Source organism: Apium graveolens, unplaced genomic scaffold (assembly GCF_009905375.1).
Source record: "Apium graveolens cultivar Ventura unplaced genomic scaffold, ASM990537v1 ctg25, whole genome shotgun sequence".
Taxonomy (NCBI): Eukaryota; Viridiplantae; Streptophyta; class Magnoliopsida; order Apiales; family Apiaceae; genus Apium; species Apium graveolens.
The window spans coordinates 69,529-196,820 of NW_027417693.1; the positions used below are offsets into that span (position 1 = coordinate 69,529).

At 32.6% G+C, this 127,292-nt stretch overlaps 1 protein-coding gene, 1 long non-coding RNA gene, 9 other non-coding genes and 3 pseudogenes across 11 annotated transcripts; 2 read left to right on the top strand and 12 right to left on the bottom strand.

Annotated features, from left to right (window-relative positions):
• Positions 1-38,314: 38,314 nt before the first annotated feature.
• Positions 38,315-39,477, top strand: LOC141700537 (uncharacterized). Its single transcript, XM_074504275.1, has 2 exons — positions 38,315-38,410; positions 39,056-39,477. Exons 1-2 carry the CDS (start codon positions 38,388-38,390, stop codon positions 39,384-39,386), a joined length of 354 nt encoding a protein of 117 aa, XP_074360376.1. The 5' UTR covers positions 38,315-38,387; the 3' UTR covers positions 39,387-39,477.
• Positions 39,478-44,293: 4,816 nt separating this feature from the next.
• LOC141700539 (uncharacterized) lies at positions 44,294-89,536 on the top strand. The gene is made up of 19 exons (XR_012566404.1): positions 44,294-44,429; positions 44,530-44,580; positions 45,189-45,303; positions 46,097-46,137; positions 46,262-46,338; positions 46,417-46,490; positions 48,026-48,209; positions 48,895-49,031; positions 49,109-49,964; positions 50,309-52,055; positions 52,149-53,432; positions 54,048-54,190; positions 56,928-57,062; positions 58,404-58,888; positions 83,584-85,948; positions 86,484-86,586; positions 88,222-88,306; positions 88,404-88,620; positions 89,209-89,536. It is a non-coding gene; the product is annotated as an uncharacterized LOC141700539 (long non-coding RNA).
• LOC141700554 (U6 spliceosomal RNA) lies at positions 47,523-47,625 on the bottom strand. Its single transcript, XR_012566414.1, has one exon. It is a non-coding gene; the product is annotated as a U6 spliceosomal RNA (small nuclear RNA).
• Positions 49,142-49,337, bottom strand: LOC141700562 (U2 spliceosomal RNA). The gene has a single exon (XR_012566421.1). It is a non-coding gene; the product is annotated as a U2 spliceosomal RNA (small nuclear RNA).
• LOC141700549 (U5 spliceosomal RNA) lies at positions 50,939-51,053 on the bottom strand. Its single transcript, XR_012566410.1, has one exon. It is a non-coding gene; the product is annotated as a U5 spliceosomal RNA (small nuclear RNA).
• Positions 56,375-56,477, bottom strand: LOC141700555 (U6 spliceosomal RNA). Its single transcript, XR_012566415.1, has one exon. It is a non-coding gene; the product is annotated as a U6 spliceosomal RNA (small nuclear RNA).
• Positions 58,697-58,892, bottom strand: LOC141700564 (U2 spliceosomal RNA). Its single transcript, XR_012566423.1, has one exon. It is a non-coding gene; the product is annotated as a U2 spliceosomal RNA (small nuclear RNA).
• On the bottom strand, positions 76,254-80,667 carry LOC141700538 (callose synthase 12-like; annotated as a pseudogene).
• Positions 76,987-77,067, bottom strand: LOC141700559 (small nucleolar RNA J33). Its single transcript, XR_012566419.1, has one exon. It is a non-coding gene; the product is annotated as a small nucleolar RNA J33 (small nucleolar RNA).
• LOC141700546 (U2 spliceosomal RNA) lies at positions 83,372-83,587 on the bottom strand (annotated as a pseudogene).
• LOC141700548 (U4 spliceosomal RNA) lies at positions 83,985-84,141 on the bottom strand (annotated as a pseudogene).
• Positions 85,850-85,952, bottom strand: LOC141700556 (U6 spliceosomal RNA). Its single transcript, XR_012566416.1, has one exon. It is a non-coding gene; the product is annotated as a U6 spliceosomal RNA (small nuclear RNA).
• Positions 86,731-86,926, bottom strand: LOC141700552 (U2 spliceosomal RNA). The gene has a single exon (XR_012566412.1). It is a non-coding gene; the product is annotated as a U2 spliceosomal RNA (small nuclear RNA).
• Positions 88,446-88,661, bottom strand: LOC141700560 (small nucleolar RNA U3). The gene has a single exon (XR_012566420.1). It is a non-coding gene; the product is annotated as a small nucleolar RNA U3 (small nucleolar RNA).
• Positions 89,537-127,292: the final 37,756 nt, after the last annotated feature.

Here is a 127,292-nt window from a genome sequence, read left to right on the forward strand (position 1 = left end):
AATTTGAACATATAATTTTTGATAAATTTTTAAAAAAATATATTATAATATTAGAAGCAATAAGGTATATATGATTATTTGCCGATTTATTTTGTTAAGATTTTATTTATTTTGTTAATATTTTATGTTTTCTTCACCAAAATAAAAAGTATTAAAGATAATTACTAAGTTAGTTGTAAATTATTATAAATTGCAAATGACATCTTATTTAAATTTATAATTTAGATTATATGACAAAATTTCAGTGGAGTCCGTGTTTTATTTGGAGACTTGGAGTCCTGTTTATAGGGATGAAATAGACTTAGTCATATTACATTACAAGTGTATTACTTTACATAGATCAAGTAGTTTATTTTTCCTTACTCAAATATATTATGCTATAACTTTTATTAAGCTAAATTATGCATTAGAACTCTATTTTTGAATATAATTTTCAAATATTATTTGTTTATTTTAAATTATATTTTTTATTTAGAATATAAAGTACTACACTTTATATATAAAAAATCTACAATATATTTTGCACTCTATTTTTTTAAATATTTCACATAATATTTTATTCTTGCATTATATTTTTATTTAGGTTCAAAAGTACTACATGTTATAATTTTAAGTACTCCACTATATTTATAAAGTTCTACGATTTATTTTGCATTATTATTTTTTAATAGTTTTTTTCACATAATATTTTATTCTGCAGATTGCATTATATTTTTTTTATTTAGGATTAAAAGTACTAAGTTTTTATTTATGTATAAATACTTTTATTGTCATTTACTCCACATCAAATATATTGCATTATAATTTTTATTAGACTAAGTTATGCATTAAAACTCTATTTTTAAATATATTTTTCACATATATGTGTTCTGCATGTTAAATTATATATTTTTTATTTAGATTTTAAAGTACTACATTTTATCTATAAAAAAATTCTACACTAAGTTCTCCACTATATTTTTTCTAATATATTTTTAACATAATATTTGATTTTGCAAGTTGCATTATATTTTTTATTTAGATTTAAAGTACTAAATTTTATAATGTTAAGTACTACACTCTAATTATAAAATTTTGCACTATGTTCTTTCTTTCATTTTTTTAATATATTTTTTTCACATAATATTTTATTCTGGTTGTATTATGTTTTTTATTTAGGTTTAAAAGTATTATATTTTGTAATTTTAATTACTACATTATATTTATAAAGTTCTACAATATGTTCTGCACATTATTTTTTAATATATTTTTTCACATAATATTTTATTCTGCAGGTTGCATTATATTTTTTATTTGCAATTAAATGTATTAAATTTTATAATTTGAAGTTACACTATATTTATAAAGTTGTACGATATGCTCTGCACTCTATTTTTTTAAATAAAATTTTCACGTATGATTTTAATCATTTTACAATTTAAACTACTTCACTATATTTACAAAGTTCAGCACTCTATTTTTTTAAATAAAATTTTCACGTATGATTTTAATCATTTTACAATTTAAACTACTTCACTATATTTACAAAGTTCAGCACTCTATTTTTTTAATACATTTTTAACATAATATTTATATACATGTTACATTACATTTTTTACTTAGGTTTATAAGTAATATTAATCATGTCTCTCACTCATCTGTACCCCACAATCTGACAAAAATGTAATTGTAGTTATATAGGTCTCCAGGTCTCAAAATAATACTGATCTCCACTGAACCCAACTCTAAATTATATTGTTTGTGACTATACAAAATATATAAATTATATTGTTTGTGACTATACAAAATATATGAATTAGGCAGTTTAGTGTATCAAGAATGCCTAGAGAGAAATAAAAACTACCAAGCTTGCTTGTGTTTGATACTGATAACTAGCTGCCATACGGATTTTGCATAATACAAGTTGTTGTACATAATTATATATGTTATATTAAAAAATAATTGTTTATTTTGGTGTCTAAACTACTATATCTGATATATCAAGATATTATTCTCTCTGATATTTAAACTGCTCATAATTCGAGTTATAAAATATAAAAATAATTTTTAATATATAAATAAAAAAACCCAAATAAAGCTCGGTTCGGCCCGATCCGGCCCGGTCCGCGAGTCTAAAACGAGCCTTATATTTCTCAGTAGGCCCGGTCCGACCCAATTTTTTTTAAAACTCGGGGCCGGTCCGTTTTGAAAAAAATCGGATTTTTTAAAGTCCGGATAAAACCCGACCCAATGAACTTTTTGTGCGTATCTAATTATGTTAGGTATGTTAATCCAGTGATCCAAAATTTAATTTCAGATTCAAAATGTGATTGTTAAATATTAATTTTGTTCTTTTTAATCACTTGTAATATTTTTTTCCCGAGCAAAGTGACTTAGTCAATCAAATAATCAATCAACTGTACCCAGTAAATACCGTAGAGGACAGTGATTGAGGAGGGTATACCGTACGCAGCCTTACCCTTGTTCCAAAGAATGAAAATATTTTTTTCTTAAAAGAACCCTAACTTGTATGTGCACAGATACATGTGTGTTATGAATATGATGTAAACTTGATGATAACTTAACAATCCACTCTAAGTTAAGTTAAATGATTTGTGTAACCATCTTTTGATGGAGTAGCCTGTATTAAACAAGTATGTAGCTCATTCATGTATACTATAATATCTTAGACGTTTAGAAATTGTTAGACATTTCAAGTCATGTTGACTACCAGTAAGATATGCAAAACATGTTGGCTAATTATAAATAGATGATACCTTGTACTTCTGCATAAGTGAAAGGGTATCAACTACTAAGGAAATACTATCAACGGATAATCTGCAAAGCTCTCAACGGATGATCCATAACAGACTCAACGGATAATGCTCAAGTCTCAAGGAACATCACATTTAAATAGCAGTTGAAAGCGACTTGACAGTCACATGGGTTGATTGTATACAAAAGGAATGCGACAGCCTATAATTAGGGTTATGAAGATCAAGAAGCATTTACATTTTCATGCAAAACAGGGACATTCAAAGATGCTATATCTATCTGGATTGCATGGGACAGAGAAATGAAGAAACATGTGATTAGACCTAAACAATAGATTTATGTTTTATCATATTACACATGTAACTTGGTGATATATAAACCAAGTGCAGTAAAGACTTAATATCGATCGACACAGTCAACACAAGCAAGAACTAGAGAGCATTTGTAAGTTGTATCCTTTAGAACTCTCAAGTTCAGCAGCTGTGTGTTTTTGCATCACAAAGATCTTCTACATTTATATATATCTCTAGTGGAAGTATAAATCCACCAGAAAGTTTTATTAAACACCCTTGTGTATTTACTTTGTCTTTGAATACTTGAATATTTCTTATCTGCGACTAACTTATTCAAACACTGTTATATATATTCGTAAGAAGTTTTAAATTTCCAAAAAGAAACCAGAATTTCATTCAACCCCTTCTGTAATTCTGTTGTTAGATTGGTCGGGAATATCAGTGTGTTTAATGTATAAAATGATACAATGATACATAAAAATAATTTTATTGAACAATGTCTAGTAACTACTAAAGTAAAATTTGAAACAGCCCCCTTATTTTATAATTATTGCGCACAACTGGTGAACAGTTGAGTTATGCTTGATTTTAAATACCGATGACATATTTCATCCTTGTCATTCAAAGATTATTTAGCGGAGCTCTATTTTGTTTTTATGGAAATGAGTTAGAATATTATCGTAATATAATTTATAAGTTGTATTATTAGTGATGACAATAAAAATACAATAGAATTAATTTAAGTCAATATTTATAAATTTGTTAATTTATAAGTTACATCTTATCAACTTGTGATTTTAAGCCGTATTTTTAGCTTTAAGTCAACATTTATACAAATTTTTATTGATAAGCTTGTTCTTACTAAAAAACAGTGGGCAAATTGAAAAAAGCTGGTATTAAATTGACTATTGAATATGATAAACTTGTTCTTACTAAAAACAGTGGGCAAAGATTTTGTAATGGAGGACTATTTGTACTTGATATTTTGACTGAGAATAAAATTGCTACTGTTTCTGCTTATATTGTCGAATTTGTTACTTTATGGCATGCTAGACTAGGTAACATCAATGTTGCTTCTATCAAAAGGTTTCAGCAACTTAGTTTAATAGTTGAATTCAACAATACATCTTTTAATAAATGTGAAGTATGTATTGTAGCAAAACACCCTAAAAAGGCCTTTAATTAAGTGGAAATCCGTCATCAGCATTTCTTGAATTGATTCACAGTGATTTAGGTGACTTTAAGAACACTATGAGTAGAGGAGGTAAACATTATTATATCACTTTTGTGGATGATTTTTCTCGATACACCAAAGTTTTACTTGTTGAGTTCGAAAGATGAGGCTGAAGAAAAATTTCTTATTTATAAGGCTAAATTTGAGAATCAGTTAAATATAAAAATTAAAAGGTTAAGATCAGATAGGGGCGGAGAATACGATGGAACAACTCTAAAGAGATTTTGTGAACTTAATTGGATTATTCATGAGGTTACAACATCATATATGCCTGAACAAAATGGAATAGCGGAACGTAAAAATAGAACTCTTAAAAATAGAATGATATGCTTATTAGTTCAAGAATGCCCATTAATATGTGGGGTGAAGCTATTATTTATGCTTGTTATGTGCTTAACCGTGTGCCGCATAAAAAAATTAGATAAAACTCCTTATGAATTATGGAAGGTTTTTAATCCCAACTTGAGTTACCTCAAATTGTAGGAGTGTTTGGAAAAAATAGGGCTCCCAAATTTTCAAAGAAGTAAAATTGGGCCCAAGACTGTTGATGGTATTTTTGTCGGTTTTAATGGTGGTGCATTATGGTGATGATGAAATAAATGCTATCATTCTTGAAGATGACCCTAATACCTATGAGGAGGCCATGAGATCAATTGACTCCAATTTTTGGCTAGAAGCCATAAATAATGAAATATAGTTCTTTATGAATAATAACACTTGGGTTTATGTGATCTTCCTAAAGATTGTAAAGCACTGGGAAACAAGTGGATTTTCATAAAGAAATATAATCTTGATGGATCAATTGAAAAATACCAAGCCAGGCTAGTGGGTGATGGACATAAAAAGGGTAGATTTATTTGATACTTCCTCCCCGTGACCAATATTTCCACCATAAGAGTCTTAATAACTCTTGCATCTATTCATAATCTTATTGTGCATCAAATGGATATGAAGACTGCCTTTTTAAATGGATATATAAATAATGAGATATACATGAAACAACCAGAGGGATGTGTTGTCCCTGGATATGAAGACAAGGTATGCCGGCTTATAAGATCATTATATGGTCTTAAATAAGCTCCGAAAGACTGGTATGAAAAATTTACATCAAACAATCACCTCTAATGACTTTCAGGTAAATGGTTCAGATGCATGTGTTTATTCCAAATTTAATCAATTTGATTGTTTGATCATATGTCAATGTGTGGATATGTTAATTTTTGGTACCAAAATTGATGTAGTATATACAAGCAAAGCTTTCCTAAGCTCATATTTTGATATGAAGGATTTAGGAGAAACAGATGTGATTCTTGGCATAAAGATTACTAGGAATTCATATGGGTTAATATTAAATCAGTCTCATTATATTGAGAAAATTTTAAAAAAATTAATCAATTTGATTTTACCTCTGTGAAAACTTCATATGATCCTAGTATTCATTTGAAACAGAATAAAGGCATTAGTGTTTTTCTAGAAAAAATATGCCAAGATAACTAGAATCGTAATGTTCTTAATGAACTATATCAAGCCTGATATAGTGTATATTGTTAGTAGACCGAGTAGATACACTCACAATCTTAATCGTGATCATTGGGATGCTTTAATTAGATTGTTGAAGTACTTAAAAGACACTATCAACTGGGGTTTAAATTATCAAAGAACTCCGTATGTTTTAGAAGGATATTGTGATGTAAATTAGGTGTTAGACAATTATGAGATTCAGTCTACTAGTGGTTATAACTTTACTCTTTCTGGAGCTACTATATCTTGAAAATATTCAAAACAAACTTGTTATGCTAAATCCACACAAGAATTTGAGTTTATTGCGCTAAAGTTGGCAGATAAGAAGCCGAATGGCTAAGATGTTTACTTGATGATATTCCATTATGGGGGAAGCTAGCTCCATCAACTTCAATGCATTGGGACTCACAAGCTGCAATGGGACTAGCTAATAATCAATTATACGATGGGAAAAAAAGACATATTCGCTTGAGGCATGCTATAGTTCAAAGTCTGATCAGAAATAATGTGATATCACTCGAGTATGTAAAATCAGAGAGGAGTATTACGGATCCTCTCATCAAAGGCCTTTGTAGAAAATTAGTATTGGAGTCAGCACTATGAATGGGTTTAAATCATATTGTGGAGTGAATTATGAATTCAATATTAGACTTGTCTAAGTTCAATGGGTCAAACGAAATCACAAAAGAACTAATGTTTATGTATACTACTCCCAACCTTACTAACAAAGTGATTTAGTATTTTTATTATTGTCATATATGTAAGGATGAGCTAATGCTCTTAATAAGTTCATACCCTCGTGAATACAAATTTGATGAACTAATCTATGTGAATGTGGGGGTTACGCCCAACCCCTATGAGAGTTCTTTAAGAGAAGGACCTATGGAGCATTCACGAAAATTCAGGTACAACGTGGGGCATTTTTATAAAATGATGCGAAATCGCTTCTTGATTTGAGAAAGGTTTAAGTGCGCAAATATATTCTCACTAACTACCATGAGACGTTCAAGAACTTTCTACCTTACATGGTTGTGAGGGATGTTTGTATTTACTGTGTATCAATTCAAGTCCACAAGATAATGATGCTGAAGAAACCGACTACCATTGCCCATTAAATTACTCAATTTATTTTTCTTTTGAATCATGTGGGGAATGTTAGAATTAATATAAATATTATTTCAAAAATATGTTTGCTTCAAAATAAAATAATGTATGAGTATTTTGGTTTTAAGACTTTTATTTTTAATACTTTTGTTTTTAAAACCTTTCATTTTGATACTCTTCATTCAAAGACCTTTTACATTTCACCTCCCATTATCAATAGTGACCTATGACTTTTGACTATCCTTGGAGTTATTAGTTTCACTCATATAAAAGGAGGTCTCTTTCCTTAATTTTGAACACAAAAAATTATATTCTCTCAAGTACTATCATATAAATATATGAATGTTTTTGGGAAATGATTAAGAGTAATTTCAATGTATTTCTTTGTACTACACTGAATTAATAGAGGTCGTGTAATCCTGTAGGTTGATTGCTAATAGGCCGTATGTACGTAGCAAGGCAAATTCAATTTTAGGATAGTGTTAATTCATGTCACGACTCTACATTCACACAAGTTATTCGGTTTTCTTTCTCACCTTTGATGAACAATATCGTATTAGAGTTAGAGGATAAAGATTAAGACAATGCATGACTGTAAATTGAGAATATTCTTATGTTATTTTCCCTCTCTAAGAGTTGAGCTTTACTTCATCGTGTTCATGTAATTATGATATATAAGGACATAATGTGTGCAGCTATGAATTATTTTTTATTTTAAATCTTGATACGAAATTATCATTTTTAACATGGTATCTCTTTTTAAGAGTTGAGCTCTACTTTATCTTATTCATGTAACTGTGACATATAATCACAGATGTGACGCCCTCAATCTCGGGGTTAGGAAATGAGGACTCACACACCTCTAATCTAATAATTAAATATGCATAAACCCCGATTAACTACTAACAGGATCAACAGGATAAAGTATGAGACAAGATTACAACTACCAATCATAAAATATAACTTACAAACCCAATATATTATTAAATAAACAATATCGATTTCGGCTGGGAACCGACAGATAACCCATTGTATCCTTATACACCACTTTCTAGGCGCGAGCTCACTCATAAACACCACTACCTGCTCTGGCAACCGAAAGCCCTCAACACGGTAGGGACCACCAGGTACGCTCTTACGAGCAGTGCGCCTAAGTCTGGCCATCTTCTTGCTTAACTGCCATGGTTAGATTAAGACAAATCAAATGAGTATAAAACTCAGCAAATAACTATATAGCAGTTCTACAATATCAAATCACAATATACTTGAACAAACTAGGGCATTTTACTTCAATTAATCTAGGTGGCAGATTTCCATTTTTTTTTGGAATAAGGAAAGGTATCTGAAGAATAGTAGGGGCTTTCAAGGAACAAGGCTCGAAGCAGGACGAAAGCCGACATTCATCACAAATCATTATATGATCAAAATAGATCGTTCGATAAAGGAAAACATCAGTATTTCAAGATAGAATCAACCATATGATCAACAATTTCAAGAATCAGGGTTCTCGAGCTTTAAGCTCCATAATAACATAATCAACTCTTTTCAAAGCAATATAAACCATTTTCATTTCCAAAAATCAATTTATTGAATGAAAGTTTTAGTTCCCTTTTTAAATAATCAATTAGAACCCTTGATTGGATCACTTTATCTTTCCATTTCATTATATACGGGTGATCAGCCCGTATCGACCTCCATTCCGGTCTTTAAGGTACCAATCAGCATAATTTCAGCCTTAAATTGGACTAGTCCCACTAGCTTCTTACCATGACTGGACTAGTCCCACTAGCCTCTTACGTCTCAATCCAATCCATCAGGAATTCATTTGGAAAACCTTGAGTTGGAAAAACAAATAGGTTTTCTAAAATCCATTTTTTATCATTACCAAGCATTTGAAATCATTCAGACTCTTTCAAGTCGAAACTCATTCTTAAATCAGATTTTAAAGAAACAAGGTTCAGGGAGTGAATCAAAGATACGCAAGGAACAATTCACAAGAATTCTGTGTCAAGGATAACAAGGCACCAAATTAGAAGGATAAACATTGATTTAGGGATCAATAGGGTGATCAAGAGAAATAGAATATCATTAAACAGGGTTAACCAAGATAATCAATAGGTTCAATATGATTCATGGCATTATGGGTAACTTGAACAGAAAGACAAATTATCAAAGGGTGAAATCAATAGGATTATCAATAACAGGTTATTAAGAACAAGGGTTCTTCAAATCAATATCAGGGTTTCATAAAGCAAAGGTTTCACATTTTAACAGTTCAATACTCTACATGGTATGAACAACATTCTCTTTATAATCGCTCACACAAGTAATCAGAGTTACTTGCCTGAATTTGCTTTCCTGAGGGTTGAACTACTGCCACCTAGTAAATCCTTTCCTTTCCTAGCCTGAATGCCCTCACGCTCCGAATCTACAATAAAACCAAAATCTTAATCAGATTCTCAACTCTCGTTCCCGGAACGATCACTCTATACGATAACTCGATTATATCTTTGACTCGAGTATACGAATATAGCTTATACATATAAGCACATAGCACATAGCACATAGCATATTCCTTTCTCGTAGCTTTTATATCCTTATATACTTAACAATCAAAGCGTATTCGCTTGACCTTGGCTATTTCAAAAATCAAACTAACACGACTCTTTTACAAGACCTATTCACAACCAAACATTTACATTCATAACCATCACTTATATCAATCATCTCAGTTTCCTTTTCTTTTGTTCCTTAATTCGAACCACACATACAAAACGCATCCACATATATTCAATTTCAACCTCATATAAACAAACACAACTAATGCAATTCACAAGGATCATTTAGCACTTTCATCCCTTTTTAACCAAAAATCTGAATCCTACTTTCATTAAGGGTCGAAATCAACACTTTTGTTTAATTATTAAAGTTCGAACACAACATTATTTAATCTTTGTCATGCAATCAAAATCTCACTTAGCAATTTAATCCATTTAATTTCACCTTTTTATTCCTAAGAATCCATTCGAGTTTTTCCATAAATCAACATTCAAGAATGGATTTTAACATGCAAGGCAATACATCACATTTCCCACTTATCGTAGTTTTTAACTAGATCATTCTATTCACTTAAACATCAAATCATGCATCAATTAACTCATTCAACCAACATGCATTGACTTAATCAATAATTAATCCCCTTTTATCTTATTTTTATTCGGCAAAACATAGTTTTCAACTCAAAGACTAATCACTAGCATGCACTTATTGATCTCCTTTAAAACTATCATGCAATCACTTTTAAACCATACAAACTTAGTGTTTACCAAGATTATCTCACACAATTCAATTTCCTTTCTTGTTAACACAAAAATTCGAACTTAGACTTAGCATGTAACAACAATTTCATTCATTTTTAATCTAATAACAATCCATCATCATTTTTAAGCAAGTTAACTCTAATCAAACAACTTTAAAGATTAAAACCATTCGGCCTTTTTCAAAAACAAACATGCAACTTGATATTCTTAATCCTTGAATCACAAATCAACCTATATTTCAACATCAAATCAATAACTCATGCATTTCAATACAATCAACTTGAATTCCTTAAAATAGTAAGGGCCATTCGGCCTTTTAATCAAAACATCACATGCAAACATAAATAAGTGATCTTAAGGATCTAGAGCTCAGTTTTTAACATCATAGCTCACCACCGGTTCACCGGAGTTCATCACCGGTGGCGGTGGCATCACGGTGGTGCCCTCATTCGAGGGTGTCCAACCACGAAACCCCCGATTTCTTAACAAAAGAAATGCAACAACACTACATGCAATCTGATTTCAGCATAGTAATCACAGAACACGAACTAATCAAGCAAGCCATCGGTTCTTGGCTCAAAACCGAACCCGAAAACACACACACACTTCGGCATGCAAGCCTAATCACACATATGCACATACTTCTACCTACACATAAGTGTTTAGCAAGAAGAATTAGGGAAATTGATGAGTTTGATCAAGGAAAAAGGAGGTATACCGAGAGAGATTGAAGAGAGAGTCGAGAGAGAGTTGTTCGAGTGAGAGAAGAAGAGAAAAGAGAGAAGAGAAAAAAAATGAGGTCACGGGAGCAAGAAGAAAGAAAATGGGGGAGGAAGGAGTAATTTATACTCCACCAAAACAAGGGCAATTTAATAATTCACTAATTCCTTTTTGACTTGCACTTTCTTTCTCTTTTTACTCAAATGCAACGAAATTCAAAATAAAAATATTTTTCTCTCGGAAAATCGAAGATTATTGAAAATGATAATTTTAACACGTAGGTCTCGAAATTAGCTTTTTATCCATTACTCATAATAAGAATTTTAGCGAACGGTTGGTTTTATATGAATTTTGCAATCTTGCTTTAATAAATACATTTTCCACATAAAATCAATTTAAAAATGCAAAGATCAACAATCAAATTCACTTATTATTTTTAAAAAATCTCTAGGATCTTTATGAAGATAACAGAATAAATCCCATGTTTTTATCCTTCTCAGATGATTTTATAAAAATGCGCAAAGGTTAATTAAACCTTTACTTAAATCACATAATTCCTTTAAAATTCACAAAATCGACACAGAACACATAGTCATGCATACAGTCAAGCAATCACACATATACAGTCACAAAACGACTTAGGTCGGATTATAGAATCTATCCCTCTTTAATCTTTATCTTCTTTTACGCGTACCGGGTCACGTTCAGCCTGACGGCCTGACGCTCAGCGTTTCGATTACGCTTCTCATTATCTTTGCCAATCAACACGTCTCTTAGGATGAAATACTTTATTCATTCACTTCACATACAATTCTCATTTTATATTATTTAATTTTCATACTAGGACGGGTTCCGTTCTACCTGATGGCCCGACACCACAGCTCGACTTCTAAGCTGACTCTTTAAATTGGAATGTTTTTATCCACGCTCCTTAACTCTAGTATCCAGGTAAGACAAATAATCATCACTTAGTCACATAATTATAATCTCATCACATAACACATACTTTATTTTCTTAATTACGACGCAAAATTCTCGGTCGTTACAATCTACCCTCCTTAAAGGGATTTTGTCCCCAGAATCTAATCTAAGCAAACAAATGGGGATACTTTTCTTTCATTTCGCTTTCTAATTCCCAAGTCGATTCTTCGACTAAAGGATTTCTCCACAACACTCTAACTAGAGGTACAACTTTATTTCTAAGCGTCCTTTCTTTTCGATCCAAAATTCGCACTGGTTGTTTTATATAGGATAATATGGTTGGATTTCCACTGGTTCCAACTCGATCGCATGGCTCGCATCAGCATTATACTTCTTCAGGAGAGATACATGAAACACATTGTGCAGATATTGCATTTGCGGCGGCAGCGCCAATTCATACGCCACTTTCCTAACTTGTCGCAATACTTCAAATGGTCCAATGTACCTTGGACTCAGCTTTCCTTTCTTTCTAAATCGAGTTAAACCTTTCCAAGGAGATATCTTCAACAAGACTTTGTCTCCAGTTTCAAATTGCTCATCTTTTCGTTCTTGATTCGCGTACTTTGCCTGTCGGTCTTGAGCTGTAATTAATCTCTTTCGTATCATTTCAACCTTTTCCTTCATTTGCTGAACTAGCTCTGGGCCAATTAACTTGCGCTCACCAACTTCGTCCCAATAAGTAGGGGATCTACACTTTCTTCCATACAACGCTTCATAAGGCGGCATGCCAATACTCGCGTGATAACTGTTATTGTAGGAAAACTCAATTAAGGGCAAATAATCGTCCCAATTTCCTTTGAAATCTATTGCGCAGGTTCGCAACATGTCTTCAATCGTCTGAATTATCCTTTTACTTTGTCCGTCTGTCTGCGGATGATATGCCGTACTCATTTTCAATTTCGTTCCCAAATGATCATGAAATTGTCGCCAAAATCTCGAATTAAACCTTGGATCTCTATCAGACACGATAGATACAGGAACTCCATGACGCATCACGATCTTATCCAGATACAATTTGACAAACTTCTCTAATGAAAACCTTTCGTTTATCGGCAAGAAATGTGCTGACTTTGTCAACCGATCGATTACCACCCAAATCGTATCGTGATTTGACTTGGTTTTAGGTAATCCTACCACGAAATCCATCGTGATATGTTCCCATTTCCATTCAGGTATGTCCAGTGGCTGAAGCAATCCGCTTGGCCTTTGATATTCCGCTTTAACTCTTCGGCACATGTAACATTTACTTATCCATTCCATAATTTCCTTTTTCATGTTTGGCCACCAATAATTTTCTTTCAAATCCTGGTACATCTTCGTACTCCCAGGGTGAATTGAAAATCTCGAGTTATGCGCTTCTTGTAAAATCTCGTGTTTTAGTTCCACGACATTAGGTATCCAAATACGTGAGTAACACGGTATATCCCTTTTCCATCCCTTTGAGCTTTAATTTCCTCTCCCGTCAACTTATTCTTTTCGCGATTCATCACTTGCTCTTGACAACATCGAATCTTTTCCAAAATTTCAGGTTGAAACAACATTGCATAAATAGCTTTACCTCCATATTCTGGAGTCTGCACCTCTATTTCCATCTTTTCAAAGTCTTTGATTAATTCTTCCGATGACGTTAACATATTTAATCTTTCCTTTCGACTTAAAGCATTAGCTACCACATTTGCCTTTCCCGGATGATAGTTTATCGCATAATCATAATCTTTGATCAATTCCAACCACCGTCTTTGTCGTATATTCAGTTCTTTCTGAGTAAAGATATACTTTAAGCTCTTATGGTCCGTATAAATCTCGCACTTTTCCCCGTACAAATAATGCCTCCAAATCTACAATTGCCGCCAATTCCAAATTGTGTATTGGATACTTCTGCTCGTGCGACTTGAGTTGCCTTGACGCATATGCTATTACCTTCCCGTGTTGCATTAACACACATCCAAGTCCTTTATATGAAGCATCACTGAATATTACAAATTCCCCTTTATCATCAGGTAATACCAACACTGGGGCGGTTATCAATCTCTTCTTTAATTCTTGGAAACTTTCCTCACACTTTTCTGTCCAAACAAACTTCTCGTTCTTTCTCGTCAACTTTGTCAATGGAACGACAATCTTTGAGAAATCTTGCACAAACCTTCTATAGTATCCGGCTAATCCCAGAAAACTTCTGACTTCCGTCGGAGTCTTGGGTCTTTCCCAATTCATTACAGCTTCTATCTTAGCTGGGTCCACTTTAATTACTTCTTTATTAACTACATGACCAAGAAATTGCACTTCCTTTAGCCAAAATTCACACTTTGAAAACTTTGCATACAGCTTCTCTTTTCACAGAATTTCCAAGGAAATCCTCAAATACTCCTTATGATCTTCTTCCATCTTGGAGTAAATCAGTATATCATCAATAAACACAATCATGAACTTGTCCAAATACTGCTTAAACACTCTGTTCATAAGATCCATAAATGCAGCTGGCGCATTCGTCAAGCCAAATGCCATCACCAAAAACTCGTAGTGTCCGTATCTTGTTCGGAACGCTGTCTTGGGTATATCTTCCGCTTTGATCTATAACTGATGATATCCAGATCTTAAATCAATTTTTTAGAAACACGAAGCTCCTTCAATTGGTCGAACAAGTCATTGATCCGCGGTAGAGGGTACTTATTCTTTATCGTCAACTTATTTAGCTCACGGTAATCAATACACAATCGCATACTTCCATCCTTTTTCTTTACAAACAACACCGGTGCGCCCCACGGGGATACACTCGGTCGGATTACTCATTTGTCCAACAATTCTTGCAAATGAACTGCCAATTCCTTCATTTCGACCGGCGCCATGCGATAGGGAGCTTTCGACACTGGTTCCGTACCAGGAGCCAAGTCAATCGTAAACTCGATCTCTCTGTCTGGAGGTAGTCCAGGCAATTCATCAGGAAACACGTCTGGAAAATCTCTTACTACCGGAATATCGTCGATCTTTACAGATTCTTTCTCCACGTCCACGACATAAGCCAAATAAACTTCGCATCCTTGACGTATTAATCTTCTTGCCTCAATAGCCGTTAGAAATTTCTTCTCTTGCCTCTTTCCTTTAAATATCACTTCCTCACCATCCTTGGTTCTTAACTTCACTTTCTTACTTTTACACTCTATTTGCGCCTCATGGGCTGACAACCAATCCATTCCTAGTATAACCTCAAATTCTCCTAACTTAAAAGGAATTAAGTCAGCAGAAAAATGCCGACCTTCTATAGACACATCACAATCAGGAAAAATCTTATTAACAACAACTTTCTCTTGATTTGCTACCTCTATAATCAAATTAGGCTCTAGAGGGTACGCAACACATTTTACTTTATCAAGAATACTTTCAGAGATAAAAGATCTAGTTGCTCCAGAATCCATCAAAACTTTTACTTCTACTGAGTTTATAACAAGCATACCTGCTACCACGTCCACCTCTTGCACCGCATCTTTCATTGTCATGTTAAAGGTTCTAGCTCTGGGTTAAGCTGATGGTGCTGGGAGAGACGGTGGTCCAGCAATTCTGAGAACATTAGCCTTCTGCACAGGCTCCTTGCAGTTCCTAGCCATATGGCCCACTTTGCCACACTTGAAACAAGCCAAATCAGGTTTCCTTACTCCATTTGAACATTCTGAAGAATAATGCCCCTTCTGGTTGCACTTAAAACATGTTATGTCCAGCTTATTACACCTCTACGGGTGTCTCTTTCCACAGTTCCTGCATTCTTACATCTGGGGTCTGCTATCCTTTCCCGGTTGTCCAGCTTTCTGGAAACGGTTCTTCTGAGCTCCATTCCCGGGTCTAAACTTTTGGAACTTTTGGTTCTGACCTCCACCATTCTTCCCAAACTTTCCTCTGAACTTTGAGCTTCCTTGCTCTTGCTCAGAGCTTTCAAACTTCCTATTTCTCCCTTCATTTTCTCTTCTGGCGGCTTCCCGCTCACCTTCCACTATCATTGCTTTCTGAACCAATGCAGCATAGTTCTTGATCTCCAACATTGCTATTTGACTCCTAATCCACGGCTTAAGTCCCTGCTGGAACCTCTTAGCCTTCTTCGCTTCAGTATTCACGTACTCAGGTACGAACCTTGACAATTCCGAAAACTTCACCTCATATTCTGCTACCGACATTTCCTCCTGTCTAAGATCCAAGAATTTCATCTCCAATTGATCTTGCATATAGCTTGGCAAATACTTTTCCAGAACCATCTCGGTAAACTTCTCCCAAGATAAGTCTTTGCCTTCCAACAATGCTTTAGAAGACTCCCACCAGAAACTTGCTTCATCTTTCAGATAATAACTTGCGTACTGAGCTTTGTTATCATCCTTAACTTCTGCTAACTCAAAGGCTTTTTCCATCTTTCTCAACCACGACTGCGCTTTAATCGGTTCTGGCAAACCTAAGAACTCTGGAGGATGAACAGATTGAAAGTGCTTGAAATTTCCAACTTTTGGGGCCACAGGTTGTTGCAAAAGCTGAGCAAGTCTGCTCATCATAGTGGTTTCTGGGTTTATTTCTGGGTCTTGGGTGGGTATTTCTTCTTCTTGGTGATCTGGTGAGTTGGCCATTTCTTACAAACCTGATTGAGCAATTATTTAGCAATACGATAGCATGGCATATATATAACAACAATTTCTATTGAATCTCTTTTGTGGGTTTTAAGTTTTACCCAATTTGTACATGCAATCCTATTACTACATAATTCTCATATCAGTGTTGTTTTATCATGGCACGGAATAGGGTTTTATGATCTTTAAACATGGTTATACGAAAACATGGTTGTATTAAAACATGGCATTAAGAACAGTTTATAAGATAATCAAGGTGCACAAAGGAAAGCAAGATAATAGATTTATTTAATCAATAGGTTACATAGGGAATATTCTGGATATTAAGGTTCTGAAACAAGGTACAATAAATAGCAGGGTTAAACAGAGGAAAAACTGGAAAACATCCCCCTATCTACCCCTAACTTCTAACTACTACTACTACTACACTGGTCTAAAATATAACAAGATAAACGAAAAAGGGATCCCGACATCTGACCAAGTATCCCAAAGCCTACCAGCGCTGAAAACAACAACAACAATCTACGGGCTCAACCAACAGTCCCGTCTAATCATCTAGAATCTCTCTCAACACAACCAACATCCAGCAAATGATCTTATGCAGCCTTCGGGCCTCAGCATCAGCATCACTAGTGGATGGTCCCTCATCCAATCTCCTCCTGGCAACCTACTCCACCAACTGAATCCTAGCTCTCCACTCCTCCATCACTACTGAAGTCTTCTGCCTAGAATCCCGAATCAACCTATCTACCAAAGCTCCCAACTCAGGAATGCGGGAGTACACAAAGTCTCGATCCTGGGCTAACTTGCCACCAACACTGACAGGAACAGTCTTAGGCATCTCCGACTCTGGCTCAGGGGCAGGGGTCTATGAATCAGGCCTCAGGGGTGAAATATGCATGGGGATCTCACTACTCTCAGAAGGGTCCTCCTCTGGGTCTGAACTAACATACACAGGTTCCTCTGGAGAGGGTGGAACGGGGTACCAGTCAAGCTAATCTCTGAGTCTGAGTCACTACCACTACTAGGATCCTGAGAGAAAATACAAAACAACAACCAAGAAACAATGTTAGGGTTAAATAAAGCTTCCAGCTAACTCACACCCTAACTCTAGTTTCCACTTTACCAATCAACACTTTCCTTAGACTATACCTTAATAGTCTAACACAACTCTACATGAGTCGAACTCTCTCGCGATATAGATATATTCCCAAAATACCCCTTTTTAAAACCTAACTTGTCTCAGGGACTAGATCCTGTAGCTCTGATTCCAACTTGTGACACCCTCAATCTCGGGGTTAGGAAATGAGGACTTACACACCTCTAATCTAATAATTAAATATGCATAAACCCCGATTAACTACTAACAGGATCAACAGGATAAAGTATGAGACAAGATTACAACTACCAATCATAAAATATAACTTAAAAACCCAATATATTATTAAATAAACAATATCGATTCCGGCTGGGAACCGACAGATAACCCATTGTATCCTTATACACCACTTTCTAGGCGCGAGCTCACTCATAAACACCACTACCTGCTCTGGCAACCGGAAGCCCTCAACACGGTAGGGACCACCAGGTACGCTCTTACGAGCAGTGCGCCTAAACCTGACCATCTTCTTGCATAACTGCCATGGTTAGATTAAGACAAAACAAATGAGTATAAAACTCAGCAAGTAACTATATAGCAGTTCTACAATATCAAATCACAATATACTTGAACAAACTAGGGCATTTTACTTCAATTAATCTAGGTGGCAGATTTCCATTTTTTTTTTTGGAATAAGGAAAGGTATCTGAAGAATAGTAGGGGCTTTCAAGGAACAAGGCTCGAAGCAGGACGAAAGCCGACATTCATCACAAATCATTATATGATCAAAATAGATCGTTCGATAAAGGAAAACATCAGTATTTCAAGATAGAACCAACCATATGATCAACAATTTCAAGAATCAGGGTTCTCGAGCTTTAAGCTCCACAATAATATAATCAACTCTTTTCAAAGCAATATAAACCATTTTCATTTCCAAAAATCAATTTACTGAATGAAAGTTTCAGTTCCCTTTTTAAATAATCAATTAGAACCCTTGATTGGATCACTTTATCTTTCCATTTCATTATATACGGGTGATCAACCCGTATCGACCTCCATTCCGGTCTTTAAGGTACCAATCGGCATAATTTCAGCCTTAAATTGGACTAGTCCCACTAGCCTCTTACCATGACTGGACTAGTCCCACTAGCCTCTTACGTCTCAATCCAATCCATCAGGAATTCATTTGGAAAACCTTGAGTTGGAAAAACAAATAGGTTTTCTAAAATCCATTTTTTATCATTACCAAGCATTTGAAATCATTCAGACTCTTTCAAGTCGAAACTCATTCTTAAATCAGATTTTAAAGAAACAAGGTTCAGGGAGTGAATTAAAGATACGCAAGGAACAATTCACAAGAATTCTGTGTCAAGGATAACAAGGAACCAAATTAGAAGGATAAACATTGATTTAGGGATCAATAGGGTGATCAAGAGAAACAGAATATCATTAAACAGGGTTAACCAAGATAATCAATAGGTTCAATATGATTCATGGCATTATGGGTAACTTGAACAGAAAGACAGATTATCAATAACAGGTTATTAAGAACAAGGGTTCTTCAAATCAATATCAGGGTTTCATTAAGCAAAGGTTTCACATTTTAACAGTTCAATACTCTACATGGTATGAACAACATTCTATTTATAATCTCTCACACAAGTAATCAGAGTTACTTGCCTGAATTTGCTTTCCTGAGGGTTGAACTACTGCCACCTAGTAAATCATTTCCTTTCCTAGCCTGAATGCCCTCACGCTCCGAATCTACAATAAAACCAAAATCTTAATCAGATTCTCAACTCTCATTCCCGGAACGATCACTCTATACGATAACTCGATTATATCTTTGACTCGAGTATACAAATATAACTTATACATATAAGCACATAGCACATAGCATATTCCTTTCTCGTAGCTTTTATATCCTTATATACTTAACAATCAAAGCGTACTCGCTTGACCTTGGCTATTTCTCAAATCAAACTAACACGACACTTTTACAAGACCTATTCACAACCAAACATTTACATTCATAACCATCACTTATATCAATCATCTTAGTTTCCTTTTCTTTTGTTCCTTAATTCGAACCACACATACAAAACGCATCCACATATATTCAATTTCAACCTCATATAAACAAACACAACTAATGCAATTCACAAGGATCATTTAACACTTTCATCCCTTTTTAACCAAAAATCTGAATCCTACTTTCATTAAGGGTCGAAATCAACACTTTTGTTTAATTATTAAAGTTCGAACACAACATTACTTAATCTTTGTCATGCAATCAAAATCTCACTTAGCAATTTAATCCATTTAATTTCACCTTTTTATTCCTAAGAATCCATTCGAGTTTTTCCATAAATCAACATTCAAGAATGGATTTTAACATGCAAGGCAATACATCACATTTCCCACTTATCTTAGTTTTTAACTAGATCATTCTATTCACTTAAACATCGAATCATGCATCAACTAACTCATTCAACCAACATGCATTGACTTAATCAATAATTAATCCCCTTTTTATCTTATTTTTATTCGGCAAAACATAGTTTTCAACTCAAAGACTAATCACTAGCATGAACTTATTGATCTCCTTTAAAACTATCATACAATCACTTTTAAACCATACAAACTTAGTGTTTACCAAGATTATCTCACACAATTCAATTTCCTTTCTTGTTAACACAAAAATTCGAACTTAGACTTAGCATGCAACAACAATTTCATTCATTTTTAATCTACTAACAATCCATCATCATTTTAAGCAAGTTAACTCAAATCAAACAACTTTAAAGATTAAAACCATTCAGCCTTTTTCAAAAACAAACATGCAACTTGATATTCTTAATCCTTGAATCACAAATCAACCTATATTTCAACATCAAATCAATAACTCATGCATTTCAATACAATCAACTTGATTTCCTTAAAATAGTAAGGGTCATTCGGCCTTTTAATCAAAACATCACATGCAAACATAAGTGATCTTAAGGTTCCAGAGCTCAGTTTTTAACATCATAGCTCACCACCGGTTCACCGGAGTTCATCACCGGTGGCGGTGGCATCACGGTGGTGCCCTCATTCGAGGGTGTTCAACCACGAAACCCCCGATTTCTTAACAAAAGAAATGCAACAACACTACATGCAATCTGATTTCAGCATAGTAATCACATAACACGAACTAATCAAGCAAGCCCTCGGTTCTTGGCTCAAAACCGAACCCGAAAACACACACACACTTCGGCATGCAAGCCTAATCACACACATGCACATACTTCTACCTACACATAAGTGTTTAGCAAGAAGAATTAGGGATGATTGATGAGTTTAATCAAGGAAAAAGGAGGTATATCGAGAGAGATTGAAGAGAGAGCTGAGAGAGAGTTGTTCGAGTGAGAGAAGAAGAGAAAAGAGAGAAGAGAAAAAAAATGAGGTCACGGGAGCAAGAAGAAAGAAAATGGGGGAGGAAGGAGTAATTTATACTCCACCAAAACAAGGGCAATTTAGTAATTCATTAATTCCTTTTTGACTTGCACTTTCTTTCTCTTTTTACTCAAATGCAACGAAATTCAAAATAAAAATATTTTTCTCTCGGAAAGTCGAAGATTATTGAAAATGATAATTTTAACACGTAGTTCTCGAAATTAGCTTTTTATCCATTACTCATAATAAGAATTTGAGCGAACGGTTGATTTTATATGAATTTCGCAATCTTGCTTTAATAAATATATTTTCCACATAAAATTAATTTAAAAATAAAAAGATCAACAATCAAATTCACTTATTATTTTTAAAAAGTCTCTAGGATCTTTATGAAGATAACAGAACAAATCCCATGTTTTTATCCTTCTCAGATGATTTTATAAAAATGCTCGAAGGTTAATTAAACCTTTACTTAAATCACATAATTCCTTTAAAATTCACAAAATCGACACAGAACACATAGTCATGCATACAGTCAAGCAATCACACATATAGTCACAAAACGACTTAGGTCGGATTATAGAATTTATCCCTCTTTAATCTTTATCCTCTTTTACGCGTACCGGGTCACGTTTAGCCTGACGGCCCGACGCTCAGCGTTTCGATTACGCTTCTCATTATCTTTGCCAATCAACACGTCTCTTAGGACGAAATACTTTATTCATTCACTTCACATACAATTCTTATTTTATATTATTTAATTTTCATATTACTATTCAATCACTTCCAGTTACTCGAAAACCCATACACAAGTCATCTACTGGTCACATCAGATGGAAAGTAGATCACGAGCACCCTCTTTAGGTGCATAAATTACTTAATAATGATGAGAATATTAATATAGCAGTTACTCGAACCTGAGTAACTGCCGGTCCGAACTATGATACCATGTTAAAAAATTAGTTGGCCTACGAACATTCCTAACTGGGGTACAAATTCAAAGTTGTCAATATTGCCAACTCATCAATAATACTAATAGATTACTGTTTTGTTCTTCAATTGTACTTTTGGCACATTTCTTATCAAAATTCACTCTAACAATTAGCACTTAAAGTTGTCAAACTATTCATATACATGTATAATTAATTAAAAATAAATATGAAAGTACATGTTTTTAGTAGGTCACATAACATTATTTTTATTTTGGGGAGAGTGCCAAAGGGTGCCAAAAGTTGACAAGTTTGATTGACATCCCTCTCACATAGAGTCAGCAAGAGGCACTATTTTTGGCACTTTAATCAAAGATGCTCTAAAAACCTGAATGAATTAGATTCTCTAAAACCTAAATGAATTAGAGGAAGGGCCCATATGAATCTTATAATTTTTTGTTATTGGCGGGTTCGGATCCATTAACTTAAGTTATGTATAATTTTCATATTTGAATCCAATTGCCATAATCATTTGATTAAAAACATGTGGCTGTCGTGAGTAAAAGAGCTAACTAAACTAAATCGAGAGGTGAATCAAATTACATCTCATTCGCCCGTCCCATGCAATTTTTTATTAATATTAGTTTGTAAATGATTAATATATTATTGGTGAAATTCGAACCTTATATCCTCTTATAATAATTTTTAAGATAGTATGTAATAATTATCATTAAATTAATTTAAAATATATGACACGTTCAATAATCTCCTGGTAAATGTCTTATAAATATAATAAAATATTATGTACTAATGATTTAAAACAATATTATTTGTATATCAACTCCAACTACATGCCTTATATTTGTACATTCTTATTAAAATAATAATATATTTGAATTATAATTAGAGAGCAAAAAATGATGAGAGAAGAGAGATTTGGAAAGAGGGAGAAATATAAATTTTTTGTTGAAAAAAGTAATATAGGTCATGCATTGAAGTGCCATAAAAATGAGGTATACGATGAATTTCATGTTCAGTTCGGGTTCGGGTAGAGTTTCAGATTTCGGATCTGGTTTCGGATCGGTATACCTAATATCCAAATCCAAATTCAAAAATTTTCGGGTTTAAAAATTAAATTCATATCCAAACCCAAATTCAAAAAACCGGGTTCGGTAAATTCAAAATTTCGGGTAAATATTGTTTTTTTTTCGAATGCATTAGGTGATTTTGGTAACAATGATTTTTTCTAGCATCATTCGGGCCAAGCTTGGTCTTCACTCTCTTTGGTCTAAAACTTAGAAAAATAATTCGAAATTTGAGTAAAACACTTGTACATGACAATGATTATAAGGTGAGTGTAGTAAAATTTCGATGAAAAGATGGTACTGTTAAATAATTTTTATAATATATAATTTTATCAAATAAATATTTATTAAAAATCTTTCTAGTCATTGAAGACACATAGAAAAAATATGACTGAATACATGAAAACACTAATATGTGAAATTATTATTTGAAAGAAAATTTATTATATTTATATATTAAAAAATAAATAATCTCAGTAAATTAATATATTTAGTTTGCAAAAATATATCCATTTACCGTGAATTTATGTACTACAATATTCATATATAGTATTTACTCAGTCCCAACCATTTATTTACGTTAATAAGAGATTGTCTGATACGTATTTTAAAATGAATATAAATAATAATTTTAAAACTTATTTTTAAAATTCTCTTTTTTGAATAGATATTTAAATATTCATTTTGTATTCAAAAAAAATAAAATTATAAAAATGAATTTACATAACTAAATTTTATATGCATGTGTTCTACACTTTCACCAAAATATAACTCTCACAGAAATATAAAATCAAAAATATAAACAAATAGGTAAATAGCACAAGTTCGGCAATCATTTTTATCTTTCTATACAAATATCTCCAATTTTCGATGTATCATTTTCATGTATTTATATATGTATGTACTCATGATGTAATACCATTTTAACTAAAATATTAATTAAAATGAAGATTATTATATTACAATATAAGAAATTGTTGCACGTTATAATTAAAGGAGTTGTTACATCTGATGTATGTGTTACATATATGCTATAATCATTAAGAAATTATTTTATTAATCTTATAAATATTTTATGAATATTGCCATAATATTAAAAATAAATCGGTTTTTATAATAAAGGAAATAATGAGTAGGGGAGGCTAGGCAGACCGGAATGGGAGTGAGTTGACATCACAAATACAAAATAGGAGAAACTCACAAAGCCACGCACATATACAATTACTCTTGCTGAAATGACAAAAAACCCTACTAGTTGACAGTGTTAACATGTTTTTAACCGAAGTACACAGCTAGCTTGTTTTTGAAAAATATGGCATGTTTCTTGCTAGATTTCAAATTTTGGGTACACAAAAATGCAAAAATATGTAATTATAGGTATACACTGCATTTAACTCTAAAACTGTATTCAATTTTCTTTACAAAATAAACATGTATTAGACATTGATTTTAATGGCCTCTGTATTCACTTTAAAAACCCAATTAAAACATCACATACTATGAGTCACATTATTTTATAACTTTTTTGTGAACCAAATTTTTTTCATGTACCCATATTCTTGTTGAAAATACCTCAAATATTAGTTTAGGACAAAATTTTAGAACAATCTTGAACTTGCTCTAAATTATCAAACAAGTAAGGATTAAGTATCTATGTAGTCTGTGTTTGGTACTCCCTCTGATCCGTCCAATTGTCAAAGCTTTTTTTCCAATGTTCCATATGCATTTTAAAATAAATATAAAAAAATATACTTTTATAATTTGTTTTAAATCTTTTTCTATATTAAACTTTAAACAACAAAGTTTAAAAAAAATTAAAAATTAAAAAAATGAAACTATATTTTAAAGAATTTTAAAATACATGCCCAGACCGTCCCCGATGCATGAGCAGAGTATAATGCATGTAGGTACAAATAGTGTTCGATTTTGCTCAATCCTAGTAATAATCATTCATAAATTAATTTATTAATCTTATAATTATTTTATGAATAGTGTCGTAATATTAAAAACTAGTATTGATACCCGCTTCGCGTGGCGTTGGTTTTTTAATAAGTTCAGAGGACAATCAAGTGATTACACGAAAATACTTTTCCAAAATTAGGAGTTTGGATGCGTATTGTTATTTTTTTATGAGGGTGCCCAGGAAACGAAAGAGGTTAAATGAATGGGATTACATATTTGTGAAAACTGTTAATAAAGGATTTAGTGCGACGAATTTGTATTTTTTTTTCCGGATTACTCCCACTTCTTTGATATTTTCAGTCCGTACCTGATATCGAAATCAGTTGAAGATTTTAACATTACGTTGACGGTTACTCAGCTATAGAAACTGTACGTTTAAGAGTTATAGAGTAGTAGTTGTAAACATTATGTGATAATGTCATGATGTGATCCGTAGTATATAAATGCAGAATGTATTTTAAGAGTGAAAGATCCATACCTGACAGGGTGCGTTGTCTATCCGGAGCTTCAGTAAAAGCTCACCTACCTTTGTTTATATGTTTGGAATAATTCTACCTTCTTAATAGTAAGCAAACATGTATGTAAGTCATTGGTATGATGTGGCTGACGCTAATGGTTAACTCTGTACAGGAAAGAAAGTTGTAATCTGGTTGTTCAGTGGTTAAAGATTTAAAGATTTGGAAGTAGATTCCTTTCTAATCTCTCCAGCCGGCACTTCAGTAATACTGTTATAAGTACTTAGTTAGATTGAAGATTATGTTATCAACTCATTCCAGTCTAACACAACTACCTTCTGCAAATACTAAATACATTTCAAAATTCAACTAAATCTATTATTAGTCTATATATTGAAAGTGTTGAATAAATTTATTTCAATTTTAGTAATACGTAAAATGACTTTTTCCATAACTTCAACTTTTGCTTTAATAATATTGGACATATCATTTGCAGGAGATATATTCTATAATTAAATTTTTTAGAAAAAAAAATGTTCAAATTTAATTTACGTTGTATAGTTTAAGTTTATTTATTCAAAACCAATGATTCACGTAATTGATAAACTATGTACGTAGCTTGATAAAATTTATTAGGTGATATATACATTTTCACCTCCAAATTCCTAAAATTAAATAACATATCGTGTACTAATCATGTTAAGCAAATTGTAATTTACAAATTTACTACGTTTAACTTCTCTAACTTTCTTAAGAGCAAAATACCAATCTTAATATTCGGATGTCATTACCGATTGTAGTATTTGTTGTTACAACATTTTTTTGGTTAGTGCGTAATATAAATTAATTTGAATAATAAAGTTTGTAAAACCTTTTGTAAGGAGTTAATATGTACATGTGAGTAAATAGTACATTTTTAATCTGTTTCATTTAAATGAATAAATACATATCCGAATTTTTAAATATAATGGACGTTTGTAAGTTCTTTTTCGTTGTATAGTTTAAATTCATTTATTTTAAACCAATGATTAAGGTAATTTAAAAACTATGTATGTTGCTTGATTTTTTTTATTAGGTAATTTGTTTAACTTTTATAGGTTGTTAAATAACACATTTTCGGTCTTAATATTCGGATTTCATTACTCTTAAGCAATTTTAAAAAACAAATTAACAACGTAGGTGCAAATAATAATTGTTTATTACTATACAGAGTTCTTGAACAATGTATTTGTCTGGAAAAAAAATTGAAAATTTTAATTTGAAGATAATTATTTCATAGCACTTTTGTTTATTGTAATAGGAATTATGTGATTCTTTTATAATAAGTCTTCATAATTGACACGATGTACTTACGTTACATTAACCAAACTACATGATTACAGTGTCAAAATAATTCCCCTTTTCTGTATCCAATATATACGTAATGAAGTACAATTAATGTTTCATTTTAAAAAATCTATATAAAATTTTAATTACATACTAATCTTTGGATAGATGCAATTGATTGACATACTATTTTTTGACATAACTGGAGCCGTCATTTGTGATTTAAAAATAATGTAATATATGTTTTATGTAAAAATCAGATTGTTTATTCTTTATTCAATTAAACTCACAATTATGTATTTAAATCAAAGTTATTATTATGTATTTAATTATTTATTATAAATAATACTGATTGGTTGATGCGTTTTCATCTGCTACATAACCATTCGTTGAAGAGACACGCCTGTTAGATATTGTGTCTTGGTGAACGAACAGACGGGCCATTGCATGTGATACACCTGGACTATTCATCTCCCCCAAGACCTCTATTAAAGCAGACTGCATCTGATTATAAACGGTTCATTCATCATCTCGTCTCACTCATTTTACTATTTCTCTTCCACTTCAGTCAACTTCAGATCAATCACAGCAATGACCTCTGCTTCAAAGAATAGGTAAATCTCTTAACTCATGCATGTAGATACTTATGTAAATACTCCCATTTCTCTGAAACTGTACTCCCTTTATATGATTATTCTGCGTTTATTTACTGTTATATGATTTTTATATTATGCATGTCTTCTTCTTACTCACTTGACTGTCTTCTACACCCGATGTCCTCTTCTCACTTGCATGTGTTGTATAATAGGATGTCCACACCCATATTTGTTGTCCTCACTTTATGCCTCAACTTGTGTAGATTAATGGTTCATACCTTGAGTCAAATATAAATTAACTTAGGCCTCTTATTAAAATTTTGATTCATGTGTTGTAAGTGCTAAATCGGGGATAAAAGTTTGTAGTTTTCCAGGGTTGGGTTCATTCCTCATACTTGTCATTTGATTTCTTTCCCTATTATTTTAACTGACTTATGGCATTCTCATCATTTCATTTCATGTTATTACATTATTGGTGAACTTAGATTTGTATTTTTTTTTATTTTACTCCTATGATATGGCTTTTTTTAATGTCTCCTAACAGTGGTAGCAGTTTCGATGAGTGCGAAAGTGCCAGATATGAGAACCGGAGATTCATCAGGTCGGAGAATATGGAAAAGAGCATGACTAATCTCAATGTTTACTTGGCGGCTGTGTCGAGGATGGTAAAGAAGCTGGGGGAGAGTCACATGAAGTTCACTGGGCACATTACGATGCAGCAGGAAGAGTTCAACAATAGGTTCAAGGCGCAGCTTCTGCTTGAGGAGATTAGGCTTTTGAGGATTGAGCATGGTGAGATCCGCATGAAGATGAATGAGTGGTTCTGAAGGCGTAGAAGTGGGGCTGGTTTTATGTTTGTTTCCGTTTTATTACATTTTAATTAAGTTTTAATGTTTTGATGAACAATGTTGTTTTATTTTGGATGATCGGATTCATATGTAAACATATTTAATGGTTTGCACTAATGTTTTATGAATGTGGTTTGTTTCTGAATGTTGTCATTCATTTTCATTTTAATAGGATCTTTTTTTTCGTGTATTACCATGAAAAGGTAATGCTTCATTACATATCTTTAAAGTAGACATTACTTAGAGTAGGGTTACTTGGGCAAATAGTGTTTAGAGGCATCTGTAAGTAACTATCAGTAGGAGGAAAGCCAACAGACTGACGAAATTAGTAAGGCTGGTTGGTAGGTAAATATACTGAAGGTTGTGTACTCTGGCAGAACTATTACTTGACTTAAACTTACTACTACTCCAAAACATAGGTCATGTCAGTAGGCAATTAGTATTGTGCAGCATCGAGCCACTCAAAAGGAGTACGGATGATGTCCTGGCAGATACAGCTGACGATACAACTCCTCATCTGCAACTTGTACTTCAACTTCCTTTTACTTCTGTCAAAACTGTTGTCTTATACTGCAAAGTTCAAGCTCCTGTATATATATATATATATATATATTTTTTATTACATGTACTTCTATACAAAATTTAGTTAATCAAATATATTGGGAGATTGAAATGAAATAGTAAGGTCTGATTACAACTAACAAATGAGTAGTCTTATTTATTCATTTCTATATCGGTTTGTGCCAATATTATTTCTCGTGTTAATTTGTAACATTAAATTGTAATTTTTAAGAAGAATAATATATTTTTTGGAATTATTTTGCTTTAATTTTTTTTTTAATTTATATTTCGATTCTGAAATTTTGTTTTCTAAATTTGGTTCGCATTTGAATGTACCTTTAAACGTAGGATGTAATATAATTATATTTGAAAATTATTTATTTTAGTCAAAGTTATTAAAGCGAGCAAAGTTAATAAATTTATTGAGAAAAAAATGTTAAAATTGGAGGAAGGAACATGTATTTTATATAACACTACATTTAAAAAATGACCAAATTTTGACATCATTATGAAAGAAGAGACAATTTTGTTTATAAATATTTTGTTTAGCCATTCTTATTTAAATTGATGGAGTTACATAATTGCGACATACATTAAACAAAAAATATTTGACTCTTTCGTAACATTGCAAGGAACGAATGGCTAATGCGTAATTGTTATACTACGATACTGGCAGAATTAGTAAGGAGCACATCTAATCGGAGGTAATCCTGCGACCACCACTTTCCCTACATTTGCAATATACATATTCTGCATCATCAAATAAAGGTAAGGAGTATGAAAGGCTAGTCCCAAAATTTTATGTCTAAGTGCTACAATCATTCAAATACATGCAGAAAAAAAAAAAAGAAAAGCACACACAGCTATTGAAACCCCAAAGAGAAAAACTTAAACTAAGAGATGAAATACTGAGTACACAGTAGAAAACTTGGTAAAATTAAAAGGGTGGGGGGCGTATGAACATTATACATATATGACAATAGATATGGATGATTCATAAATTAATATCTCTATAAAGTGGGCAAAAGGTCATCACTTCAATCTCATGCTTCAGCGTCCGTACTAATGTCCAGGACCTCCGTTTATTATGGCTAGAGTTTAGACAACTGCAAAACTCCCAAATATTATGTACCCCATTATTTTTTAATTAAAATGTAATTTAAACCAAAGAAAATATTAAGTAGAAGAGGTAAGAAACTCTAATTGGAAAATAGTGACGTGAGCCAGAACCTATGAAATATTAAGATAATTTTAAATCTTTATTGACACATTTTCGAAATTTAATACTGAGAAATGCTTTCACTTTAAGTAATAGAGCTTACTTAAGATCAAGGAATTTAAGTACAAAATAATGTTATAGAATAACTGCCTTATTTTGAAGGAGATATCTACTGTATGTTCTCGTCATACTTCCTAGACTTTTTGTAAGTTTTAGTTGCGTTTGATGTTGAACAGACTTTTATTTAATGTTCTTACTATGACAATACATTATGGTTAATATTATCACTCTTATATCGATGTAGACAAAATATAAGTATGAATAGTTATATCACTCTTCTAAACAGCATGACCATCAGTAATCTCCAAAACCTCAGGTTAATATTATTTACTTGAGCATCCATTAAATGGTTAAGAGGTGAATATGAACTCAGGCTAGTTGTCTTTTCCGAAGACTGGCCCTACTTGCTTTTTCATGCTAGCATGGATGGCCGCGTCACGTCGCGTTGGTTTTTTAATAATTTAAGAGGACAATCAAGTGATTACACAAAACTATTTTTACAAAATTAGGAGTTTGGATGCATCATGTTATTTTGTTTATGAGGGTAGCCAGGAAATGGAAGAAGGTTAAATGAATGGGATTTAATTATTGTGAAACCCGTTTAACAAGGATTGAGCGTGACAAATTTTTTTATTTTTTTTGCCGCGTTACTCCCTCTTCTTTGTTATTTTCAGTCCGTAGTGGAACTTCATAATGAAATAAGGTGAAGATTTTAACATAACATTGACGGTAACTCAGTAATAGTAATTGTACGTTTAAGAGTGATAGAGTAGTAGTGGTAAACATAATTTGGTTTTTGTAGTATATGGGTAATGTCATAACACAACTTATGTGGCAATCAATTACCAACGTAAAAATGCATTTCGTTAAACTTGAAAACCATAGAATTTAATAAATAATAGTTTAACCTACTCACTTTGAAGCTTGAAGGGAAAAGTAGAAGCATAGGGACATATAGTTTCACATTGTACTGGATGCAAAATTCAAGCAAAATAGATTGTGAAAATCATCAGGATTTGATTCTTTGTTCTGTACTGGCTTCATGGATTGGATTTCTGTTTTGTCGGTGGAGACCGAAAGATAATATTTGATATCATGTCCATGTGGTAGCTGCTGGTTGATCTCTGTAAAAGCAAGTAAAGTGAAGAACGGTATTCAGAATAAGCTTTTGTGTAATATTGAGAAAGGAAGTTTGGGGTGTAATGCCATATTGATGCTGTCTGTTGCTGCATAGAGGTTGTGGCCTCTGTTAGATGTTGGTTTGGATCGATGAAGGATGTGCAAATGTTTGTTGCCAAATATATTTTGACCTTGTGCAGTACATTGAATTCCTTTATGATAGGTTTGATGGTGTATTTCCTGTTAACCAATTCTTTCAACTCCGCAGGGAACGACTTATCTTCTCACATCTGAATGTAGACTGAGAAGTTAGCGTTCTGTGGAATGAGGCATGAAATGATAGGTTAAAGTATTAGTTGTTACCTGTTTGAGGAGGTGGACAGCTCTTTTTCCAACGACAACTCTTACTTGTTGGTCGTTGAGGATGATGTCAATGCAACCCGTGTTATCCGAAGCCTTTACAGTTACCTTGAATCTATGTATATTGAAGAGGCCGAAAAAGGTATTAATTTGTTGTGAAATGTAGACACTAATTTCTGTGGGGCAGAAGTTTGTAATCTGTCACTTACCTCTTGTCGGGGCAAGGCAGGATACGATTGCAATCCATACAGTACCATCTATCTTGCTCAAATTCTATTTCTCCAAAGCATTGTGTGTATATCGTCTTGTACCATGGATCGGTCTCTTCCATAGCAGTGATAATGAGGTGTGCACAAATTTGTCTCTGTAAGTACATAAACTGTAATATTGAACGAAGAAAAAACTGTTACTTGTTTAGCCTTACAGTACCATGATGTATTCCTTCCCCATGCTTATAATCCTCGCAACATTAAGCATTTCCACCGCTGCATGCTTGTCCATTGAATACATTTGTTGTTGGAAAGAAGGTTGTGTCAATCTAATGATATTTGGAGAATGTTATAATTGTTACATACATGACATTACTATAAGGTTTGTGTCAATCTAAGTTTTTTACTTACTTATGTCTTAGCTGCATCACACTATAATGATCGTAGTTGATATAACATTGAGTCCCCCCTACACTGGAAAGATCGACTTGATCTTGGAAGGGAAATATTTATTTATACATGCATAGTGTTTATAGAGAAGCGTCAAAAAACGTAAACATGGTTTGGAATGATCAATAAACGGAATAACTTACTAATTTCATACCATTCCACAATCCTACTCGGCTACTTGCAATAATCAGTATAGTAGGTTTTTCATGAACTTCTTTCATCTGTTCATCAAACATTTCAGCAAATGTATCCCAGAAAGTGACATCGATTGAGGACCTACGAATTATATCCGGATATTTGACGAATAAGGATGAAAAGAACCTAAAATTATGGAAATGAAACGTAGAAGGGAAATGTAATCTTCCATTGGTGAGTAATAGCTTAACTTGCTTCTGAGCATCATTGAATTTGTTAACCAAATGTGTGAGTGGCTGATAAGATTTGACAATTCCGATAACATATATGGATACAATTATTTGCACTTGTTAGTTTCAGTTCAAGGTTTACATGTTAAAAACTATTATTTTTTCATTTCACCTGCCAAGTGAGTTGTTTGTTTTGTAAGCTCCATCAGCTCGCTATGATCATAGAAATCAAAAGTATTACTTTCAATAGTACATGTACTTTCCTCAATCTCTTTAATTTGAGTGTCTTTTGAGAAAACCAATTGCACATCATTCGTAAGGCATAAGAACTTGTCATCGGCTTTGTATGCCTGAACGACAAACTTCCTAATGATATAGCACTTGCCCACAGTGAACTTATCTTTTAGCATGTCATCTACGTTTCCAGGGATGAAAGCGTGCATCCTGCTATTCTGGGGGGTTTGCAGAAAGTGGACATTAAATTCTGCAGCTGAATGTATAATACTAAAGTTTTATAACATAGTTTACCTTGTCATCTAAGAGAATGATGTTGAAACTTTTGAAAATTTTGCCCTTTCTTGTAGCTCCTCTCCAGAACCTTGTAACTCTTACTCTTATTTTCCAATCAAACTTCCCAACTTTGAGGCTACTTAGGTCGTCAAACTTTGCCTTGGACATGATGTTCTTCATAGTCTAGGTACAATTCTAAATATTTTGGTGGTTGAAAGTTCTCTGGTGTCAATAACTTACCTTATACTCAAAGAACCATAATGTGTTATGTTTATCACCTACCATCATTTGCACTTATGTTTGATTTGATAACATCATTTATTTACCAACAAATGTAAATGATGAAGGAATTTTTTAATTATTTTCCTTTATATTTGATTGTGGTGTGCTTATAATTTACTTGTTTATTTTTTTGAAATGGCAAAAATAAACAATTATTCTGTCACACTTTTAGTTTTATTTTTTGAGCTGTAGGTGGATAATATTGCAAATATTGTATCTTTGTAAGGTATTTGTAATGTATGGTTATTTCTCTGTAATTACTTGTTGTTTGGCATGAGCAATATGGGCAACTACTTCATTCAAATCTTATCATAATTAAATGCAGTCAATTACAGCTGATGTTAACAAAATAGATTATCACGTAGTCTGAATAGTTACAACTGTAAACATTGCCTTTACATTGAAAATATTCCCCATCTTACTGATTCTCATTGTTCTCTTCACTTAGTCTTTTTTTCTGGAGAAAGTTTATTAATGGTCAGACAACAAAATTAGGGATATAATAACATTTGTCAAATTCAGGTTACATACTTTGTCTGATTTAGGCTCCTTCTGAATCTGACCTTCTTCATCAAATGGCACTGGTGCGTGAAGTTTCCTTGCTCGAACCTTCTTGCTTATAGATTTGGTTGTGTTCAGGGCTTGCATTAATATATCTTCGTTCAGTGATACCTAAATGCAAGAAGGTAGTCATACATTAGACGTTTTTTAAGCTATATTATACTTTTCATGGTAATCTCTTACATTCATAGGTGACATTTCATTTGTCTCAACAGTTTGGTTAGAAGACAGAGTGAAGGTCCCACCAGATTCATTTTCGTTACCAATTCCAGTAGCTTCGTACACTTCTGAGTCTTTCAGGATATTTTCCTCTATAATGATGACCGTCATATTGTATTTCTGCTTCTCAAACATTCTCAAATACGACGGGAACTGTTGTTCTCCCAGTTCCTACACGTGTAAATGACTGGTTTTAGTAAAATCTATGTATTAGTTTACAAAATTATTGCAGCACAATGTTGGAGGTTAACCTCTTTGTCTGGAGAATACAGATCTTCAACAGTTTTCTGTGAAATTTGAGAAACGGTTGCGTGAGGTAAAACTATTGTCAACGATCCAGTGTCATCCGAGCATTTTGTTTCAACCGAAAACTATTTTACAAAGAAACTGATTATGCATGCAAAAACTGCTCAATGTTCATACTACTGTAAATTAATTACTTGTCATATTACCTTCTTCTGGGATGTGGTATGATCCTCTTACAATTTTGACATTTGAATTTGTCAACTATGAAAGAAACTTCAAGGAGACATCTTGTGTATTTGGTTAGGTACCAATTAGCATCCTCATTAACCTTGTCAATCACAACTTCCCTCTAAAGAGGAATATCATAAGTTAGTTCGTCTCCGATGACAATGACAATACCACCAAAATAATTACAGTACATGAACATGTGTTTCAGTTAACAGAGTAATATCTCTCATAGTTTGTGTCTGTTTGGTGTCTTCTTCATCAACATCAGACATTTCAGTCATTTGATCGCATCTGAAGGCATTGCAAAGCAGCATAAATGGGAAGGTAAATTAAATTTTCTAAATTGGCTTAAGTAAAAAATTTAACCTGTTTATGAGGTCATGAACACTGTAATGATCGGGATTGATAAAAATACTTGTTGCAGGATAGTTTGTAAGGTGTGCTCTACCTATATCCGTAACGCATATTATTAGTCGGTATTTTCACTTAATTACGTAATACAGATCATTATGAGGGTGACATTACCCATACCTTCATATGAACTCACTCTAGCACAACTGATAATAATAATAGGTTCTTCCTCCTCAAGTTGTATTGTCAATTATAATTCCAAATTCGTCAAACAAAGTGACAGACACGCAACACCTACGTAACGAAAAGCTGCTTAAGCAGGTAGCCCAGTATGTAATTACAAACAACACTAACACATTGTCGAATTAGAAGACAAACCTCCCATCTACCAAATCAAATTTCAGCTTTGTTTTTCCTGACTATTTTTAGTCGAAGTAATGAGGGGTCTTCGGTTCTTCAAGTAACCAACCATGTCTAAAATTGAAAACATTTTAGTACTAATAGGCATTGTTATCAATTAGAAAAAGAGTATAGCATCCATACCTACTAAGAACCTATTGTATGTTGCAAGTTTCTCAATTTCAGTCATGTGGAAAAGATCAAAAGCATATTTTTCAATTACTAATCCCGGCTCAGTTGCTCTGCTTAATTTTGTGTCCTTGGTGAAGAATATGTGTTTTTTGTTTCTGACAGGGCGATATGTTTCGTCACCTAAAAAGTCCTTCACTTTAAAGTTGTCAACTATGTAAATGTCTCCTTCAACCAAAGGGCAAGTCAACTCCGCACAATATTTTGCATTTGCAAAAGCGTGAATTCGATTGTTCTACATATTGTGAATCAGCATCATATTAAAATATGTTGTGGAAGTGAGACATGTAGTCCCCAGTTGTAATTATGATGTTCTACTTACCATATCATCGATGAGAAACATATTAAAACCCCAAATTTCATGTGTTTCTCCGTTCATTCCTTTCCACAGTGCTTGCACTCTCACTCTACATTTCCAGTCATAACTTGAGCTATCCACATCACTTAAATTGTTGTACTAGTGTAAATCCATTTGTAGGCAACTTATTGCTTCAGTAGTAGGTAGCTGCAGAAGCGTTCAATGTGTTCACAGCTCACTGAAGTAAGAGAAATGAATGCAGAGTGTAAGTACCAGATTTAAAGATTCATACCTGATATGGTGCGAACTGTAGGCGGAGCTTCACTAAGTCCTCACCTAACTTCTTAATGATATGCATATTTCAGGCTTCTTAATGGTAAGTAAAGAAGTATGTAACCGAAACCTAATGATGCTCTAGTTAGTGGGTAAGTTTGTACAGTAAAATGACATGTTAGTTGGCTGATGACTGGTTCAAGATGGGGCACGTTATGGCATCGTACATGCTCCAACTTGAACTTAATTTATACAGGGAGAGGTTTATACTTAAATTGAATAATATGCTATGACCTCATGGAAGTAAAATATGCTAAACAACTAGCTTCCAAATTATTCTAATAAATTTTCAAAATAACCTATATCTCATATAAGCATAATATATTCAAAATGTTGATAATATTCTAATTCAATTATAGTAATACATCGATTTATTTGTTTCATAACTTCGATTGTTGTTTTTATGGTAGTGGATATATTATTTGATCAAAATTAGATTCTATAAATAATCCTTTCTCACGTTATCAAAAAAAATTCAAATTTAATTTACGATGTACACATTTTGTACATTTATTTAAAACCAATGGTCAAAGTAATTTATAATCTTTGTACGTTGCTTCATTCAGTTCATTACGTGATTGATTTATAATCCAAACGCCATAAATTACATAACAAAACCGTGTGTTAATGATGTTTAGCAAATTGTAATTTCAATTTTTTGTATTTTTTACTTGTTCAAGAACACAATACCAATCTTCAAATTCGAATCTAAGAAATGATTGTACTATTTGTCATTATAAATTTTTTTTAACTGCGTAAAAAAATTATTTAGAAATAAGATTTCTATTTAAATCTGTTTCATTAAACTTATTAATTACATCCCTGGGATATCTTCATTTACTGAAAGAATCTAAAAGTACAATTTCGCATTAATCTTTAGTTTCGTATGCATATAACCACGTATTATTATATGTAGCATATAAAATAATAGCCAAATAAGGCATTTCGTAGTCGTACTCCTTACGAAATGTAGTCAAACTATGTTTCATACACGCTAAATAAATACATTGAACAACGGTTTTTTCAATATGATGTTTTGAAATTTATTTCATGTGAGATAATACCGTCACCAACTACATAAAATCTGTGACTTTGAATTGGACCAAGTAAATATTTCTTATTGTAAGTCAGGGGCCTGTGGAATATTGGTTCCAACTGATTGCAGGTACCATTAGCTGAAAATGTAATAGCAGATTACGTCAAGGGAGGTGCAAAAATTTATTGTTTTTCACTATACATAGTTGATAAACAACGTATCGGTTGGACAACATAATTCAATTTTCTAAGTTAAACCAAATTCTAAAAATAATAGGAATTATGCTATACTCTTACCCAGTGCACAATGATTTACCAGTGCGTAGCCAAAGCATTGCGGCTTTGGGTTAACTACGAAAAAAAAATTACAAACCCAATGTACATACGTTACATTAACCAAACTATATGATTACGGTGTGTTAATAATTTTTATTTTTTATAATAAATTATGTTTTCATTTAAAAATATCACATTAACTAAATATGTTTTCATTTAGAATTATGTATATAGTGAAATTAATTAAATAATATATTAGGCCGTATTTTTATCGTACTCGCATAAAAGGTTTCAATATTTGTAAATTTTAATTTGAATAAGGGTACAACATTACGGGAAAAAATTACTATTTTTTAACAGACTAATTCATTGACATTACTGGCGCATTTATTGTACTTTGAAAATAAGGTAATATATGTTTTTAAAAAAAATCAAAATCATTAAGTAATATTTCTAATCAGTCAAATACATTGATAAATTAATAAAGTTTAATATTTTTAATTAAAAATGTTTGAATTAAAAAAACAACTACTACTAAGTATTTCATTATTTATTATATGAATTTGTAACTTTTGTTTATTTCTGCATTTTTTAAAAACGTGTGTGTCAAAATTGGCAAAAAAAAACGTGTGTGTCCTCTCACCATTCATTGAATAGTCACAACTGTTAGATACTAAGTATTGGTGAACGAACAGACGGACCATTGCATGTGTTACAACTGGACTATTCATCTCCCCCAATACCTCTATTAAAGCAAACTGCATTAGACTGAAAACGGTTCATTCATCATCTCCTCTCACTCAAATTTCTTCTTCTCTTCCGCGACATCCATCAACAGAGCAATCAGACCAATGGCATCCGCTTCCACGAACAGGTGAATATGTAAATAATCCTGTTTCTCTGAACTTTTAGTCCATTTATATGATTATTTAGTGTTTGCTTCATGTTTTATGATTTGGTTTCCATGTCTTCTTCTTACTTTATTGCCTGTCTTGTACACCCTTTTCCATCCTCTTCACTTATGCATGTATATACATATATAAATTGTCCAATTTCTCTGAACTTTTAGTGCATTTGTATGGTTATTTAGCGTCTGGTTCATGTTTTATGATTTGGTTGCCATGTCTTCTTCTTACTTACATGCCTCTCTTCTACACCGTTTCTCCTCATTTCATTTCCTTTTTGTATATTAAGATGTCCACACCGATATTTCTTGTCATAACTTTAGGCTTTCACTTTTGTACTTTAATGTTTCATAGTTTATGTAACAGATAGATTTAGTTACGCCTGTTATTACAATTTTGATTCATGTCATGTAAGTGCTAAATCGGTGGGTAAACGTCCGTAGTTTTACATTGTTGGGTTCATTTTCAATACATGTCATATGCTTCCTTTCCCTATTCTTTGAAATGACTTTTGGCCTTATAATCGTTTCATTTCCTGGTGTGACATTATTGTTGCACTTAGTTTTTTTTTTATTTTACTCCTATGATATCGCCTAACCTAATGTCTCCTCCAGTGGTAGCAGTTCGGATGGGTGCGACAGTGCCAGATGTGAGAAACGCAGATTCGTGAGATCGGAGAATATGGAAAAGAGCATGACCAATCTCAATGTTAACCTTGCTGCTGTGTCGAGGATGGTTGAGGCGCTGGGGGAGAGCCACATGCAGTTCAGTGGGCACATGACAGTGCAGCAGGAAGAGTTCAACAAAAGGTTCAAGGCGCAACAACAGTTTCTGCTTGAGGAGATTAGGCTACTGAGGATTGAGTATGGTGAGATTCGCAGGAAGATGAATGAGTGGTTCTGGATGCCTGGCAGTTGGGCTGGTTTGAAGTCTGTTTATGTTTAATTATGTTTTAATTATGTTTTAAAATATTCATGACCAATGGGGTTTTATTCGGATGTTAAGAATGTTTGACGTAATGTAAGGAAGTTTCATGGTTTTTATGCTGCTTACATTTCCGTGTTTTGAATGTGAACGTTGTTATTTATTTTCAATTTCTCTGCTAAGTGATGTAATCGTCTATTACCTCCATAAAAGTAATGCTTACTTAACTACGATTACAGTAAACGGAACTTTGAAAAACTGTAAATGCAAACAGAGTTTGTGCAGCCGTCTGTATGTAACTATGAGTACGGGGAAGTCCAACAGACTGGCGTAAGAAGTAATTGTACTTGGCAGGTAAATATACTCAAGATTCGGTAGTCTGCGTGATCTATTTCTTCATTAAAACTTACTACTTGTGCAAAAGATACATGATGTCAGTAGGTAATTTACTATTCTGCAGCATCGAGCCACTCAAAGGAATGATGGCTGATGTACCGGCAAATGCGTTTGACGTCTACACTACTCTTCTGCAACTCCTACTTCTGAAACAGCTGTTGTCTTCCACTCCGAACTCTAACCTTCAATATGATGTATATATATATATTATACATGTACTTGTATACAGATATTTGTTAAATACTTAGTTTGGGAGTTAAAAATAATAATTTTAAAATGAAATAGTAAGGCATATTACATCTAACAATTCAGTCCTCTTATTCAACTCTATTTAGGTTCCTTGAATTATTGTTTATAAGTACAACTGTAACACGAAATTGTAACTTTTGAAAAGAAAATTGTAAGTTGTGGCATAATTGGGCTCAATTTTTCTTTTACTTTTTAATTTCATTCTAAATTGTATTTGATTTTCTTTTTTGGTTGAAGTTATAATATTTAGCAAACTTACACATTTTATTTAGTAAATAAAAATTTAAAAATTTGAGGAAGGAACATTTAAATATAGTGCACTATATTTAAAAAGTGACCTACTTTTGACATCGTTATTAAAAAATAGGCAATTTAGTTTATCCATGATGAATATTACAATAAAAAATTAGCGGGTTTGTCACTTTAGATGACAATATATTACACTCACAACAATTTATATGGTTATTTGTTTTTAATTATTATCTTAATGTATTTAAAATAAAAGGGGTGGGTTACTAAACTAAGTTGTAGGACCAGATGCCCAAAATCCAATTTCGATAACTTATTAGATATATGCAATCACCATAAAATAATAACTTCTCAATTAATATATATTCTTTACATTTTTTGCTAAATGTTATTATGTATATGATATATTTTGTAAAAATTCAAATTTAGTTTTCACCTAAATATGAAACAGTTCTTTAAGAAAATTATTTTCTAAATCCAAATGAATAATATGTCTGGCTAAAGATTAACATATGATCTGAATGCTCAAGTTGAAGAGCTGGTCAAAATTCGGAAGGAAGAAGTCGAGACACCATAAATTACACGCATAACAAATTTTATGGTTACATTTCCTTTTATTTATTATCTTGATGTATTTAAAATAAAAGGTTGGTTTAGTGAAGTAAGTTGTAGGATCAATTGCCCAAAATCCAAATTTGATAAGTTAATAGATATATTTATTCATCATAAATTAATAACTTCTAAGTAAATATATATTTTCTTTACACTTTTTATTGAATGTTATTATATATATGACATATTTTGTACCTAAATATGAAATAGTTTTTTAACAGAACTAATTTTTTAGTTCAAATGAATAATATGTTTGGCTGAACATTAACATATGTCAGTGCTCCATATTGATGACAATACTCCATATGAACAATTTATTTTAATATATTAAAAATTAAAATTATTAACAAACTTTTTTTGCCCTTTGAGATGCATTAACCAACCTTCTTTGGGATAAAAATACTAATTCGAAGTAGTTCAAAATTTGTTAAATAATTGAATTTTTTTTATCGGGTTATAGTTTGAGATTCTTATAATATGATATATTGTCAGGTTTTAATTTAATATGAATAGGTAAGTGAATTAGTATTAACGAATAAAAATAACATTATATTAATTATCGAAAGAATAAAATATTTATATATGATTTGGGACGTAGATTAGACCAAATGGTTGAAATAGATAATTATGTTGGTCCTAATTTAGGCCAATTTTTAGGGGAAAAATCTTGGGCACTATAGGACGTAACCTTAAACAATATATAGGGCATGTTTGGCTATTCCGTTAAGTGAACTTATTTACTTATAAGTTCGTTATAACTTATCGCTGAGTGTTTGTCGAAAGAGATGTGTCCTAAGTCCAATCATGTATGATGATTTAGGAATAACTTTTATGTAATCTGTTTTGATTTCATTGATATTAATAAAAGACTTGTTTTGGTTTTATTGCGGGCTTTATCTATTTAAGTGTTTAAATAAGATATACCATAGTTTAGAGTAAAGCTTTTTATGGATTATAATGAGATCATAATAATGAGACCTAAAAGATGATAACTTTAAACTTAAATATTTCCTGGTCGTAGGATTACTAACTGGTAATTAGTAATCCGCAAAGATCGGTACATACTGTGCTTGCTTCATTATGAAGGATGTTGGTTCTCATAAACATTTGTGTGGTGACACTATAACTAGTATGTAGGTGCTTATTATAGAATAAGTTCACTGAACATGACTCACACGGCTGAACAACTGATGTAGTTCACTCACGTGTCAGCAGTTGTTCACATAGTGATAGTTGTACAAGTATCCTTGGACTTGAGGTCATCATAGTCATCTTGTGTACACTGAACTATGCTTTGGTTTAGTTCTTAGTCTCTAGAGACAATTATAAGGGCTCTATTGGGTATAGGAATTTGTACACGAAGATAGTGTATGATCAATAAAGGATCTACCCCTTCCAGTAAAGGAAAATAATGTTCAATGCTGATCCACTTATGCTAGTTCAGGAATCTCTGGCCAGAGTGAATGAAGTTAGAAAGGAGTTTCTAATTTACATTAAATAGAACTAAGCATAGTGAATGAGAAAGCAAATGATTAAATAAGATAGGCTTGACACAAGTTCCATGCCTTGTATTTAATCGTGACATTGCAGGGTAGAAGGAATTGATTGTACGGTAACTACTCATTGAATAGGTTATTGATATTCTAAGCAGTGAATTCGTATTATCCGGATAATCGTGATATGCTGAGAACTATCCCTCACGATGTATAATAAATATGATTAATTTATTAATTAATCATATTTAATGAATTAGAGAATTTATATAAATAATGATAAAATAGTTTTATTATTATTTATTTCTACTATCGGCTTAATATTGAACCTACAGGGTCACACCATAAAGAGAATGATTTAATGGTGGAGGAATTAATTAATAATGGCTGGTAATTATTTATTTATGAAATAAATAATTAATTAGCAGATTTAATAATTGATTAAATGAGATTTAATTAATTCTTAATATTATTAATTAAGAATTTAATTTTGGAAATTAAATCAAGTGAGAGAATTATTTTTCTAAAGTGTTTAGAAAAGGGATTAATGATTAAAAGGTGTTTTAATTATTAGTTAATTGGTTAATAAGAATAATCAATTAAATGGTTAATAATAATAATATTTTATGGAAAATTTTCAGCTGATAATTTTGCCTATAAATATACTATTATAAACCCTATTTGCCTCAACCCAAATAATTAACCCCAATTCTAAAGTAGAACAAGAGGGAGACAATTAATTCTCTCAAACTCTTCCTCCTCCATCACATTGTACTCTTGGTGAATACCGGTGGAGTGCTTCACACTTGAGGAGCAGTGCTAGGGATTTCCGTTCATCGTTCTTGGATCGCTATTAAAGACCTCCATCTTTCCATTAACGTAAAGTTTCTTAAGGTAAACATACTGAACTACGAATTAAATATTATTTTTCATATGGATCCTGCGGAGGGTTTCATTTTTTTTTAAGATTTAAATTTACGTTTTCGTTGCGTTTATGTGCTAAAACCCTACATTTGTCTGCCTAACTTATAAGTTGAATTTATAACTTATAAAGATAAGTTGAATGTTAGTAGGGATGTACTTTTCTCAACTTATTTTGATTTTTATTTTTTTATTAACTTTGGGTTTAGTATATATATTTTTTAATGTCAATTTAACTTAAAATTCACAAATTAAGAAAATTATATTTAAAAAAAATCATTTTAGTTCATTTAAGTAAAATAAAATTCTGACTTATAAGTAAAATTATCCAAACACTTACATTTAGGTAATAGACATTGATTTTAATGCACTCTGTATTCACATTAAAAACCCAATTAAAACATCACATACTATGAGTCATATTATTTTATAAATTTTTTGTGAACCAAATTTTTTTCATGTACCCCTATTCTTGTTGAAAATACCTCAAATATTAGTTTAGGACACAATTTTAGAACAGTCTTGAACTTGCTCAAAATGATCAAACAAGTAAGGATTAAGTATTTACGTAATCTGTGTTTGGTACTCCCTCTGATCCTTCCAATTGTCAAAGTTTTTTTTCCAATGTTCGATATGCATTTTAAAATAAATATAAAAAATATACTTTTATAATTTGTTTTTAATTTTTTTTTTATATTAAACTTTAAACAACAAATTCAAAAAAAAATGAAACTATATTATAAAGAATTTTAAAATACGTGCCCAGACCGTCCCCGATGCATGAGCAAAGTATAATACAGGTAGGTACAAATAGTGTTCGATTTTGCTCAATCCTAGTAATAATTAATAAACCAAATTAATGAACCAAATTTTATGTATGTACCACTATTCTCGTTAAAAATACCTCAAATATTAGTTTAGGGCAATATTTTAGAACAGTCTTAGACTTGCTCTAAATGATCAAATAAGTAAGGATTAAATATCTAGATACTTAATATAGGCAGGTACAAATAGTGTTCGGAAATGTGCATTGAAAAGGGAAATGAAGCGGCATCAGCTGCAAGTCGTGCACAGTTTCCAAGATCCTCAAAGCATGTTTGATGGTGGACACGTACACCTACTTCACAGTCTCCCCCTCTCACACGTAAGGCCGTGTTTGTTTTGTACAAAAACATTACTGCAAGTATTTGCTTTATTATTATTGACTTGAGGGTTTTTTGGGATTCTCAAAACTCAAACAAAAGCCAAAGGAGAAGATGAAAGAGGATCGATGAAACTTCCGGCGTCACTTTCCGGTTAGTTACATTTTTTTTCCTATCAGTTTTCTTTTATAGTTACAACACTCAATCGCACATCCGGAGATTCGAACTGTTGACCTCCCTCATGGAAGCCACGAGAACGAACCACTGCACAAACACACGCACACTGTCAGTTTTCTTATATACCGGGGGTCCATCATTATTAACGAGCTCTTCACCGATATTTTGTGAACATCTTTCCATGAGCAAACACTTCACATATTTAAGTTGTTTATATTATGTTTTTCTTTTCTATGCAAACATTTGTAAATCATGGTTAGCTTATAATATAGGTGCTTTTTGGTACATGAAGTTTTTTTTGAAATTTTTAATTATTTAATCATGTCGAAGAACTGGTGAACTTAATTCTAAGTTCTGCTAATCACTATGAACATTTGCATCTTCCAATAGTTTGGTGTATGTATGTATCTCATCTCTATACTCAAAGTTTTTGACCAACTGACAATTGTCAACAATATGTTCTGTTCCTTTTTTTTATATTTTCATTCATATGTTTTGGTTGTCGTATGTTTTAATCAAACAGAATTAAAAGCTGATTTTGTACATTAGTTGACCTCTGCTCAAATTTCATTCTTAATATGCAGGCATCGCTTCTCATAGGGAAATGCTGCATCAGCCTTTTAACTTTTAGAGATGTGAATCAACATTTGGCTAGTTCAGACATTCGGGGTTGTTTTGTACGTCACTTCAAATCAGAGGGTATGATGATGAAGTATGCAATGATAATATGTTATTATGCAATTATGCCCCTTGCCTTGATAGTTATTTTCACTGTTGAACTAGTATATTCAGACACGTGAGTTAGGACTTAGTTATCCCTTACGTGGGTGTATTGCATAAATTTTAGACCTTGAATTGTAGACTTAATAACTATTTGAATATGTTGAAATTATTACTACACAGATGAACAAGTTTGTTAATACACTTCAGAGTCTGGTAAACCCTTTTAGTCGGTGGATTGCATAAATTTTGTAGCTTGAATTGCTAGGAGATTCATACAGAAACCCCATCGAAGATAGGATATTGATATTCCACGGTAAGTGACAAGCACACGTTATTCTTTAGTAAAAAGCCTAAAAGGTGAAAGAATAGTTTGCTCTGTGCTCATCGCACGGTCACGTTGATGAGTTCAATTAGTAGAAATCCGGACAACTCTTTGATATTTGATTTTGACAATGTTGTTTACCTTGTTCTTGTAATGTGGAATTTCTTTCAAAGTCCCCAAAAATTGAATAAGCATACGGAACTTGGTAATTCTAGGAGGTGCTTGTGGGCTAAATAGTTGTTAATTTGTTTAGCAATATTAATATTAATATTAATATAGACGTGAGATATGTGGATTGGTGATTCTAGAGTTTTTTGTAGCAAGGTAAATATGTGTAGGATGTACTGATTGCTCGCTTGAGAACTTATTCGCTGCTAGCTTTCTTTGTGTAATCTGTTAGCTTGTGACAAGCCGTAATTCAATCTAATGCGTATACTGTCGTTGTAGAAAAGGATCCTGACTGAGCCTTAAGTGCCTCTAATCTTCAGGTACTTTTTCCTTGTGCAAGTACCTGTCATATTGCAGCCTATAATCTGTTAAGCAAAACCCTGCTTTACATAATATGATTTGAATAAAAATGATTAATATTGTATATCTGATTCAATTCAGCAGCAAGGAAGCAATTTATTACGTGTAGAAAAGTTAAAGAACACTATTCACGGTGAAAAACATAAGTAGAAATGAATCTGGTAAGGGCACAATGACACTTCTTTGAATACTATTTGTTCTCCATCATCGAGACTTAGGCAGATTTTAAACGGAAACAGGGATCGTGTTGGTTCTGGCGTTTAGGAAAGATCACCTCTTCCATTAAGTCGTTCCATGTGTCGATGCGAAAGAGGTATCCATTTCACAAGTCTATGAAGTATGCAAATGTTTATATTTGTACAAGTCAACTAATTTATGTTACTTTTTCTTGTTTACAATATCCTGTTAATTGCTACAAAAGTATCTTTTCTTGTTTACATGATCATGTTGATTGCTACAAATTTATCTCATTGAATCCAATAGAAGCTTAGTTATATAGGCATTATAGCTTTTGATTTATCTCGAAACTTAAATTTACAAGCATATCGTATCCGAGCTGGCTTAAGAATCCAGGATGGAAACCTCAATTTGTGCAACTAGAAACCTTTTGATCTCTTAATTGTCGGTCGTACATTTAAAAGAAGGCGATTTCATGGCTAGGTTCAAGAGGGCATGATATAAAAGGCTTATTGCATGTTTCTAGACTCACTTATAGATATGGTTCATATAATATCTTTGATTTGAGAATCAAAATTCTGCACTATTTAGTCGATATGTCAAAACTAAAGGACTAAACTAGCATATTGTGCGGTTAAGAATGGGCGAGCACATACATAGTTACTTTAGAAGTTAGGAGGATTGGTGAGTGCATGCAGGTGCAAATTAACTTTATAAGTAGAGTAGGCCATTGCTCAGAAGTAGTTAAAAATTAGTTGTTACTATTATTGTACATGTGATCTCTAAAACTGTATTAGACTCCTAATATATAACTAGTAATAGGTATTATATTAAGAGATTGTATTTTATTTGTATTCATCATTTTATTGAATAAATTCAAAATAGTGCACTCTAATGACCATTCAATCAGTAAGGAAATCTTGAAATACATTTTTTTCTGGTTAGTTGTATCTTAGCTAATATTTTACAGTCAACCAAAATACTTATGTATTGTGATTGTAATTTTTTTCTATTTTTATGTAATATTTTTAAAAAAATATATTCGGGGATCTAGGACTTGTACGTTTCCTCCACCCCTGATTTCATGGCTAGATTTGAACAAAAAGAGTTTTGCTGGGAGCTTTTTTCAAACAAAACTATGGTCCATTTCCTAGATTTGGTTGGCAAAAAGATTTTGGACCATTTCTCGATTTGTGCGTGTCATCCTTGTGCAGGGGCCATGCTAATCTTCTCTGTATCATTCCAATTTTATTGGATGTCCCCGAAGGGACAATATATGCACTCAAACTGTTACTATATAAAGAATAAGTAATAAATATTCTTAACCAATGTGCGAGATTTTAGAAGAAATCAAGTGTATGTGTATGCCAACATGAAGGCTTTGAATCTATAATTGTGCTCATGCAACGCTTGAGGCATTAGGTGTTATGGATAACAAAGCTGAGCGAGCGTTGCTTTCCTATGGGATTGTTATGGCTTAAAATTTTAGCAGACTGTTCTTTAAATTCTAAGCTAGTCACTGGTTAGATTCCTGCTTATATCTTTTTTTTGTTTGATGTTGTGCTGAAACTTTTCTTTTTCTTGTGCTCGTCTTCTTTTAATACACTTCATTCATGACATCGTACTATTCATATAGATCAGTGACTGGTTGACGTACTGCAATTGATTCAGGAGTGATACAATTATCAAAAGTGACGGCATCATTTTTTTCCTTTATAGTGTTGAAAAGCAGTGGTAAACCGAGGACAGAAGTCCAATTTCTAGCATCAAATGGTCGCTCTATCGTTCTGCCTGAAGTTAGTCTGCACTTAAGTTGCAGGACATTCACTGCAAGCTGAAGCTGAAACAATCTCAGGTATCCCATAAAAAATAATTGTTTGGTATTATGCAACTTTCTTTTTTGCTAAGTGGTTTTACGTAACTTTGCTGTCAGTGGTTGGGAAAAAACATGATCAAAGTTGCTATAATTAATGTCAGTGGGAATTTTTTTACTCTTACTTCAAAATTCCAAGCCCCATGCCTCCTAAAATCTTGAACACAAGGCTAATGTCACAAGTCCACATTGAACTATGTTCTGGTGGGGTGAGCCAGGCCTAAGCAATGAAGTGAACTTTAGACTTTGCATCACAACATGAATTGTAACATGTTTGCTAACACCGATGCAACCATCGGTATTCTCGTCTCCAGTATTGGAATCTTGAGAAGCTGCCTTCTATGTTATTAGTATAGTTTCATTTAGTAAAAGCTGATAAATCCTTTAAAGGTTGAGATTTGAAACAATACGTGTCATCTGCCATCCTCCCCAACCGTGGGGGTATTCAACTGAATTTTCAGAGCCACCCTGTACGAATGTAAAAAGGCGATTGTGTACGAATGTAAAAAGGCGATTGTGTGAATGAATAACAGTTTGCCTGCTGAATTTTATTCTTTTTCCTGTTTGCTGTTGTGGTGAAACTTTTCTTTATGTTGTGCTTGTCATTTAATACAATTCCTTCATGACATCGTACCATTCATATGAATCCGTGACGGAATTGATGCAGGAGCGATATAATTATAAAGAGTGATACATCTTTTTTATTCCTTGGGAGTGTGTTGAAAAGCAGACAGGAGTGCAATTTCTAATAACAAATCTGTTCTTTAAGTTGCAGCTATTCATTCAAGCTAAAAACTTTCACAGGTATTCTATCACATGTTTTTATGTTCTGTTATTATGCAACTTTGCTCAGTCACTAAAAACAATATTATCCGCACCAGAATTGTCATTAACAAACATTGAACTATGTTTTGGTGGGGTGAGCCAGGCCTAAGCAGTAGTGCAACACTTGGACGACTCGTGAAGAACCCAATAGCAAGCTATTGTGAAAGATCTTCCCCCTTAAAAAATTAATTTAATATCGTGTGAGCCAATGACTCACATATCAGATATTAAACTGATAAGAACAGATACTACACTTGATCTTAGCCAAAAGGCCGAGAAAGGTATGCTTTAAACAATAGGCCAGCTCTGCTTTTATACAACACTTAAATTAGATATTCTCTGTCGACTTCGATGAGGGATGAAATTAACCTTGTTGCAAAACACAGTCTGCCTCTTGAACTAAAACGTCCTGGCTTTTAAGATCTTCATTATTGATTTATTTTCAAGTCCATAGTACTGATTCACGAACTATTAATTGCAGTCCATAATCTGCTCTTCTAACTTTGTTGATTACCTAGATGAACATGGTTATACTTTTACGCTTCTATTTTTTTTAATTTCTTTTTAAAAAAATAATTGCAACTTTTGTGATTACATCATGTATAATTATCTTAATTTTAAACTAGTTTAAGAGTTCTGTAAGGTTGGGTTACTGCACTAACATGGATTAGATAGTTTCGACGTGGGTTACTGCACTAACATGGATTAGATCAAGTGCTCGCTTGCACTTTGCAGTATATGCTCTTTTAGTGCTATTTAAATATAAGAAGAAATAGTTTAGAGTGCAGATAACCTGTGTAGATGTTTTAAAGCGTGGAAGCAAAACGAGGAGACTGTCATAAAATGTAAAACGGAGTGGTCTGAAAATCAAGCTTCGGCAGGTCTTCAATAGAAAAGGCTTTGCTCTGCCAGGTTGTGCCAAGTAGACCGGGAAAGAATGCAATAAATTTCTTTGCTGCATTATTTTATGCTAATTATCTTTAGCTTTTCCGATACGAACTCCGAATTAATTAATAGAAGTCATGGGAAATGACCAGACATGCTTCCAAATTGTTTTGCTGTTTTGACCATCTTTGTTAAATTATATATTTGCAAGCTGAGTTCCAAAGAAATTCCAGGAATTCTGGTGGTGTAACAAATTATCTCATTTTAACTTAAACAATCTGTAATTTACTTCCCAAAGGTCAATCGAAGCTTCCACAAAGTTTCACTAACTGGTACTAACAATGTAACATGTCTTGCTTTGATATGTGCAGTGCTTGGATATGCTTGAAAAGGGTCTCTTATTTCCATGATGATCAGTTATCTATATGTAGGATTGGATATTTTTATGCAATCTTAAGAAACCTGTCAACTTGAGCTACAAAATGGTGCGTTGTTGATATAAAACTGCCGTCAGAAATAGTTCTTCCGATCAGATCATGTGTGGCAGACCATAAGTTGTGAGAAAGGAAAAATAATTGGCAGGTTGAAAATTTCTGAGCTAACGCAGGCAATATAAAAAGGTGTTGTGTCTGTTAGACAACTGCAAGACCTAATTGAACACCTAGGTAGATTTCTAGTTACATCTTTAAAATTAATTTTAAATCGTTTTGAACTTATAGTGGCAAAATCAATTTGGTAGATTCTAGTATTTTAAAGGATATATTTCGATTTTTAAATTTTTAATTATGTTAAATTTATGGTTATTTTTTTTTAATTAAAAACAATTATTAAATAGATTTCTATAAATCTTGATATAAGAATTTACACCTTTTTATTTGATTGTTGTAATGTTCAAATAATTTTTACAACCAGCAATGTCATATCAATTTTATATTTAACATTTATGAGTTGCCAATTTGAAATTTCATAATAATTTTTTATAATTTTAAACTTAAATTGTTTGGAGCCAACCAAAGACTCCTCCAAAAATAGGTATATGCCATTATGAGTGACGAGCACACGGTATTCTTTAGTAAAAGGCGAAAGAATAGTTCGTTTTGTGCTCATCGCATGGCTGCATAATTTTACATTTTGCTGAGTGGTAGTTATATATAGGTGTGATAGATGATGCTTTTGAAATAGTTTCGCAGTATATGCTCTTTTAGTGCTATTTAAATATAAGAAGAAATAGTTTAGAGTGCAGATAACCTGTGTAGATGTTTTAAAGCGTGGAAGCAAAACGAGGAGACTGTCATAAAATGTAAAACGGAGTGGTCTAAAAATCAAGCTTCGGCAGGTCTTCAATAGAAAAGGCTTTGCTCTGCCAGGTAGTGCCAAGTAGACCAGGGAAAGAACGCAATAAATTTCTTTGCTGCATTATTTTATGCTAATTATCTTTAGCTTTTCCGATACGAACTCCGAATTAATTAATAGAAGTCATGGGAAATGACCAGACATGCTTCCAAATTGTTTTGCTGTTTTGACCATCTTTGTTAAATTATATATTTGCAAGCTGAGTTCCAAAGAAATTCAAGGAATTCTGGTGGTGTAACAAATTATCTCATTTTAACTTAAACAATCTGTAATTTACTTCCCAAAGGTCAATCGAAGCTTCCACAAAGTTTCACTAGCTGGTACTAACAATGTAACATGTCTTGCTTTGATATGTGCAGTGCTTGGATATGCTTGAAAAGGGTCTCTTATTTCCATTATTATCAGTAGAGAGGTGGTGATCAGTTATCTAATTCCCCAGTTTTTCTCCTCTACCCAATGTATTATGTAGGATTGGATATTTTATGCAATCTTAAGAAATCTGTCAACTTGGGCTACAAAATGGTGCCTTATTGATTTACTAACTGCTGTCCTCTAACAATTGTTCAAGTTAAACAAAGGGAGTGCTTTCATCTTCCTGTTCCATTGTATAATTAATTGCACCAGTTTAGCTATCCTAGATACAAAGCAGTTGACTTGCATAAAGATAAACTACTGTCGCAGACTTCATTTAGAAACCGATAATGTGCTTGAGCCATCCAGCCTTGATTCCTTTTGCAACTTGTCTCAGGTCTCAGCTCTAGAAAGGTAAGTATTTTTTTTTTCAGAAATTTTGACTCATCCCAATAGTTAATGCAATTACAGAGTTTAGTAACTAAAAGACCGTCGGCTCATGGGCAGGCCTTTTAAATCATGACATCACATCGCAATACGGGAAATTGTTGGAAGACACTGGGCTATATAATGGAGCAGTTCTCTCTAGGATTGAGTTAACCGCAACAAAGCCAATCATGTTACTAAAAGAGGCACTCAATTTTTTGGCGTTGTCTCATCTTTATATGTACTGAGGTATAAATCTTCAACATTCATCATGCTTCCCTCCCCCCTGTGGATTAGCATCGTTATATCTTTCGTCAAAGCAGCAGGCATGCTCTACTTTATATTGTTAACTACGCATTATTGATGGACTCTTTGTTTGGATAAAAGATTGGTTCCTTTTCTAAAAAACTTCTGGCAGATAGCACTATCCTAATTATCAAAAAAAAAAGTCACAATGTTCTGTCACACACTATTAGAAAATTTAGTCAGGTCTAAGCTGCCATGTCATATTTTCCAAACCTTCTTTGCCATGATTTTGAACTGAGTAAGGTCACATGTTAAATTAATTTTGCTTTCATGTGAAGTTGTGGACCCTTATTAACAATTTTTTTCATTCCTACCAGACCCGTCTCTGATAGTCTGAATCACTTAGGATATATGAATAATAATAAGAATATAAGCTCAGTTCTACTTATGCAAAAGCATTATCAAGATGTTGCTTAAATTTGAATGAAAAGTAAATAGTGATCATCAAATTTCTTTCGGAGACTTTAGTTCTTCCGAATTAAATGATAAGATTTATATCATTGTAGCAAGACGGGACAAAGTTAATGGAGGGAGAATTTGGACTTGATGCTTACTCATTCGGATCATGTATATGATTAATGACATTTAGTACTGAGCTTTTTAGGGCATATAATTTCCCTTCATGAGTTTGTATCTTTATGTAGGTTCTTGGTCTCTTTTCAGCTAGTATATGTAGTTCTCTTAATATTACTGGGAGGTTAATTTATGATCACAGTCGCAAGAAGTATTGGTTTTGGTTTTATTATTTTCGGCATATACTCTTATATTTCGTGCTTAAATTTACATTTTTTAACCTGTATAGAAAGCCGGAGGGGGCCATATGGTTACAAGTCGTGCACAGTTTCCAAGATACTCAAAGCATGTCTGAGTGTGTACACGTACACCTACTTCAGAGTCCCCACTCTCACACATAAGGCAGTGTTTGTTTTGTAGGAGTTTATTATATTTAAATATTACTATTGACTTGAGGGTTTTTTGGGATTCTCAACTCAAACAAAAACCAAAGCAGAAGATGAAAGAGGAGCTACTGATCAATGCAATTCCCGGCATCTTTTTCCGGTATGTAACTCTTTTCTCCGATCCGTTTTTCTTATACATAATATTAACATAAGCTGTTTAGATTTTGTATCATTTTTTATGCAAATATGTGTATAGTTCTATGTTTCATATGCTGTTTTACCTATCTAAATGGTGATTAGTAGATTATAAGAACATGGTCTTATATATGTTTTTTTTAGAAAAAATATTAATTATTTTAATGTTTTGAAGTATATGAACCTTCAGCAATTCATGTCCAAGGACTAGGAGCCATAGGGCGATGGCTTAAAATAATGATTTTTTTTTTTGCAAAGTTAACGAGAAAAAATACTCATGGTCAGTGGCGGATCTAGGTACGAACATTAGGGTGGTTGAGAAAAAATTAACCATATATTAGAACAATGTTTTGGAGTATATGAGCAATTCATGTCAAAGAACTCGTGAACTTAATTCTAAGTTCTGCTAATGACTATGAACATTTGCATCTTCCAACAATTTGGTCCCTTTATTTGCTTAATTCCGTTCCATTTTTTATATCTTCATTTATATGCTTTGGTTCTGTTTTAAGCGAACATATTAAAAGTTGATTCTGTACATTAATTGACCTCTTGCTCAAATTTCATTCTTAACATGTAGGCATCACTTCTCATGAGAAAATGCTCCATCAGCCATTTAACTTTTGGAGTTGAAACGGGAATCAACCTTTGGCTGTTTCAGACATTCGGGCTTGTTTCGTACATCCCTTCAGATCAGAGGTTATGATGATGAAGTATGTAATGGTAATATGTTATTATGCAATTATGTCCCTTGCCTTAATAGTTATGTTCTCACTGTTGAACCAATTTGTTAAGACACTTGAGTTAGGATTTAGTTATCCCTATAGTGGTGTATTGCATAAATTTTAGACCTGGAATTGTAGACTTAACAACTATGTGAATATATTGAAATAATTACGACACAGATGAACGAGTTTGTTAAAACACTTCAGAGTTCGGTAAACCCTTTTAGTCGGTGGATTGCATTAGTCTTGTAGCTTGATTTGCTCGGAGATCCATACAAAACTCCCCTTGAAGATAGGATATTAATATTCCACTGCAAGTGATAAGCACATGTTATTTTTTAGTAAAATGTGAAACAATAGTTTGCTCTATGCTCATCACATGATCACGCGGTTGCGTTCAATTAGTAGAAATCCGGACAGCTCTTTGATATGTGATGTTAATAATGTTGTTTACCTTATTCGTGCAATGTGGAATTTCTTTTGAAGTCCCAAAAAAATGAATAACCACATGGAACTTGGTAATTCTAAGAGGGGCTTGTATAATTCTGTATATAGTTCTCAACCATGTGGGCTATGTTGGATATGTGGATTGGTGATTCTAGAGTTTTTTGTAGCAAGGTCAAATTATGTGCAGGATGTACTGATTGTACGCTTGAGAACTTATTTGCTGCTAGCTTTCTTTGTAATCTGTTAGCTTGTGACAAGCTGTAGTTCAACCTAATGTGTATATGTATACTGTCCTTGTGCAAGTACCTGTTCATATTGCACCCTATAATCTATTCAGTAAAACTCTGCTTTACATAATATGATTTGAATAAAAATGATTAATAATGTATATATGATTCAATGCAGCAGCAAGGAAGCAATTTATTTCGTGCACAAAAATTTAAAGAAAACTATTTACGGTGAAAAACATAAGTGGGCATGAATCTTGTGAGGGCACAAAGTTAGCTAAATTGAAAAAGTTTTGTTAGTGTACACTGTATCGTGACACTTCTTTAGATACTTTTTAACCTCCATCAGTGTTCAACTTTTTGGAGTTGAGACTTAGGCAGGTTGATAACGAAAACAGGGATCGTGTTGGTTCCGGCGTTCAGGAAAGATCACCTCCTCCATTAAGTCATTCAACGTGTCTATGCGAAAGTGGTATCGATTTCACATGCATATGAAGCATGCAAATATATATTCTAATTGTACAAGTCAGTTAATTTATGTTACTTTTTCTTGTTTTACGATATTCTGTTAGTTGCTACAAACTTATCCTTTTTTGTTAACGTGATCATGTTGATTGCTACAGATCTATCTCATTGAATCCAATAGTAGCTTAATGAGGTAGGCATTATAACTTTTGATTTATCTCGAAACTTAAATTCACAAGCATATCGTATCCGAGCCGGCTTAAGAATCCAGGATGGAAACCTCAATTTGTGCAACTAGAAACCTTTTGATCTCTTAATTGTCGGTCGTACATTTGAAAGAAGGCGATTTCATGGCTAGGTTCAAGAGGGCATGATATAAAAGGCTTATTGCATGTTTCTAGACTCACTTATAGATATGGTTCATATAATATCTTTGATTTGAGAATCAAAATTCTGCACTATTTAGTCAATATGTCAAAAATAAAGGACTAAACTAGCATATTGTGCGGTTAACAATGGGCGAGCGCATACATAGTTACTTTAGAAGTTAGGAGGATTGGTGAGTGCATGCAGGTGCAAATTAACTTTATAAGTAGAGTAGGCCATTGCTCAGAAGTAGTTAAAAATTAGTTGTTACTATTATTGTACATGTGATCTCTAAAACTGTATTAGACTCCTAATATATAACTAGTAATAGGTATTATATTAAGAGATTGTATTTTATTTGTATTCATCATTTTATTGAATAAATTCAAAATAGTGCACTCTAATGACCATTCAATCAGTAAGGAAATCTTGAAATACATTTTTTTCTGGTTAGTTGTATCTTAGCTAATATTTTACAGTCAACCAAAATACGTATGTATTGTGATTGTAATTTTTTTCTATTTTTATGTAATATTTTTAAAAAAATATATTCGGAGATCTAGGACTCGTACGTTTCCTCCACCCCTGATTTCATGGCTAGATTTGAACAAAAAGAGTTTTGCTGGGAGCTTTTTTCAAACAAAACTATGGTCCATTTCCTAGATTTGGTTGGCAAAAAGATTTTGGACCATTTCTCGATTTGTGCGTGTCATCCTTGTGCAGGGGCCATGCTAATCTTCTCTGTATCATTCCAATTTTATTGGATGTCCCCGAAGGGACAATATATGCACTCAAACTGTTACTATATAAAGAATAAGTAATAAATATTCTTAACCAATGTGCGAGATTTTAGAAGAAATCAAGTGTATGTGTATGCCAACATGAAGGCTTTGAATCTATAATTGTGCTCATGCAACGCTTGAGGCATTAGGTGTTATGGATAACAAAGCTGAGCGAGCGTTGCTTTCCTATGGGATTGTTATGGCTTAAAATTTTAGCAGACTGTTCTTTAAATTCTAAGCTAGTCACTGGTTAGATTCCTGCTTATATCTTTTTCTTGTTTGATGTTGTGCTGAAACTTTTCTTTTTCTTGTGCTCGTCTTCTTTTAATACACACTTCATTCATGACATCGTACTATTCATATAGATCAGTGACTGGTTGACGTACTGCAATTGATTCAGGAGTGATACAATTATCAAAAGTGACGGCATCATTTTTTTCCTTTATAGTGTTGAAAAGCAGTGGTAAGCCGAGGACAGAAGTCCAATTTCTAGCATCAAATGGCCGCTCTATCGTCTGCCTGAAGTTAGTCTGCACTTATGTTGCAGAATGTTCACTGCAAGCTGAAGCTGAAACAATCTCAGGTATCCCATAAAAAATAAATGTTTGGTATTATGCAACTTTCTTTTTTGCTAAGTTGTTTTACGTAACTTTGCTGTCAGTGGTTGGGAAAAAACATGATCAAAGTTGCTATAATTAATGTCAGTGGGAATGTTTTACTCTTACTTCAAAATTCCAAGCCCCGTGCCTCCTAAAATCTTGGAACACAAGGCTAATGTCATAAGTCCACATTGAACTATGTTCTGGTGGGGTGAGCCAGGCCTAAGCAATAGTGCAACACTTGGGCGACTCGTGCAACACTTGCTTTTATAAACTTTTAATGGCAACTTTTGCCATTACAGCATATATAAACCAAGTAGACAAGCATATATATAAACTAAATAGCCAACGCTATTTGCAATTTAACAAATATTTATGTAAATTTTGCAATTTAACAAATATTTTCCGTACGTTTTGTGATTTTTTTATATTTATGTAAAAAAATTTATAAAATATATTCCGGGTCATCTTGGACTCGTAGTCGGTTTCCTGCACCCCTTAGCCAAGTGGGAGTTATTATAAGGAAACAAGTGTATGCCAACATGAAGCCTATTTATTTATCAAAGATTAATCTAATTGGGACGTATATATAGAGAAGCTGGTCGCATCCCAAATTAGAAGTGATTGTCCAACATTTTTATGTTGAATAGTGTATGTCATGTTTCTTGATTATAGATTAGTTGGCTAGAAATTCTGTAATTAGAGAGTGGAGGCTTTTTGTCCCTAGGCACCAAAGGTTGTATATTCCACTTGGTCATAATTCTTAGTATTCATCAAATTTTTATATAACTTTGTTTTAACTATAATTTATCCAAGTTGTGAGTAACCTGCCTTTTGGAAATTTGTTTTAAGTGTGTTGAAATGGTTTAACATGTGGTGAGCACATTCCATGGTTTAACATGTTATTTTCTATGAAGTGAACTTTAGACTTTGCATCACAACATGAATTGTAACATGTTTGCTAACACGGATGCAACCATCGGTATTCTCGTCTCCAGTATTGGAATCTTGAGAAGCTGCCTTCTATGTTATTAGTATAGTTTCATTTAGTAAAAGCTGATAAATCCTTTAAAGGTTGAGATTTGAAACAATTTGTGTCATCTGCCATCGTCCCACCCGTGGGGGTATTCAACTGAATTTTCAGAGCCACCCTGTACGAATGTAAAAAGGCGATTGTGTGAATGAATAACAGTTTGCCTGCTGAATTTTATTCTTTTCATGTTTGCTGTTGTGGTGAAACTTTTTTTTATGTTGTGCTTGTCATTTAATACAATTCCTTCATGACATCGTACCATTCATATGAATCCGTGACGGAATTGATGCAGGAGACGATATAATTATAAAGAGTGATGGCATCTTTTATATTCCTCGGGAGTGTTGAAAAGCAGACAGGAGTGCAATTTCTAACAACAAATCTGTTCTTAAGTTGCAGCTATTCACCCAAGCTAAAAACTTTCACAGGTATTCTATCAAAAGTTTTTATGTTCTGTTTTTATGCAACTTTGCTCAGTCACTAAAAACAAGATGTTATTATCCACACCAGAATTTTTATCAACTGTAATGCTTAGAACATGAAATCAAGGCTAATTGTGATTAACAAACATTGAACTATGTTTTGGTGGGGTGAGCCAGGCCTAAGCAATAGTGCAACACTTGGGCGACTCGTGAAGAACCCTATAGCAAGCTATTGTGAAGGATCTTCCCCCTTAAAAAATTAATTTAATATCGTGTGAGCCAATGACCCACATATCAGATATTAAACTGATAAGAACAGATACTACACTTGATCTTAGCCAAAAGGCCGAGAAAGGTATGCTTTAAACAGTCTGCCTTTTGAACTAAAACGTCGTGGCTTTTAAGATCTTCATTATTGATTTATTTTCAAGTCCATAGTACTGATTCACGAACTATTAATTGCAGTCCATAATCTATAATCTGCTGTTCTAACTTTGTTGATTACCTAGATGAACATGGTTATACTTTTACACTTCTATTTTTTTAATTTCTTTTGGAAAAAAAATCATTGCAACTTTTGTGATTATATCATGTATAATCTAGCATAAAGTCATCATGTATCCTCTTCTGATTTATGAACTCCGAATTAATTAATAGAAGTCATGGGAAATGACCAGACATGCTTCTAAATTGTGTTTGTTGTTTTGACCATCTTTGAATGGTGCACTGACCATGCAGGACCAGACTTGGTCACCTGTCTCCTTAGAAATCAAGGATACAGAGGTACGATTCCTATACAGATCCTGTTTAAGTAAGGTCGTGACCTAGAGGCTTGTAATATGTCTTGCTTGGATGTGCTTGAAAAGTGTCTCTTATTTTCATGATCAGTTTTCTGTTTACCCAATTTTTTTCCTTTACCCATTTATAAGATTAAAGTAACTTTAAACATGTAGACATCTTTAATTGTAGAAAATGAATTTGTTTTAAATTTGCTATTCACTTCAATTCTATTTGATCAATTTCATATCTAATTTAATTATATTTTATATATATATCTAATTTATATTTTCAAAACTATATTTCACATATTAAGTTCATTTTTTTGAAACAAACGTACTTCATTAACAATTTAAATCAAGATTCAATTCATGATTAAGGAAATCAGGGGGATAATACCCTCATTATACATATAATAAGTAGCTAGTATATGCATCACATTATTCGCATACCTCGTAGTAAACACAATAAGCACGTGATTAAAGTGCTTACATAACTCAGGACAATCCAACACAATAATGTGGAAATAACTCTATACTTAACTTCCCTTGCAAGCTTCAACCAACACTTTAGAATCGGACACAAACATTCAATATTTTGTGGGTCAATATTTTTCAGGTCGGGTTAGTGTCAGACCTAAAATTCGACTTAAGAAATTGACCCGACATGAACCCGGCCTGTAATTCGAAATTGACAGCCCTATCTTTTTTACAAATACTACTCTCTATCTTTATATAATAGTTTGTTTGACTTTTTTGCACATAATTTTAAGAAGTTTGACTATATAGTAAATGATATTATTTTAAAAAATATATAAATAAAAAACTTAGTTATAATTTTTATTTCAAAAAAAAGTTTGGAAACAATTCTTTTTACTATAATGACAAAACTCTTAAAAGTAATCATAAAAAAAAGTCAATACACTGCTATTTACAAACAGAAGGTCTGACGAGGATTCATTTTTATACATATTTCAATATATTTAAATACTTGTAAATAAAGATTTTAAAATTTTTTTATTAAAAAATTAAATTTTTCATTTTTATAAATAACTTAAACAAAGCCATTATAAGAGATAATCACCAAAATACTACAATTTCAGTATGTTTGGCCCAACCTACCCATCAAATACGTCAAATCGTCTAATGCATCTATTAATTTTAAACAAATAGGGTGAGACGCCTGTTCGTAAAAAATAGTTACTTGAATTCCGCAAAAAAAAATAGTTACTTGAATATTTGTACAATTATTTTAAAAAATTAACTAATTTTAAAAAATTGAATTCCAGATGTAAAGTTACGCATGGTACATAAATGGATTATTATCTTATTTATTAATCATTTTTTAGTTTGATAATATATCTCATATCTCTTTAACATATTTTTTATTATAAAAAGTAACTAAAATGTACATTATAATTTTTAAAGAAAATATTGAAAATAGAATCACTTATATATAAATAATCTATATTGGTATTACACATTTAGATAAGTTCAAATTATAATGAGTCAATACATTTTAGTTTATTTCGAATTTGAAATAAGAACTTGGCTCATTGTTCAAAAAATACTCGAAATTTGACTACAGGACCCGGCCAAAAAACATCGTCAGATTCTACGTTTAGTAAATTTAAATTACAAGACCGGCGAGAATATCTTACCAATAATGTGAAATTTTCTAATATCTTATGTTAATATAAATTAATGTGTTTGAGGTCTTTATAGGATCAAGTCAATTGATTATTTGTATTAAAATTACTAACTTCATTGGTAGCGCAATACTGTTTTTGGGTATTGTCCCGATTTTAAAAATATTCAAAATTTGACATGAGATCTCACGAGATTTGTTAAAACTAAGATGATATATTAAATTGATTTATTTTTTCATTTTCACTTAAAAAAACTAGCTTTTTAAAAAATATTATTTTAGATAAGCAATATTCATTGATCAAGATAATATTGTACAAATATTTTGAATTATTCAAATAAAAGTTATATCTATACTATATTGTAATATTTGATTCAATGCATTTTATACTATTTAAAGAAAAAAAATATTGTTCAATAATTTAGAGGAACTAACCAGTTCAACTTTTATTTATAAAACTTTATCGAATTGAAAAATATTTAATTTTAAGAGAATAATATACAATGTTATAGAATTATTATATGAAGAAATATTAGAGTCGTAATGGAAGAAACTTAAAAATGGTTTAAATAACAATATAATTATAATTTTCCTTCGAATTCTTGAAAAATATCATGAATATTAATAATAAGTCTTTACAATATATAATCTCTTCTATAAATAATAGGAGAACAAGGATATAATTTCATGAGATTAAAAAGTTTCATTGAAAAGAATAAATTACCCCTGTTTTTAATATTTATATAAAATATGTGGTTTATGGGAATCGAACTCAAGTTATTTCATTCAACTATACAACCTCTTACCACTACACCATATTGTCACATATATTTTTTTATCATACACATAATATGTAAGTGTGTTAAAGGAATATTTTATTTAACTTTAAAGATACTTACTTGAATTCCGTAAAAAAAGGACAGATAGTTGAATATTTGTACAGTTAATTTTAAAGAATTGAATTCCAGATATAAAATTAGGCATATTACATGAATGAATTATTATCCTGTTTATTATTTATTTTTTAGTTTGAAAATATATCTCATATATTTATAACATATTTTTTATTATAAAAAGTAATTAAAATGTATATATATAATTTTTAAAAAAATATTGAAAATAGAATCGCTTATATATAAATAATCTATATTGGTATTACATATTTAGATAAGTTCGAATTATAATAAGTCAATGCATTTTAGAACTTGGCTCATTGTTCAAAAACTACTCGAAATTTGACTACAGGACTCGGCCGAAAAACATCGTCACATTCTATGTTTAGTAAATTTAAATTACAAGCTCGGCGATAATATCTTACCAATAATGTGAATTTTTTTAATATATTATGTTAATATAAATTAATGTGTTTGAGGTCTTTATAGGATCAAGTCAATTGATTATTTATATTAAAATTATTAACTTCACTGGTAATGCATTATTATTTTTGGGATTTGTCCCGATTTTAAGAATATTTGAAATCTGAAATGAGATCTCACAAGATTTGTTAAAACTATGATGATATATTAAATCGATTTATTTTTCATTGTTCATTTTAAAAAAACTAGCTTTTTAAAAAGAATTCTTTTAAATCAGCAATTTTCATTGATCAATATAATATTGTACAAATATTTTGAATCATTCAAATAAAAGTTATATTTATACACTATTATAGCATTTGATTCAATACATTTTATATTATTTAAGTAAAAAACATATATTGTTCAATAATTTGAAGGAATTAACAAGTTCAACTGATATTTATAAAACTTTATCGAACTGAATTTTTTTAATTTTAGGAGAATATTATAAAATGTTATCAAATTATTATACGAAGAAATATTAAAGTTGTAATGAAAGAAACTTAAAAACAGTTTAAATAACGATATAAATACAATTTTTCTTTCGAATTCTTGAAAAAAATCATGAATATCAATAATAAGTCTTAAATATATATAATTCATTTTTATTTTACAACCATGATTGATATCCGGTTGCGTACAAAATAGATATGGATTGTTTGTCAGTGATAATTTGAATACCATATATAAATTATAGCAATTTATTTATTACATAATTTTTATTTTTGAATAATTATAAATGCATGATATTTAAGTAATCAATTGTCTCGCTAGATGTTAATAATGATTATACATGCACATAAATCAGATATTTATCATATAAATACTTGAAACCATCATAATTTACTAAGAGATGTAACATACAATAATTTAAATGCTAACACACACACATACATATAACTTAGTCTTACTTTGTTAACAATAGTGTAAATAAAAAACTACCATTTTCCCATACATACATACATTGAATTTCAAAAACTAATATTTTTCATTAAAATTAACTTTAATACTAGCAATAATGTAAATTTTACATTATTGTATATTATGATTGCAAGTCATTCTAAACTCAGTAGAGAGGGGGACATGGAGCTTGTTGGAGATAAATTTTATCTCCATTTCTTCAAAATTTGACTCAAGTGTTTGGAGTTGCTCTAAAAATATTATAATTGCATAATGTATAAAAAAACTCTAGAAAATGACCTGTGCCTCGCACGGGTTATTATGCTAGTTTATTTTTATGTTACAACCATGATTTATACTCAGCTGTTCAAAAAATAGATATGGATTATTTGTCAGTGATAATGTAAATACCATGTATAAATTATTGCAATTTATTTATTACATAATTTCAATTTTTGAATAATTATACATGCATGTTATTTAAGTAATCAATTGCCTCAATAAATGTTAATAATGATTATATATGTACATAAATCAGATAATTAACATATAAATAATTGAAACCGTCGTAATTTACTAAGAAATGTAACATATAAGAATTTAAATGCTGACACACATACATATAACTTAATTTTTACTTTATTAATAGTAGTGTAAATAAAAACTAACACTTTTTCATACATACGTTTAATTTCAAAAACTAATATTTTTCACTAAAATCAACTTTTATATAAACAATAGTGTAAATTTCACATTATTGTATATTGTGATTGCAAGTTATTCTGACTTCAGTTATGCATTTTTTATCTTGTTAAATTGAGTAAACTAATTGTAAGTTAATAGTGAACTTAGTAATAATATAGACCAATACATATAGTTTATTTAAATAAAATTCAAAATTTTTTGTCAACTCTGTATTCAACATATATGTTAATTTTTAGACTTTTATTTATATACATACTAACGGCATTCTACAAATTAATTTTAATCGTTTCGTTTTAAACGTACACTGACTACCATGTTTATATTTATTCATTAAATACAAATTATACAACACAAACAAGAATATATATTTTTCTTAATGAGATATATTAGAAACGTTGTATAATTTGGTAATGTCTTGTATGAAAATTATACACATTGATAAATAATCAACTTGTATTTGATATACATTAGACATCTTACAACATTTATAAATAAGAAAACAATTAAGAACATTATAATTGCATGATGCATAAAAAAATCTAGAAAATGACAGGTGCCTCGCACGGGTTATTATGCTTTTTTTTTGACAAACAAGGGAAAATTTTATTAATACTGTGACTCACTCATCAATACATTACTGACATCAATAGGAATAGAAAACCTATCGAAAACTCGATCTGGAAAAGAATATGACAAGCGAGCAAGCTCGTGTGCCGCCATATTAGCAGACCGTTTAACAAAAAACAGAGAAAATGTGTTCAAATCCTGAAGCATATCACGGCAACATTGAATGACCTGTCCAAAAGGGAACACATCAAAACTTTGCTTCTGATTGCCTGGACCACCGTCAAACAATCCGTCTCCACCACTGTCTTGTTCTGACCTTCACTTTTAAGCCAGCTTAAGGCCTCTTTTACTGCTATGGCCTCAGCCATGTTTGCCGAAATCAAACCAAAATTACACTTCATTATGGCTTGTGTAAGCTCCCCTCTGTTGTCTCTAGCTATCACCCATAAACCTAAAGCATTATACTCAGAAAAAATCGCTGCATCCACCGAGATCTTCATGAAACCAATCTGTGGCGCTACCCAGGCCTCATTCCCGTCCCCTTTCATGAAATAAGGATAATGAGAATGTGATTTATTTTTTGGGCAATGTTCCATTGTAGAAGATACTGTTTAGCTTTAGCAATCACGACGTTTACTCGAGTATAATTTTTATTCCAAACCAACTCATTCTTCGCTTTCCATAGGGACCAACAAACTGTTGCTACCATAGCTTGCTTTTCTCTGTCACAAATGTCTAGCACTCTTCCCCACCACTCTTGAAATCTTGTATTTTCATTGAAAGAAACCTGTACCAGAACTCGTTCCCAACATTGAGTTGCAAGATCACAACTACAGGGAATATGTTCCACCGTTTCCATTCCCCCCTACAAACCTGACATATAGGGTCTACTTGCACATTTTTCTGAATTAGAGCAGACAACGTAGGTAAACAATTAGTTAGAGATCTCCACATAAAGTTGAGTACCTTTGGTGGTGCTTTCAATCTCCAGGTTTTCCTCATTATGCTATACTGGTACTCTTGCCTCCAAAGACTCTTCTGAGCTTGTAAAAGTCTGTACGCACTACGAACTGTATATTGTCCAGTTGCTTCTTCACCCCAATACATAACATCATCATTTTCATTGACGTTTGGTCTAATCCTTCTGATGCACTGATGGTCCCTGTCATTGAACATATCTCGAAGAATCTCCTCATCTCATTCTCTCTGGTTGTTGACCATTAGAGCACTTACCTTGTGATTTTCCAGTCCTCGAATATCTGACGTTATAAAAGGATTGTTGTCATCTAACAACCATGGCTGCCCTATAATATTAACTGCATTACCTGAACCTATTTTCCACCTCATGCCTGCTGAAATCACTTGTTTAGCCTCCCAGATGCTACGTCATACAAAACTTGGGTTATTTCCAATATTCGCTTCCATGAACGAATTGTTAGGAAAATATCGTGCTTTATAAAGTCTGGTGGCCAAACTGTTAGGATTAGTAATGAATCTCCAAGCCTGTTTACCGAGCATAGCCAAATTAAAGTCTCTAAAGTCTCGAAATCCCATACCCCCAGCTGATTTGTGATGACTTAAACGATCCCAACTCATCCAATGAATGCTCATATTGTCATTCGTTTTAGAGTTCCACCAAAACCTTAATACTTCTTTCCAAATCTTTAGTGATTTCAAGAGGTAATAAGAAAACACTCATCGTATAAGTCGGTAAGGCTTGAATAACTGATTTGACCAGAATTTCTTTTCCTCCCTGTGAGATTATTTTCCCATCCCAGCTCAATGTTCTCTTCTTCACCTTGTCTTTCAAAAAGCCGAAGGTTGTCACCTTACTACGCTGCATCATATTTGGAAGCCCCAAATACTTAAAATTTTCATCTGCTTCCTCCATCTGCAGTATACTGCATAGTTGCTGTCTTACCCCCAAGTTCGTATTTGTACTAAAAAATACTGAAGATTTTGTTTTGTTCACCATTTGGCCCGAAGCCATTTCATATTTTGACAGAATCTCCAGCATTCTATGGGCTTCATCTTCCTGAGCCTTGCAATATAGGTATGAGTCATCCGCAAAAAGCATATGGTTAATAGCATGAGCTCGTTTACACACTCTTACCCCTTTAATCAACTTCAGACTTTCATACCTGTTCAGAAGTGCTGAGAGCCCCTCCGCACATAGGATAAACAAGTACGGAGATAAAGGGTCTCATTGGCGTAGACCGCGAGTTGGCACTATAGGACCTATTTCTCTACGAGCATGCACAATCTGATAAGAAACTGTCCTGACACACTGCATGATTAAGTGAACCCATCTTTCAGCGAAACCCATCTTAAGGAGAATTGCTTCTAAATAGCTTCATTCAATGCGATCATATGCCTTACTCATATCAAGTTTTAAGGCCATATACGCATCTCTCCCTCTTCTCTTCCACTTTAGGGTATGAATCACCTCGTATGCTATCATTACATTATCCGAGATCAAACGCCCTGACATGAATGCACTTTGATTTTCTGAAATCACTTGGTCAAGTGTGCCTTTTAGCCGATTTGCAATGCCCTTAGTAATGGTCTTCATTAAAACATTACACAGTGAGATCAGACGTAAATCACCAACTACCACTGGACATTTTTTCTTGGGGATGAGGACGATATTCGTTGCATTCAAATCACCAATGACTGTCCCTGAGTTAAAGAAACTGCTAACTCGATTAACTACATCTTGTCCCACCGTTTGCCAATATTTCTGATAGAAACCGGGCGTCATCCCATCGGGGCCCGGGGCTTTGTCCGGGTTCATTTGAAACAGGGCTTCTTTAACCACCTTTACTGTAATTGGCTGCAACAAGATTTCATTCTGGTCCCTTGACACCGTTGTGGGAATGTAACTAATAACCTCCTGCCAATCCACTTCCTTAGCTGTGAACAAATCCGAGAAATAACCAGACATCAATTCATTAAACCATTTTCCCATTACACCCACCGGCCTTCTGCATTTTTGAGTTTGTTTATTTGATTATTTCTTCTCATGTTAGAAGCATAAGAATGGAAAAATTTACTATTTTGATCACCAGCACTCATCCAAAGTTGTTTAGATCTTTTGCGCCAAAAGATCTCATGTTGATTTAGTACTTTAGTAAACTCATTTCTTGCTTCTCTGTACCTCTCTTTCGACACATCATCCTTACCACCCTTGTACTGCTTCATCTCCAATTTACACCTTTTAATTCTAGTACTGAAATTGCCAGTGATCTCTTTCCCCCATCCTTCCAAACACTTACTGCAATTTTTGATTTTTTGTATAACATTTGCTTCAATATCCGCATTCCAGGCGTCTTGAACTATCACTTCACACATTGGCTCCATCATCCACGCGTTTTCAAATTTAAAACGATAGGGAGCATGAATATGAGCTACTACCTGAGGGACTAAAAGAATAGGACTGTGATCACTAGGCGTACCTTCAATGTTGTACAGTTTTGCCATGGGAAATAAACTCAACCACTCTGTATTAGTTAACGTCCTGTCCAGCCTCACCTCCATTATGTTATTTGTATCTCGCCCCCTTTCCCAAGTGAATTGGTGACCCACAAGAGCCATGTATGTGAGTCCTGCATCCAATAAAGCTTCATTAAAGCCATCTATAAGAGCAGTCGGATATTGTGAACCTCCTACCTTGTCACCAGTAGTTACAACATTATTTACATCCCCAATAACGCACCACGGAAGATTAGAGTCTCGTGCAAGATTCCGAAGAAGGTCCCAAGTGCGACATCTTAAAGTTCTATTAGGCTCACCGTATAAACATGTTAAACGCCATGCTTCCACATTCTCCATTTTAATTTTGACGTCAATATGATTTTGGGAGAAACCTAGTAATTCTACTTGATCATTCTCTTTCCAGAACAAAGTTAAGCCACCGCATCTTCCTATCGGATCAACAACAAACATCCCCTGATAACCTATCTTTAACTGCACCCATTCCATTTTTGATTTTTTTGCTAACGTTTCACAAAGAAATATAAATTCGGGCTTTTCTTGACGAATCAAGTCTGTAAGGAACTGAATATTCCGGGGGAAGGCCCGCCCCTCGGCAGTTCCAACTAATGGTATTCATAATGACTGGCGGGTCTGCAGTGCAGATCCCGCCATTTCCCCGTTTTTTGAATTAGTAATGATCATTCTTCCCTCATCTGTCATGTCTATATCCGAGTCTTGTGTATTCGCATTTTCAAGAGGCCCACTGTCATTGGGCTCTTCTATTCTCCTGCGTTTTGGGTCAGTAACTTGCAGCCCAATCTCCTCATTTGAATTCTTGTTTTCCCTCGTTAATTCCTCATTATTTTCCATATTTATTGGATATAAATTTTTCCCAATAATTGCTCCTATAATCTCTCCCCCCCCCCAGTTTGTTTTGAGCTAGCTGTCTTATCCATTCCATTCCCCAAATTAACGGGATTATGATCCTTGACCACGTCAATTGTGGTAACCACTTTCCTTCCCTCGTCATGGGGTTGTTCTACCGGAAAAGCCACCGGATTTTTTCCTCCCTGCCTCAACCACTTGGCTCCCATAGTGTGATTTCGACGTCTCGGTTCAGCCTTTATCCAAAGTCCATAAGGTTTTTCAATCTCCTCCGATTGAGTATCAAACAACTTGTCACAGAACTTGTCACCATGACCAATCATTCCACAGATAAAACAGAACGTAGGTACTCCTTCATATCTAAAGTTCACCCAGCACCAATTCGTTTGACTTTTACGTAGCTTCATTCTTCTTTTTAATGGCTTCTGCAAATTGATGGTGACTCGAACTCTGAGATATTCTCGCCAGACCCCCGCGAAATTGTTCTCATCAGATTCAATAAACGTCCCAATGTAGTTTCCCACATCTGTTACTACCCTCTGAGACATAAATCCAACGTGCATACCATGCAATTGCACCCACATATCTAATTTATTAATTTCTAATGTTCTTGGATTGTCCCCTTCTTTCATCCGTTCAAAAATCAAATGAAATCTGCCAAAAGTCCATGAACTGCCTTCTATGACTCGAGCAATATCGACCTCATGATAAAACTGAAAAACATACCTATTTCGATCCACCTCCTTTATGTACACCCATTTTCCTGGCCTCCATAAAGCAGTCATTCTATGCTGCATTGCTTAAAAATCTATGGGCGATTCTGTCAAAAATCTTCCTACCAAACACCAGCGGACATCAATCTCTGAAAGTTCCTCTGTATTCTCCTCGTATGAGATGCCTCCTTCCTCCTCATCATCCAGTTTAAACCTAGCAAAACTTGCTTCCATTTCTTGTATACCAGCCATGAGAAATAGAGTTGAAATATTTGATTGTTTAAGATTTAAGATAAGGAAAAAGATAGATCGACTAGCTATACTGACGAATCAATAACTAGGGTTTATAGACTTTCAACCATGGCAACAGCCAAGACATTAAATTTATTTAGTCGTTTCCTATTGAACTTAAAAAAGAAGCATATATTAGTTTGTATTAGTTCAACGCTACTATACCGACTAACTAATTATAAATGATTTAGCGTGTTTAACTGGTATTTTGGGTCAAAATTTTGAAATATGGTAGACAAGTCGATGATAATTGAAAATATGACATTTTGATAACAAGTCCACATTATAACGGGTGAAAAAGCAAATTAGTAGGGGATCATCCCTTTCACACATAAATTTTATATAAATTCATTTTGGTTTGAAATTATAATTTTAAATTCATGCATAATTAATTAGTATCATTTGTTTTTACATGTTGTAGTTTTTCATTGTTGATAATACATTTTTTTTGTATTTGTACTAAATTATATCACCTTTGTCCCCCTCATTTCTTTACAGTTTTTCCACTTATTTGACACATATTTGAAGGCAATTATAAAGTATATTTTCGTAATTTATTTTTAAATTTTTTCTTTAGTATAAAAGTTTGAACATTATATTTTTATTTAGAAGAAAAAAATTTAAAAATGATTAATGCAACTACATTTAATAAGAGTATTTAAGTTTGTGCCGAGTCCCCATCACTGATGTAAAGAATTGAGGAGGACGGAAGGAGTATATGTTATTTGTAAAAGAGAATATATTTAAATGTTAATTTATATATGTCGTTGGCAACATTCAAATCTGTGATTCGTGTATAAAATAATTTTAATATTTATAATTACTTTTGTTGTTGGTGAGATTCAAACATAAGATTAATATATATAATAATTTTAACACTAAATTTACTGATTCTTATAAACTTAATATAAAATATTTAAAAATTATAGGATAAGATACAATTTTAAGAAAATACATGACCGTAAATTTTAAGAAAATACATGACTGTAAATTGCGAACTAAATTTTATATTGTCCCTCCCTCTCAATCTCTTTCTCGCTCTATGTAAGAGTTATAACTTTACTTGATCTTGTTCATGTAATTGTGAGATATAAAACATATATTGCGTACAATTATGTAGCTGTTGTGATTTGAAATCTAGATACAGAGTTACCATTTCTAACATGATATATATATATATAATTATATATAGAGGAAAGTTCTATGGAGACCACTTTTTCATCGGAGACCTTGGAGACCACATATGTTCTGCAATCAAAACACTTTAAAATATATTATTTTATGAAGTATGATTTACAAGTATCACTAATTCATTAAAATTGTTGAAGATAATTTAAGTTTAATAAGTAAAATTTGTATGTTCTGCAAGCTAAACAAATATTCTGCAAACTTAACATGTTTTGCAGAATAAAATATTTTTGTAATGTTTTACATGCGGTACATATATGATATTCAAGATTTTGAATAAAATAAGGATCTTTGTAGAGCATGATTCGCAAAATAATATGTTTTGCAATGTTTTTTTTGCAATATTTTGCTTGCAGAACATAAATGGTCTAAAAAAAGTGGTCTCCATAGAACTTAACTCTTTATATATATATATATATATATATATATACATATATATATATATAGGGTCAGATTCAGTGGGTAACTATTTTATTAAGGTAACTAAGTAACTATTTCTCATAGGTCCACGTATATAACACGTTCATCAACTTTAACACGTTAATGTTTTACAGTTTATTGTTCTTAACTAGTTTATTGTTCTTAACTACTTTGTGTTCAACAATTTATTGTTCTTAACTACCCTTATGTTCTACAATTTTGATATTTTGTTCTGTATTCTTTAACAAGTGTGCTGTGTTTTTTTAAGTATTTTACATTGTAGTGTTCTTTATTTTTTTGCATCTAGTAATTATGTATTCTATAATTAATTTTATGTTCTTTAATTATTATTTTTATAAGATTTGTTCTTTACCGGTGTTCTTTATTTTTAATTAATGTTATGTAATTTGTATGTGTTCTGTATTTTTAAGTAATGTTATGTAATTTTTGTATGTTCTCTTTTTTAGTTAATGTTATTTTTAACTAATGTTAGTGAAAGTTTAACATGTTATATAATTATTTTGTGTACTGCATATTTTTTTTAGTGTTTTGTATTTTTTAACATTGTTGTGTTTTATAATACTTGTTTGTTCTTTAAAATTTTGATCCTGAATATTGTTTTTTTAGAGTTTTATTTGTCTGTTTTATGTTATTTTTAGGTTTTCTAATTTTAAAATACTATTTGTTAGAAAATAAGGGATAGAAAATATGTAAAAAGAGATTATTGACAAAATTAAAAAATTTACATAACACATCAACATTGTACATGCCTTTTTTTACTTTTCATCTTAAAGTACAATTTGTTGTGTTGCAATTAAAAACACATGTAACATATAGATTAATAAATTAAGTTTAAGGTGTTTTATAAAACTAAACACATGTGTTTAAAAGTACAAGTTAATTAGGTTTTTAAACATCTCTTAACGTGTTAACGTCGTGTAGTTAGTTATTTTTTATGTTTTCCAAATCCATCTGGCAAATTGAGTTATCATTTGATACTCCCTCTATATATTTTTTTATATATATATATAGGGTCAGATTCAGTGGGTAACTAGTGTATTGGAGTAACTAGGTAACTAGTTATGATTGGTACACGTATGTAACACACGTAGGGTTAGTTATTATTTTATAAACGTGTGCTGCGATTTTTAACTATTTTATATTTGCATCTAGTAATTATGTATTCTAGAATTCTAGAGTTATTTTAATGTTCCTTAATTATAATTTTTGTATGGTGTATTTTCTTGTCAGTATTTTTTAATTAATGTTATGTAATTTTTATGTGTTCTGTATTTTTAATTAATGTTCTGTATTTTTTATGTGTTCTTTTTAACTAATATTATGTAATTTTTATGCGTTCTGTATTTTTAAATAATGTTATATAACTTTTTTATTCGATAATTATTTAACACAACACATCAAAACACCTACTTTTTTTGTAATATTATTTTTTGTATTGTTTATTTTTTCTAAACTATAATTTTATTTACATGTTACAAAAAATCTAAAATACTATAAAAATAGTAGACCATGATACAACAAATATGTGTTCAAGCATGATCTAGCGTGTTCAATAAATTGACATTAAAATAAATAAACACGTACGTTTTCTAACAAATAGGATTTCAAAATTAGAAAAATTAGAAAGAACATAAAACAAACAAACATTTGGAAAAAAAATACTAGTGTTGAAAATAAAATTATTTAAAGAACACAAAATAAAAATAGAACACAACAATAATAAAAAATAGAGAACAGTAAAGAAAAATGTACCGTACAAAAAATGAACAATAAAAAGGTGTTTAAAAGTGAGTTAGGTTTTAAACGTCGTTTCAATTTACACTAACGCTGAGTAGTTAGTTATTTTCTATGTTCTTTTAAAGAATCTTGGCCCGTTAATATACAATTAATCTATGGCTCAAATTAGGTTACTAAGTTACCCAGTTAAATTGAGTTATCATTTGATCCTTACTATATATATATATTTAAGAGTGGAGCTTTACTTCATCTTGTTCATCTAATTGTGAGGTATAAGAGCACAAGTTAAGTTATCAGTTTTTCTAAAATTTGAGTTTTCGTTTCTAAGGTGGTATATATTTATATTTCTAAGAGTTGAGTTTTAGTTCATCTTATTCATGTAATTGTGAGATATAAGAATACGTATTAAGTTACAAGCTCTTCTAAAATCTCAAAATATGAGAGTAAGGTCCTTTTTCAATATCTTATATTATGGAATTAATTTATTTTTCGTGTTAATGATAAATTGTGAGAGATGTTAGGGATGGCAGGAATCGAAACGGAGTCTTATACCAGTCTGAGCTCTATTCCCAAGTCAAGAAATCAGTCGCTCTAAAATCTTAAGGTATTAGGATTTGGACTTACAAGGATCGCACAATTGTGAATCAATGAATATTCTGTTTGTTTTTTATTTGATATTTGAATACAAAATTGCCTATTCCAACAAAAGAGATAACGAAATGAATAAAAAAGGTAAAAATCAAACTAAAAGTCCTACCATATTTCGTTTATTGTACTTTATCACAATTTTATATTAATATTCGAGCACTTTCGGTCACTCGAAATCCCATACACAAGTTGAAGAGTAGATCACGAGCACCTCTTTTTGGTACGTAAAATACTTAATAATTATGAGATCGTGTGAGTCATTTGCCGGTTCGAACTCTCGTACCATATCAAGAAATCAGTTGATTTAAAATTCAATGCATTAGAGGAATGACCGATATTAATCTTATAATTTGTTATTATTAACGGGTTTTGAATCTAAAAACTTGAGTTGCCTATAATTTTAATACTTGGATCTAACTGCCAATGATCATTTGATTAAAAAATATGGTCACCGTGATTAAAAGAGATAACCAAATTAAATTGTGAGATGAATCAAATTACATTTCATTTATCTGTGCCTGCAAAATTTTATTAATATTGTTTGGTAAATGATAATTTTAATATGTTATTTATGAGATTCGAATTTTACATCCTTTTACAAATTTTAAGATCAGATGTATAAGTTATTATTAACTTAAATTAAAATATATAACAATTGTGAATAAAAGGATCAAACTAGATTTAACCGGATTAATTAACTGATTACTTCCTAGCTTTAAAAAGCAAGAAAAGCAATTAGAATTTTAAAATGAAAGAAAGTAAGTGGGAAGTAAGAAAATTATTTTCACTTTGTGCTCCCGAATTTTAAAATAAAAAAATAAGTAATAATAAATACAAAATAGATATATTTTTACCGCAAAAATGCGATGACTTTACTTTTGAATTAATTACCTCGTTCCTTTTTAAAAACTAAGTATGATTTGTCTAGTGTGTGCCCATGGAAACATACTAAGAAAATGTGATAGATTAGTTGTAAAAATTTCATTGGTGGGTATTTTTGTGCACGCAGAGGTCCATCATTATTAATGAGCTCTCCACCAATCAAATTTTTACAACTCATCTATCACACTTTTTTAGCATGTGCTCATGACGGGCACACACAACTTATTTTGATTTTTCATATTTTTATTAACTTTAATTTTAAAATATATTTTTTATATTTTTATTAACTTTAATTTAAAATCCACGAATAACAATAGTTGTATTTATAATTTTTTTTATTTTAATTAATTTAAGTAAAAAAATTCTAACTCATAAATAAAATTATTTAAACACTTACATAATTTATAAATTTTTATCTAATTATCATTTGCAAGTCATTTATTATTGTTACTTAAAATTTTATTATTATTATGAAAATGAAATGGGTGATGCAATCATATATTTGTACTTGGAGTGAGAAGGAAAGAAGAAGAGAAAGAAGGAGTGATTAGTTGGATGTGTTTTAGAGGATTTCTATATTTTATCTGTGGTTCAACAATACCAAAAAAGTATAGCTATAATTATAGCTAACAAGGGTGGGAATGACATTTTTGCAGTGGATAACTATATTTTTTTGCCACGTGGACAATATAATTGATGGTTGGAATGATATTTTTGTAGTGGATAGCTATATTTTCTTGCCACGTGGACAATATAGCTAACAAGTCACGTGGGTTGAAGATGCTATTACATAACTTATAAATTTTCATCTATACTTATTATTTATATTATTTATAAGTCACTTATTCAAGTTACTTATTTTGAGATTTACGATGTGTCCGTTTGGAAAATCTTAAAATAAGTAATTTATAGCTTAAAATGAATAAGTGACTTATAAGTAACAAGTAGCTGGATACTTATAAGTTAAATAAGTGTTTGGTTAAATTTCAGAATATTTTTTACTTAACTGAGCTAAAATAAATAAATTTTAAATATAATTATTTTAATTCGTAAATTTTAAATTAGAAAGACATGTAAAAACATAAATTTTAAAATAAAGGTTAATAAAAAAATGAAAAATCAAAATAAGTTAAAAAAAAATACATCGTTGCTAACATTCAACTTATCCGTTTATAAATTGTAAATTCGACTTATAAATAAGCTGAGTCGATAGTAGTTATTGACTTGTAAGCCAATAAGTAGCTTATTTTTACTTCCCTGTAATGCACACAGAAAAACATCACGGTTTCCAAGACACTCAAAGCATAACTGTACACGGACAGTACTTCACACATAAGGCCGTGTTTGTTTTGTAAGAGTTTATTATACTTGATACTGACGAGGGTTTTTTGGGATTCTCAAAACTTAAACAGAAAGCAAAGGAGAAGATGAAAGAGGAGTGAGTGTCGGTCTAGTCGATCAATGCAACTCCCGGCGTCTTTTTCCGGTATGTAACTCTTTTCTCCGATCTGTTTTCTTATACATATTATTAACATAGTAGTATTTAAGTTGTCTAGATTTTGTTGCCTTTTGTAACATAGTATTTAAGGGTCTGCCAACACACGTTGTCCTAATGTGACAAAACTAGTCTCCTGAGCTGACATGAACCAAGCAAGTGATGATACAGAAGCAGTGAAAATGTGTTCTCGAACACCCAAAATTGTAGGCTTCCTGATACCATAGTAGTGTCTGTACTCTTCCAGTAGATTACGCATTTTGAGTGCCTCCTCAAAGTAGTTGTCTTGATTCATATCAATAGTCTGTACAGCATCTCCCCTAGTAAAGATAAAAGCATGGTTTTGATTCTCCGGTTTCCCCTCTCCAAGCTTTAAGGGACCAGGCAACTGAACTCTGTAAATCTCTACTTCCTTTTTCAATTGTTGATCATACAGAGTAGTACTCCATATTATCTCTCCCGCGGGGAACCTCATCAACATAGGCAACTCGAAGAGCCTCATTGTTTTTCATTAGATACAGGATGTCTTCTGCACGAGGGTCCTTCTTGGCCTTCTGAGCGCCATATATCTGGCAGGCAATTACGTAAGTGTATTTCATCAAAGCAGTTCCATACTCGTGTCCTTTAAACGATGACTTTGTTACATCATCTACTCTACTAAAACTTCTGGTAGATAATGACTTTTCTAAGGTCATGCTGTTTGAGGTGCTACTATGCTTCACTGTATAAAGCTCCCTTGATCCTTCCCTGATGTCCATCTCAGATGCAGTGTCAAGAAAAGCCAGCATCTTGAGAGCCCGAGAGTAATACATCATTCCTCTCACAGTACGGGCCAGTGTTTGGCCTCTGTATGATGCCCATAGACGAAGATCTCTCACCTTGCTTGTCCAGATCTCATTAATGTTTACCAATCCTTCACGCTTCATTCTCTGTAAGAAATTTTCCCACTCATCATCATATATCGTTTGCAAGTAATATAGAGTGGTAATTCCATCTTCATTCTCTGTTCGGAGGTTTTCCTTGCTGTACAATACTTCTTCATTATAATAAGGAGTCAAAACACTGAAGGCCCTCATTTTCTCAACTTGAGGAGCATGAGGCATGTTCATAAACAGAGAGTTGCTAAAGAAGGCAAGTCGGCGTCTGGCTTCAAAATTTTTAGGTACATTTTGCATGGAGTCTCGGAGAAGTAAGAATGGTGTGCAAGCGTCGAGCCTGGCAATAGAAAGTATCAATGTTTGTATCTGGCAACTCAATAGCATTCTCAAAAAGCAATCCTTCACTTATAAGTTTCTCGCTTGGAGCCCAGCCATCCACTCTAAGCTGATCAGTGCTCCTCTTCTCTCTGTAGAAATCTCTAATAGTAACCTCAAAAAGGGCCTGTAGAGTGTTTACCATTTTGCTGATGTCTTTTTTTGGCTTGTTTATTAAATTAAGTAGAGAAATCAACTTGGCATGAATCTTGGGAAGAGCAGTCATTCTGAATTTTTTCGTGAGCGTCTCCGACTGTATTGCAGTATCAATCTCATGGAATAAAGCTGTAATGATGGAATGCTCTTCAGTGTTTCCTTTGACAATTTGCAGCAAGAGGTGCTTTGTAGTGTCATATGACTCAATTACAGCATAGTGCCTGTAGTCATGCTTGCGAATTTTATACCAAAGCCACTTGTCAGGAGCATCAACTAACTCATTAGCCTGGCTAAGGGCCAGCAGCAACTCATTGCGGAGGAGAAAACACGGCCAACGGATAACCCTGATGTCCCAGGTATTCTTTGGCAGCTCCAACAGTTCAACCTCTTGATCACTGAGAATATCTTCTTCCCTAAACGTCATTATGATCTCATTCCACATCAACTCGAATTTCTGTGCTTCTGTCTCATTAGATTGAATCTTCTTAAAGGGGCGACCAAGCCCGTACCTCAACTTTAATCGGTTAATGCCATCTTGAATCTTTGTTATCAAATTAACCCTTGCATTCAGTCCATGTTCCTTTGGCATGAGATTGAACTGAACTGCACTCGCAAAGAACTGGAATCTCAACTTCAACTGCTGCATGTTCCGAATTTCGCCCAAGTGTTGGAATAGTCCAACTCCTACACCAACAAAAGAAGAATAAATGGAGTACCAAATCTGTATGTCCATGAGGTAAATTAATACGACAGGAAGCCACAGGAGCCCTACTGCAGCAACATTGTTTTTCTTAAAGATCTGGTCCCATTCATACTTCACATTCTTCTTGTTTATAAGGGCATGTGTAGGTTCTACCATGGGTTTGATCTGTAAATAGTAACTAAAGCAAAATTTTGTACCAAGCACCACAATCCAAAATATGGTATACTTAATATTATCCACAAGACCTTCCCTGAGGCCACGACCAACATAAATCCGGCTCTGAAACCACCAAGACAGCACATAGAAGACCTTCCAGTCTGTTTCCTCAATGAAATTTCTAACCCATGGCAACAGAAATAGTATTATAGCCAGAAACTCTGGTATAAGATATACAACTGCAGCCTGACAGTATCTTGTCACCCAGTCATTGGCCTTAGCTGACCACCTATTGTCATCATATCTATGACTCCACATCTTCCAGTAACAAAACACAAAAACAAGAATCCAAGCTGCAGCAACACCAATCTTTAATATCATCCTCACACCAGGCCCCAAAGTCTCCCTTGAAACTATTTACGTCTAATCTATAAGATCAAATATAGTCGTGAGTGATCTTGTTGGATTCGTATTTATGAGTACTTTAATATAATGAAATTTTTATATTTAATAGTAATACGAAATTAAAGATATTAACAGCATGGTCTTATATATGTTTTTTTTTAGAAATTTGATTATAATTTTAATGTTTGGAGTATATGAACCTTTAGCAATTCATGTCGAAGGACCAGGGGCCTTAGGGTGATAGCTTAAAATAAGTTTGTAAAGTTAACCAGAAAAAATATTCATGGTCAGTGGCGGATCTAGGTACGAACATAAGGGGGGTCGAGAAAAAAATATGCAACTACATTGACACATATAAGCAAAACAACAAATGACCATATATTAGAATAACGTTAAATTACTCTGAAATCGTGTCATGATTTCTTCCTTTTCAATTGTTTGAAAAACAACTCTCTCAATATGTCTCGGTTGTTGAAAAACAATCATTTTCTTAAAGCACATCAAGTACCGTGGAAAACAAAGAAAGCATTGTATGTATGAAAACAAATAATAAGTATGCGTACGTGTGGCCAAATTAGTAGGAGAGTGTGATAGGTTGACCATAGAATTGTGTATTGTTTCCTGACAGTATTTTACTTCATCAGTGTGTGGACTCTATCTGGATTTTCTTATTGAATGTCTTTTGTTCCCCTTTAGCTACCGTCTTCTCTGGTTGTTTCTAATTTTGATCTTTTGTACTTTTTGAACAAGATTCTCTGGTCTTTTATCTAAGTACAGAAGTGAGGAAGCGATGGTTTAGTTTGAGCTTTTAGCCACATTGCCGCCTCATCTCAGTCCTTATAATTCATAGATTACTTAAATAAAAAACTTAGACAGTTACTTATCCTTGCGAGATTTGAAACCCTGTTTATTTATCAGATTACCCTGTATATTATTCCTGTAAGTTGAAGATGAAAATTTGATTACATTATTTAGTTCCTATTTTCAACTGCTCTTACCCTCCTTTTGTTTAATGAACTTGGAATGTGAATTTTGATCTCAAACTGCTAGTTTACTACTCAGGAACCTTTTTTAGCAAACCTTGACATGCTTTTTACCAAAACAGGAGAAGAACTCGTGAACTTAATTCTAAGTTCTGCTAATTACTATGAACATTTGCATCTTCCGACAGTTTGGTCCCATTATGTGCTGGCATGAATGTATTAACATAATGACACATGGATTTCTACTAATATCAAGGAATTCATCTTTGTACCCAAAAGTGTTCGACCAAGTGGCTGTTTAGATGTTAAATAAGTTAACATCTTGTTCTTGTAGGTGAATTTTTGGGATGCACAATACATATCCATCATTCCTTTCTAAAATTTACTTGCCTAGAGCATAAATCTAGAAACGATGAAGACCGGAAGAATACAGTAGGTATGGAAAATAAATTAGTACAAGTACTATATGCATTCTGTTTTTATAAAGTTACAAAACACAAAAAAATTAATAATGTATATTTGATTCAATGCAGCAGCAAGGATACAAAAGTTTAAAGAACACTAATTACGGTGAAAAACATAAGTGGACATGAATCTGGTAAAGGCACAAAGTTAGCTAAATTGCAATAGTTTCATTGGTGTACATTGACACTTCTTAAGATATTATTTCTGCATCAGTGTTCAACTTTTTGGAGTTGAGACTTACGCAGGTTGAACATGGAAACAGGGATCGTGTTGGTTTGGCGTTCAGGAAAGATCATATCATCCATTAAGTCGTCCCATGTGTCTATGCGAAAGAGGTATCCATTTCACATGTCTATGAAGTATGCATATGCAATTTATAGTTCTACAAGTCAACTAATTTTATGTTAATTTTTCTTATTTAATATACCCTGTAATTGCTACAAATTTATCTTTTCTTGTTTACGTGATCATGTTGATTTCTACAGATTTAGCTCATTGAATCAATAACAGCTTAATTATATAGACATTTGATCATGTTGATTTCTACAGATTTAGCTCATTGAATCAATAACAGCTTAATTATATAGACATTTTAGCTTTTGATTAATCCTGAAACTTAAATTCACAAGCATGTCATATCCGAGCCGGCTTAAGAATCCAGGATGGAAACCTCAATTTGTGCAAGTAAAAACCTTTTGATCTCTTTATTGCCAGTCGTACATTCAAAGACATATAAAAGAAAGCAATTTCATGGTTAGGTTCAAGAGGGCATGGTACAAAAGGCTAATTGCATGTTTCTAAATTTCACCTATAGTCCTAGATATGGTCCATTTGGTATTCTTGATTTGAGAACTAAAATACTGAACCATTTAGTTGACATGTCAAAATAAAGGACTAAACTAGTATATTGGGCAGTTAAGAATAGGTTAGTGCATTGAGAGTTTACTTATAGGAGGATGAAAGAGTGCATGCAGGTGTGGAGTCACTTTATAAGTTACAAAACACAAAAAAATTAATAATGTATATTGATTCTGATTCAATGCAGCAGCAAGGATACAAAAGTTTAAAGAACACTATTTACGGTGAAAAACATAAGTGGACATGAATCTGGTAAAGGCACAAAGTTAGCTAAATTGCAATAGTTTCATTGGTGTACATTGACACTTCTTAAGATATTATTTCTGCATCAGTGTTCAACTTTTTGGAGTTGAGACTTAGGCAGGTTGAACATGGAAACAGGGATCGTGTTGGTTCGGCGTTCAGGAAAGATCATATCATCCGGTAAGTCGTTCCATGTGTCTATGCGAAAGAGGTATCCATTTCACATGTCTATGAAGTATGCAAATGTAATCTATAATTGTACAGGTCAACTAATTTATGTTAATTTTTCTTGTTTAATATACCCTGTAATTGCTACAAATTTATCTTTTCTTGTTTACGTGATCATGTTGATTTCTACAAATTTAGCTCATTGACTCAATAGCAGCTTAATTAGATAGACATTGTAGCTTTTGATTAATCCTGAAACTTAAATTCACAAGCATATCATATCCGAGCCGGCTTAGGAATCCAGGATGAAAACCTCAATTTGTGCAAGTAGAAACCTTTCGATCTCTTTATTGCCAATCGTACATTTAAAAGAAAGCAATTTCATGGTTAGGTTTAAGAGGGCATGGTACAAAAGGCTAATTGCATGTTTCTAAATTTCACCTATAGTCCTAGATATGGTCCATTTGTTATTCTTGATTTGAGAACTAAAATACTGAACCATTTAGTCGACATGTCAAAATAAAGGACTAAACTAGTATATTGCGCGGTTAAGAATAGGTTAGTGCATAGAGAGTTTACTTATAGGAGGATGAAAGAGTGCATGCAGGTGTGGAGTCACTTTATAATAGAGCAGGCCTCTGCTTAGAACAAGTTGAAATTAGTTGCTACTGTTATTATACATGTAATCTTTTAAACTGTATTAGACTCTTAATATAACTAATATTAAATTAAGATCGATTTGTTTTCTAATTGTATTTATTAGTTTCATTGAATAAATTAAATTTAGTACATCTAATGGGCATTGAATTATTAAGAAAATCTTGAAGTATGTTTTTTTCCCGTTAGTTGTAACTTAGCTAATATTTTACAATTTAACAAATATTTTCCATACATATTGTGATTTTAATTTTTTTTTCTATATTTATGTTATTTTATAAAATATATTCCGGGTCATATTGGCCTCGTAGTCGATTTCCTCCACCCTGATTGCATGGCTAGATTTGAACAAAAAGAGTTTTGCGGGGAGTTTGTTCAAACAAAAAAAAATTTGGACCATTTCTCGATTTATGTCCCCGAAGGGAAAACCAATGCTGTAAAACTGTTATTATATAAAGAACATGTTATCACTATCCTAAGCCAATGTGGGAGGTTATTATAGGAAAGCAAGTAGATGCCAACATGAAGGATTTTAATCTATAATTGTGCTCATGCAACGACGTGAGGCAGCTGAGCCAGCGTTGCTTTCCTACGGGATTGTTATGACATAAAATTCTAGTGGTTCTTTAAATTCTAAGCTGGTCACTGGTTAGATGCCTTTCTATAAAAGCAAATTGTGAAAGTGTCAATGTTGCCTACCACTCCACTGAAACTCCACAATTGCGGAGTCAAAATGTTGCAGACACTAAAACAGCTACGAATAATAGTTTCAGGACGGAAATGAATCAATAGGTAAGATTTCTTAATTTATGAAGTTTAGATCGTAGCATATCTATGAGAATTTGGACCCCTGTATATGTTTATTTGATAAGCCCTATTTATTTGTCAAAGATTAATCTAATTGGGACATTGTATATATAGAGAAGCTGGTCGCATCCCAAAGTAAAAGTGAATGTCCAACATTTGCATGTCAAATGCAAAGTTAATCTCCACAAAATAGTCTGCGGGACGGAGGGAGTATACTTTTTTACTTTTTCGTATGTGCTTTGATTAACTGGTGACTTTCAACCGCAAGACTTGTATTTATGTTGAATAGTGTATGTCATGTTCCCCTTTGAAACACTTGGGCAACTCGTGAAGACCTCAATAGCAAGCTATTGTGATGGGTCTTCCCCTTTGAAAAATTAATATAATATCATGTGAACCAATGACCCAGATATCGGATATTAAACTGATAAGAACACATACTATACTTGATCTTAGCCAAAAGGATCTTAGCCAAAAGGCCGAGAAAGGTATGCTTTAAACAATAGGCCAGCTCTGCTTTTATACAACACTTAAATTAGATATTCTCTGTCGACTTCCACGAGGGACAAAGTTAACTTTGTTGCAAAACACAGTCTGCCTCTTAAACTATAACATTCTGGACTTTAAGATCTTCACTATTGATTCTTTTTTCTAATTTATGTACACCAACTATTATGCAGTCCATAATCTGCCTTCAGTTCTTTTTTAAAATTTGCTTTTAAAAAGCTTTCATGGCAACTTTTTAGCTTGAAGACCTGGACTAATTTATCTTGTGGTATTCTAGTCAAACTCTTTTGCTCAAGGCAATTTGTTGTTCGAGTCCATATTAATTCCTCCAGATTTTGAACTTAAAATTGTAGGGCTCCAGATTTTGAAATTAGAATTGTAGGGCTTTACCCTTTTTTAGAGGGAACCCTTCCAGAAATTCTCAATGGCACAAGGCAAAGCCAAGACCAAGGAGGGGGTTTGGAAATAGTTTTCAACCAGCAATTGACGCGCCTCAGTTAGTACCTCACTAGCTGCGTCATTGCCCCAAGCGCAAAGATACTATAAACACGGTCCTTGTTTGTTTTTTAAACAGGTGATTCCTAATTTTATTGAGAAACAGAGCGATGTGGTATAGTTGTTCGAGTTTATGACTAGTAAGAAGAGAGTACCGGAGTGTTTTTAACATTTTCCAAGCTTTGATCATTTCATTTTTTTAATCCAAGGGTTTAGGGGTATTTTACACATTGATTATACTATTCTAGTTGAACACCTAAGTAGATTTTTAGTTAAATGTATAAAATTATTTTAAATATTTTTGAACTTATAAGGGCAAAATCAGGTTACGATACTGTAATACCCTTCAAGATAATGTAACACCCTTCAAAATTAGGTATATCATTATAAGTGTGGAGCACTTAATGTGCATCTAGTAGGAATTGAACTTACGAATTTGCCGGAGTGGTCTAAAATTCAAAGCTTCATCGGGTCTTCAATAGGAAAAAGGCTTTGCTCCGCCAAGTAAACCGGGGGAGGAACACAATAAATTTCCTAATTACATTATTTTATGCTAAATATCTTTAGCTTTTGCGATATGAACTCCAATTTAATTAATAGAAGTCGTGGGAAATAACTTGATGGACATAGTAGAAGGTAAACTTTCAGAAAGCATTCATTAACTAAATCAAGACACATGGGAGAAGCACGCCAATTGTAGAACGAGTTTGTTATAACACTTCAAAGTTAAGATCTTATCAATTGACAAAAAGGGAGAAACACGTCAATTATAGAACGAGTTTGTTAAAACACTTCAAAGTTAAGATTTAGATATACCCTTTTCAGTTTTCATCGGTTGATTGGATAGATCTTGTGGTGAATTGTTAGGTGTTCCATACAGAAACCCTACTCTAAAAATACGAAAATAGGCGTATGCCATTGTAAGTGACGAGTACACAGTATTCTTAATGGCAACTTTTATAAACTTTTAAACTTTTGCCATTACAGCATATCTATACTATATATATATATATTATAATAACCGGAATGGCCTATAATTTGGTTCAACGGTTATTCCCTAATTTTACTTATTAAAGAAAATAAATAAATACTGTTATATATCCGCTAAACTACTGAATTGTTAAACTACTAGATATATAGTCTACTTATCCTACTAAACTATAGGCACAACGTATTCTATTATTAAAAAGTAAATAAATAGTGTTATATATCCTCTAAACTACTAAATTGTTAGACTACTAGACTTAGAGTACTTATATTAATAAACTACGACCACAATTTATCATATTATTAAAAAATAAATAAATAGTGGTATATATCCGCTAAACAACTAAAATCTTAAACTACTAGACATAGTTTACTTATCCTACTAAACTACGACCACATGTTTATCTTATTATTTTTATTATAACTTTATAATTGTTATATATTTATATAGATATTTTAAAATTATAATATGAACAGATAAATAATTTTTTTAAATAAAAACGGGAACCCGTGCATTGCACGGGATTTAAGCTAGTATAAACTAAGTAGACAAACATATATATAAACTAAATAGCTAACGCTATTTACAATTTAACAAATATCTATGCAAATTTTGCAATTTAACAAATATTTTCCAAACGTTTTGTGATTTTTTTTTATATTTATGGATTTTTTTTTATAAAATATATTCCAGGTCATCTTGGACTACCCCTGTTTGCATGGCTAGATTTTAACAAAAAAAGTTTTGCAGGGAGCTTGTTTCAAAAATATTTGGACCATTTCTCGATTTGTGCGTGTCATCCTTGCGCAGGGGCCATGCTAATCTTCTCTGTATCGTTCCAATTTTATCAGATATCCCCGAAGGTACAAAGCTTAAAATTAAACTTTTCTTATATCAAGACCATGTTATTTCTATTTTTAGCCAATGTGGGAGGTTATTATAAGAAAGCACGTGTATGCCAACATGAAGCCTATTTATTGATTATAGGTTGAAATGGTTTACCATGTTATTTACTATGAAGTGAACTTTAGACTTTGCATCACAACATGAATTGTAACATGTTTGCGGTGTTAGCAAACATGTTACAATTCATGTTGTGATGCAAAGTCTAAAGTTCACTTCATAGTAAATAACATGTTAAACTGCCTTCTATGTTTTTAGTATAGTTTCATTTAATAAAAGCTGATAAATCCTTGAAAGGCTGAGATTTGAAACAATTTGTCTCATCTGCTATAAACTGAATTTTCAGAGCCACCCTGTACGAATAAATAAATAACGGTAACTCAATGTAAAAGGTGGTTGTGTGAATGAATAACAGTTTGCCTGCTTATATTCTTTTCCCTGTTTGCTGTTGCGAAACTTTTCTTTATGTCATTTAATACAATTCATCGGTGACAGAATTGATGCAGGAGCGATATAATTATAAAGAGTGATGGCATCTTTTTATTCCTCAAGAGTGTTGAAAAGCAGACTATTCACCCCAAGCTAAAAAGTTTCACAGGTATTCCATAATTTGTTTGGTATTACACAACCGTGCTCAGTCACTAAAAACAAGATGTTATTATCTCCCCAAGATTTTTAATCAACTGTATTAGAACATAATTTTAAGGCTAATTGTCATTAATACACATTGAACTATGTTTTGGTGGGGTGAGCCAGGCCTAAGCAGTAGTGCAACACTTGGGCGACTCATGAAGAACCCAATAGCAAGCTATTGTGAAGGATCTTCCCCCTTAAAAAATTAATTTAATATCGTGTGAGCCAATGACTCACATATCAGATATTAAACTGATAAGAACAGATACTACACTTGATCTTAGCCAAAAGGCCGAGAAAGGTATGCTTTAAACAATAGGCCAGCTCTGCTTTTATACAACACTTAAATTAGATATTCTCTGTCGACTTCGATTAGGGATGAAATTAACCTTGTTGCAAAACACAGTCTGCCTCTTGAACTAAAACGTCCTGGCTTTTAAGATCTTCATTATTGATTTATTTTCAAGTTCATAGTACTGATTCACGAACTATTAATTGCAGTCCATAATCTGCTGTTCTAACTTTGTTGATTACCTAGATGAACATGGTTATACTTTTACGCTTCTATTTTTTTAATTTCTTTTAAAAAAAATAATTGCAACTTTTGTGATTACATCATGTATAATTATCTTAATTTTAAACTAGTTTAAGAGTTCTGTAAGGTTGGGTTACTGCACTAACATGGATTAGATAGTTTCGACGTGGGTTACTGCGCTAACATGGATTAAATCAAGTGCTCGCTTGCACTTTGCAGTATATGCTCTTTTAGTGCTATTTAAATATAAGAAGAAATAGTTTAGAGTGCAGGTTATCTGTGTAGATGTTTTAAAGCGTGGAAGCGAAACGAGGAGACTGTCATAAAATGTAAAACGGAGTGGTCTGAAAATCAAGCTTCAGCAGGTCTTCAATAGAAAAGGCTTTGCTCTGCCAGGTTGTGCCAAGTAGACCGGGAAAGAACGCAATAAATTTCTTTGCTGCATTATTTTATGCTAATTATCTTTACCTTTTCCGATACGAACTCCGAATTAATTAATAGAAGTCATGGGAAATGACCAGACATGCTTCCAAATTGTGTTTGCTGTTTTGACCATCTTGGTTAAATTATATATTTGCAAGCTGAGTTCCAAAGAAATTCCAGGAATTCTGGTGGTATAACAAATTCTCTCATTTTAACTTCAACAATCTGTAATTTACTTCCCAAAGGTCAATCGAAGCTTCCACAAAGTTTCACTAGCTGGTACTAACAATGTAACATGTCTTGCTTGGATGTGCTTGAAAAGTATCTCTTATTTCCATGATCAGTTAATCTATTTCCCCGGTTTTTCTCCTTTTCCCAGTGTATTATGTAGGATTGGATATTTTTATGCAATCGTAAGAAATCTGTCGACTTGAGGTACAAAATGGTGCATTGTTGATAATAACTGCTGTCTTCTAACTGTTTAGCTACCCTATATACAATTATACAAAGCATAAATATGAATTACTGTCACATACTTCATTAAGAAACCGATAACAGTAAAGTTATTATCGCATACTTCATTAATTAACCAATAAGATAACAGTTGAAAATCATTCTTGGATACCTGCAAACACTTTGCAGAGACATTTGAAACAACTTCTTCGTGATAATGTGTCCGTGCCAATCAGCCTTGATTCCTTTTGCAACTTGTCTCAGCTATAGAAAGGTAAGTATTTTTTCTTCAGAAATTTTGACTCATCCCAATAGTTCATTCGATCATATGTGTGGCAGACCATAAATTGTGAAAAGAAAATACTTGGCAGGTTGAAAATTTCTGAGCAACATCACGAAAAAAAAGGTTTAGAGGTCTGTCAGACAACTGCAAGACCACCAGCCAGGAGAACCAAGCTGGGAACGATCCTCTACGGCTCTGAATGGTGCACTGACCATGCAGTGCTGTTAATCACTGCTCTGATCCTGCAGTCATTATTCATCCACCAGACTTGGTCACCTGTCTCCTTAGAAATCAAGAATACAGAGGTACGATTACTATAGAACAGATCCTGTTCAAGTAACGTCGTGAGCAAAAGGCTTGCACACCTTGTTAATATACAGAGTATTTGTTTCAAGTTCTTTCGATGTGGAATATTCACGAGTTTCTAGTAACACTCTTTTGAGTATGTTTTTAAGTTCTGAAAAGATAAGCTGGGCAAAACTTAGCCTGCAATAGATAACAAGGTCATTATCTGCCAACTCATTTGTTTATGTGCGACCACCGTCCTCCAAAATCATGTTAGTCTTGTAGTTTCGTGTCGTGCTTGACAAGGGTATCTGATTTTCTGTGATTCTTGGTGTGAGTTTAGTTCCTGAATTGAATTAGTAGAGAGGAGATGATCAGTTTTCTGTTTCCCTAGTTTTTTTCCATTACCCATTTGTAGGATTATAGTAACTTTAAACATGTAGACATCTTTAATTGGACATGATATATATCACTACAAAAACAGAGTTAATTCCTGTGGAAATTTTTTGACCCCTGACAGTTGTCGACTTGTTGGTCGGAAATAGGTCGGTCAGGAAGCACTCTATTTCTTAACCAGCTAATATATATGTTGCAATTGATTGTTTCAGGTGCACAGTTGATGATTCTTGAATCCTTTATGGTACCTGCCCTTTGAAATGTAGTAAAATATAAGCAGCAATATCATATCACTGATGGGGTACATATCTATGAACATTTTGGACAACTTAAAGGTTGTTCAAGTTCTTCATTAATTTACCTTTTTTATTTCATATATGAACCCCATGTGATCCCAATTTGATGCGTGTTTATGTGATCCCAATTTGATGTGTGTTTAAATATCAACTCATAATTATTGCAATTTATGCATACTTTGGACTTACAAGTAGATATTCAAAAAGTTGTATAATATTTTAAAAAAAAATAATAATATTTTGATAATTGATGCTACCAAATAAGTTTGGTGCCCTATTTTGAGATGTTAACTTTTTACATCCCAATCCATCTTATTGTAATTTCTTTGATTTCTTATTTTCTTTTAAAATAAAATTAGCATATGAAATCGCTCGTTTGATTTCTTTGACATTCTCCAATATAAATAGTTTACATTGTTATTATGTTTAGAGATTTCAAATCCGATCCGATCCGAAAAAAATCCGAAAAGTTTGATTCGGGAAAAAAATCCGGCTCAATTCAGCCCGGTCTGTGGGCTTTAAATGGACCTCCTTTTTTATCAAAAATTTGGTCCGGACCGAAACCCGAGAAATCCGGATAAAGGCCCAGATTTAACAAAGCCCGGATCTAAAAAAACCCGGATAAAAAATTGGTTCGACCCGGATAAAAGCTCGGCCGTTTTGAAAAGTTTGATTAAAAAATTGAAATTTTTATAGAAAATTTGAACATATAATTTTTGATAAATTTTTAAAAAAATATATTATAATATTAGAAGCAATAAGGTATATATGATTATTTGCCGATTTATTTTGTTAAGATTTTATTTATTTTGTTAATATTTTATGTTTTCTTCACCAAAATAAAAAGTATTAAAGATAATTACTAAGTTAGTTGTAAATTATTATAAATTGCAAATGACATCTTATTTAAATTTATAATTTAGATTATATGACAAAATTTCAGTGGAGTCCGTGTTTTATTTGGAGACTTGGAGTCCTGTTTATAGGGATGAAATGGACTGAGTCATATTACATTACAAGTGTATTACTTTACATAGATCAAGTAGTTTATTTTTCCTTACTCAAATATATTACGCTATAACTTTTATTAAGCTAAATTATGCATTAGAACTCTATTTTTGAATATAATTTTCAAATATTATTTGTTTATTTTAAATTATATTTTTTATTTAGAATATAAAGTACTACACTTTATATATAAAAAATCTACAATATATTTTGCACTCTATTTTTTTAAATATTTCACATAATATTTTATTCTTGCATTATATTTTTTATTTAGGTTCAAAAGTACTACATGTTATAATTTTAAGTACTCCACTATATTTATAAAGTTCTACGATTTATTTTGCATTATTATTTTTTAATAGTTTTTTTCACATAATATTTTATTCTGCAGATTGCATTATATTTTTTTTATTTAGGATTAAAAGTACTAAGTTTTTATTTATGTATAAATACTTTTATTGTCATTTACTCCACATCAAATATATTGCATTATAATTTTTATTAGACTAAGTTATGCATTAAAACTCTATTTTTAAATATATTTTTCACATATATGTGTTCTGCATGTTAAATTATATATTTTTTATTTAGATTTTAAAGTACTACATTTTATTTATAAAAAAATTCTACACTAAGTTCTGCACTATATTTTTTCTAATATATTTTTAACATAATATTTGATTTTGCAAGTTGCATTATATTTTTTATTTAGATTTAAAGTACTAAATTTTATAATGTTAAGTACTACACTCTAATTATAAAATTTTGCACTATGTTCTTTCTTTCATTTTTTTAATATATTTTTTTCACATAATATTTTATTCTGGTTGTATTATGTTTTTTATTTAGGTTTAAAAGTATTATATTTTGTAATTTTAATTACTACATTATATTTATAAAGTTCTACAATATGTTCTGCACATTATTTTTTAATATATTTTTTCACATAATATTTTATTCTGCAGGTTGCATTATATTTTTTATTTGCAATTAAATGTATTAAATTTTATAATTTGAAGTTACACTATATTTATAAAGTTGTACGATATGCTCTGCACTCTATTTTTTTAAATAAAATTTTCACGTATGATTTTAATCATTTTACAATTTAAACTACTTCACTATATTTACAAAGTTCAGCACTCTATTTTTTTAAATAAAATTTTCACGTATGATTTTAATCATTTTACAATTTAAACTACTTCACTATATTTACAAAGTTCAGCACTCTATTTTTTTAATATATTTTTAACATAATATTTATATACATGTTACATTACATTTTTTACCTAAGTAATATTAATCATGTCTCTCACTCATCTGTACCCCACAATCTGACAAAAATGTAATTGTAGTTATATAGGTCTCCAGGTCTCAAAATAATACTGATCTCCACTGAACCCAACTCTAAATTATATTGTTTGTGACTATACAAAATATATGAATTAGGCAGTTTAGTGTATCAAGAATGCCTAGAGAGAAATAAAAACTACCAAGCTTGCTTGTGTTTGATACTGATAACTAGCTGCCATACGGATTTTGCATAATACAAGTTGTTGTACATAATTATATATGTTATATTAAAAAATAATTGTTTATTTTGGTGTCTAAACTACTATATCTGATATATCAAGATATTATTCTCTATGATATTTAAACTGCTCATAATTCGAGTTATAAAATATAAAAATAATTTTTAATATATAAATAAAAAAACCCGAATAAAGCTCGGTTCGGCCCGATCCGGCCCGGTCCGCGAGTCTAAAACGAGCCTTATATTTCTCAGTAGGCCCGGTCCGACCCAAATTTTTTTAAAACTCGGGGCCGGTCCGTTTTGAAAAAAATCGGATTTTTTAAAGTCCGGATAAAACCCGACCCAATGAACTTTTTGTGCGTATCTAATTATGTTAGGTATGTTAATCCAGTGATCCAAAATTTAATTTCAGATTCAAAATGTGATTGTTAAATATTAATTTTGTTCTTTTTAATCACTTGTAATATTTTTTTCCCGAGCAAAGTGACTTAGTCAATCAAATAATCAATCAACTGTACCCAGTAAATACCGTAGAGGACAGTGTTTGAGGAGGGTATACCGTACGCAGCCTTACCCTTGTTCCAAAGAATGAAAATATTTTTTTCTTAAAAGAACCCTAACTTGTATGTGCACAGATACATGTGTGTTATGAATATGATGTAAACTTGATGATAACTTAACAATCCACTCTAAGTTAAGTTAAATGATTTGTGTAACCATCTTTTGATGGAGTAGCCTGTATTAAACAAGTATGTAGCTCATTCATGTATACTATAATATCTTAGACGTTTAGAAATTGTTAGACATTTCAAGTCATGTTGACTACCAGTAAGATATGCAAAACATGTTGGCTAATTATAAATAGATGATACCTTGTACTTCTGCATAAGTGAAAGGGTATCAACTACTAAGGAAATACTATCAACGGATAATCTGCAAAGCTCTCAACGGATGATCCATAACAGACTCAACGGATAATGCTCAAGTCTCAAGGAACATCACATTTAAATAGCAGTTGAAAGCGACTTGACAGTCACATGGGTTGATTGTATACAAAAGGAATGCGGCAACCTATAATTAGGGTTATGAAGATCAAGAAGCATTTACATTTTCATGCAAAACAGGGACATTCAAAGATGCTATATCTATCTGGATTGCATGGGACAGAGAAATGAAGAAACATGTGATTAGACCTAAACAATAGATTTATGTTTTGTCATATTACACATGTAACTTGGTGATATATAAACCAAGTGCAGTAAAGACTTAATATCGATCGACACAGTCAACACAAGCAAGAACTAGAGAGCATTTGTAAGTTGTATCCTTTAGAACTCTCAAGTTCAGCAGCTGTGTGTTTTTGCATCACAAAGATCTTCTACATTTATATATATCTCTAGTGGAAGTATAAATCCACCAGAAAGTTTTATTAAACACCCTTGTGTATTTACTTTGTCTTTGAATACTTGAATATTTCTTATCTGCGACTAACTTATTCAAACACTGTTATATATATTCGTAAGAAGTTTTAAATTTCCAAAAAGAAACCAGAATTTCATTCAACCCCTTCTGTAATTCTGTTGTTAGATTGGTCGGGAATATCAATGTGTTTAATGTATAAAATGATACAATGATACATAAAAATAATTTTATTGAACAATGTCTAGTAACTACTAAAGTAAAATTTGAAACAGCCCCCTTATTTTATAATTATTGCGCACAACTGGTGAACAGTTGAGTTATGCTTGATTTTAAATACCGATGACATATTTCATCCTTGTCATTCAAAGATTATTTAGCGGAGCTCTATTTTGTTTTTATGGAAATGAGTTAGAATATTATCGTAATATAATTTATAAGTTGTATTATTAGTGATGACAATAAAAATACAATAGAATTAATTTAAGTCAATATTTATAAATTTGTTAATTTATAAGTTACATCTTATCAACTTGTGATTTTAAGCCGTATTTTTAGCTTTAAGTCAACATTTATACAAATTTTTATTGATAAGCTTGTTCTTACTAAAAAACAGTGGGCAAATTGAAAAAAGCTGGTATTAAATTGACTATTGAATATGATAAACTTGTTCTTACTAAAAACAGTGGGCAAAGATTTTGTAATGGAGGACTATTTGTACTTGATATTTTGACTGAGAATAAAATTGCTACTGTTTCTGCTTATATTGTCGAATTTGTTACTTTATGGCATGCTAGACTAGGTAACATCAATGTTGCTTCTATCAAAAGGTTTCAGCAACTTAGTTTAATAGTTGAATTCAACAATACATCTTTTAATAAATGTGAAGTATGTATTGTAGCAAAACACCCTAAAAAGGCCTTTAATTAAGTGGAAATCCGTCATCAGCATTTCTTGAATTGATTCACAGTGATTTAGGTGACTTTAAGAACACTATGAGTAGAGGAGGTAAACATTATTATATCACTTTTGTGGATGATTTTTCTCGATACACCAAAGTTTTACTTGTTGAGTTCGAAAGATGAGGCTGAAGAAAAATTTCTTATTTATAAGGCTAAATTTGAGAATCGGTTAAATATAAAAATTAAAAGGTTAAGATCATATAGGGGCGGAGAATACGATGGAACAACTCTAAAGAGATTTTGTGAACTTAATTGGATTATTCATGATGTTACAACATCATATATGCCTGAACAAAATGGAATAGCGGAACGTAAAAATAGAACTCTTAAAAATAGAATGATATGCTTATTAGTTCAAGAATGCCCATTAATATGTGGGGTGAAGCTATTATTTATGCTTGTTATGTGCTTAACCGTGTGCCGCATAAAAAAATTAGATAAAACTCCTTATGAATTATGGAAGGTTTTTAATCCCAACTTGAGTTACCTCAAATTGTAGGAGTGTTTGGAAAAAATAGGGCTCCCAAATTTTCAAAGAAGTAAAATTGGGCCCAAGACTGTTGATGGTATTTTTGTCGGTTTTAATGGTGGTGCATTATGGTGATGATGAAATAAATGCTATCATTCTTGAAGATGACCCTAATACCTATGAGGAGGCCATGAGATCAATTGACTCCAATTTTTGGCTAGAAGCCATAAATAATGAAATATAGTTCTTTATGAATAATAACACTTGGGTTTATGTGATCTTCCTAAAGATTGTAAAGAACTGGGAAACAAGTGGATTTTCATAAAGAAATATAATCTTGATGGATCAATTGAAAAATACCAAGCCAGGCTAGTGGGTGATGGACATAAAAAGGGTAGATTTATTTGATACTTCATCCCCGTGACCAATATTTCCACCATAAGAGTCTTAATAACTCTTGCATCTATTCATAATCTTATTGTGCATCAAATGGATATGAAGACTGCCTTTTTAAATGGATATATAAATAATGAGATATACATGAAACAACCAGAGGGATGTGTTGTCCCTGGATATGAAGACAAGGTATGCCGGCTTATAAGATCATTATATGGTCTTAAATAAGCTCCGAAAGACTGGTATGAAAAATTTACATCAAACAATCACCTCTAATGACTTTCAGGTAAATGGTTCAGATGCATGTGTTTATTCCAAATTTAATCAATTTGATTGTTTGATCATATGTCAATGTGTGGATATGTTAATTTTTGGTACCAAAATTGATGTAGTATATACAAGCAAAGCTTTCCTAAGCTCATATTTTGATATGAAGGATTTAGGAGAAACAGATGTGATTCTTGGCATAAAGATTACTAGGAATTCATATGGGTTAATATTAAATCAGTCTCATTATATTGAGAAAATTTTAAAAAAATTAATCAATTTGATTTTACCTCTGTGAAAACTTCATATGATCCTAGTATTCATTTGAAACAGAATAAAGGCATTAGTGTTTTTCTAGGAAAAATATGCCAAGATAACTAGAATCGTAATGTTCTTAATGAACTATATCAAGCCTGATATAGTGTATATTGTTAGTAGACCGAGTAGATACACTCACAATCTTAATCGTGATCATTGGGATGCTTTAATTAGATTGTTGAAGTACTTAAAAGACACTATCAACTGGGGTTTAAATTATCAAAGAACTCCGTATGTTTTAGAAGGATATTGTGATGTAAATTAGGTGTTAGACAATTATGAGATTCAGTCTACTAGTGGTTATAACTTTACTCTTTCTGGAGCTACTATATCTTGAAAATATTCAAAACAAACTTGTTATGCTAAATCCACACAAGAATTTGAGTTTATTGCGCTAAAGTTGGCAGATAAGAAGCCGAATGGCTAAGATGTTTACTTGATGATATTCCATTATGGGGGAAGCTAGCTCCATCAACTTCAATGCATTGGGACTCACAAGCTGCAATGGGACTAGCTAATAATCAATTATACGATGGGAAAAAAAGACATATTCGCTTGAGGCATGCTATAGTTCAAAGTCTGATCAGAAATAATGTGATATCACTCGAGTATGTAAAATCAGAGAGGAGTATTACGGATCCTCTCATCAAAGGCCTTTGTAGAAAATTAGTATTGGAGTCAGCACTATGAATGGGTTTAAATCATATTGTGGAGTGAATTGTGAATTCAATATTAGACTTGTCTAAGTTCAATGGGTCAAACGAAATCACAAAAGAACTAATGTTTATGTATACTACTCCCAACCTTACTAACAAAGTGATTTAGTATTTTTATTATTGTCATATATGTAAGGATGAGCTAATGCTCTTAATAAGTTCATACCCTCGTGAATACAAATTTGATGAACTAATCTATGTGAATGTGGGGGTTACGCCCAACCCCCTATGAGAGTTCTTTAAGAGAAGGACCTATGGAGCATTCACGAAAATTCAGGTACAACGTGGGGCATTTTTATAAAATGATGCGAAATCGCTTCTTGATTTGAGAAAGGTTTAAGTGCGCAAATATATTCTCACTAACTACCATGAGACGTTCAAGAACTTTCTACCTTACATGGTTGTGAGGGATGTTTGTATTTACTGTGTATCAATTCAAGTCCACAAGATAATGATGCTGAAGAAACCGACTACCATTGCCCATTAAATTACTCAATTTATTTTTCTTTTGAATCATGTGGGGAATGTTAGAATTAATATAAATATTATTTCAAAAATATGTTTGCTTCAAAATAAAATAATGTATGAGTATTTTGGTTTTAAGACTTTTATTTTTAATACTTTTGTTTTTAAAACCTTTCATTTTGATACTCTTCATTCAAAGACCTTTTACATTTCACCTCCCATTATCAATAGTGACCTATGACTTTTGACTATCCTTGGAGTTATTAGTTTCACTCATATAAAAGGAGGTCTCTTTCCTCAATTTTGAACACAAAAAATTATATTCTCTCAAGTACTATCATATAAATATATGAATGTTTTTGGGAAATGATTAAGAGTAATTTCAATGTATTTCTTTGTACTACACTGAATTAATAGAGGTCGTGTAATCCTGTAGGTTGATTGCTAATAGGCCGTGTGTACGTAGCAAGGCAAATTCAATTTTAGGATAGTGTTAATTCATGTCACGACTCTACATTCACACAAGTTATTCGGTTTTCTTTCTCACCTTTGATGAACAATATCGTATTAGAGTTAGAGGATAAAGATTAAGACAATGCATGACTGTAAATTGAGAATATTCTTCTGTTATTTTCCCTCTCTAAGAGTTGAGCTTTACTTCATCGTGTTCATGTAATTATGATATATAAGGACATAATGTGTGCAGCTATGAATTATTTTTTATTTTAAATCTTGATACGAAATTATCATTTTTAACATGGTATCTCTTTTTAAGAGTTGAGCTCTACTTTATCTTATTCATGTAATTGTGACATATAATCACAGATGTGATGCCCTCAATCTCGGGTTAGGAAATGAGGACTCACACACCTCTAATCTAATAATTAAATATGCATAAACCCCGATTAACTACTAACAGGATCAACAGGATAAAGTATGAGACAAGATTATAACTACCAATCATAAAATATAACTTACAAACCCAATATATTATTAAATAAACAATATCGATTTCGGCTGGGAACCGACAGATAACCCATTGTATCCTTATACACCACTTTCTAGGCGCGAGCTCACTCATAAACACCACTACCTGCTCTGGCAACCGAAAGCCCTCAACACGGTAGGGACCACCAGGTACGCTCTTACGAGCAGTGCGCCTAAGTCTGGCCATCTTCTTGCTTAACTGCCATGGTTAGATTAAGACAAATCAAATGAGTATAAAACTCAGCAAATAACTATATAGCAGTTCTACAATATCAAATCACAATATACTTGAACAAACTAGGGCATTCTACTTCAATTAATCTAGGTGGCAGATTTCCATTTTTTTTTGGAATAAGGAAAGGTATCTGAAGAATAGTAGGGGCTTTCAAGGAACAAGGCTCGAAGCAGGACGAAAGCCGATATTCATCACAAATCATTATAGGATCAAAATAGATCTTTCGATAGAGGAAAGCATCAGTATTTCAAGATAGAATCAACCATATGATCAACAATTTCAAGAATCAGGGTTCTCGAGCTTTAAGCTCCATAATAACATAATCAACTCTTTTCAAAGCAATATAAACCATTTTCATTTCCAAAAATTAATTTATTGAATGAAAGTTTTAGTTCCCTTTTTAAATAATCAATTAGAACCCTTGATTGGATCACTTTATCTTTCCATTTCATTATATACGGGTGATCAGCCCGTATCGACCTCCATTCCGGTCTTTAAGGTACCAATCAACATAATTTCAGCCTTAAATTGGACTAGTCCCACTAGCTTCTTACCATGACTGGACTAGTCCCACTAGCCTCTTACGTCTCAATCCAATCCATCAGGAATTCATTTGGAAAACCTTGAGTTGGAAAAACAAATAGGTTTTCTAAAATCCATTTTTTTATCATTACCAAGCATTTGAAATCATTCAGACTCTTTCAAGTCGAAACTCATTCTTAAATCAGATTTTAAAGAAACAAGGTTCAGGGAGTGAATCAAAGATACGCAAGGAACAATTCACAAGAATTCTGTGTCAAGGATAACAAGGCACCAAATTAGAAGGATAGACATTGATTTAGGGATCAATAGGGTGATCAAGAGAAATAGAATATCATTAAACAGGGTTAACCAAGATAATCAATAGGTTCAATATGATTCATGGCATTATGGGTAACTTGAACAGAAAGACAAATTATCAAAGGGTGAAATCAATAGGATTATCAATAACAGGTTATTAAGAACAAGGGTTCTTCAAATCAATATCAGGGTTTCATAAAGCAAAGGTTTCACATTTTAACAGTTCAATACTCTACATGGTATGAACAACATTCTCTTTATAATCGCTCACACAAGTAATCAGAGTTACTTGCCTGAATTTGCTTTCCTGAGGGTTGAACTACTGCCACCTAGTAAATCCTTTCCTTTCCTAGCCTGAATGCCCTCACGCTCCGAATCTACAATAAAACCAAAATCTTAATCAGATTCTCAACTCTCGTTCCCGGAACGATCACTCTATACGATAACTCGATTATATCTTTGACTCGAGTATACGAATATAGCTTATACATATAAGCACATAGCACATAGCACATAGCATATTCCTTTCTCGTAGCTTTTATATCCTTATATACTTAACAATCAAAGCGTATTCGCTTGACCTTGGCTATTTCAAAAATCAAACTAACACGACTCTTTTACAAGACCTATTCACAACCAAACATTTACATTCATAACCATCACTTATATCAATCATCTCAGTTTCCTTTTCTTTTGTTCCTTAATTCGAACCACACATACAAAACGCATCCACATATATTCAATTTCAACCTCATATAAACAAACACAACTAATGCAATTCACAAGGATCATTTAGCACTTTCATCCCTTTTTAACCAAAAATCTGAATCCTACTTTCATTAAGGGTCGAAATCAACACTTTTGTTTAATTATTAAAGTTCGAACACAACATTATTTAATCTTTGTCATGCAATCAAAATCTCACTTAGCAATTTAATCCATTTAATTTCACCTTTTTATTCCTAAGAATCCATTCGAGTTTTTCCATAAATCAACATTCAAGAATGGATTTTAACATGCAAGGCAATACATCACATTTCCCACTTATCTTAGTTTTTAACTAGATCATTCTATTCACTTAAACATCAAATCATGCATCAATTAACTCATTCAACCAACATGTATTGACTTAATCAATAATTAATCCCCTTTTTATCTTATTTTTATTCGGCAAAACATAGTTTTCAACTCAAAGACTAATCACTAGCATGCACTTATTGATCTCCTTTAAAACTATCATGCAATCACTTTTAAACCATACAAACTTAGTGTTTACCAAGATTATCTCACACAATTCAATTTCCTTTCTTGTTAACACAAAAATTCGAACTTAGACTTAGCATGTAACAACAATTTCATTCATTTTTAATCTAATAACAATCCATCATCATTTTTAAGCAAGTTAACTCTAATCAAACAACTTTAAAGATTAAAACCATTCGGCCTTTTTCAAAAACAAACATGCAACTTGATATTCTTAATCCTTGAATCACAAATCAACCTATATTTCAACATCAAATCAATAACTCATGCATTTCAATACAATCAACTTGAATTCCTTAAAATAGTAAGGGCCATTCGGCCTTTTAATCAAAACATCACATGCAAACATAAATAAGTGATCTTAAGGATCTAGAGCTCAGTTTTTAACATCATAGCTCACCACCGGTTCACCGGAGTTCATCACCGGTGGCGGTGGCATCACGGTGGTGCCCTCATTCGAGGGTGTCCAACCACGAAACCCCCGATTTCTTAACAAAAGAAATGCAACAACACTACATGCAATCTGATTTCAGCATAGTAATCACAGAACACGAACTAATCAAGCAAGCCATCGGTTCTTGGCTCAAAACCGAACCCGAAAACACACACACACTTCGGCATGCAAGCCTAATCACACATATGCACATACTTCTACCTACACATAAGTGTTTAGCAAGAAGAATTAGGGAAATTGATGAGTTTGATCAAGGAAAAAGGAGGTATACCGAGAGAGATTGAAGAGAGAGTCGAGAGAGAGTTGTTCGAGTGAGAGAAGAAGAGAAAAGAGAGAAGAGAAAAAAAATGAGGTCACGGGAGCAAGAAGAAAGAAAATGGGGGAGGAAGGAGTAATTTATACTCCACCAAAACAAGGGCAATTTAATAATTCATTAATTCCTTTTTGACTTGCACTTTCTTTCTCTTTTTACTCAAATGCAACGAAATTCAAAATAAAAATATTTTTCTCTCGGAAAGTCGAAGATTATTGAAAATGATAATTTTAACACGTAGGTCTCGAAATTAGCTTTTTATCCATTACTCATAATAAGAATTTTAGCGAACGGTTGGTTTTATATGAATTTTGCAATCTTGCTTTAATAAATACATTTTCCACATAAAATCAATTTAAAAATGCAAAGATCAACAATCAAATTCACTTATTATTTTTAAAAAATCTCTAGGATCTTTATGAAGATAACAGAATAAATCCCATGTTTTTATCCTTCTCAGATGATTTTATAAAAATGCGCGAAGGTTAATTAAACCTTTACTTAAATCACATAATTCCTTTAAAATTCACAAAATCGACACAGAACACATAGTCATGCATACAGTCAAGCAATCACACATATACAGTCACAAAACGACTTAGGTCGGATTATAGAATCTATCCCTCTTTAATCTTTATCTTCTTTTACGCGTACCGGGTCACGTTCAGCCTGACGGCCTGACGCTCAGCGTTTCGATTACGCTTCTCATTATCTTTGCCAATCAACACGTCTCTTAGGATGAAATACTTTATTCATTCACTTCACATACAATTCTCATTTTATATTATTTAATTTTCATACTAGGACGGGTTCCGTTCTACCTGACGGCCCGACACCACAGCTCGACTTCTAAGCTGACTCTTTAAATTGGAATGTTTTTATCCACGCTCCTTAACTCTAGTATCCAGGTAAGACAAATAATCATCACTTAGTCACATAATTATAATCTCATCACATAACACATACTTTATTTTCTTAATTACGACGCAAAATTCTCGGTCGTTACAATCTACCCTCCTTAAAGGGATTTTGTCCCCAGAATCTAATCTAAGCAAACAAATGGGGATACTTTTCTTTCATTTCGCTTTCTAATTCCCAAGTCGATTCTTCGACTAAAGGATTTCTCCACAACACTATAACTAGAGGTACAACTTTATTTCTAAGCGTCCTTTCTTTTCGATCCAAAATTCGCACTGGTTGTTTTATATAGGATAATATGGTTGGATTTCCACTGGTTCCAACTCGATCGCATGGCTCGCATCAGCATTATACTTCTTCAGGAGAGATAAATGAAACACATTGTGCAGATATTGCATTTGCGGCGGCAGCGCCAATTCATACGCCACTTTCCTAACTTGTCGCAATACTTCAAATGGTCCAATGTACCTTGGACTCAGCTTTCCTTTCTTTCCAAATCGAGTTAAACCTTTCCAAGGAGATATCTTCAACAAGACTTTGTCTCCAGTTTCAAATTGCTCATCTTTTCGTTCTTGATTCGCGTACTTTGCCTGTCGGTCTTGAGCTGCAATTAATCTCTTTCGTATCATTTCAACCTTTTCCTTCATTTGCTGAACTAGCTCTGGGCCAATTAACTTGCGCTCACCAACTTCGTCCCAATAAGTAGGGGATCTACACTTTCTTCCATACAACGCTTCATAAGGCGGCATGCCAATACTCGCGTGATAACTGTTATTGTAGGAAAACTCAATTAAGGGCAAATAATCGTCCCAATTTCCTTTGAAATCTATTGCGCAGGTTCGCAACATGTCTTCAATCGTCTGAATTATCCTTTTACTTTGTCCGTCTGTCTGCGGATGATATGCCGTACTCATTTTCAATTTCGTTCCCAAATGATCATGAAATTGTCGCCAAAATCTCGAATTAAACCTTGGATCTCTATCAGACACGATAGATACAGGAACTCCATGACGCATCACGATCTTATCCAGATACAATTTGACAAACTTCTCTAATGAAAACCTTTCGTTTATCGGCAAGAAATGTGCCGACTTTGTCAACCGATCGATTACCACCCAAATCGTATCGTGATTTGACTTGGTTTTAGGTAATCCTACCACGAAATCCATCGTGATATGTTCCCATTTCCATTCAGGTATGTCCAGTGGTTGAAGCAATCCGCTTGGCCTTTGATATTCCGCTTTAACTCTTCGGCACATGTAACATTTACTTATCCATTCCATAATTTCCTTTTTCATGTTTGGCCACCAATAATTTTCTTTCAAATCCTGGTACATCTTCGTACTCCCAGGGTGAATTGAAAATCTCGAGTTATGCGCTTCTTGTAAAATCTCGTGTTTTAGTTCCACGACATTAGGTATCCAAATACGTGAGTAACACGGTATATCCCTTTTCCATCCCTTTGAGCTTTAATTTCCTCTCCCGTCAACTTATTCTTTTCGCGATTCATCACTTGCTCTTGACAACATCGAATCTTTTCCAAAATTTCAGGTTGAAACAGCATTGCATAAATAGCTTTACCTCCATATTCTGGAGTCTGCACCTCTATTTCCATCTTTTCAAAGTCTTTGATTAATTCTTCCGATGACGTTAACATATTTAATCTTTCCTTTCGACTTAAAGCATTAGCTACCACATTTGCCTTTCCCGGATGATAGTTTATCGCATAATCATAATCTTTGATCAATTCCAACCACCGTCTTTGTCGTATATTCAGTTCTTTCTGAGTAAAGATATACTTTAAGCTCTTATGGTCCGTATAAATCTCGCACTTTTCCCCGTACAAATAATGCCTCCAAATCTACAATTGCCGCCAATTCCAAATCGTGTATTGGATACTTCTGCTCGTGCGACTTGAGTTGCCTTGACGCATATGCTATTACCTTCCCGTGTTGCATTAACATGCATCCAAGTCCTTTATATGAAGCATCACTGAATATTACAAATTCCCCTTTATCATCAGGTAATACCAACACTGGGGCGGTTATCAATCTCTTCTTTAATTCTTGGAAACTTTCCTCACACTTTTCTGTCCAAACAAACTTCTCGTTCTTTCTCGTCAACTTTGTCAATGGAACGACAATCTTTGAGAAATCTTGCACAAACCTTCTATAGTATCCGGCTAATCCCAGAAAACTTCTGACTTCCGTCGGAGTCTTGGGTCTTTCCCAATTCATTACAGCTTCTATCTTAGCTGGGTCCACTTTAATTACTTCTTTATTAACTACATGACCAAGAAATTGCACTTCCTTTAGCCAAAATTCACACTTTGAAAACTTTGCATACAGCTTCTCTTTTCGCAGAATTTCCAAGGAAATCCTCAAATACTCCTTATGATCTTCTTCCATCTTGGAGTAAATCAGTATATCATCAATAAACACAATCATGAACTTGTCCAAATACTGCTTGAACACTCTGTTCATAAGATCCATAAATGCAGCTGGCGCATTCGTCAAGCCAAATGCCATCACCAAAAACTCGTAGTGTCCGTATCTTGTTCGGAACGCTGTCTTGGGTATATCTTCCGCTTTGATCTATAACTGATGATATCCAGATCTTAAATCAATTTTTTAGAAACACGAAGCTCCTTCAATTGGTCGAACAAGTCATCGATCCGCGGTAGAGGGTACTTATTCTTTATCGTCAACTTATTTAGCTCACGGTAATCAATACACAATCGCATACTTCCATCCTTTTTCTTTACAAACAACACCGGTGCGCCCCACGGGGATACACTCGGTCGGATTACTCCTTTGTCCAACAATTCTTGCAAATGAACTGCCAATTCCTTCATTTCGACCGGCGCCATGCGATAGGGAGCTTTCGACACTGGTTCCGTACCAGGAGCCAAGTCAATCGTAAACTCGATCTCTCTGTCTGGAGGTAGTCCAGGCAATTCATCAGGAAACACGTCTGGAAAATCTCTTACTACCGGAATATCGTCGATCTTTACAGATTCTTTCTCCACGTCCACGACATAAGCCAAATAAACTTCGCATCCTTGACGTATTAATCTTCTTGCCTCAATAGCCGTTAGAAATTTCTTCTCTTGCCTCTTTCCTTTAAATATCACTTCCTCACCATCCTTGGTTCTTAACTTCACTTTCTTACTTTTACACTCTATTTGCGCCTCATGGGCTGACAACCAATCCATTCCTAGTATAACCTCAAATTCTCCTAACTTAAAAGGAATTAAGTCAGCAGAAAAATGCCGACCTTCTATAGACACATCACAATCAGGAAAAATCTTATTAACAACAACTTTCTCTTGATTTGCTACCTCTATAATCAAATTAGGCTCTAGAGGGTACGCAACACATTTTACTTTATCAAGAATACTTCCAGAGATAAAAGATCTAGTTGCTCCAGAATCCATCAAAACTTTTACTTCTACTGAGTTTATAACAAGCATACCTGCTACCACGTCCACCTCTTGCACCGCATCTTTCATTGTCATGTTAAAGGTTCTAGCTCTGGGTTAAGCTGATGGTGCTGGGAGAGACGGTGGTCCAGCAATTCTGAGAACATTAGCCTTCTGCACAGGCTCCTTGCAGTTCCTAGCCATATGGCCCACTTTGCCACACTTGAAACAAGCCAAATCAGGTTTCCTTACTCCATTTGAACATTCTGAAGAATAATGCCCCTTCTGGTTGCACTTAAAACATGTTATGTCCAGCTTATTACACCTCTACGGGCGTCTCTTTCCACAGTTCCTGCATTCTTACATCTGGGGTCTGCTATCCTTTCCCGGTTGTCCAGCTTTCTGGAAACGGTTCTTCTGAGCTCCATTCCCGGGTCTAAACTTTTGGAACTTTTGGTTCTGACCTCCACCATTCTTCCCAAACTTTCCTCTGAACTTTGAGCTTGCTTGCTCTTGCTCAGAGCTTTCAAACTTCCTCTTTCTCCCTTCATTTTCTCTTCTGGCGGCTTCCCGCTCACCTTCCACTATCATTGCTTTCTGAACCAATGCAGCATAGTTCTTGATCTCCAACATTGCTATTTGACTCCTAATCCACGGCTTAAGTCCCTGCTGGAACCTCTTAGCCTTCTTCGCTTCAGTATTCACGTACTCAGGTACGAACCTTGACAATTCCGAAAACTTCACCTCATATTCTGCTACCGACATTTCCTCCTGTCTAAGATCCAAGAATTTCATCTCCAATTGATCTTGCATATAGCTTGGCAAATACTTTTCCAGAAACATCTCGGTAAACTTCTCCCAAGATAAGTCTTTGCCTTCCAACAATGCTTTAGAAGACTCCCACCAGAAACTTGCTTCATCTTTCAGATAATAACTTGCGTACTGAGCTTTGTTATCATCCTTAACTTCTGCTAACTCAAAGGCTTTTTCCATCTTTCTCAACCACGACTGCGCTTTAATCGGTTCTGGCAAACCTAAGAACTCTGGAGGATGAACAGATTGAAAGTGCTTGAAATTTCCAACTTTTGGGGCCACAGGTTGTTGCAAAAGCTGAGCAAGTCTGCTCATCATAGTGGTTTCTGGGTTTATTTCTGGGTCTTGGGTGGGTATTTCTTCTTCTTGGTGATCTGGTGAGTTGGCCATTTCTTACAAACCTGATTGAGCAATTATTTAGCAATACGATAGCATGGCATATATATAACAACAATTTCTATTGAATCTCTTTTGTGGGTTTTAAGTTTTACCCAATTTGTACATGCAATCCTATTACTACATAATTCTCATATCAGTGTTGTTTTATCATGGCACGGAATAGGGTTTTATGATCTTTAAACATGGTTATACGAAAACATGGTTGTATTAAAACATGGCATTAAGAACAGTTTATAAGATAATCAAGGTGCACAAAGGAAAGCAAGATAATAGATTTATTTAATCAATAGGTTACATAGGGAATATTCTGGATATTAAGGTTCTGAAACAAGGTACAATAAATAGCAGGGTTAAACAGAGGAAAAACTGGAAAACATCCCCCTATCTACCCCTAACTTCCAACTACTACTACTACTACACTGGTCTAAAATATAACAAGATAAACGAAAAAGGGATCCCGACATCTGACCAAGTATCCCAAAGCCTACCGGCGCTGAAAACAACAACAACAATCTACGGGCTCAACCAACAGTCCCGTCTAATCATCTAGAATCTCTCTCAACACAACCAACATCCAGCAAATGATCTTATGCAGCCTTCGGGCCTCAGCATCAGCATCACTAGTGGATGGTCCCTCATCCAATCTCCTCCTGGCAACCTGCTCCACCAACTGAATCCTAGCTCTCCACTCCTCCATCACTACTGAAGTCTTCTGCCTAGAATCCCGAATCAACCTATCTACCAAAGCTCCCAACTCAGGAATGCGGGAGTACACAAAGTCTCGATCCTGGGCTAACTTGCCACCAACACTGACAGGAACAGTCTTAGGCATCTCCGACTCTGGCTCAGGGGCAGGGGTCTATGAATCAGGCCTCAGGGGTGAAATATGCATGGGGATCTCACTACTCTCAGAAGGGTCCTCCTCTGGGTCTGAACTAACATACACAGGTTCCTCTGGAGAGGGTGGAATGGGGTACCAGTCAAGCTAATCTCTGAGTCTGAGTCACTACCACTACTAGGATCCTGAGAGAAAACACAAAACAACAACCAAGAAACAATGTTAGGGTTAAATAAAGCTTCCAGCTAACTCACACCCTAACTCTAGTTTCCACTTTACCAATCAACACTTTCCTTAGACTATACCTTAATAGTCTAACACAACTCTACATGAGTCGAACTCTCTCGCGATATAGATATATTCCCAAAATACCCCTTTTTAAAACCTAACTTGTCTCAGGGACTAGATCCTGTAGCTCTGATTCCAACTTGTGACGCCCTCAATCTCGGGGTTAGGAAATGAGGACTCACACACCTCTAATCTAATAATTAAATATGCATAAACCCCGATTAACTACTAACAGGATCAACATGATAAAGTATGAGACAAGATTACAACTACCAATCATAAAATATAACTTAAAAACCCAATATATTATTAAATAAACAATATTGATTCCGGCTGGGAACCGACAGATAACCCATTGTATCCTTATACACCACTTTCTAGGCGCGAGCTCACTCATAAACACCACTACCTGCTCCGGCAACCGGAAACCCTCAACACGGTAGGGACCACCAGGTACGCTCTTACGAGCAGTGCGCCTAAGCCTGACCATCTTCTTGCATAACTGCCATGGTTAGATTAAGACAAAACAAATGAGTATAAAACTCAGCAAGTAACTATATAGCAGTTCTACAATATCAAATCACAATATACTTGAACAAACTAGGGCATTTTACTTCAATTAATCTAGGTGGCAGATTTCCATTTTTTTTTTGGAATAAGGAAAGGTATCTGAAGAATAGTAGGGGCTTTCAAGGAACAAGGCTCGAAGCAGGACGAAAGCCGACATTCATCACAAATCATTATATGATCAAAATAGATCGTTCGATAAAGGAAAACATCAGTATTTCAAGATAGAATCAACCATATGATCAACAATTTCAAGAATCAGGGTTCTCGAGCTTTAAGCTCCACAATAATATAATCAACTCTTTTCAAAGCAATATAAACCATTTTCATTTCCAAAAATCAATTTACTGAATGAAAGTTTCAGTTCCCTTTTTAAATAATCAATTAGAACCCTTGATTGGATCACTTTATCTTTCCATTTCATTATATACGGGTGATCAACCCGTATCGACCTCCATTCCGGTCTTTAAGGTACCAATCGGCATAATTTCAGCCTTAAATTGGACTAGTCCCACTAGCCTCTTACCATGACTGGACTAGTCCCACTAGCCTCTTACGTCTCAATCCAATCCATCAGGAATTCATTTGGAAAACCTTGAGTTGGAAAAACAAATAGGTTTTCTAAAATCCATTTTTTATCATTACCAAGCATTTGAAATCATTCAGACTCTTTCAAGTCGAAACTCATTCTTAAATCAGATTTTAAAGAAACAAGGTTCAGGGATGTGAATTAAAGATACGCAAGGAACAATTCACAAGAATTCTGTGTCAAGGATAACAAGGAACCAAATTAGAAGGATAAACATTGATTTAGGGATCAATAGGGTGATCAAGAGAAACAGAATATCATTAAACAGGGTTAACCAAGATAATCAATAGGTTCAATATGATTCATGGCATTATGGGTAACTTGAACAGAAAGACAGATTATCAATAACAGGTTATTAAGAACAAGGGTTCTTCAAATCAATATCAGGGTTTCATAAAGCAAAGGTTTCACATTTTAACAGTTCAATACTCTACATGGTATGAACAATATTCTATTTATAATCTCTCACACAAGTAATCAGAGTTACTTGCCTGAATTTGCTTTCCTGAGGGTTGAACTACTGCCACCTAGTAAATCATTTCCTTTCCTAGCCTGAATGCCCTCACGCTCCGAATCTACAATAAAACCAAAATCTTAATCAGATTCTCAACTCTCATTCCCGGAACGATCACTCTATACGATAACTCGATTATATCTTTGACTCGAGTATACAAATATAACTTATACATATAAGCACATAGCACATAGCATATTCCTTTCTCGTAGCTTTTATATCCTTATATACTTAACAATCAAAGCGTACTCGCTTGACCTTGGCTATTTCTCAAATCAAACTAACACGACACTTTTACAAGACCTATTCACAACCAAACATTTACATTCATAACCATCACTTATATCAATCATCTTAGTTTCCTTTTCTTTTGTTCCTTAATTCGAACCACACATACAAAACGCATCCACATATATTCAATTTCAACCTCATATAAACAAACACAACTAATGCAATTCACAAGGATCATTTAACACTTTCATCCCTTTTTAACCAAAAATCTGAATCCTACTTTCATTAAGGGTCGAAATCAACACTTTTGTTTAATTATTAAAGTTCGAACACAACATTACTTAATCTTTGTCATGCAATCAAAATCTCACTTAGCAATTTAATCCATTTAATTTCACCTTTTTATTCCTAAGAATCCATTCGAGTTTTTCCATAAATCAACATTCAAGAATGGATTTTAACATGCAAGGCAATACATCACATTTCCCACTTATCTTAGTTTTTAACTAGATCATTCTATTCACTTAAACATCGAATCATGCATCAACTAACTCATTCAACCAACATGCATTGACTTAATCAATAATTAATCCCCTTTTTATCTTATTTTTATTCGGCAAAACATAGTTTTCAACTCAAAGACTAATCACTAGCATGAACTTATTGATCTCCTTTAAAACTATCATACAATCACTTTTAAACCATACAAACTTAGTGTTTACCAAGATTATCTCACACAATTCAATTTCCTTTCTTGTTAACACAAAAATTCGAACTTAAACTTAGCATGCAACAACAATTTCATTCATTTTTAATCTACTAACAATCCATCATCATTTTAAGCAAGTTAACTCAAATCAAACAACTTTAAAGATTAAAACCATTCAGCCTTTTTCAAAACAAACATGCAACTTGATATTCTTAATCCTTGAATCACAAATCAACCTATATTTCAACATCAAATCAATAACTCATGCATTTCAATACAATCAACTTGATTTCCTTAAAATAGTAAGGGTCATTCGGCCTTTTAATCAAAACATCACATGCAAACATAAGTGATCTTAAGGTTCCAGAGCTCAGTTTTTAATATCATAGCTCACCACCGGTTCACCGGAGTTCATCACCGGTGGCGGTGGCATCACGGTGGTGCCCTCATTCGAGGGTGTTCAACCACGAAACCCCCGATTTCTTAACAAAAGAAATGCAACAACACTACATGCAATCTGATTTCAGCATAGTAATCACATAACACGAACTAATCAAGCAAGCCCTCGATTCTTGGCTCAAAACCGAACCCGAAAACACACACACACTTCAGCATGCAAGCCTAATCACACACATGCACATACTTCTACCTACACATAAGTGTTTAGCAAGAAGAATTAGGGATGATTGATGAGTTTAATCAAGGAAAAAGGAGGTATATCGAGAGAGATTGAAGAGAGAGCTGAGAGAGAGTTGTTCGAGTGAGAGAAGAAGAGAAAAGAGAGAAGAGAAAAAAAATGAGGTCACGGGAGCAAGAAGAAAGAAAATGGGGGAGGAAGGAGTAATTTATACTCCACCAAAACAAGGGCAATTTAGTAATTCATTAATTCCTTTTTGACTTGCACTTTCTTTCTCTTTTTACTCAAATGCAACGAAATTCAAAATAAAAATATTTTTCTCTCGGAAAGTCGAAGATTATTGAAAATGATAATTTTAACACGTAGTTCTCGAAATTAGCTTTTTATCCATTACTCATAATAAGAATTTGAGCGAACGGTTGATTTTATATGAATTTCGCAATCTTGCTTTAATAAATACATTTTCCACATAAAATTAATTTAAAAATAAAAAGATCAACAATCAAATTCACTTATTATTTTTAAAAAGTCTCTAGGATCTTTATGAAGATAACAGAACAAATCCCATGTTTTTATCCTTCTCAGATGATTTTATAAAAATGCTCGAAGGTTAATTAAACCTTTACTTAAATCACATAATTCCTTTAAAATTCACAAAATCGACACAGAACACATAGTCATGCATACAGTCAAGCAATCACACATATACAGTCACAAAACGACTTAGGTCGGATTATAAAATTTATCCCTCTTTAATCTTTATCCTCTTTTACGCGTACCGGGTCACGTTTAGCCTGACGGCCCGACGCTCAGCGTTTCGATTACGCTTCTCATTATCTTTGCCAATCAACACGTCTCTTAGGACGAAATACTTTATTCATTCACTTCACATACAATTCTTATTTTATATTATTTAATTTTCATATTACTATTCAATCACTTCCAGTTACTCGAAAACCCGTACACAAGTCATCTACTGGTCACATCAGATGGAAAGTAGATCACGAGCACCCTCTTTAGGTGCATAAATTACTTAATAATGATGAGAATATTAGTATAGCAGTTACTCGAACCTGAGTAACTGCCGGTCCGAACTATGATACCATGTTAAAAAATTAGTTGGCCTACGAACATTCCTAACTGGGGTACAAATTCAAAGTTGTCAATATTGCCAACTCATCAATAATACTAATAGATTACTGTTTTGTTCTTCAATTGTACTTTTGGCACATTTCTTATCAAAATTCACTCTAACAATTAGCACTTAAAGTTGTCAAACTATTCATATACATGTATAATTAATTAAAAATAAATATGAAAGTACATGTTTTTAGTAGGTCACATAACATTATTTTTATTTTGGGGAGAGTGCCAAAGGGTGCCAAAAGTTGACAAGTTTGATTGACATCCCTCTCACATAGAGTCAGCAAGAGGCACTATTTTTGGCACTTTAATCAAAGATGCTCTAAAAACCTGAATGAATTAGATTCTCTAAAACCTAAATGAATTAGAGGAAGGGCCCATATGAATCTTATAATTTTTTGTTATTGGCGGGTTCGGATCCATTAACTTAAGTTATGTATAATTTTCATATTTGAATCCAGTTGCCATAATCATTTGATTAAAAACATGTGGCTGTCGTGAGTAAAAGAGGCTAACTAAACTAAATCGAGAGGTGAATCAAATTACATCTCATTCGCCCGTCCCATGCAATTTTTTATTAATATTAGTTTGTAAATGATTAATATATTATTGGTGAAATTCGAACCTTATATCCTCTTATAATAATTTTTAAGATAGTATGTAATAATTATCATTAAATTAATTTAAAATATATGACACGTTCAATAATCTCCTGGTAAATGTCTTATAAATATAATAAAATATTATGTACTAATGATTTAAAACAATATTATTTGTATATCAACTCCAACTACATGCCTTATATTTGTACATTCTTATTAAAATAATAATATATTTGAATTATAATTAGAGAGCAAAAATGATGAGAGAAGAGAGATTTGGAAAGAGGGAGAAATATAAATTTTTTGTTGAAAAAAGTAATATAGGTCATGCATTGAAGTGCCATAAAAATGAGGTATACGATGAATTTCATGTTCAGTTCGGGTTCGGGTAGAGTTTCAGATTTCGGATCTGGTTTCGGATCGGTATACCTAATATCCAAATCCAAATTCAAAATTTTCGGGTTTAAAAATTAAATTCATATCCAAACCCAAATTCAAAAAATCGGGTTCGGTAAATTCAAAATTTCGGGTAAATATTGTATTTTTTTCCGAATGCATTAGGTGATTTTGGTAACAATGATTTTTTCTAGCATCATTCGGGCCAAGCTTGGTCTTCACTCTCTTTGGTCTAAAACTTAGAAAAATAATTCGAAATTTGAGTAAAACACTTGTACATGACAATGATTACAAGGTGAGTGTAGTAAAATTTCGATGAAAAGATGGTACTGTTAAATAATTTTTATAATATATAATTTTATCAAATAAATATTTATTAAAAATCTTTCTAGTCATTGAAGACACATAGAAAAAATATGACTGAATACATGAAAACACTAATATGTGAAATTATTATTTGAAAGAAAATTTATTATATTTATATATTAAAAATAAATAATCTCAGTAAATTAATATATTTAGTTTGCAAAAATATATCCATTTACCGTGAATTTATGTACTACAATATTCATATATAGTATTTACTCAGTCCCAACCATTTATTTACGTTAATAAGAGATTGTCTGATACGTATTTTAAAATGAATATAAATAATAATTTTAAACTTATTTTTAAAATTCTCTTTTTTGAATAGATATTTAAATATTCATTTTGTATTCAAAAAAAATAAAATTATAAAAATGAATTTACATAACTAAATTTTATATGCATGTGTTCTACACTTTCACCAAAATATAACTCTCACAGAAATATAAAATCAAAAATATAAACAAATAGGTAAATAGCACAAGTTCGGCAATCATTTTTATCTTTCTATACAAATATCTCCAATTTTCGATGTATCATTTTCATGTATTTATATATGTATGTACTCATGATGTAATACCATTTTAACTAAAATATTAATTAAAATGAAGATTATTATATTACAATATAAGAAATTGTTGCACGTTATAATTAAAGGAGTTGTTACATCTGATGTATGTGTTACATATATGCTATAATCATTAAGAAATTATTTTATTAATCTTATAAATATTTTATGAATATTGCCATAATATTAAAAATAAATCGGTTTTTATAATAAAGGAAATAATGAGTAGGGGAGGCTAGGCAGACCGGAATGGGAGTGAGTTGACATCACAAATACAAAATAGGAGAAACTCACAAAGCCACGCACATATACAATTACTCTTGCTGAAATGACAAAAAACCCTACTAGTTGACAGTGTTAACATGTTTTTAACCGAAGTACACAGCTAGCTTGTTTTTGAAAAATATGGCATGTTTCTTGCTAGATTTCAAATTTTGGGTACACAAAAATGCAAAAATATGTAATTATAGGTATACACTGCATTTAACTCTAAAACTGTATTCAATTTTCTTTACAAAATAAACATGTATTAGACATTGATTTTAATGGCCTCTGTATTCACTTTAAAAACCCAATTAAAACATCACATACTATGAGTCACATTATTTTATAACTTTTTGTGAACCAAATTTTTTTCATGTACCCATATTCTTGTTGAAAATACCTCAAATATTAGTTTAGGACAAAATTTTAGAACAATCTTGAACTTGCTCTAAATTATCAAACAAGTAAGGATTAAGTATCTATGTAGTCTGTGTTTGGTACTCCCTCTGATCCGTCCAATTGTCAAAGCTTTTTTTCCAATGTTCCATATGCATTTTAAAATAAATATAAAAAAATATACTTTATAATTTGTTTTAAATCTTTTTCTATATTAAACTTTAAACAACAAAGTTTAAAAAAAATTAAAAATTAAAAAATGAAACTATATTTTAAAGAATTTTAAAATACATGCCCAGACCGTCCCCGATGCATGAGCAGAGTATAATGCATGTAGGTACAAATAGTGTTCGATTTTGCTCAATCCTAGTAATAATCATTCATAAATTAATTTATTAATCTTATAATTATTTTATGAATAGTGTCGTAATATTAAAAACTAGTATTGATACCCGCTTCGCGTGGCGTTGGTTTTTTAATAAGTTCAGAGGACAATCAAGTGATTACACGAAAATACTTTTCCAAAATTAGGAGTTTGGATGCGTATTGTTATTTTTTTATGAGGGTGCCCAGGAAACGAAAGAGGTTAAATGAATGGGATTACATATTTGTGAAAACTGTTAATAAAGGATTTAGTGCGACGAATTTGTATTTTTTTTTCCGGATTACTCCCACTTCTTTGATATTTTCAGTCCGTACCTGATATCGAAATCAGTTGAAGATTTTAACATTACGTTGACGGTTACTCAGCTATAGAAACTGTACGTTTAAGAGTTATAGAGTAGTAGTTGTAAACATTATGTGATAATGTCATGATGTGATCCGTAGTATATAAATGCAGAATGTATTTTAAGAGTGAAAGATCCATACCTGACAGGGTGCGTTGTCTATCCGGAGCTTCAGTAAAAGCTCACCTACCTTTGTTTATATGTTTGGAATAATTCTACCTTCTTAATAGTAAGCAAACATGTATGTAAGTCATTGGTATGATGTGGCTGACGCTAATGGTTAACTCTGTACAGGAAAGAAAGTTGTAATCTGGTTGTTCAGTGGTTAAAGATTTAAAGATTTGGAAGTAGATTCCTTTCTAATCTCTCCAGCCGGCACTTCAGTAATACTGTTATAAGTACTTAGTTAGATTGAAGATTATGTTATCAACTCATTCCAGTCTAACACAACTACCTTCTGCAAATACTAAATACATTTCAAAATTCAACTAAATCTATTATTAGTCTATATATTGAAAGTGTTGAATAAATTTATTTCAATTTTAGTAATACGTAAAATGACTTTTTCCATAACTTCAACTTTTGCTTTAATAATATTGGACATATCATTTGCAGGAGATATATTCTATAATTAAATTTTTTAGAAAAAAAATGTTCAAATTTAATTTACGTGTATAGTTTAAGTTTATTTATTCAAAACCAATGATTCACGTAATTGATAAACTATGTACGTAGCTTGATAAAATTTATTAGGTGATATATACATTTTCACCTCCAAATTCCTAAAATTAAATAACATATCGTGTACTAATCATGTTAAGCAAATTGTAATTTACAAATTTACTACGTTTAACTTCTCTAACTTTCTTAAGAGCAAAATACCAATCTTAATATTCGGATGTCATTACCGATTGTAGTATTTGTTGTTACAACATTTTTTTGGTTAGTGCGTAATATAAATTAATTTGAATAATAAAGTTTGTAAAACCTTTTGTAAGGAGTTAATATGTACATGTGAGTAAATAGTACATTTTTTAATCTGTTTCATTTAAATGAATAAATACATATCCGAATTTTTAAATATAATGGACGTTTGTAAGTTCTTTTTCGTTGTATAGTTTAAATTCATTTATTTTTAAACCAATGATTAAGGTAATTTAAAAACTATGTATGTTGCTTGATTTTTTTTATTAGGTAATTTGTTTAACTTTTATAGGTTGTTAAATAACACATTTTCGGTCTTAATATTCGGATTTCATTACTCTTAAGCAATTTTAAAAAACAAATTAACAAGTAGGTGCAAATAATAATTGTTTATTACTATACGAGTTCTTTGAACAATGTATTTGTCTGGAAAAAAATTGAAAATTTAATTTGAAGATATTATTTCATAGCACTTTGTGTTTATTGTAATAGGAATTATGTGATTCTTTTATAATAAGTCTTCATAATTGACACGATGTACTTACGTTACATTAACCAAACTACATGATTACAGTGTCAAAATAATTTCCCCCTTTTCTGTATCCAATATATACGTAATGAAGTACAATTAATGTTTCATTTTACAAAAATTCTATATAAAATTTTAATTACATACTAATCTTTGGATAGATGCAATTGATTGACATACTATTTTTGACATAACTGGAGCCGTCATTTGTGATTTAAAATAATGTAATATATGTTTTATGTAAAAATCAGATTGTTATTCTTTATTCAATTAAACTCACAATTATGTATTTAAATCAAAGTTATTATTATGTATTTAATTATTATTATAAATAATACTGATTGGTTGACTGCGTTTTCATCTGCTACATAACCATTCGTTGAAGAGACACGCCTGTTAGATATTGTGTCTTGGTGAACGAACAGACGGGCCATTGCATGTGATACACCTGGACTATTCATCTCCCCCAAGACCTCTATTAAAGCAGACTGCATCTGATTATAACGGCTTCATTCATCATCTCGTCTCACTCATTTTACTATTTCTCTTCCACTTCAGTCAACTTCAGATCAATCACAGCAATGACCTCTGCTTCAAAGAATAGGTAAATCTCTTAACTCATGCATGTAGATACTTATGTAATACTCCCATTTCTCTGAAACTGTACTCCCTTTATATGATTATTCTGCGTTTATTTACTGTTATATGATTTTTATATTATGCATGTCTTCTTCTACTCACTTGACTGTCTTCTACACCCGATGTTCCTCTTCTCACTTGCCATGTGTTGTATAATAGGATGTCCACACCCATATTTGTTGTCCTCACTTTATGCCTCAACTTGTGTAGATTAATGGTTCATACCTTGAGTCAAATATAAATTAACTTAGGCCTCTTATTAAAATTTTGATTCATGTGTTGTAAGTGCTAAATCGGGGATAAAAGTTTGTAGTTTTCCAGGGTTGGGTTCATTCCTCATACTTGTCATTTGATTTCTTTCCCTATTATTTTTAACTGACTTCTGGCATTCTCATCATTTCATTTCATGTTATTACATTATTGGTGAACTTAGATTTGTATTTTTTTTTATTTTACTCCTATGATATGGCTTTTTTTAATGTCTCCTAACAGTGGTAGCAGTTTGCGATGAGTGCGGAAAGTGCCAGATATGAGAACCGGAGATTCATCAGGTCGGAGAATATGGAAAAGAGCATGACTAATCTCAATGTTTACTTGGCGGCTGTGTCGAGGATGGTAAAGAAGCTGGGGGAGAGTCACATGAAGTTTCACTGGGCACATTACGATGCAGCAGGAAGAGTTCAACAATAGGTTCAAGGCGCAGCTTCTGCTTGAGGAGATTAGGCTTTTGAGGATTTTGAGCATGGTGAGATCCGCATGAAGATGAATGAGTGGTTCTGAAGGCGTAGAAGTGGGGCTGGTTTTATGTTTGTTTCCGTTTTATTACATTTTAATTAAGTTTTAATGTTTTGATGAACAATGTTGTTTTATTTTGGATGATCGGATTCATATGTAAACATATTTAATGGTTTGCACTAATGTTTTATGAATGTGGTTTGTTTCTGAATGTTGTCATTCATTTTCATTTTAATAGGATTCTTTGTTTTCGTGTATTACCATGAAAAGGTAATGCTTCATTACATTATCTTTAAAGTAGACATTACTTAGAGTAGGGTTACTTGGGCAAATAGTGTTTAGAGGCATCTGTAAGTAACTATCAGTAGGAGGAAAGCCAACAGACTGACGAAATTAGTAAGGCTGGTTGGTAGGTAAATATACTGAAGGTTGTGTTACTCTGGCAGAACTATTACTTGGACTTAAACTACTACTACTCCAAAAACATAGGTCATGTCAGTAGGGCAATTAGTATTGTGCAGCATCGAGCCACTCAAAAGGAGTACGGATGATGTTCCTGGCAGATACAGCTGACGATACAACTCCTCATCTGCAACTTGTACTTCAACTTCCTTTTACTTCTGTCAAAACTGTTGTCTTATACTGCAAAGTTCAAGCTCCTGTATATATATATATTATATATATTTTTTATTACATGTACTTCTATACAAAATTTAGTTAATCAAATATATTGGGAGATTGAAATGAAATAGTAAGGTCTGATTACAACTAACAAATGAGTAGTCTTATTTATTCATTTCTATATCGGTTTGTGCCAATATTATTTCTCGTGTAATTTGTAACATTAAATTGTAATTTTAAGAAGAATAATATATTTTTTGGAATTATTTTGCTTTAATTTTTTTTTTTAATTTATATTTCGATTCTGAAATTTGTTTTTCTAAATTTGGTTCGCATTTGAATGTACCTTTAACGTAGGATGTAATATAATTATATTTGAAAATTATTTATTTTAGTCAAAGTTATTAAAGCGAGCAAAGTTAATAAATTATTGAGAAAAAAATGTTAAACTTGGAGGAGAGGAACATGTATTTTATATAACACTACATTTAAAAAATGACCACATTTGACATCATTATGAAAGAAGAGACAATTTTGTTTATAAATATTTTGTTTAGCCATTCTTATTTAAATTGATGGAGTTACATAATTGCGACATACATTAAACAAAAAATATTTGACTCTTTCGTAACATTGCAAGGATACGAATGGCTAATGCGTAATTGTTATACTACGATACTGGCAGAATTAGTAAGGAGCACATCTAATCGGAGGTAATCCTGCGACCACCACTTTCCCTACATTTGCAATATACATATTCTGCATCATCAAATAAAGGTAAGGAGTATGAAAGGCTAGTCCCAAAATTTTATGTCTAAGTGCTACAATCATTCAAATACATGCAGAAAAAAAAAAGAAAAGCACACACAGCTATTGAAACCCCAAAGAGAAAAACTTAAACTAAGAGATGAAATACTGAGTACACAGTAGAAAACTTGGTAAAATTAAAAGGGTGGGGGGCGTATGAACATTATACATATATGACAATAGATATGGATGATTCATAAATTAATATCTCTATAAAGTGGGCAAAAGGTCATCACTTCAATCTCATGCTTCAGCGTCCGTACTAATGTCCAGGACCTCCGTTTATTATGGCTAGAGTTTAGACAACTGCAAAACTCCCAAATATTATGTACCCCATTATTTTTTAATTAAAATGTAATTTAAACCAAAGAAAATATTAAGTAGAAGAGGTAAGAAACTCTAATTGGAAAATAGTGACGTGAGCCAGAACCTATGAAATATTAAGATAATTTTAAATCTTTATTGACACATTTTCGAAATTTAATACTGAGAAATGCTTTCACTTTAAGTAATAGAGCTTACTTAAGATCAAGGAATTTAAGTACAAAATAATGTTATAGAATAACTGCCTTATTTTGAAGGAGATATCTACTGTATGTTCTCGTCATACTTCCTAGACTTTTTGTAAGTTTTAGTTGCGTTTGATGTTGAACGACTTTTATTTAATGTTCTTACTATGACAATACATTATGGTTAATATTATCACTCTTATATCGATGTAGACAAAATATAAGTATGAATAGTTATATCACTCTTCTAAACAGCATGACCATCAGTAATCTCCAAAACCTCAGGTTAATATTATTTACTTGAGCATCCATTAAATGGTTAAGAGGTGAATATGAACTCAGGCTAGTTGTCTTTTCCGAAGACTGGCCCTACTTGCTTTTTCATGCTAGCATGGATGGCCGCGTCACGTCGCGTTGGTTTTTTAATAATTTAAGAGGACAATCAAGTGATTACACAAAACTATTTTTACAAAATTAGGAGTTTGGATGCATCATGTTATTTTGTTTATGAGGGTAGCCAGGAAATGGAAGAAGGTTAAATGAATGGGATTTAATTATTGTGAAACCCGTTTAACAAGGATTGAGCGTGACAAATTTTTTTATTTTTTTTGCCGCGTTACTCCCTCTTCTTTGTTATTTTCAGTCCGTAGTGGAACTTCATAATGAAATAAGGTGAAGATTTTAACATAACATTGACGGTAACTCAGTAATAGTAATTGTACGTTTAAGAGTGATAGAGTAGTAGTGGTAAACATAATTTGGTTTTGTAGTATATGGGTAATGTCATAACACAACTTATGTGGCAATCAATTACCAACGTAAAAATGCATTTCGTTAAACTTGAAAACCATAGAATTTAATAAAATAGTTTAACCTACTCACTTTGAAGCTTGAAGGGAAAAGTAGAAGCATAGGGACATATAGTTTCACATTGTACTGGATGCAAAATTCAAGCAAAATAGATTGTGAAAATCATCAGGATTTGATTCTTTGTTCTGTACTGGCTTCATGGATTGGATTTCTGTTTTGTCGGTGGAGACCGAAAGAATATTTGATATCATGTCCATGTGGTAGCTGCTGGTTGATCTGTAAAAGCAAGTAAAGTGAAGAACGGTATTCAGAATAAGCTTTTGTGTAATATTGAGAAAGGAAGTTTGGGGTGTAATGCCATATTGATGCTGTCTGTTGCTGCATAGAGGTTGTGGCCTCTGTTAGATGTTGGTTTGGATCGATGAAGGATGTGCAAATGTTTGTTGCCAAATATATTTTGACCTTGTGCAGTACATTGAATTCCTTTATGATAGGTTTGATGGTGTATTTCCTGTTAACCAATTCTTTCAACTCCGCAGGGAACGACTTATCTTCTCACATCTGAATGTAGACTGAGAAGTTAGCGTTCTGTGGAATGAGGCATGAAATGATAGGTTAAAGTATTAGTTGTTACCTGTTTGAGGAGGTGGACAGCTCTTTTTCCAACAACTCTTACTTGTTGGTCGTTGAGGATGATGTCAATGCAACCCGTGTTATCCGAAGCCTTTACAGTTACCTTGAATCTATGTATATTGAAGAGGCCGAAAAAGGTATTAATTTGTTGTGAAATGTAGACACTAATTTCTGTGGGGCAGAAGTTTGTAATCTGTCACTTACCTCTTGTCGGGGCAAGGCAGGATACGATTGCAATCCATACAGTACCATCTATCTTGCTCAAATTCTATTTCTCCAAAGCATTGTGTGTATATCGTCTTGTACCATGGATCGGTCTCTTCCATAGCAGTGATAATGAGGTGTGCACAAATTTGTCTCTGTAAGTACATAAACTGTAATATTGAACGAAGAAAAAACTGTTACTTGTTTAGCCTTACAGTACCATGATGTATTCCTTCCCCATGCTTATAATCCTCGCAACATTAAGCATTTCCACCGCTGCATGCTTGTCCATTGAATACATTTGTTGTTGGAAAGAAGGTTGTGTCAATCTAATGATATTTGGAGAATGTTATAATTGTTACATACATGACATTACTATAAGGTTTGTGTCAATCTAAGTTTTTTACTTACTTATGTCTTAGCTGCATCACACTATAATGATCGTAGTTGATATAACATTGAGTCCCCCCTACACTGGAAAGATCGACTTGATCTTGGAAGGGAAATATTTATTATACATGCATAGTGTTTATAGAGAAGCGTCAAAAAACGTAAACATGGTTTGGAATGATCAATAAACGGAATAACTTACTAATTTCATACCATTCCACAATCCTACTCGGCTACTTGCAATAATCAGTATAGTAGGTTTTTCATGAACTTCTTTCATCTGTTCATCAAACATTTCAGCAAATGTATCCCAGAAAGTGACATCGATTGAGGACCTACGAATTATATCCGGATATTTGACGAATAAGGATGAAAAGAACCTAAAATTATGGAAATGAAACGTAGAAGGGAAATGTAATCTTCCATTGGTGAGTAATAGCTTAACTTGCTTCTGAGCATCATTGAATTTGTTAACCAAATGTGTGAGTGGCTAAGATTTGACAATTCCGATAACATATATGGATACAATTATTTGCACTTGTTAGTTTCAGTTCAAGGTTTACATGTTAAAAACTATTATTTTTCATTTCACCTGCCAAGTGAGTTGTTTGTTTTGTAAGCTCCATCAGCTCGCTATGATCATAGAAATCAAAAGTATTACTTTCAATAGTACATGTACTTTCCTCAATCTCTTTAATTTGAGTGTCTTTTGAGAAAACCAATTGCACATCATTCGTAAGGCATAAGAACTTGTCATCGGCTTTGTATGCCTGAACGACAAACTTCCTAATGATATAGCACTTGCCCACAGTGAACTTATCTTTTAGCATGTCATCTACGTTTCCAGGGATGAAAGCGTGCATCCTGCTATTCTGGGGGGTTTGCAGAAAGTGGACATTAAATTCTGCAGCTGAATGTATAATACTAAAGTTTTATAACATAGTTTACCTTGTCATCTAAGAGAATGATGTTGAAACTTTTGAAAATTTTGCCCTTTCTTGTAGCTCCTCTCCAGAACCTTGTAACTCTTACTCTTATTTTCCAATCAAACTTCCCAACTTTGAGGCTACTTAGGTCGTCAAACTTTGCCTTGGACATGATGTTCTTCATAGTCTAGGTACAATTCTAAATATTTTGGTGGTTGAAAGTTCTCTGGTGTCAATAACTTACCTTATACTCAAAGAACCATAATGTGTTATGTTTATCACCTACCATCATTTGCACTTATGTTTGATTTGATAACATCATTTATTTACCAACAAATGTAAATGATGAAGGAATTTTTTAATTATTTTCCTTTATATTTGATTGTGGTGTGCTTATAATTTACTTGTTTATTTTTTTGAAATGGCAAAAATAAACAATTATTCTGTCACACTTTTAGTTTTATTTTTTGAGCTGTAGGTGGATAATATTGCAAATATTGTATCTTTGTAAGGTATTTGTAATGTATGGTTATTTCTCTGTAATTACTTGTTGTTTGGCATGAGCAATATGGGCAACTACTTCATTCAAATCTTATCATAATTAAATGCAGTCAATTACAGCTGTTAACAAAATAGATTATCACGTAGTCTGAATAGTTACAACTGTAAACATTGCCTTTACATTGAAAATATTCCCCATCTTACTGATTCTCATTGTTCTCTTCACTTAGTCTTTTTTTCTGGAGAAAGTTTATTAATGGTCAGACAACAAAATTAGGGATATAATAACATTTGTCAAATTCAGGTTACATACTTTGTCTGATTTAGGCTCCTTCTGAATCTGACCTTCTTCATCAAATGGCACTGGTGCGTGAAGTTTCCTTGCTCGAACCTTCTTGCTTATAGATTTGGTTGTGTTCAGGGCTTGCATTAATATATCTTCGTTCAGTGATACCTAAATGCAAGAAGGTAGTCATACATTAGACGTTTTTTAAGCTATATTATACTTTTCATGGTAATCTCTTACATTCATAGGTGACATTTCATTTGTCTCAACAGTTTGGTTAGAAGACAGAGTGAAGGTCCCACCAGATTCATTTTCGTTACCAATTCCAGTAGCTTCGTACACTTCTGAGTCTTTCAGGATATTTTCCTCTATAATGATGACCGTCATATTGTATTTCTGCTTCTCAAACATTCTCAAATACGACGGGAATGTTGTTCTCCCAGTTCTACACGTGTAAATGACTGGTTTTAGTAAAATCTATGTATTAGTTTACAAAATTATTGCAGCACAATGTTGGAGGTTAACCTCTTTGTCTGGAGAATACAGATCTTCAACAGTTTTCTGTGAAATTTGAGAAACGGTTGCGTGAGGTAAAACTATTGTCAACGATCCAGTGTCATCCGAGCATTTTGTTTCAACCGAAAACTATTTTACAAAGAAACTGATTATGCATGCAAAAACTGCTCAATGTTCATACTACTGTAAATTAATTACTTGTCATATTACCTTCTTCTGGGGTGGTATGATCCTCTTACAATTTTGACATTTGAATTTGTCAACTATGAAAGAAACTTCAAGGAGACATCTTGTGTATTTGGTTAGGTACCAATTAGCATCCTCATTAACCTTGTCAATCACAACTTCCCTCTAAAGAGGAATATCATAAGTTAGTTCGTCTCCGATGACAATGACAATACCACCAAAATAATTACAGTACATGAACATGTGTTTCAGTTAACAGAGTAATATCTCTCATAGTTTGTGTCTGTTTGGTGTCTTCTTCATCAACATCAGACATTTCAGTCATTTGATCGCATCTGAAGGCATTGCAAAGCAGCATAAATGGGAAGGTAAATTAAATTTTCTAAATTGGCTTAAGTAAAAATTTAACCTGTTTATGAGGTCATGAACACTGTAATGATCGGGATTGATAAAAATACTTGTTGCAGGATAGTTTGTAAGGTGTGCTCTACCTATATCCGTAACGCATATTATTAGTCGGTATTTTCACTTAATTACGTAATACAGATCATTATGAGGGTGACATTACCCATACCTTCATATGAACTCACTCTAGCACAACTGATAATAATAATAGGTTCTTCCTCCTCAAGTTGTATTGTCAATTATAATTCCAAATTCGTCAAACAAAGTGACAGACACGCAACACCTACGTAACGAAAAGCTGCTTAAGCAGGTAGCCCAGTATGTAATTACAAACAACACTAACACATTGTCGAATTAGAAGACAAACCTCCCATCTACCAAATCAAATTTCAGCTTTGTTTTTCCTGACTATTTTTAGTCGAAGTAATGAGGGGTCTTCGGTTCTTCAAGTAACCAACCATGTCTAAAATTGAAAACATTTTAGTACTAATAGGCATTGTTATCAATTAGAAAAAGAGTATAGCATCCATACCTACTAAGAACCTATTGTATGTTGCAAGTTTCTCAATTTCAGTCATGTGGAAAAGATCAAAAGCATATTTTTCAATTACTAATCCGGCTCAGTTGCTGCTTAATTTTGTGTCCTTGGTGAAGAATATGTGTTTTTGTTTCTGACAGGGCGATATGTTTCGTCACCTAAAAAGTCCTTCACTTTAAAGTTGTCAACTATGTAAATGTCTCCTTCAACCAAAGGGCAAGTCAACTCCGCACAATATTTTGCATTTGCAAAAGCGTGAATTCGATTGTTCTACATATTGTGAATCAGCATCATATTAAATATGTTGTGGAAGTGAGACATGTAGTCCCCAGTTGTAATTATGATGTTCTACTTACCATATCATCGATGAGAAACATATTAAAACCCCAAATTTCATGTGTTTCTCCGTTCATTCCTTTCCACAGTGCTTGCACTCTCACTCTACATTTACAGTCATAACTTGAGCTATCCACATCACTTAAATTGTTGTACTAGTGTAAATCCATTTGTAGGCAACTTATTGCTTCAGTAGTAGGTAGCTGCAGAAGCGTTCAATGTGTTCACAGCTCACTGAAGTAAGAGAAATGAATGCAGAGTGTAAGTACCAGATTTAAAGATTCATACCTGATATGGTGCGAACTGTAGGCGGAGCTTCACTAAGTCCTCACCTAACTTCTTAATGATATGCATATTTCAGGCTTCTTAATGGTAAGTAAAGAAGTATGTAACCGAAACCTAATGATGCTCTAGTTAGTGGGTAAGTTTGTACAGTAAAATGACATGTTAGTTGGCTGATGACTGGTTCAAGATGGGGCACGTTATGGCATCGTACATGCTCCAACTTGAACTTAATTTATACAGGGAGAGGTTTATACTTAAATTGAATAATATGCTATGACCTCATGGAAGTAAAATATGCTAAACAACTAGCTTCCAAATTATTCTAATAAATTTTCAAAATAACCTATATATCACATAAGCATATATTCAAAATGTTGATAATATTCTAATTCAATTATAGTAATACATCGATTTATTTGTTTCATAACTTCGATTGTTGTTTTATGGTAGTGGATTATTATTTGATCAAAATTAGATTCTATAAATAATCCTTTCTCACGTTATCAAAAAAAATTCAAATTTAATTTACGATGTACACATTTTGTACATTTATTTAAAACCAATGGTCAAAGTAATTTATAATCTTTGTACGTTGCTTCATTCAGTTCATTACGTGATTGATTTATAATCCAAACGCCATAAATTACATAACAAAACCGTGTGTTAATGATGTTTAGCAAATTGTAATTTCAATTTTTTGTATTTTTTACTTGTTCAAGAACACAATACCAATCTTCAAATTCGAATCTAAGAAATGATTGTACTATTTGTCATTATAAATTTTTTTTAACTGCGTAAAAAAATTATTTAGAAATAAGATTTCTATTTAAATCTGTTTCATTAAACTTATTAATTACATCCCTGGGATATCTTCATTTACTGAAAGAATCTAAAAGTACAATTTCGCATTAATCTTTAGTTTCGTATGCATATAACCACGTATTATTATATGTAGATATAAAAATAATAGCCAAATAAGGCATTTCGTAGTCGTACTCCTTACGAAATGTAGTCAAACTATGTTTCATACACGCTAAAAAATACATTGAACAACGGTTTTTTCAATATGATGTTTTGAAATTTATTTCATGTGAGATAATACCGTCACCAACTACATAAAATCTGTGACTTTGAATGGACCACAAGTAAATATTCTTATTGTAAGTCAGGGGCTGTGGAATATTGGT

What these genes read in the sequence shown, in the direction of transcription:
- LOC141700537 (XM_074504275.1), top strand. Translation starts at nt 38,388, where the DNA reads ATGGCATCCGCTTCCACGAACAG. An exon ending in GCATCCGCTTCCACGAACAG is followed by an intron (nt 38,411 to 39,055) that starts GTGAATATGTAA and finishes TGTCTCCTCCAG; the next exon opens with TGGTAGCAGTTCGGATGGGT.